The sequence below is a fragment of the Chlamydotis macqueenii genome, chromosome 4 (assembly GCF_036417535.1).
Source record: "Chlamydotis macqueenii isolate bChlMac1 chromosome 4, bChlMac1.mat, whole genome shotgun sequence".
NCBI classification, from domain to species: Eukaryota; Metazoa; Chordata; class Aves; order Otidiformes; family Otididae; genus Chlamydotis; species Chlamydotis macqueenii.
In genome coordinates, this window is record NC_141559.1 from 28926120 (window position 1) to 29048015 (window position 121896).

General features: G+C 42.6%; 6 protein-coding genes across 8 annotated transcripts in view; 5 read left to right on the plus strand and 1 right to left on the minus strand.

Moving 5' to 3' along the window:
* LOC104474041 (alcohol dehydrogenase 1) overlaps positions 1-486 on the plus strand; it is a 10356-nt gene extending 9870 nt beyond the window's left edge. The window contains exon 9 of the mRNA XM_086747197.1: positions 1-486. This exon is cut by the window's left edge and continues 79 nt beyond it. The gene's annotated coding sequence lies outside the window, so the exon portion shown is untranslated.
* Positions 487-4997: 4511 nt separating this feature from the next.
* Positions 4998-13572, plus strand: LOC104482386 (alcohol dehydrogenase 1). Of its 2 annotated transcripts, XM_086746265.1 has the most exons (9): positions 4998-5266; positions 5956-6057; positions 6264-6405; positions 6714-6801; positions 6917-7136; positions 7247-7507; positions 7821-7956; positions 12078-12216; positions 13007-13572. In XM_086746265.1, exons 1-9 carry the CDS (start codon positions 5249-5251, stop codon positions 13029-13031), a joined length of 1131 nt encoding a protein of 376 aa, XP_086602391.1. In that variant the 5' UTR covers positions 4998-5248; the 3' UTR covers positions 13032-13572. The 2 variants fall into 2 exon arrangements, 1 of the variants encoding a protein (XP_086602391.1); XR_015258388.1 differs by lacking the exon at positions 13007-13572 and having other exon boundaries at positions 7247-7565; positions 7760-7956.
* Positions 13573-17980: 4408 nt separating this feature from the next.
* Positions 17981-23143, plus strand: LOC147600870 (alcohol dehydrogenase 1-like). 2 transcript variants are annotated; one of them, XM_086746263.1, is made up of 9 exons: positions 17981-18375; positions 19617-19742; positions 19949-20090; positions 20399-20486; positions 20578-20797; positions 20908-21168; positions 21482-21617; positions 22126-22264; positions 22882-23143. In XM_086746263.1, the coding sequence occupies exons 1-9, from the start codon at positions 18358-18360 to the stop codon at positions 22904-22906; spliced, it is 1155 nt and encodes a 384-aa protein (XP_086602389.1). In that variant the 5' UTR covers positions 17981-18357; the 3' UTR covers positions 22907-23143. The 2 variants fall into 2 exon arrangements, with proteins under 2 accessions (XP_086602389.1, XP_086602390.1); XM_086746264.1 differs by having other exon boundaries at positions 17982-18375; positions 19641-19742.
* Positions 23144-40714: 17571 nt separating this feature from the next.
* On the plus strand, positions 40715-52076 carry LOC104476138 (alcohol dehydrogenase class-3). Its single transcript, XM_086746377.1, has 9 exons — positions 40715-40765; positions 44054-44155; positions 45105-45246; positions 45851-45938; positions 46742-46961; positions 47556-47816; positions 48571-48706; positions 49729-49867; positions 51775-52076. Exons 1-9 carry the CDS (start codon positions 40754-40756, stop codon positions 51797-51799), a joined length of 1125 nt encoding a protein of 374 aa, XP_086602503.1. The 5' UTR covers positions 40715-40753; the 3' UTR covers positions 51800-52076.
* Positions 52077-54817: 2741 nt separating this feature from the next.
* On the minus strand, positions 54818-83347 carry METAP1 (methionyl aminopeptidase 1). The gene is made up of 11 exons (XM_086746376.1): positions 83234-83347; positions 72998-73049; positions 70527-70639; positions 69123-69183; positions 67810-67901; positions 67032-67115; positions 65321-65459; positions 62237-62368; positions 59583-59726; positions 57101-57166; positions 54818-56931 (listed from the first exon to the last, which is right to left on the minus strand). Exons 1-11 carry the CDS (start codon positions 83345-83347, stop codon positions 56771-56773), a joined length of 1158 nt encoding a protein of 385 aa, XP_086602502.1. The 3' UTR covers positions 54818-56770.
* A 12159-nt stretch (positions 83348-95506) lies between these two features.
* Positions 95507-121231, plus strand: EIF4E (eukaryotic translation initiation factor 4E). The gene is made up of 7 exons (XM_086747422.1): positions 95507-95626; positions 104768-104874; positions 107006-107101; positions 109166-109229; positions 111214-111327; positions 113841-113980; positions 115984-121231. Exons 1-7 carry the CDS (start codon positions 95609-95611, stop codon positions 116096-116098), a joined length of 654 nt encoding a protein of 217 aa, XP_086603548.1. The 5' UTR covers positions 95507-95608; the 3' UTR covers positions 116099-121231.
* Positions 121232-121896: the final 665 nt, after the last annotated feature.

Sequence of the window (121896 nt, forward strand, 5' to 3'; positions counted from 1 at the left end):
CTCCACTACAACTGATACGAAATACAAACCAAGACATTCCTGAAAGGTCTACCACCACCACCACCACCCTTGCATAAAAGCATCAAGCTCAAACCCCAGACTTCAAGCACAGCGTTTATAAAGGAAATAATCTTGTCCCTCATACTTCTTTCTCCTGATTCTGCCTTTAAATCCTCTGTATTGTGCTGCAATTTTCTTTAAATAGCCCATTATGAATTATAGGACCTGCTGCTCTCACAGGTCTTATGAGAAGTTTGGATTTTTTTTTTAAAGGCCTTTCAATGTGCAATCTTTTAATTTAAAAAAAAAAAAGAGAAGAAGGAAACTGATTCTTTGGGCCTTCGTAACACTACAAGCTTCACTGATCCGGGCATGCAGCTCAGCACAGCAAAACTCGAGGTCAGAACCTGTCCTGAATGATTTTAGCATTCCATTACCTGTTGGGCAAGGAAATTACTACAGAGAATAAAACTTATGGTGACCGTGTGTTTGAACTCATCATTTTAGTAAACGCTATTGAAGTAAATCGTACCTCTTTCTTGGGGGTGTTTTAGCTGTTTTATCAGGATGGTTTCACACCTTTGGCCAAGGTACAGAAGTGCATCTGAAGCTTGTGAAACAACACGAAGAAATATCAATGTGCATAAAAGTACTGTTATTTGTTGCCAGTAAATACGAAGGAGGTTTCTTAACCTTTAAGTGAGACTACAGAGTAAATGGGAAGAAACAGGTGACTGCAAACAAGAAATCAGCCATAAAGCATCTTGCTGCTTTCCGCATTCGTAACGTGGAAACAGGAGCAGAGGCTATTTCTACCTCTGCAAACATGGTCAACATTGACTTATCTTCTGGAAGTATAAATCAGAGCTTGTAGGCACTCGCGTGCATGGTAGCTGGGTAGGAGAGCATGTGAATGGAGTAAGAGGACTGCGTGCTAACGAGGACTTGCTTGTCTGTGTCAGCAGAAAGAGTCCTTGAGTGGCCCAGCTAGGTTAATGATTTGAGGATAAGTTTACCAAGAGATTAGACTTTAACAGAAAAAGATCCTTAAACACGTGGGTGTAGAATCAAATTAAGACCCAAACTTCAGTCATTTGTTTCTCTGGACTCACCTGAGCAGTAAGGTCATGCTGTCAGTTGGACAGTTCATACTGTCCGAAAGCATTCCTCCCTGCAGATTCCCACCCACCCTCAGCTGAGGATTCCTTTCTTTGTGTGCTTGTGCAGCTCTCGACAGCTTGTTTCTGACAGACCTTCCCAAGGGCTCTCTGCCTCTGAGCTACTCCACGTGGGTCCAGGGCCACATGCAGCAGCTCCGAGTCTCCATTTAGCAGCTTTCCTGTGAACACGCAGGGTCCACACTCCCCATCAGATCACAACCTGTCCAGTCGCACAGGATGATACTACAAAAATCCAATAACTTCCCAAGAGAGAAACTCTGTCTGAGAAAGCACAAATGGCATTTCCTCAGACCTTAAACTACGCCACTGCTTATTGACCATGACTTGGCTTCATGGACATCTCAGCACTCCTGTGGTTCTGCTCTCCCCTTCCTCACCTGGCAAGTCTTCCAGGAAACAGCACAGGACAGAGGTGGAACTCCAGCAGCGCCTGCTCCAGCGTGCAGAGATACGTGCTGTGCAGTTCTGTTTCTACACACTTGTAAGATCACCCTCCCTTGCCGCGCATCACAGCCAAACCATCATTCTCACGCAGCATAATCCCCTCTATCGCTTCCAGGTTATCAAACGGACAGCACTGCTCCCAGTAATAAAAACCACTCTGTTGTACAGATAAGTGCAAGACAACAGGCCAATGTTTTTTTTCAAGGAATGTCACATCTTCGGCTGCTCAGGACAAGTGAAACAGTTTTTTCTCTTGCAAGGTACATAAACCATAACACAAGTCACAACAGATTGCAGGCAGACCAGGCTGAATACTGAAAACCTTCAAAACTTCATTCTAAAAATGCTTATTCCTGGAAATTATACATCACCTGCTCTCACAGTCTGACGGAGGCTACCAAAGGTACGCAAAGAAACCTATGAAAAAGTACAAGTTTGCTGAGCACCAATGCTCATCTTCCCCCTGCACCTGAAATTCCGATCAAAATGATCCACAAGTGAATGGTCTCTCTAGTGCCAAGTGCTCAGCTCCAAGACATATTTTTGTTACGGCTCTTCCACGAACAGCCTGTCGGGGCAGGTCTAGCTCTCACATTCCTCACGTCACTTGCCTCCACCCCCCGTTCCCTATTGTTTATGAGGCATACAATATTCCTGCCCTAATGGAAATTAAAGCCACGGGGCACCTCAAAGAATGCTCAGTTATCAATCTCGCTAACAAGTGCGAGGCCGTACCTGCTGGGATATGATCTAGTTTGTTCCCCAGAGCAGAAATGCAAAGATTGTCTCTGAAACTGGTGCCCAGTAAAAACCAAAGACAGAAATCTAACGCTGAGGCATTAACAAAGGCATTAATAGAGGCATTACTATCTGCCTTTGTCTCTTCATTAACAATTATTGAACTGCTTGAACTACTGCAGGCAGGGGAAAAGATAAAATTTGTACTTGGCCCTCATACGTGCATTGCAGAGTCTATTCCACAGAGTGATTTCTATCAAATATTCTTCCAGTTTTCCACCACCCTGATACAGACAGGAAACAAACTTAACACACAACGGTGGGCACAACGCTGATACCAAGATGAAGACAAAGACCCAGAGGTCTCTGCCTATCTGTACAAACACGTGGCCTAACAGGTCAGTTATTAGAACTTGTCTGATAGGTGAACACATAGAGCAAGTCAGGATAACAAATATTGTTGATCGCAGATACACAGTATCTGTCGTTAAAAAGTTAATCATTAGATCCATGCCTATTGACATACAAGTTGGATTTTCTTACGCCTCTATTAATCGGATAAGGAAAAAACATCCTCCTCTCTTCAGGTATACACAAAGCTGCACAGCAACAGGATCTCAGTACCAACTCCCCCCCCATTCACTTACCTTTCAAAAGCTTTGCAGAGATGCCAGCTGCCCATGGCACTTCACAACTGCAAGCAGGGCAGCTGGCAATTCTGAAACCTGAGTTGTCTTCACATAAACACTGGGTTTGTGAGTTGAGGCAGGGGGGCATCTCAGGGATGCTTTAAGGAAAAATACTAAGGGATATTTTTGTCTTCAGCTAAGCACCTAACCATCACTCTACATTCCAAGACAAGTGAAGACTGCAAACGACAGGAAAGAAACTAATCCTGAAGAAGAATCACATCTTTGCTCCACCACATCTGCTGAGGGAACTGACAGGATAACATGCGTGAAGGACACGTGATTCAACTATAGAGCTGGTTGTCCACAGCATGAAGTCTTCCGATTTCACAAATGCTGCATTCTTTTCAGATCAAGACTAATCATTTTGCATCTTAACATTAAGAGACATCTTTTGGTTTTTAAAAGCTATTATACAAGAAGGGAATTATGTCAGGACAGGCACAGGAGAACAAGGAGAAAGGGGCATCCTTGGCAGCAACAGCATAAAAGCCCACGGAAGGAAGAACGTACCTTACAGCTGCAGCACAAGAGCTTTGGGGAGGGACAAGGTGCCTTAGCTCCTGAAGGGGTTCCCCTAAGCAGGGTTTTCAAGGCTGCCCTGTTGCTGCATCTCCCATGCAGCTGACTTGGGAAGAGCCTGGATGAGAAAGGAGGTGGCCAGTCCTCAGGCACACCTGCCTACCCTGCTGCCTGCTCCTGAACACCCCGGCCACAGCACCTGGAACTCCCTTCCTTTCCACCATCGCTCCCATGACTGCCCAGGACCTGGAAGGAGGCCTCTCTCAGGAAAATGCTTTTACCAATAAAGGGTTTTGGTCAAACTCGTCCCATGCAGTGCACTCCATCAGCACAGGTCCCACGGCACAGGAGGAGCGCCTCCTCATACCACGGGCCACCACGCTCCTTGTCGCAGCAGCAACCAACTGCCTTTGCGCCCTCCACTGCTCCTGCTTCTCAGCTCCGTGGCATCACCTGGCCATCACCACACAGAGGTTGGGCTTGACCAGCAAGGCTGGGGAACACGCTGCCCAGCAGCACTTCCATGCAGCTGGAGCCGCTGCCACACCACACGGCCACCATGCCCCAGGCAATAACTCACCCTGCTGCTGGGGCACAGTAATGCTGCCGGCCTGCATCGGTGAAGCGGGAGACAGGTTCAGGACATTTGGGAGCTGGGGGTTTGGCCTGCCAACAGCAAGTGCTCCTGCTGCTGCGGACTTTCCCCCTTACCCCATGAAAAGAGGGCTGTGACATGCCGTAGCAAGCACCAATACAAACCTCTCCAAGCAGTCCCCTGAACACAGAAACCTGGGGCTGATGTCTTCCCAAGTGCAGAAGCACTTCCCAAACCTGAGGGTCACACACAGCATGCCCATCTTAGCCTGGTCCTCCAACAAGGCCTCTTGCTCACGCAGTCTCCTGTAAATCACCTTGCCTGATGCCTCCACAGAAACAGATCTCTGAGAACCAGGAGAGCCTGGGGGAGTAAAACTCCTTCAAAAAACTGGTCGCACCTGAGTGAAACAAATGTGGTCTTGAAAAATGCCTGTTCCTAATACATTCTTCCCTTGCTACTCAGGTGAAAACAGCTGAGTACCACAGACAGTTAAGCTTCACTCCAAAAGGGCCTGCACCTTTCTCCACCATACCATGATTTTTACTGTCTTTTTTTCTCTTTGTGTCATTTTTAATCCTTTTGTAAATACCTTGGTGTGAACAACTGCCTGGTCAAATGCTACCCCTTGGCAAGAAGGGGACCGTGCAGAGCCAACCTCCTCCCTCCACACCTGCCAGAACCAATCCGAGGAGGAAAATCTCTCTGAGCTCTCTGTGCCCTTCAGGCAGGGAGGGAACAGCATGGGCCCAACGCAGAGCCACCAATAAAAGCCTCCCCAGAGGACTCTGCCCACAGCTCGAGGAGTGTGACTGCTGCCTTCCAGCTCCTTCGCACACGCTCTCTGTGCTCCTCAGCCTCCGGCATCACACACAGCGTAGCCACTCCTCCCTGCTCTCCGGCGACGGTCCCACACCAGGACTCCCTCTACGCTCCCAGGCTCCCTGCCTCAGCCTTAGCCAGTGGGTGCCCGGGAGTGCTCCAGCTCCACAGCGGGTCCGGTCTGCAACACGGGGCTTCGGCCACACAAGCGGCAGCTTCCCTCCAGCCTGCTCCAGCAACAGCTCTGCTAAGACCACATGGCCACTTCTGGAAAAGTAAGGACAACTCATTTCCCATCTCCCTTTCCCAGGCACCTGGCTCTTGGGGGAAAAGTTTGCAAACGGCTCAGTCTGTGCACCTCTACTGCACGCCCTCTTTCCTCTGACCTTACTCCCATAACCCATCCAAACTCCTTTCAACTATATGAGCTTCTGCTTTCACGCAGCTGCACACGTCGCTACCTGTGTTAGGTAGCACACTCCTCTCCTGTTCTGCCCAGCAGCTCAGGAACGAAAATACTGAGTTGTACCACTCTGAAAAACACCCTCCAGACCAGCCTGGCTCTGCACTCCCTCTCTGGCAGGGAAATAGCTCTTCAGAGGTCTAATCTTGCAGCAGCTCATCTCTCACATTCAATCTTTCTGCTGAAAAAAACACATTTCAAGCCGCAAGGGGAATTTTCCTGATGGCAAACCAGCTCTGGGCAATCAGCTCGGAGTCTGGGAGATGCCACACAGAAAGCATCCCTTTCGGATGGATGCTCTTGCACTGCACCTCATCCCACACACCCAGCAAGTCCCCCAGGAAACAGCACAGGACAGTTGTGGAGCGCCAGCAGTGCATGCCTCGGTCTGCAGACACACTCCACGCGCAGCTCTGTTCACGAGATTGCAGGACGACCGTCCCCAACCGCGGGCCAAAGGCAAACATTCCCATGCAGCGTAATCCCTTCTCTTACTTCCAGGTGATCAGATGCAGAGCTGCTGTTGCCTGGGCTGTGGGCAAGCCACTCTCTGTTGAGGAGGTGGAGGTTGCACCTCCAAAGGCAGGTGAAGTCCGTATCAAGGTAAAAACACCTTTCTATCGTTTTTTCTTCTGCCTGGTGCAAAGTGCTTTTCTTGTGCTTATACCTTGAACATACCCCTCAGGGATCTGTGTCTCCCAATAGGCCTTCACTGTCCAGAGAAGCCCTGTGAAAAATCCTTCCACAAACTGGGTTAAACACATGCCAGATTGTTTCTGAAGCTCATCTGCTCTTTCCTCTCCAAACAGATTGTGGCCACAGGCATCTGTCACACAGATGAACACGTTTTGGAAGGCTGCTTTCCTAACGTGGATTTCCCAGTTATCCCAGGCCACGAAGGAGCTGGGATTGTGGAAAGCGTTGGAGAAGGAGTGACCTCTGTGAAACCAGGTAAGACACACACAAACACACACCCAGGAGTCAGCTCTCAAAGAGCATGAGGCTGCCCAGAGATCAGAAATTCCCCCCGGCTCCTGCGTCAGTGGCTCAAAACCTGAGTGCACACTCATTGCACTGGACTGTCGCATACACTTTCCTTGCCTGCTCCCCACGCACACGAGCATTTCCTCCTGACACAGAAAGCACAGGGTTTGTGGTAGGATGCTGCTGGTGGAAAGCTCAGCAGAGTGCCTCCAACAGGCAGCACTCTCAGGGCCTGCTGAGCGAGAAGTACCTAACCGGCATGCGCTTTGCTGCAGGTGACAAAGTCATCCCAATTCCCCTCCCTCATTGCGGGGAATGCAGCTTCTGCCTGAATCCTGAATCAAACTACTGCCTGAAGTGCCAGTGAGTTTCCCTCTCCTTCCTCTATCTTCCAATGGGGTCAGCTGTCTCTCAGCAACACTGACAACCCCATGGGTGCTTTACTTGATGAACAGCAAATGCATGCACCTCCCAACAGCTTGTCCGAATCACAAAGCCTGCTGCCTGACAAGACCAGCCGGTTCACTTGCAAAGGGAAGCAGATCCACCACTTCCTGTGGGTCAGCACCTTTGCAGAATACACCGTCGTCCCAGAGTACGTTGTTGCCAAGATAGATGCCGCTGCACCTCTCGACAAGGTCTGCCTGCTCGGCTGTGGGTTTTCCACAGGCTACGGGGCTGCCATCAACACCGCCAAGGTTGGTATTCAGGAGTGAATACCATGGCCGCTCTTGCACCCTCCCCAACCCTGTGAAACAGAAACCTCCTCTTCACACTGAAGACTCACAGGGCCCCCCACATTGTGCAGGTAAAACCAGGCTCCACCTGCGCCGTCTTTGGCGTTGGAGGAGTTGGCCTCTCTGTTGTCATGGGCTGCAAGGCAGCTGGAGCTTCCCGCATCATTGCCATTGATATCAACAAGGACAAGTTGGCCAAGGCCAAGGAGCTGGGAGCCACCGACTGCGTCAGTCCTCGGGACTTCAAGAAGCCCATCCAGGAGGTGCTCACGGAGATGACTGGCCACGGCGTGGACTACTCCTTCGAGGTCATCGGGCATGCAGATACCATGGTAGGTGGCATTTCAGCACACGTCGTCCCTCCCTGCTCATTCACAGGCTACCGTCAGGGTCAAATTCACCCCAGTGGGCAGTTCCTTGCCTGTTGCCTGCACTGCTGGGCACATCTTTGCCCAGAAAGGCAATCCATTGGCTTTGGGGGAAAACCACCTACAAGCCTCAGGACAGGCACTGAGCTCCCTAGATCTGCTGCACAAGGAACTATGCAGTTTCAGATCAGCAGTGAGGGGCAGATGACTGCACAGAAATAATGCTTTTCTGGCAAACTCATCAGCACATTCTCCAATTCACCTGCCTGCCCCTCAGATTGCTGCCCTGGCCTCCTGCAATATGAACACTGGCATCTGCGTGATGGTTGGGGTACCGCCTTCTGGTTCAATGCTTTCCATTGATCCTATGCTTCTGCTGTCTGGGCGTACATGGAAGGGGACTCTGCTCGGAGGTATGAAATTCAGGAAAATATTTTACATATTTCAATGTTTTCCTTTTGTGGTATTTTCCAAATCACAGAATCATAGAATGGTTTGCATTGGAAGGAAACTTTTAAGATCATCTACTCAAAGCCTTTTGCTATGTGCAGGGACATCTTTAACTTGAACAGGTTGCTCAAAGCCTCATTCAACCTCACCTTGAACACTTCCAATGATGGCACATCCACAACTTCTCTGGGCAACCTCCCTCCAGTGTCTCACCACCCTCATCATAAAAAATTTACTCCATGTGTCCAATCCAAATCTACCCTCTTTCTGTTTAAAAACACTGCCCCTTGTCCTGTCACTGCAAGTCTTTGTAAAACGTTTCTATCTTTAAGATCTCTTTAAGTAGCAAAAGGTTGCAATAAGGTCTCCCCAGAGCCTTCTCTTCTCCAGGCTGAACAAACCCAGCTCTCTCAGCCTTTCTTCATTAGAGACAGGTCAGCCTTTTGATCATTTTTGTGGCCCTCCTCTGGATCTGCTCTCAAAGGTCCATGCCTTTCTTGCGCTGGGGAGCCCAGAGCTGGACACAGTACTGCAGGTGACATCTCACGAGAGTGGAGCAGAAGGGATGAATCACCTCCTTTGACCTGCTGGTGGACGAGAAGCTCAACATGAGCCAGCAATGTGCCCTTGCGGCCCAGAAGGCCAACCACATCCTGGGTTGCATCAAGAGAAGCGTGGCCAGCAGGTCAAGGTAAGTGATTCTCCCCCTCTACTCTGCTCTGGTGAGACCCCACCTGGAGTACTGTGTCCAGTTCTGGAGCCCCCAGCACAAGAAGGACATGGACCAGTTGGAGAAGGTCCAGAGGAGGGCCACAAAGATGATCAGAGGGCTGGAGCACCTTTCCTATGAGGACAGGCTGAGAGAGTTGGGGCTGTTCATCCTGGAGAAGAAAAGGCTCCGGGGAGACCTTATAGTGGTCTTCCAGTACCTCAAGGGGGCCTACAAGAAAGATGGGGAGAGGCTGTTCAGTAGGGCCTGTTGTGATAGGACGAGGGCTTCTTTTTCTACAGCCCAGGATACCATTGGCTTTCAGGGCTGCAAGTGCACATTGCCAGTTCACATCCAATTTTTCATTCACCAGTACCCTCAAGTCCTCTGCAGGGCTGCTCTCAGTCTATTCAGTCTCGGCTCTATACTGACACTGGGGATTGCCCCAACCCAGGTGCAGGACCTTGCACTTGACCTTGCTGAACTTCATACTTCATGAGGTTCCCATGGGAACCTCATGCCTGCCAAGGCTTCCACTTGGTCATTGAGCCATTCACTATAACTCCTGGGACATGGCCGTACACCCAATTACTTATCCATCTAACAGTCCACCCGTAAAAGCCATCTCTCTCCAAATTAGCAGCCAGAATGTTGTGGGGCACTATATCAAAGGCCTTACAGAAGTCCAAGCAGACAACATCTATAGCTCTTCCCTCCTCCACTGCTGCAGTCTCTCCATCATAGAAGGCCACTATGGCCTTACTTAGGCACCATTTGCCCTTGGGGAGCCATGTCACCTCTCTGTCTTCCACATGTGTTGACATATCTTCCAGGATGATTTGTTCCATGCTCTTACCAGGCACAGAGGTGAGGCTGACTGGTCAATAGCTGCTAGGGCCCTTCTTTCACCCTTTTTAAAAATGGGTGTGATGTTTCCCTTTCTCCAGTCACTGGGGCCTTTGCCTGACTGCCACAACTTTTTAAATGTGATGGAAAGTAGCATGGCAACTGCATCAGCCTATTCCCTCAGGACTCCGAGATGCATCTTGATAAGTCCCATGGACTTAATGTATGTTCTGGAGGCGGTCTCAAACCTGATCTTCACTTCTGATGAGAGGGACTTCATTCCCACAGACCCTGCCTTGAGGTTCAGGGACTTGAGAGATGTGGGAAGAGAGGCTACCATTGAAAACTGAAGCAAAAAAAAATTGTTGAGTACCTCAGCCTTCTCTGTGTCAGTTATCACTGGTGTGTCTGTGGAACAGGTACCCTTCAGTGCACATGAGTAACTCTCACCTTGAAAATTAGTTTTCCCATCCAAGCAATGTCCTCAGCTGTAGGACAAGATACTTTTCCTTGTAGTCATTATTCACTCACCTCTTGGTCACCAAAAACATTTCAAGCCATGTCTCAGGAAGCCTCTTTGAGAGGACTTTATAGAAAAAAAAAAATACCACAACTAAACAAGAGCATTGCATTTCCACTGTATATATAGGCATGAAAAATAACCTGTAACTATTTCATACAGTTCAACACATGCAACCGTCTGTGCTAACTGGAAACTAAAACAAAGACAAAACCACTCTCCCCTCAAGGAGAGGGAAATTTCTTACTAGGTAAAGGCACCAGTACTAGTCTCTCTCAGTTCTGACCGTACAGCATGTGTAGGAAGACCATAAATGTCCTGTGAAAGCAATTCCTTGTTGCCACACTACCACCCTCCTGCTGAACCTTGCTCTCTTCTTCCACTACAAGACTCTTCTTCCCTCTCCCACTCTCTTGCTTTCTCTCATGCCTACCCCTCTATCACACACGTACCCGCCACCTGGCCTTTCAGAAGTGGCCACTCTCATATACAGTCATCTTAACCCCCAGAAATTGATCTCGGCTTACATTTCATTGCAATGTAAGTGCTTCTGTCTTATGCCAGAGGAGGGGCTGGTGCAACTTAAGGATCTTCTCACTCCCTCCAGCTATACTTTAAGCTCAAAGAATGGATCCTCTCAAATTTTTACCCTCATCTTATTAATTTTGATCCACTCCAAGAAGTAGCTCCTGCGCTTTACAAGGATACAGCCTCAAGTATATTCTACCGGTCAGCACAGTCTGGTAGAGGGGACAAGCTGTTGGTCGGCTCTGATATTCTGCTCGGAGAACTCTTAACACTGTTGGCACTAGCAAACTCTACAAACGTTACCTTATGTCTTAGTCTCGCTCGGGACTAAGCCTTACAGAGTTGCTCCCTCACAACCCCAACTCTCCGAGGGAATGGGGGAGAGATAACATAAAAGGCTAGAGGGCTGAGGTAAGGACAGAGGGAGATCACTCAAGTTACTGCTGCAGGCAAAACCGACTTGACTTGGGGAAAACTAATTTAATTTATTAACTATTTTTAAAAAAAGGATAATGAGAGGGGAAAAAAAAAAAAACCACCACCACATCTTAAGAACACCTTCCCTTCCCCCCACCCCTCCCCCCTTCCTGCACTTAACTTCACTCCCAACTACCTCCACCTCCTACCCCAAGCAGAACAGGGGTAACAGGGAACAGGGGTTGCAGTCAGTTCATCACACACTGTTTCTGTCGGTCCCTACTCCTCAGGGGAAGAACTCCTCACACTCTTCCCTTGCTCCAGCATGAGTTCCCCACGGGGTCACAATCCCTGTCAGCAAACCTGCTCCAGCACGGACTCCTTTCTCCATAGGTCCACAGGTCCTGCCAGGAGCCTGCTCCAGTGTGGGCTTCCCAGGGGCCATAGCCTTCTTTGGGAGCACCTGCCTGCTCCAGCATGGGGTCCTCCACGTGCTGCAGGTGGACCTCTGCTCCTCCGCAGGCCTCCATGGGCTGCAGGGGGACAACCTGCCTCACCTGCACTAAGGGCTGCAGGGGAATGTCTGCCGGGAGCAACTTTACTCCTCTCCCTTCTTCACTGACTTTGGTGTCTGCAGCCATTCCTCTCACAAGCAATTTTTCACAAATGGACTCAGGCAGACACCTCTCATGTTCTCTCACATCTCCTGTCTTCCCTTCTGTTGACCAGGCCCACACAGTCACCCAGTGGGAGGCCAGAGGGTGAGGTCTGAAACGCCTGCACCTCCACCTCTCTGACTTCATTTCTATTTTTATTGTCCTCTTCTTAAACACATTATCACAGAGGCTTTATCACCATTGTCAGTTGGCTTGGTCTCAGCCAACTGCAGGTATCAGCTGCAGGTCTGCCGTGGAGCTGGCCAAGTCCACAGGACAAAGGAGAAACTTCAGGTAGCTTCTCACAGAAGCTGCCACTGTAGCCCCCTCACTACGTAAACCAAACACTACCTTGCCAGAACAGCATTCCTCCAATTATTCACTGGGGCTGCACTCTCCCATTTCTAGGTTGGAAGATGAGAGATTCTATGCCCAAATTAATTTCCAGCTACTTGGAAAAGAAATTCAACTCAGACTTGCTGATCACACACACGCTGCCCATCGCTCAAGTGAACGACGGATTTGAGTTGTTACGTGCAGGAAAAAGGTGAGATACTGAATAGCAGGAACAAGGTACAGCAAACACCACCTCCACCTAAATTCAAACAGTCCAAACAGGCAGGCTGAGCATGCTATACTGCCTTCTCAAAAAGCATCCAAGCCTTTTGAGGAATCAGGGCCCAAAGATCAGCGTTGGGAGGATCTGACATAACCCGAAGGTAAAAACTTATGCTCAGCACAGAAGAATTTAGCCTCTGAGGTTTGTTCTCAGGTTCTAGCTACGCAGCACACACCGCATTTTTTGACCATACTCATTTTAGATGTGCTCTAAATGTTAGGCTTAGATTTTAGTGTAACAAACAGGCGAAAGCGCTGAGGACAGATACACCATCAGCTTTCCTAAGATACTGACAGTCAACCTGAAGACAGAGGCATGTTGCAGCTGGCCACTTTTACCAAGTTAAACACTTTGGTGGTTCAGCCCAGAATAAGTTCTACCAATCAGAGCTTGCCCTTAGAGCCATTGGTAACTGGCAAGATGTGTCTAAGCCCCCCTCCAAGGACCTCCCAGCCTGTATTTGGTGATTAACTGGCAAGAGCCCCAGGCTTCATGAGTGAAGGCTTTGCAGTCTTGCAGGAATTTTCTTCTCTGCATCTGCAGCAACGTTTGCACATCTGCTCTGTCACTGTGCTGCCAGCTGGGGCTGCGGCAGGGCAGCGAGGGAGTACCCTGCTTCACAGTGAGAGCCTACATTTTCAGAGAACACAGCAGTGTTTTTGCTGACATTAGCCCAGGAGCTTTTCTGCAGTCCTTAACTTGTCCTTTTATATTGCAGTATTCGCAGCGTCCTGGTGTTTTAGGATTCCCAGTTGCTAAGCAGCACATGGCTCAGCACCAGTACAAATTTCATCATCCTCCACTACAACTGATACGAAATACAAACCAAGACATTCCTGAAAGGTCTACCACCACCACCACCACCCTTGCATAAAAGCATCAAGCTCAAACCCCAGACTTCAAGCACAGCGTTTATAAAGGAAATAATCTTGTCCCTCATACTTCTTTCTCCTGATTCTGCCTTTAAATCCTCTGTATTGTGCTGCAATTTTCTTTAAATAGCCCATTATGAATTATAGGACCTGCTGCTCTCACAGGTCTTATGAGAAGTTTGGATTTTTTTTTAAAGGCCTTTCAATGTGCAATCTTTTAATTAAAAAAAAAAAAAAAGAGAAGAAGGAAACTGATTCTTTGGGCCTTCGTAACACTACAAGCTTCACTGATCCGGGCATGCAGCTCAGCACAGTAAAACTCGAGGTCAGAACCTGTCCTGAATGATTTTAGCATTCCATTACCTGTTGGGCAAGGAAATTACTACAGAGAATAAAACTTATGGTGACCGTGTGTTTGAACTCATCATTTTAGTAAACGCTATTGAAGTAAATCGTACCTCTTTCTTGGGGGTGTTTTAGCTGTTTTATCAGGATGGTTTCACACCTTTGGCCAAGGTACAGAAGTGCATCTGAAGCTTGTGAAACAACACGAAGAAATATCAATGTGCATAAAAGTACTGTTATTTGTTGCCAGTAAATACGAAGGAGGTTTCTTAACCTTTAAGTGAGACTACAGAGTAAATGGGAAGAAACAGGTGACTGCAAACAAGAAATCAGCCATAAAGCATCTTGCTGCTTTCCGCATTCGTAACGTGGAAACAGGAGCAGAGGCTATTTCTACCTCTGCAAACATGGTCAACATTGACTTATCTTCTGGAAGTATAAATCAGAGCTTGTAGGCACTCGCGTGCATGGTAGCTGGGTAGGAGAGCATGTGAATGGAGTAAGAGGACTGCGTGCTAACGAGGACTTGCTTGTCTGTGTCAGCAGAAAGAGTCCTTGAGTGGCCCAGCTAGGTTAATGATTTGAGGATAAGTTTACCAAGAGATTAGACTTTAACAGAAAAAGATCCTTAAACACGTGGGTGTAGAATCAAATTAAGACCCAAACTTCAGTCATTTGTTTCTCTGGACTCACCTGAGCAGTAAGGTCATGCTGTCAGTTGGACAGTTCATACTGTCCGAAAGCATTCCTCCCTGCAGATTCCCACCCACCCTCAGCTGAGGATTCCTTTCTTTGTGTGCTTGTGCAGCTCTCGACAGCTTGTTTCTGACAGACCTTCCCAAGGGCTCTCTGCCTCTGAGCTACTCCACGTGGGTCCAGGGCCACATGCAGCAGCTCCGAGTCTCCATTTAGCAGCTTTCCTGTGAACACGCAGGGTCCACACTCCCCATCAGATCACAACCTGTCCAGTCGCACAGGATGATACTACAAAAATCCAATAACTTCCCAAGAGAGAAACTCTGTCTGAGAAAGCACAAATGGCATTTCCTCAGACCTTAAACTACGCCACTGCTTATTGACCATGACTTGGCTTCATGGACATCTCAGCACTCCTGTGGTTCTGCTCTCCCCCTCCTCACCTGGCAAGTCTTCCAGGAAACAGCACAGGACAGAGGTGGAACTCCAGCAGCGCCTGCTCCAGCGTGCAGAGATACGTGCTGTGCAGTTCTGTTTCTACACACTTGTAAGATCACCCTCCCTTGCCGCGCATCACAGCCAAACCATCATTCTCACGCAGCATAATCCCCTCTATCGCTTCCAGGTTATCAAACGGACAGCACTGCTCCCAGTAATAAAAACCACTCTGTTGTACAGATAAGTGCAAGACAACAGGCCAATGTTTTTTTTCAAGGAATGTCACATCTTCGGCTGCTCAGGACAAGTGAAACAGTTTTTCTCTTGCAAGGTACATAACCCATACCACAAGTCACAACAGATTGCAGGCAGACCAGGCTGAATACTGAAAACCTTCAAAACTTCATTCTAAAAATGCTTATTCCTGGAAATTATACATCACCTGCTCTCACAGTCTGACGGAGGCTACCAAAGGTACGCAAAGAAACCTATGAAAAAGTACAAGTTTGCTGAGCACCAATGCTCATCTTCCCCCTGCACCTGAAATACAGATCAAAATGATCCACAAGTGAATGGTCTCTCTAGTGCCAAGTGCTCAGCTCCAAGACATATTTTTGTTACAGCTCTTCCACGTACAGCCTGTCGGGGCAGGTCTAGCTCTCACATTCCTCACGTCACTTGCCTCCACCCCCCGTTCCCTATTGTTTATGAGGCATACAATATTCCTGCCCTAATGGAAATTAAAGCAACGGGGCACCTCAAAGAATGCTCAGTTATCAATCTCGCTAACAAGTGTGAGGCCGTACCTGCTGGGATATGATCTAGTTTGTTCCCCTGAGCAGAAATGCAAAGATTGTCTCTGAAACTGGTGCCCAGTAAAAACCAAAGACAGAAATCTAACGCTGAGGCATTAACAAAGGCATTAATAGAGGCATTACTATCTGCCTTTGTCTCTTCATTAACAATTATTGAACTGCTTGAACTACTGCAGGCAGGGGAAAAGATAAAATTTGTACTTGGCCCTCATACGTGCATTGCAGAGTCTATTCCACAGAGTGATTTCTGTCAAATATTCTTCCAGTTTTCCACCACCCTGATACAGACAGGAAACAAACTTAACACACAACGGGGGGCACAACGCTGATACCAAGATGAAGACAAAGACCCAGAGGTCTCTGCCTATCTGTACAAACACGTGGCCTAACAGGTCAGTTATTAGAACTTGTCTGATAGGTGAACACATAGAGCAAGTCAGGATAACAAATATTGTTGATCGCAGATACACAGTATCTGTCGTTAAAAAGTTAATCATTAGATCCATGCCTATTGACATACAAGTTGGATTTTCTTACGCCTCTATTAATCGGATAAGGAAAAAACATCCTCCTCTCTTCAGGTATACACAAAGCTGCACAGCAACAGGATCTCAGTACCAACTCCCCCCCCATTCACTTACCTTTCAAAAGCTTTGCAGAGATGCCAGCTGCCCATGGCACTTCACAACTGCAAGCAGGGCAGCTGGCAATTCTGAAACCTGAGTTGTCTTCACATAAACACTGGGTTTGTGAGTTGAGGCAGGGGGGTATCTCAGGGATGCTTTAAGGAAAAATACTAAGGGATATTTTTGTCTTCAGCTAAGCACCTAACCATCACTCTACATTCCAAGACAAGTGAAGACTGCAAACGACAGGAAAGAAACTAATCCTGAAGAAGAATCACATCTTTGCTCCACCACATCTGCTGAGGGAACTGACAGGATAACATGCGTGAAGGACACGTGATTCAACTATAGAGCTGGTTGTCCACAGCATGAAGTCTTCCGATTTCACAAATGCTGCATTCTTTTCAGATCAAGACTAATCATTTTGCATCTTAACATTAAGAGACATCTTTTGGTTTTTAAAAGCTATTATACAAGAAGGGAATTATGTCAGGACAGGCACAGGAGAACAAGGAGAAAGGGGCATCCTTGGCAGCAACAGCATAACAGCCCACAGAAGGAAGAACGTACCTTACAGCTGCAGCACAAGAGCTTTGGGGAGGGACAAGGTGCCTTAGCTCCTGAAGGGTTCCCCTAAGCAGGGTTTTCAAGGCTGCCCTGTTGCTGCATCTCCCATGCAGCTGACTTGGGAAGAGCCTGGATGAGAAAGGAGGTGGCCAGTCCTCAGGCACACCTGCCTACCCTGCTGCCTGCTCCTGAACACCCCGGCCACAGCACCTGGAACTCCTCCCCTTCCTTTCCACCATCGCTCCCATGACTGCCCAGGACCTGGAAGGAGGCCTCTCTCAGGAAAATGCTTTTACCAATAAAGGGTTTTGGTCAAACTCGTCCCATGCAGTGCACTCCATCAGCACAGGTCCCACGGCACAGGAGGAGCTCCTCCTCATACCACGGGCCACCACGCTCCTTGTCGCAGCAGCAACCAACTGCCTTTGCGCCCTCCACTGCTCCTGCTTCTCAGCTCCGTGGCATCACCTGGCCATCACCACACAGAGGTTGGGCTTGACCAGCAAGGCTGGGGAACACGCTGCCCAGCAGCACTTCCATGCAGCTGGAGCCGCTGCCACACCACACGGCCACCATGCCCCAGGCAATAACTCACCCTGCTGCTGGGGCACAGTAATGCTGCCGGCCTGCATCGGTGAAGCGGGAGACAGGTTCAGGACATTTGGGAGCTGGGGGTTTGGCCTGCCAACAGCAAGTGCTCCTGCTGCTGCGGACTTTCCCCCTTACCCCATGAAAAGAGGGCTGTGACATGCCGTAGCAAGCACCAATACAAACCTCTCCAAGCAGTCCCCTGAACACAGAAACCTGGGGCTGATGTCTTCCCAAGTGCAGAAGCACTTCCCAAACCTGAGGGTCACACACAGCATGCCCATCTTAGCCTGGTCCTCCAACAAGGCCTCTTGCTCACGCAGTCTCCTGTAAATCACCTTGCCTGATGCCTCCACAGAAACAGATCTCTGAGAACCAGGAGAGCCTGGGGGAGTAAAACTCCTTCAAAAAACTGGTCACACCTGAGTGAAACAAATGTGGTCTTGAAAAATGCCTGTTCCTAATACATTCTTCCCTTGCTACTCAGGTGAAAACAGCTGAGTACCACAGACAGTTAAGCTTCACTCCAAAAGGGCCTGCACCTTTCTCCACCATACCATGATTTTTACTGTCTTTTTTTCTCTTTGTGTCATTTTTAATCCTTTTGTAAATACCTTGGTGTGAACAACTGCCTGGTCAAACGCTACCCCTTGGCAAGAAGGGGACCCTGCAGAGCCAACCTCCTCCCTCCACACCTGCCAGAACCAATCCGAGGAGGAAAATCTCTCTGAGCTCTCTGTGCCCTTCAGGCAGGGAGGGAACAGCATGGGCCCAACGCAGAGCCACCAATAAAAGCCTCCCCAGAGGACTCTGCCCACAGCTCGAGGAGTGTGACTGCTGCCCATTGGCATCTCCCTGCTGCTCTCCAGCTCCTTCGCACACGCTCTCTGTGCTCCTCAGCCTCCGGCATCACACACAGCGTAGCCACTCCTCCCTGCTCTCCGGCGACGGTCCCACACCAGGACTCCCTCTACGCTCCCAGGCTCCCTGCCTCAGCCTTAGCCAGTGGGTGCCCGGGAGTGCTCCAGCTCCACAGCGGGTCCGGTCTGCAACACGGGGCTTCGGCCACACAAGCGGCAGCTTCCCTCCAGCCTGCTCCAGCAACAGCTCTGCTAAGACCACATGGCCACTTCTGGAAAAGTAAGGACAACTCATTTCCCATCTCCCTTTCCCAGGCACCTGGCTCTTGGGGGAAAAGTCTGCAAACGGCTCAGTCTGTGCACCTCTACTGCACGCCCTCTTTCCTCTGACCTTACTCCCATAACCCATCCAAACTCCTTTCAACTATATGAGCTTCTGCTTTCACGCAGCTGCACATGTTGCTACCTGTGTTAGGTAGCACACTCCTCTCCTGTTCTGCCCAGCAGCTCAGGAACGAAAATACTGAGTTGTACCACTCTGAAAAACACCCTCCAGACCAGCCTGGCTCTGCGCTCCCTCTCTGGCAGGGAAATAGCTCTTCAGAGGTCTAATCTTGCAGCAGCTCATCTCTCACATTCAATCTTTCTGCTGAAAAAACACGTTTCAAGCTGCAAACTTACATCAAGTCAGCTCTGGGGTGATCAGCTCGGAGTTTGGGAGACGCCACACACAAAACGTCCTTTTGGCAAGTGAAAAAATTATCCAGATGCCAGCCAGATTGGGACTGTTCCTTAACCCATGTTAGGTACCTTCAGCCCTACATCTTGTCAGATCAACAGGAAAGCTTTAACAGGCATTCCCACCAGTACTCATGCTGTCCTTCTGCCCTGAAGATATAGAAGTGCACGTGTTGCTCTCAAATCCACCCAGTACATCAGATTCTCTTCCCTTCAGGTATATTCTCCACGTCACCTACTGAAAGTGCGCTTGGGAACTCACATGGTAAACAGGAGAGGGGCCAGAGCTGTCTTCACCTTCCCCTTAGCACAGATCAGCAACAGGACGGGCAGGGCATTAGCACTGGGTGCTGTTGGGAGGACACCACGCCTAGCAGGGCCTGCAGACTCTCCTGTGCTGCAGCAGCTGGCAGAGGGCTACCCGCAGAGCAACCCTCTCCCACAGACACAAGGCAGGTGGCTTTTTCCAGGTGCACGCTCCCAGGGAAACACAAGCCTTATCCCCTACAGACTGGTCACATCATCTTGGCATTTCATACTTCACGCTATGCTGGTGCTTATCGAACATCACTTACATTCACATACAGCTGAGTGTAACTGTGTTTCTGCTGAGCCACCACTTCCCACACACCCAGCAAGTCCCCCAGGAAACAGCACAGGACAGTTGTGGAGCGCCAGCAGTGCATGCCTCGGTCTGCAGAGACACACCACGCGCAGCTCTGTTCACGAGATTGCAGGACGACCGTCCCCAACCGCGGGCCAAAGGCAAACATTCCCATGCAGCGTAATCCCTTCTCTTACTTCCAGGTGATCAGATGCAGAGCTGCTGTTGCCTGGGCTGTGGGCAAGCCACTCTCTGTTGAGGAGGTGGAGGTTGCACCTCCAAAGGCAGGTGAAGTCCGTATCAAGGTAAAAACACCTTTCTATCGTTTTTTCTTCTGCCTGGTGCAAAGTGCTTTTCTTGTGCTTATACCTTGAACATACCCCTCAGGGATCTGTGTCTCCCAATAGGCCTTCACTGTCCAGAGAAGCCCTGTGAAAAATCCTTCCACAAACTGGGTTAAACACATGCCAGATTGTTTCTGAAGCTCATCTGCTCTTTCCTCTCCAAACAGATTGTGGCCACAGGCATCTGTCACACAGATGAACACGTTTTGGAAGGCTGCTTTCCTAACATGGATTTCCCAGTTATCCCAGGCCACGAAGGAGCTGGGATTGTGGAAAGCGTTGGAGAAGGAGTGACCTCTGTGAAACCAGGTAAGACACACACAAACACACACCCAGGAGTCAGCTCTCAAAGAGCATGAGGCTGCCCAGAGATCAGAAATTCCCCCCGGCTCCTGCGTCAGTGGCTCAAAACCTGAGTGCACACTCATTGCACTGGACTGTCGCATACACTTTCCTCGCCTGTTCCCCACGCACACGAGCATTTCCTCCTGACACAGAAAGCACAGGGTTTGTGGTAGGATGCTGCTGGTGGAAAGCTCAGCAGAGTGCCTCCAACAGGCAGCACTCTCAGGGCCTGCTGAGCAAGAAGTACCTAACCGGCATGCGCTTTGCTGCAGGTGACAAAGTCATCCCAGTTCCCCTCCCTCATTGCGGGGAATGCAGCTTCTGCCTGAATCCTGAATCAAACTACTGCCTGAAGTGCCAGTGAGTTTCCCTCTCCTTCCTCTATCTTCCAATGGGGTCAGCTGTCTCTCAGCAACACTGACAACCCCATGGGTGCTTTACCTCCCAACAGCTTGTCCGAATCACAAAGCCTGCTGCCTGACAAGACCAGCCGGTTCACTTGCAAAGGGAAGCAGATCCACCACTTCCTGTGGGTCAGCACCTTTGCAGAATACACCGTCGTCCCAGAGTACGTTGTTGCCAAGATAGATGCCGCTGCACCTCTCGACAAGGTCTGCCTGCTCGGCTGTGGGTTTTCCACAGGCTACGGGGCTGCCATCAACACCGCCAAGGTTGGTATTCAGGAGTGAATACCATGGCCGCTCTTGCACCCTCCCCAACCCTGTGAAACAGAAACCTCCTCTTCACACTGAAGACTCACAGGGCCCCCCACATTGTGCAGGTAAAACCAGGCTCCACCTGCGCCGTCTTTGGCGTTGGAGGAGTTGGCCTCTCTGTTGTCATGGGCTGCAAGGCAGCTGGAGCTTCCCGCATCATTGCCATTGATATCAACAAGGACAAGTTGGCCAAGGCCAAGGAGCTGGGAGCCACCGACTGCGTCAGTCCTCGGGACTTCAAGAAGCCCATCCAGGAGGTGCTCACGGAGATGACTGGCCACGGCGTGGACTACTCCTTCGAGGTCATCGGGCATGCAGATACTATGGTAGGTGGCATTTCAGCACACGTCGTCCCTCCCTGCTCATTCACAGGCTACCGTCAGGGTCAAATTCACCCCAGTGGGCAGTTCCTTGCCTGTTGCCTGCACTGCTGGGCACATCTTTGCCCAGAAAGGCAATCCATTGGCTTTGGGGGAAAACCACCTACAAGCCTCAGGACAGGCACTGAGCTCCCCAGATCTGCTGCACAAGGAACTATGTGTTTTCAGATCAGCAGTGAGGGGCAGATGACTGCACAGAAATAATGCTTTTCTGGCAAACTCATCAGCACATTCTCCAATTCACCTGCCTGCCCCTCAGATTGCTGCCCTGGCCTCCTGTAATATGAACACTGGCATCTGCGTGATGGTTGGGGAACTGCCTTCTGGTTCAATGCTTTCCATTGATCCTATGCTTCTGCTGTCTGGGCGTACATGGAAGGGGACTCTGCTCGGAGGTATGAAGCTTAGGAAAACATTTTAAATATTTCAAGGCTTTTCCTTTCACAGTAATTTCCGAATGTATCTGGAACAAATACCCCTCAGGCCATATTAATAGCTCTCCCCTTGAAAATGAGTCCTCCTATCTGAGCAATGTCCTCAGCTGTAGGAGAAAAAACACTTTTCCTCATAATAATTATTCACTAACCTCTTAGTCACAAAAAACTTTTCAAGCTTGGCCATGTCCTAGGAAGGCTCTTTGAGAGGATTTTCAGGAAAAAAAAACCACGATTAAAGACGAGTGCTGTATTTCCATTTTATACATAGGCATCAAACATGCTGTTTCATACAGTTCAACACACAGAACTGTCTATGCTAACTCACTCTCATCCTAAGGAGAGGAGAATTTCTCACAAGATAAGGGCATCAGTACGTGTCACCCAGTCCTGACCCTCACAGCAACACTATCTTGCCAGAACAGCATTCCTCCAATTATTCACTGGGGCTGCACTCTCCCATTTCTAGGTTGGAAGATAAGAGATTCTATGCCCAAATTAGTTTCCAGCTATTTGGAAAAGAAGTTCAACTCAGACTTGCTGATCACACACACGCTGCCCATCGCTCAAGTGAACGACGGATTTGAGTTGTTACGTGCCGGAAAAAGGTGAGACACTGAATAGCAGGAACAAGGTACAGCAAACACTACCTCCACCTAAATTCAAACAGTCCAAACAGGCAGGCTGAGCATGCTATACTGCCTTCTCAAAAAGCATCCAAGCCTTTTGAGGAATCAGGGCCCAGAGATGAGCATTGGGAGGATCTGACATAACCCAGAGCGAAGAGCCCATGCTCTGTGCAGGGAACCCTCCTGCTCATGGTTGAGCTCAGCAGAGATCCCGTGGCCCCGGCACTGTGCTGAAGCCAGCACAGACCCTCAGACACCACATCTCTGGGCACTGTTTGAAAGCACAGGACAGGCACAGGAGAACAAGGAGAAAGGGGCATCCTTGGCAGCAACAGCATAAAAGCCCACGGAAGGAAAAACGTACCTTACAGCTGCAGCACAAGAGCTTTGGGGAGGGACAGGGTGCCTTAGCTCCTGAAGGGGTTCCCCTAAGCAGGGTTTTCAAGGCTGCCCTGTTGCTGCATCTCCCATGCAGCTGACTTGGGAAGAGCCTGGATGAGAAAGGAGGTGGCCAGTCCTCAGGCACACCTGCCTGCCCTGCTGCCTGCTCCCAGCCACAGCACCTGGAACTCCTTCCCTTCCTTTCCACTATTCAGTATTCGCAGCATCCTGCTCTTTTGAAGGACACAGACACAGGAGGTCAACTGGAGGGAGCAGCATAGCAGCCACTCTCCTGGCACAGGCCCCTCTCTCCCAGCATCTCACTTTCTGGGGTGCAACGACATGAGAACGAGGAACTTGCTGACACTGGTGCCACTACCATCACTCCAATGCCTGCCCAGGGCCTGGAAGGAGGCCTCTCTCAGGAAAATGCTTTTACCAATAAAGGGTTTTGGTCAAACTTGTCCCATGCAGTGCACTCCATCAGAACAGGTCCGATGGCAGAGGAGGAGCTCTTCCTCATACCATGGGCCACCACGCTCCTTGTCTTTGCAGCAACCCACTGCCTTTGACCCCTCCACTGCTGCTGCTGCTGCTTCTTCTCACTGTCACCCCTGCCTTACAAACTGACACCCACACGTCTCTGACCCCATCTCAGCTGGGTGAAAGCTGAAACCTCAACTAAAGTATGGTAGGGAAACAACAGCTACTGCTGTCCTCTGGTCTCACTCACAGCATCACAATGTGTTTTGCTACATGACATTATCCTTAGGCAAAACCTGCCACGCCAGCTCCTTTCATTTAAACATCAGCTTTTCTTATCACATATCTTTGTCCTATTCTCTCCTAATTTTCCCTTCTTCAATTCATATTTGTCCTCCTCAGCTCAGTCTGGTAGGTTTTCTCCTTATCTCGTTTTGTTCTTGCTAACAATCACAGGAAAATTTACAGGTTGGAATCATGATCATAGAATCATAGAATGGTTAGGGTTGGAAGGGACCTTCAAAGGTCATCTAGTCCAACCCCCCTGCAAGGAGCAGGGACATCCCCAACTAGATCAGATTGCTCAGAGCCTCATCCAGCCTGGCCTTGAACATTTCCAGGGATGGGGCCTCCACCACCTTTCTGGGCAACCTGGTCCAGTGTTCTATAACTCGCATCGTAAAAAATTTTTTCCTAATTTCTAATCTAAATCTACCCCCCTCTATTTTAAAACCATTACCTCTCGTCCTATTGCAACAGGCCCTACTAAACAGCCTCTCCCCATCTTTCTTGTAGGCCCCCTTGAGGTACTGGAAGACCGCTATCAGGTCTCCCCGGAGCCTCCTCTTCTCCAGGCTGAACAGCCCCAACTCTCTCAGCCTGTCCTCATAAGAGAGGTGCTCCAGCCCTTTTATCATCTTCGTGGCCCTCCTCTGGACCTTCTCCAACTGGTCCATGTCCTTCTTGTGTTGGGGGCTCCAGAACTGGACACAGTACTCCAGGTGGGGTCTCACCAGGGCAGAGTAGAGGGGGAGAATCACCTCCCTCGACCTGCTGGCCACGCTTCTCTTGATGCAGCCCAGGATGCGGTTGGCCTTCTGGGCCGCAAGGGCGCATTGCCTGCTCATGTTGAGCTTCTCATCCACCAGCACTCCCAAGTCCTTTTCCTCAGGGCTGCTCTCAATCCATTCTCCGCCCAGCCTGTATTTGTGCCTGGGATTGCCATGACCCAGGTGCAGGACTTTGCACTTGGCCTGGTTGAACTTCATGAGGTTGGCACAGGCCCACCTCTCCAGCCTGTCCAGGTCCCTCTGCATGGCATCCCTCCCTTCCAGCATGTCGACGGCACCACACAACTTGGTGTCGTCCACGAACTTGCTGAGGGTGCACTCTATCCCACTGTCCATGTCGCCGACAAAGATGTTGAACAGGGCCGGGCCCAGCACGGACCCCTGAGGGACGCCACTCGTGACCAGTCTCCACATGGACATTGAGCCGTTGACCACCACTCTCTGAGTGCGGCCATCCAGCCAACTCCTTATCCACCGAGTGGTCCGTCCATCAAACCCATGTCTCTCTAGTTTAGAGAGAAGGATGTCATGCGGGACAGAGTGAAAAGCTTTGCACAAGTCCAGGTAGATGATGTCAGTTGCTCGTCCCTTGTCCACCGATGCCGTCACCCCGTCATAGAAGGCCACCAAATTGGTCAGGCACGATCTGCCCTTGGTGAAGCCATGTTGGCTGTCACCAACCACCTCCTTGCTCTCCATGTGCCTTAGCATGGTTTCCAGGAGAATCTGCTCCATGACCTTGCCAGGCACAGAGGTGAGGCTGACTGGCCTGTAGTTACCTGGGTCTTCCTTATTCCCCTTTTTAAAAATGGGGGTTATGTTCCGTCTCTTCCAGTCATCGGGGACCTCACCAGATCGCCACGACTTCTCAAATACTCGGGACCCGCGGATGGATCTCATCAGGTCCCATGGACTTGTGCACCTTTAGGTTCCTCAGATGATCCCGAACCTGCTCTTCGAGTACAATGGGCGGTTCTTCAATCTCGCAGTCCCTCCTTGCACCTTCTACAGCTTGGGTGGTGGGACAGGAACTCTTGTCGGTGAAGACTGAGGCAAAAAAGTCATTGAGAACCTCAGCCTTCTCCATGTCCTGGGTAACCAGGACACCAGTTCCCTTCTGGAGGGGGCCTACATTTTCCCTGGACTTTCTTTTGTCCCCTATGTACCTATAAAAGCTCTTCTTGTTGCATTTTATATCCCTGGCCAGATTCAGTTCTGCCAGGGCTTTGGCCTTCCTTACCTTATCCCTGGCCACTCGCGCAGCCTCTTTGTAGTCCTCCCAGGCTACCTGCCCCCACTTCCACCCTCTATAGGCTTCCTTTTTCACTTTCAGTTGATGAGAAATTACAAGTGCATTCATGTCCCACGATATGTAAATGTAGGTTCTAGGAGTACTATGCATGGATTTTCAGAAGGTAAAACCAAAATTCCTCCTTACATTGCAGGAGTGCAATTCTCTAGCAGGTACCAGGATCATAACCAGTCTGGCAACTAAATTTCTCCTGTACACAAAAGGAATGTAAGAATATGGTCCTTATGGGTCACTTCCAACTGAGATATTCTAGGATTCTATGATAGCATGGACACAAAGTTAGCAACTGCTGTAAGATTTCTGTTGTCTATTTTAACACCTTTTTTCCCCCTCAGGGATTCTCCTTCACTACAGTGAATGCAATCAATTGTTTATGAGGCATACAATATTCCTGCCCTAATGGAAATTAAAGCAACGGGGCACCTCAAAGAATGCTCAGTTATCAATCTCACTAACAAGTGTGAGGCCGTACCTGCTGGGATATGATCTAGTTTGTTCCCCTGAGCAGAAATGCAAAGATTGTCTCTGAAACTGGCGCCCAGTAAAAACCAAGGACAGAAATCTAACGCTGAGGCATTAACAAAGGCATTAATAGAGGCATTACTATCTGCCTTTGTCTCTTCATTAACAATTATTGAACTGCTTGAACTACTGCAGGCAGGGGAAAAGATAAAATTTGTACTTGGCCCTCATACGTGCATTGCAGAGTCTATTCCACAGAGTGATTTCTGTCAAATATTCTTCCAGTTTTCCACCACCCTGATACAGACAGGAAACAAACTTAACACACAACGGGGGGCACAACGCTGATACCAAGATGAAGACAAGGACCCAGAGGTCTCTGCCTATCTGTACAAACACGTGGCCTAACAGGTCAGTTATTAGAACTTGTCTGATAGGTGAACACATAGAGCAAGTCAGGATAACAAATATTGTTGATCGCAGATACACAGTATCTGTCATTAAAAAGTTAATCACTAGATCCATGCCTATTGACATACAAGTTTTTTTTTAAATCCCCTCTGATCTAAGACGGGGTTTATGTCATTACTGGTAGTCTTTTAGGAATAATTCCTTATGTATACAAAAACATCCTTTCAGCCACAAGGAAGGAAGATTCCTTTCTAGCAGATGGGCCTTTTCTAGTCCCTGTCATTTGCTTCTAGACTATAGTTAGTGGAATCATGAAGATCCTCAAGGCTGAATTGGGCATGTGAATGGGAGCAGGAGAATGCGAGCAGGAGATTGACTGGTGGAGTGACTCTCTGCGAGAAAGGCGCAGAGATTGCACTTCCCAGACTGAGGGAGTATTGGGAGTAATGGCCCCTCTCTCTCACCATAGTCAAGCAGGGAGAGACAGCTCGAGAGGAGAGGAGGAATGGCAGCAGGTCTCAGTCCGGCGTCGCAGGCAACCCCCATCCCGACCTACCTCGGTTCCCCTGGTCCCTCTCTGTAACAGGTATGAAGCCCTGAAACCAGAGGGAGAGGTGAGTGATGATGACATGGGAGCGCTGCCGCCAAGCTTGCCCAAGGTGAGGCGGACAGCTCCATGTTTGAAGACTGCCTCCTCCAAGAAAGAAAGGAGGGTGATAGTTGTGGGCGACTCTCTTCTGAGAGGAACAGAGGGTCCAATATGTCGGCCTGACCCTACCCATAGGGAGGTGTGCTGCCTTCCTGCAGCCCGGGTCAGGGATATTTCTAGAAAACTCCCCAGCCTTATCCGCCCCTCTGATTATTACCCTTTATTGATAGTTCAGGCTGGCAGCGATGGGATTGCTGATAGAAGCCTGAGGATTATAAAACATGATTTTAGGAGGCCGGTGAAGTTAGTTGATGGAGCGGGCATACAAGTAGTGTTTGCCAGTATTCCTTTGGTGGCAGGGACAAACACTGAGATAAGCAGAAAAAGCCATCTTATAAATGCATGGCTGAGAGGCTGGTGCAAACGCAAAAATTTTGGATTCTTTGATCACGGGGCGGTCTACTCGGCACCTGGCCTGAGGTCGGCTGATGGGAATTGCCTGTCTCCAAAAGGGAAACGGATACTTGCCCAGGAGCTGGCGGGACTTATAGAGAGAGCTTTAAACTAGATAGGAAGCGGGAAGGGGATAAAGCCAGGCCTGCTAGAGATCGGCCTGGGGAAGTGGTATTGGGATTAGGAGAGAGGCGAGGGGCTCAGCTGAGGTGCGTCTACACCTATGCATGCAGCATGGGGAACAAGCAAGAAGAGTTGGAAGCCATAGTGCGGCAGGCAAACTATGACCTAGTTGCCATAACAGAAACGTGGTGGGATTGCTCCCATGACTGGAGCGCTGCAATGGATGGCTACAAACTCTTCAGGAGGGACAGGCAAGGAAGGAGGGGTGGTGGTGTGGCTCTCTACGTTAGGGAATCCTTTTCTGCTACTGAGATTGTGACTGGGGATGATAACATTGAATCCCTATGGGTAAAGATCAGAGGAAGGGCTGACAAGGCAGACATCCTGGTGGGCGTCTGTTATAGACCGCCAAACCAGGATGAAGAGACAGATGAGGTATTCTACAAGCAGCTGGCACGAGCTGCACGGTCATCAGCCCTTGTCCTCATGGGGGACTTCAACTTCCCTGACATATGCTGGGAGTACAGCACAGCACAGAAGAAGCAGTCTAGGAGGTTTTTGGAGTGCATAGAGGATGCCTTCCTAATGCAGTTGGTCAGAGAGCCCACGAGAGGAACTGCCCCGCTAGACCTGCTGTTCGCAAACAGGGAAGGGTCTGGTGGGAGATGTGGAGGTTGGGGGCTGCCTTGGACAGAGTGACCATGAAATGATAAATTTCTCAATTCATGGTGGAGCTTGGAGGGGGAATAGTAAAACTGCTACCTTGGACTTCCGGAGGGCAGACTTTGAATTGTTCAAGAGACTAGTAGGGGGAGTCCCCTGGCATTCAGTCTTAGCGAACAAAGGGGTCCAAGAGAGCTGGTTGCTCTTCAAGAAGGGAGTCTTAAGGGCGCAGGAGCAGGTGGTCCCCCTGAGCCGCAAAATGAGCCGGTGGGGAAGAAGACCGGCGTGGATGAATAGGGAGCTATTCTTGAGGCTCCGGGAGAAAAACAGAATCTACCACCTGTGGAAGGAGGGACGGGCAACTGAGAATGAATACAAGGAAGTCATTAGGATGTGTAGAGGTGAAATCAGAAAGGCAAAAGCCCAGCTTGAATTTAACCTGGCCACTGGGGTGAAAAGGAATAAGAAACTCTTTTAAAAATACATTAACAGTAAGAGGAGGACAAAGGAGAATATCCACTCTTTGCTGGATGAGGCTGGGAATGTGACCACTGAGGATAAGGAAAAGGCGGAGGTTCTGAATGCCTTCTTTACATCTGTCTTTAAAGGTCAGACCAGTTACCCTCAGGGTACTCCTCTCTCTGACCTGGTAGTCTCGGCTGGGGAGCACGCTAACCCCCTTGTGATTCTGGAAGAAACGGTCAGAGACTTACTACTCCAACTGGACTGCCACAAGTCCATGGGGCCGGATGAGATCCACCCAAGAGTGCTGAGGGAACTGGCGGAGGTGATAGCCGAGCCGCTTTCCATCATCTATCAGCGCTCCTTGTTGACTGGCGAGGTCCCGGAAGACTGGAGGATTGCCAACGTGACTCCCATTTACAAGAAAGGTTGTAAGGAGGATCCGGGGAACTACAGGCCTGTTAGCCTGACCTCGGTTACAGGGAAGGTTATGGAACAGATAGTCTTGAGGGAGATCATGCGGCATGTGCGGGATGGCCGGGGGATCAGGCCTAGCCAGCATGGGTTCATGAAGGGCAGGTCCTGTTTGACCAACCTGATCTCCTTTTATGATCAAGTGACCCATCTGCTGGATGAGGGAAAGGCTGTTGATGTGGTCTACCTAGACTTCAGCAAAGCCTTTGACACTGTCTCCCACGGTATTCTCCTGCAGAAGCTGGCAGCCCATGGCTTGGATGGATACACTCTTGGCTGGGTAAGGAGCTGGCTGGAGGGCCGGGCTCAGAGAGTGGTGATGAATGGAGTTAAATCCAGCTGGCTACCGGTCACAAGTGGTGTTCCCCAGGGGTCGGTGCTGGGGCCTGTCCTCTTCAATATCTTTATTGATGATCTGGATGAGGGCATTGAGTGCACCCTCAGTAAGTTCGCAGATGACACCAAATTGGCTGGGAGTGTGGATCTGCCTGGGGGTAGCGAGGCCCTACAGAGGGATCTGGACAGGCTGGAGAGCTGGGCTGAAGCCAATGGGATGACGTTCAACAAGACCAAATGCCGAGTCCTGCACTTCGGCCACAACAACCCCAGGCAGCGCTATAGGCTTGGGGCGGAGTGGCTGGAGGACTGTGTGGAGGAAACGGACCTGGGGGTACTGATTGATGCTCGACTGAGCATGAGCCGACAGTGTGCCCAGGTGGCCAAGAAGGCCAACAGCATCCTGGCTTGCATCAAAAACAGTGTTACTAGCAGGAACAGGGAGGTAATTGTCCCCCTGTACTCGGCACTGGTGAGGCCGCACCTCGAGTACTGTGTTCAGTTTTGGGCCCCTCACTGCAAGAAAGACATTGAGGCCCTGGAACGCGTTCAGAGGAGGGCTACGAAGCTGGTGAGGGGTCTGGAGCACAGGCCTTATGAGGAGCAGCTGAGGGAGCTGGGATTGTTCAGTCCCCTGTTCCCCCTCTCTCTCAGGGGAGACCTTATAGCTCTCTATAACTTCCTGAAGGGAGGTTGTAGTGAGCTAGGGGTCGGCCTTTTCTCTCATGTAGACAGTGATAGAACTAGAGGCAATGGTTTCAAGCTGCGCCAGGGGAGATTCAGGCTGGACATTAGGAAATATTACTTCTCGGAAAGGGTAGTCAGGCACTGGAATGCACTGCCCAGGGAGGTGGTGGAGTCACCGACCATAGGGGTGTTCAAGAAACGTTTGGATGTTGTGTTGAGGGATATGATTTAGCTGAGAAGTATTGGTGATGGTTGGACTGGATGATCTTTTAGGTCTTTTCCAATCTTGATAATAATTCTGTGATTCTGATTCTGTGAAACTTACTTTCATTACAGACAGGATGCATTTTTCCACAGCAGGCCCAGGAACAGGAGACAGACTGCCAGAAGGGTGAACTGACTTTCAGTGCCGGGCTAAGGGTGAAGAAAAAGGGAAGCACAGAGCAGAGAGGCAGGGAGAGAACACAGGTCTAAAGGGAGGAAGGATACAAGATCTGAGCAAAAAATTTTATTTTAAGTTGAAAAGAACTCTCCTTCCTTTTTCTGAGAACACAGGGCCACAAAGATGATAAGAGGGCTGGAGCACCTCTCTTATGAGGACAGGCTGAGAGAGTTGGGGCTGTTCAGCCTGGAGAAGAGAAGGCTCCAGGAAGACCTGATAGTGGACTTCCAGTACCTCAAGGGGGCCTACAAGAAAGATGGGGAGAAGCTGTTTAGTAGGGCCTGTTGCAATAAGACAAGGAGTAATGGTTTCAAAATAGTGGGGGGTAGATTTAGATTGGAAATTAGGAAAAAATTTTTTACGATGCGAGTTATAGAACACTGGACCAGGTTGCCCAGAAAGGTGGTGGAGGCCCCATCCCTGGAAATGTTCAAGGCCAGGCTGGATGAGGCTCTGAGCAACCTGATCTAGTTGGGGATGTCCCTGCTCCTTGCAGGGGGGTTGGACTAGATGACCTTTGAAGGTCCCTTCCAACCCTAACCATTCTATGATTCTATGATTCTATGTAAATTTTTAAAGCTATAATCAATATATGGAATTTCTGACATGCTGGAGTCAAATTTACAAGAGTGACTAAGAAAAATGGGTTCTCTTTACCAGCATTTAACCATATCATCTTTCTATTACTTTTATCAGTCTTTCCTTGGCAGCAGCTCAACGTTACATAAATGATAAGTCTAGTGATTCTAGCTGGTTGCCAAATTACACATAACAACCATGTGCACTCAATATTTTAATGCGTGGCATTTCTTTCCAGAGTAGCAATGGGACGGATATATTGCTCTTTGGACTGGTTTCCACTACTTACCTTATCTGTTTCAGCTACAATGTTATTTTAATCAATCCTACTGCTCAGTTTGTTCGAAATAACAAAAAGATAATATCTCCTAGAATACTAATGCAGACTCAGCAGTTTAAAACTACCATCCATAAAACACCAGTAGATCTATACAAGATACGTTTTAACCCAGAAAAATTATTTACTACTCTGTCCTAGCAAAGAGCTTAGACGGGCCCATATATATACTTGAGACGGCAATCACGCATCATTTCTCATCAAGTGTCCCCTTTCCAGGTCTTTCATATTGTAGCAGTACAAAACACAAATGACAATCAATCTTTGCTTGTAAGGCACGTAAACTAGTACTATGGAAATAAATGTAGTATATTATGTGAATAATCTTTTGAATAAATCTTATTTTAAGTCAAATGCTCTGAGCTCTGACCTATACAGATGTTACGATAGCCATGTCTAATACTCCACTAGGGTCTATCAATTCATTAAACACAACCTAGCTCCCATAAAAATCCAGTACCTCATAAGATTGTTGTCATTTACACCATCACTTTAGAGACATTAATGGTGATATGCACTTCTAGCAATATCCTTCGTATCAACGAAACAGTAAGAAAATTAATCTCTTATGATGCCGACCAAATACGTGTGTTTTTTTAACATCCTACAAGATTTTAAAGACTATAATCCACTGAGCATAGAAAACCAAAACTATTACAGCAATGAACTAATCTCAAAATAAAATTCAGATGGTTCTTGAGAGACCATGTAGATTAGCTTTTTTTCCCAGTGCAAGATGAACACTCTGTATCGTTCCTGAGAGACAATTTGTGCTCAAAGGCCTCCAACAGCATTCTTTTCCATTACCATTTCAAACTGTATCATATTGTCAGTCTCCTCAGAGAGACTAAATCTCCTGCTCAGCCTTACAGCTCGTTTTTATGGTCCGGAAAACTGTTATGTCTACCCTCGCCCTTCCCTTTGGGAAGCATTACTTCTCATCTTGTTAACTGTATTCCTGTTTCCACAATCAATATGATGTTTGCCTTTCCTCTACTCCCAAATAGCAGGGTATCACTAACTCACATTCACTTTGTCATCCACTATTCTTTGCAGACATTTTTTCTCCACAGAACTGCTTTTAACTCATCACTTGCCATCCTATGCTGACCACTACACTCCACTGCATCCCAGTTCTTTAAAAGCATTCTCCCAGATTGTCAGGATAACTTTTCTAATCTTCTCTTTCAGTGTGCTCATAACCCTCCCGCTATTTGCACATTTAAGAAGCGCACTCTACTCCAACACAAAAGTCACACAATAGAGACAACTGTACTATGGATAGTGCCCAACACCTTTATGGAGAGGAAAATACAAAATACCCTTCAAAATAGGATGTTGATCTTTTTGTTTTAGCCAATATACTGTGGACTGAAATTCTTAAATTTGCCTAGTAAAATACAAAAGGATTAATATTTTTTCTCCTATTCCATTTACAACCTACATGGAAGGATTGTTCCATGATATGTCCCTTTCTGGAATATATTTGAATTTACTTTTTTTAATAATTCCACTAAAATACTATCTGTAAGGGTAAGATCAATGAAGTTTTCTAACATAAACTTGTACTTTGCTGCAATCCCAAAGTCCCTCAGCAAAAAAAAAAAAAAAAACATGTGTCACTTCAGCAGCTAGAGAAAACTCAGCCATTGTATCTCACTCAGCACTTTTTTGATCCAGTGACCCTCTCTCCAGTGTTAATTTCCAGTTCACTGGATTAGTGGTAAGTGGCAAAAGATTCAGCATAGATTGGACAGTGAAGCATTCAAACAGTGTTTCTCCAGAAAGACTTCTGTCATGACTCCCATTGTGACCATCAGGAACCTGCTGTTACAGGTGAGACTGGGGGAAAAAAACAAACAAACAAAAAAAAAAAAAAAACAAAAACCACCAACCTCCTCGCACTAAACACCCATCACATTGGGTGCCTGTTCTACAGTAACACCGCAAATTGACAGTCTCTTCTCAGGGAATCTGGTGTCTGACTATAGACTCCAAGAAAACCTCATTTCTGCCACTAATTCATATTAAAAAAGTAACATGCAATCAATGAGGCTACGTATTTCCACAGCTTTAGGTACCCAGTGCTGAGTCTATTTTAGGAAAATGAATGCACACCAAAGTCCGTATTCCACATTCAAACTGAAGTATGTGTCTGGGCATTTAGGTAACAGTAAGAGAGCTTCAAGAGGAGTTAGCCTACAGAACCTAGGGCTTTGTACACCTACACCCCCCCCCCCCCCCCCCCAGGTGACTGTAGTAACTTCGAGCAAACGTCTACCTTGCTGGAAAAGCTTCACTGCTAAACTATACAGCCATCATAAACTGACAGGTCAGAGTAATAAAATTTTCATCTTTAACAGAAAATATGTAGGATTGGAACAGACATGAGAAGCTTGGGGTGGGAGAATAATTTAACGGATCACAGAGGTCTCTTTATTGAAGGATGTTTGAAAATACTTTGTCTTCACAATTTTTTTTGTGATACTCTCTTTTAGTGTGACTTTATCTGTGTTAATGACAATTTAGCAAAGAGCAAACGAAGAAAACTTCCCCAAATTTCTTTTCAGCACGAGGACAGTTTCTACGGGGACAGAAAAAAGCTACTGAGCCAACCAATTAAATTACCACTTTCACAGCCTGCCAAAGGAAAACAATGCTACTAAGCTGATGAACAGCCCACAGTAATAGGATTGCCCGAAGGTCTAAGGGAACAGGAACACCTAAAGACAGTAAGCTAATACTATTCATATCCAGATACCATATACCAATGTGTTGTCTTTGGAGTTGGACTTTTTTCTTAAGTTTGAAACAAACATAGAATCATTATGGTTGGAAGAGACCTCTAAGATCATCAAATCCAACCATCAAACATTTACGTGCCTGATTTTCTTTGTTGCAGCAATCAAACTGTCCTCATTTTCTAGGGACTGATCTCAAATTTTTGAAAACTCTCACTTGAACTTAAGCCTTATTTTTGGCTGGTCTCATTATTTAACATTAAATTTATTTAATATTTAATAAATATGTATTAATAATTAATATGTATTTAAGAAAGTGCAGCTCACACTAATATGGAATAGTTAGCATTGAAAGGTAATAAGGGATCGTAGCTAGCGCTATATTATTTGAAGCATATTATATAAAAAAACAGACAACCTTCTTGTAACATTCATACATGCATATGTGATGTGGCTTCATGTTTGCAAATGCTGTCCTACTTTTAATGTATTTCCAGCACCGATTCCCACAGAATATTACAGCACAATTGTGCAAGATCTTCTCCAGAGAACAGGACTGCCACTGTGAGCAGGTCATTCTGCTAAACAGACCCTTCTTTTGGTGCTGAACATTGGACCCATAACACTACAATGCCCTTTAATTTCCCTTGAGCAACTTTTATACCAGTCCATAGCCCTTTTGAACTTCTGGAAACCCCTCAGCACCATCAGCAATTACACAGCACATCATGAATGCAAAAATGAGTTATCAAAGATTAACAAGTTCTACCTTGTCTGCCAACTTAGAGTAACTTCTGTACGTAGAGCTCGCTTTGCCACGCATAAAAGTTACCTGTAATTCTCTTAACTACTTTTTAAGCATAAAACAGTAAGACTTCAGGTAATGAGATAATACCAAAATAATTTGTTACATGTTTTGAGTTATAGCATTACCAAGAAAATACTGTAAAAAGTTCCTCTCAATGTTTCCCTAATACTGCATGTGCATTTGCACAGCTGTAATTTTATACTACTCACAAATCTCAAAAAAAAAAGTAATTAATTAGCCTAGTAACCCTATAACAACTATAAACACACAGAAAAAAAAAAATTTGTGCAGGATTGGGAAAAAAAAACTCATCACACTGATGTACTAGAAGCAAATCACCTCCTCCACCTGTACCATCACACATTAAAGTTTTCCTAATTCACAGAGACATTTATTTTTCTTTTTTTTTTTTAAATCTAAACCCAGATGAAACAAAATTTCATTGCTATAAAACAACTCAGCCTTAAGTCAACTGCAACTTGCACTTTGCCCATTATTTTTAACTGCTGCGACGTGAAAAATCCTGTGAGCAGCGCCACCTCCTGGTTACCGGCCGCCGCCGCCTCTGCAAACGGAGGACCAGCTTCCCAGCGCGCGGGAAGAGCTGCACCTGCGCGCAGCTCAGGCGTCTGGCTGCCACGGACACCCGCGGCCGAGGTTTGCCCCGCGCGCAGCGCTGTGCGTGGGCGGCACGCGCGTGCCGCCACCAGCTCCACGGAACGTTCTGCCGCCCCGCTGGCGAAGCTCTGCTACCAGGAGGAAGCTGCTCAGCCGCCCTCGAAGGCGCTACTGCGAACTTCCCAACAGCCTGGAGGTTCTCCTGCCCCTTTGATAACGATCGCTAACAGGGCTGGACTTCAGACTTCAGCAGGTAATTACAGAGCTCCTCGAATTCTACTTTGTTCCTAAAACATCACCGCTTTCACAGTTGACCAAATAATTATGTCAGAAGAACTAGCACAGACATTTACACGTACCACAAGAAAATGCTGACAAGCGTGCTCACATAACCCTCCACCCACTTTTCTCTTTAAAATTTTCCTTGCATATTCAGTTTAGTATTAACATACTAGAACCAGCACGTGAAAGTTCAGCTTTTTGTGTTTTGATTTTCAGTGAAAGTAAATACCTGAGACTATTGAATCACAAACCTCTCTAAGTGACTTATTTCCATATCTAAACTATTAAAAATCTTTCAGGATCTCAGCATCATGTCTCTCTACTGCAAAACTGTCATGGTCACTTCCATATTTATTTTTAATACATATAACTAACACGGGCCATTGTTTTGAAAAGTTATTTTACTTCGGCTTATTTTAGTACCATACCTAAATTAATTAGCAAATACCAGGAGAAATTAGTGAAATTACTCCTAAAGTTCTTCCTCGGGAACCAACCCTTTCTTGAAATACTGGATAATATTTTAAATTCATATTTGCATTTACAAAACCAAGATGTTTTAATTAATGGAGAATTATCCAAATAAATATCAACTAGCTCTGAACATTTTCAACTGAAACACTCTTGATTTTTTAAATATTTCCATCTTTCAACCAGCTATACTTTGTACTTTACAGAAATAAACTGATGCTGATTCGAAGAATGACAAGAATTTCCAATTTTTTCGAATGCTAAGCAAGTATTATCCTGCTGTACTTCACAGGAAAATGTAGGAAAGCTTAAGTCAGAATTCAAAAGGATGGTTTTGAGAACAACGCCCCACAAAGACTGCTATACTCAAGCAACCACAGCTGAAACCTGTACCCCAGCTTTAATGGGGTTGTTCTAATAAAATATGTCTATCAAAGCTACTTAAATTACACTGGTTTCATTTGGGAAATTGTATTATTATGAGAAAATTAACCTCTGAGTCAACGTTGCACCATTTCTGTTTGGGGAAAATAAACCAGGCAACGTTTGTGTGAACGTATTTCAGTTTCACCTACGAGTAGGTATGCGAGTCCCCTCCAGCCTCCCTACACCTTGCAAGTCTGTTCACCAGTGTGAACAGTGAGGCTGCAGCCAGCAGCTACAGCATCCAGCCATCACCTCCCAGTCCCGCTGCTGACATACGGGCAGCTTCTGCCATCGGCATTCAGACTGCCCCGGGACGAGCACCCTGACAGATCACTTGCATCTTTTTTCAGCATATACTGGCTGCCAAGCTTGCAAGCTACTTCTTGCCCTGCATTTTCTTGTACTTCAAAGTCAAACTAAGGTACAGAAAACTCTCATTAAAAATGAATGCCTCTAGGATAGGCACAATAATAACATTTAAAAAAAAAGAAAAAAAAAAAAAAAGAAAGGTAATGCAGATCCCTAGTTGTTTTGGGCTTTTCCCTCAATTGCCAGGCCTCTCTCCCACGTGTTCAGTGCTTCCAAGGTATCCTCTTTTCTCAGCCCAAACTGATGTTGCCGAGTAGATGTAACATCTGCTACAACAACACACCAAAACCAACCCAATGTAAAACCCACAGTACCACCAGGAGCCCTTACCTACAAAACTTTCCCATATAAACCTGAAACACACATGACAAAGCATAGGTAGTTCAGTCAAGAGCACAACACAGTAAACTGATTTACTTGCACGATGCTAACTAGAGAAGGAAAGTTGCAAAACCAGTTACCATGTGCAGAAGCTTCCAATAGTGCACAGCAACACTGGAGGCAGCATCACAAAACTGCAAGGGAAGGAAAAAAAGAAATAACGGCTTTAATCTCTGAAATTGGACAATGAGCACCAAGGAGCTACAATTTCTGCATTTGTGCTTTTATCTACTGGAATCAGTACCTGTAGTTTCCAGAATGTCTCATACTAACAAAAGCTGAGCATCTGCAGAGATCAGCTAAACATAAGACGTTTTGAGTCTTTCTGGAAGAACTGACAAACCGAAGGTGACCAAGAACATGAAATTCAGAGGAGAGGTTGTCCGAACTGAATTTACCCAAAGAAATGGGCAAGGCCTGCTTTGATTTCAACAACAAGGTTTTAGTACTAGCCAGTGAACACGAACTGAAGTAACTAGCGGAAAGCCTCAAGAAGGCCATGGGACAGGCAGCCTGATTACACACGCTTTCATTCCTTCTCAACACCTTTCATCATATATGAAACCTATCTAGCACTTTCATGGCCCAAAATACCTTCCAGCTAGGTATCAGCTTTCCCGAGCCTACAGATTTGTCATTTTAGTTACGTTATTAAACCTTATCTCATTTTTATCTTACTTATTAAGTGCTACAGTTGTTTATGTTGTCTAACTAAAACTTACTTTTCCTCAAATCGTTGCTGTTGTCTAACCGTGGTATTTGCTGAGCTTTGTTAGGACATCATTGGAAAAAAAAAAAAATTCCATTTCTTACTGAGGGAGACTTAGTTACACCCTGCAATTCCTGTGTTACAACCCAGGGCCGTAGCAGGTCTGTGATTCCCTCGGACAAAATTAAGGTGAAACAACACCAAACAATCCATTTAGTATTTTAGTTAACTTTCAGTGGAATGACTTAACCACGAAAACTTGGAAAGCATGAAGGGGTCGATAGCCGGGGCTCTTCCCAGAACATTTCTAAGAAGGAAAAGGAGAAGGTGGAAAAGAGAAAGAGAGGGAAAGAGCTCTTGCCACCCTCGGGTCCAGCGACACCGAGGACAGGCAGGCAGGTGCACAGGTACCCGCAGCCATAACGATCTTCCAGGGTAGTTGGCAGCTGGGGGGGCAGGCAGGGGGTCACAGTCAGCTCCCTGAGGCCGGGTCTTTTATAGTCTCAGCCCCGCCTCCAGTTACGCCCCTTGAAGACCTGTATGGTCTGGTTCCAGAGAGTTCTGAGCCCTCTGCGCAGGCGCAAAGCAGGCACTAAATGTGAGGGGGGGTCGAAAGCCTCTTCCCCAGATGACCGCTGTGTGACCCCTGGCCACATATGGCAAGTCGTTATGTAACAGGGGCCTGAGGGGCTTCAAGTCCCTCTCCACCTCCTGTTACCTGCTCCTACCTGCACCCTGCCCACAGCCACAACCATGTTTGAGACGTCAGTGCACGTTAACTCTTTCAGTCCCTAACATCCTCAAGCACCAACACCAATCCCAACAGCCCACTCAAAACTGTTTACCTGATCTTACACAGCCATGTCTGCAGACCTCACAAGAAGCCCTTCCTGTCCAGCCTGCAGAAAGAAGGTTCTTCAGAAAAGGAAACATTGTGAGCAGGTTAACCATCTCATCTTGTAGTCACAGCTTCAACAATTCCCAGACGGGATGTCAGGGGTCCCTGCCAAAACTTCCATCGCACTGCAGACCCCTTAGCCTACACTGGTGAAGAGGAGATTTAGAAGAATAAAAGACTAATCAGAATAATAAAATTATTAAATATATAGCCTAGCAGGAACCCTGCCTAACAATTTAACTCTTATGTGAAAATATAAACTACTAACCTTGAGAGAAAGAACAGTAGAGTCATAAACTTAACATAACGAGATACTTTCAGGATGCTCTAGGCAGGAGCTAAGATAAGTCAGATGGGAACATCCTGAGGGGGTACAGACACACTGGCTGAAACCAAGATAAGGGGACTTAAGAAGTTTAGAACCAACTGATAGGGTGGAATAACCAAGGAAATTGGAAACCAGCAAAGACAAGTAAGCAAGAAACCACCCTGGCAGCAAGAACAAAGCAGGACAAAGGTTTGAACCCACACAGCTGGACACAGGGATGAGGAGAAAAACGACCACCAGAGAGACTACGGCTCCTGAGAACAGACACAGGATGGACACAGAGACCGGGGAATAACCTGCCGTGGGAGGAAACTTATGATAACAATTAATTTATTGGAAACCTAATGAATATACAACCAAGTCCACGGGAATTCTATGAATATGTGTATCTATGATACATAAATACCGTACCTGTTCCTTAACACGTTGCACACGTTTGGAGGAGCGATCCCCCGTGTGCGCAGCGCTGTAATAAAGAATACCTGCTTAATAGTTACATGGACTATTAAGTTTCTTTTATCATAGCTTTTTTGGCTTCACTGGACAGGGGCTTCTTTCACCCCGCCAGAAAGACACCGCTGCCCAGTAAAGCCTCCACCACCCCAGTTTAGCCAGCTGCGCATGGATTCAGGTGCAAAGGACACCCACTGGAGACATGGAGGCAGGTCCCACCCGTGTATCCCCAGCACGTGTCTCCGGGCTGGGTGCACGACGGGGCCTCTCCCGCAGGGGGAGCGGGCGGGACGCGCACAGGGCAGGTTTACATTTCTCTGCCTGCCGGCCTGAGGGGATCGCATTGTAACACCTTAACGCCGCCGTCAGGAGCCATATAAACCAGCCACAACACCGCGGAAGCCCTCAGGAAACAGCCAGATCCCCCGCCCGCACCGGGGTTCAGCAGGAGGGAAAGCGCTGCAACGGGGTTGTAATTCCCTGCGGCCGCTCCGGCCCCGCCATCCCAGCGGGGGAAGAGGAGGGTAAAGTGCCAGGCCGCTCCCCAACGGCCGCCTCGCCCTGCGCCTCGCACCACCTACAGGGGGCGGCAGCGCGCATGCGCGGCGGGGGAAGCGGGGTTTCCCCTTCCCTTCCGCCGGGCAGCGGGAGCTGCGCGCGATGGCCGGCGGGGTGAGGCGGCGGGCGCGCGCGCGCGCGGGGAGGTGGGGGGGGGGAGGGTGCCGGGCGCGCGCGGCGGAGTGTTCGCCGGGGTGTGCGGCGGGGCCCGCGCGGCGCCCGCAGCCCAGCACGAGGGAGGCCGAGGCGGGAGGGGGAGCCCGGCCCGGCCCTGGCCTCGGCGCCGGTGACCGGACGTGCGGGGAGGCTCTCCGCGTCCCGGGGTTGCGGGCCCTTGCCGATTTGTTTGCTCCCGCCCGCTGCAGCGCCAGCGGAAATCGGGGTGCGGGGGGTCGGCCTGGCGTCTCTTTACCCCTGTCCAGCGCGTTTAAGGCGTGCGGCAGGAATCGGTGCCGTTATTTGCGAGTGGGAGGGCCCCGCGGTAACCATTTGCAGGACTAGGAGCGAAAATACATGCGTTGCTCCCCGCCGTGTGTTATGACTAGCCCCCGGGCACGTTTTCTGGATCTGAGGGTTCGGCTTGTGTGCTTAGGCTGTTTTGTTAGTCGCGGGGATGGAAGAACAAGCAGCAGACCTTGGGCCTGCATGGTTCCCTATGGGCTTTGGACAGATGTGACTTAATAAGCTTGAAGGAAAAGAAAAACATAACTTTGCACAGGGGCCTGTGAAGACGGTGGCTCCTCTGCGCAGGTTCGGTTGCTACACAGGGGGGTACAGAGGGTACTGTCAGCTGAGGTGGGTGGGCTGGGGGAAATAGGTAAGCACAGTTCACCCTCTGTGTTTTCTTCCTGTGACTGTTCAGTGGGAGAAAGAAAAATGCATGGATATTTGGGAAGATGCCACTTCCCAGCAAGAGCGATCCTTGAGGCCGCTCTCCAGCGGCGCTACCGGTCTGTTTTCAATAGACCCTGGATCCTGCTTGCTCTCCAAACCATTGCCTGGAAAGCTTGCTGCCTTGCTTTCAAAACATCACGATCGTCCAAACTTACTTAATACTGCTTTAATTTCTGTGCAGCTTTTCAGTGCTCTGGTGTGAGCAAGCTGGGTGGTCTCTGTTGTCTAGATGCTGAAGGCTGTTCTGGGCCAGCAGTGGTTTCAGAGAGGACGGGACAGCTGCTGTCACTGCCAAAAGCTCGGTTCCATCTTGAGTGATGTAGCTGATCATGTGTGTAGCAACTCAACAGTTGCGTTCCTGTACTAATAGATTACTAGAGAAATTTAAGAACTGGTGAAAGTTGGGGTTTTTTTCGATTGTTGGCTTCAAGATGATCAGCAAAGCAACAGTGGAGAGCTTTGAATATCAAAAGGTCAGAAAATAGAACTTTTCTGATATCCACTCTGAGTAGTCCAGCAGCTTTTATGGCTGTATGAGCTGATTGCATTTTCAAAAGGCAGCTTCCTTGCAAGTTTCTGAATCAGTTACTATTTCAAAATACACATCCAGATGTGTAATGTTAGTTTTAGGAAGATCTAAATTTATCCTGTAAGGAGACTTTTCTGCTTAACTAAGCTTGTGGAAATTCAGATTTTAGGAATGTGCGGTCTCCTGTGTGAGATGAGGGGAGGGTGAGTGATAGACTGAAAACCAGTAAATGATTTACCGAATAATTTACCTCTTGCACTTTGTGCCTTGAATTTAGATTTTCTGGCAAAATCTTTTATACACTTAGAGATTATGACCCAATGCTCATACTGTGACTCCACAGTTAGTTACTATGTCGCACTTGGTGCATTTTTACAATATTTACCCAGGTTATAAAAAGCAGGGCAAGGGGAATCCATGGTTCTAGGGTGTTTCTGTCCAATCTAGGCCCCTGCTGGCTGTAGGAATGGGTACCTGTTTTCTGTTACAAAACTTCAGGCCTTTTAGGGTTGGCAGTATTTATTTTAGCAAGTTTACGCCAAGGTAAATGTCTGCATTTCAGGTACAGTGAAGGTGTTAACTGGTTCTGGCAAAGTCCAGTGCTGTTTATTGTGCAAGAAAAATCCTACAGAAAGTCATAAACTACCCATTATTTTTTCCTGTGCACGCAGGAATCAGACCTGGCAAGCTCAACACGTGGTCTTGGTGCTGGTTTTTTTTTTCCTTCCAGGCAGTGAAATATCAAAAAGGCTGAATGACTGTATGTTGGTCTTGGGATTTTGCAGTAGTCCCTTTTCAGTGATTCCATGGGAACACCACAGCTAGTTTGAATGCACACGATGTCATTCTTCTTATATCAGTTTATAGTGCATTCTGTGAAATGCTTCATCTTTCCAGTTGTCGTAACAGTGCCTGTTTGCATGGAAGAAAATCAGTGCAAGTCTTCTGGTATAACTGAATTATTCCAAGATACATAGATGCTGTTCTGGAGTAGATTGCAAAGGGATTTGTTCCAAAGCAGTCTAGTCTGCAAAAGCATTCCTCATCACGTTTTGTGTACATAAGGTCTTGAATTTAATTTCACAACTTGTCTGTGTGTCCTGCAAGAAGCTATTGCATGTTGCATTTGCTGAAAGATGTTGTGTCTGCCAGAAAGCAAAATTCAGATTATTTGATACCCTGCCTGCTTTGTCCTGAAGGACAGACCCAGAGTCAATGCTTTGTGAAACTGACTTCTAAGGGTACTTTACCCTTGCAGTGCTTGAAGCTGCTCTGGATTGTACTGCTGTAGTGCCTGCTGGTTTCCTCAGTCAGTTGTGGATATGTACCTGTTGGTAGGATTGGGTTTACAGATCCACAAATCCTGCTCTTTCATCCAGGCTCTGCACCATTTGGCTTGAAAACCTTCCTGGGATGTATAGGTGTGGTTACAGAGCAGGATTTGTCACAGTGCTGAGAGCAGTGAATGAAGACTTGCTAGTGGTAATCCACGCAGGCTCTGCAGAGGTGTTACTGCACAGTAACACGCTGACAATAACCGTATAGCAAAATCTGTCTGGTCCCTGTGCATCACTGGAGGGTTTTGCATGTCAGCTGTGTGCAGACACATCTCCTTGCCAAAATCCTACTTGGAAGCCGTCCTGATAAGGACCAAGAAATTCACTCTTTACGTGGGTCTCGGACCATGGCTATCTCAGTGCAGTATTTGAGTCTCTCCTAAGCACTCCTGGATTTATTGCATTTTTTGCTTAATAAGAGAATGACATCCGAATTTCAAATCTTGGTTCACTCACTATTATTTAGCTTCCTGAAAGCAAATGTAGGGCAATTAAGCCTTTGTGTTGAAATTACAGATTTCAGATCTGGCATTTTTTCCAAAAGCCAGTAGTGTTTCTCTCATTTTCTCACTTGGCTGAACAAGAATTATTTAAAACAAAACACACAACAGATGTCTTCTTTTTGTTGCTGTTATCTTTTAGGTTATTAAATGCAAGGCTGCTGTTGCCTGGGAGGCCGGTAAACCTCTCTCTCTTGAGGAGGTGGAGGTTGCTCCACCAAAAGCCCATGAAGTTCGTATCAAGGTAATTCAATTAATTGTTAGCTTGTTGTATTTTGGAAGACTAAGTATTAAAGCTGAACAGTTTGTGTACCAACAGAAGAAATGTTGAATGGATAGCAGTAGTTCATTAGTATCTCAGCTAGCTTTACAGAGAACAACATTAAGGTATTTAGATCTTCTGTTTATGAAAAACACCTTTAATTTCTACTGCTCTCACTTCACTGTCTGGTCTAGAGATCATGGCTAGCCTTGGGGATCAATTCCAGTTGTTACAGACTAAGCTCCCACAAAACATCTGAGCTAGGAACACCCTTGATCTTGGTTGAAGGGCAGCAGCTTGTGACCTGCTGCAGCAGTGTAACATGCTGGATTTTATTTCAGTCAGGCTGTAAGTTGCTGGCTGCTGAGCTGTGACTGGTCTCTTGGATTCCCCATGCCCAAGTCTCTGATTTGATCAGGACTTTCCAGTAGCCGTTATCTGCCAAAAAGTATACATGAAGGTGAAATTTCTCTCTATGGAAAGGGTCTCTGCATGATGCTTAAGACTTAAACTGGATTTATGCAGTACTGAGAGTTCTGTGTGGTCTTTCTGCTAATTTTACCTTTAAGAGACTAACTTCAAATCTGAGATGCCAGTCTACTTTGAGATAACTTGGAGTACTGATTTCTAGATTTAGGAAACCAGATGTCATCTTCTACGTGTTTCAACATCAGAATTTAGTTGATGGAACTGGGAAAAGATATACTATCGTGACTTTACTTTTTCAAAGTACGAAAAAGTGCCTTGACTTGCTGCTTCTGTGCCTTGCCAGGAGTGAACTTATGTTGGCTGTATCACAAGCGCTGCCAGGATTGGCGAATTTATTAATTTATCCCAGCAATTGTTGTGAATTTTTGACCAAGAATTAATATTTAGATCTGTGCTACTATTCTGTTCTTCAGGGTGCCTCTGATTATATATTTCTTCACAGATAGTTGCCACTGCTGTCTGTCACACCGATGCCTATACTCTGAGTGGTGCTGATCCCGAAGGATGTTTCCCTGTGATCTTGGGTCACGAAGGAGCAGGAGTTGTAGAGAGTGTTGGGGAAGGAGTAACCAAAGTAAAGCCAGGTAAGAAAATACCTTACAAGTTTTCTGACTTCCTTTTTGCTTTACTACAAGGTCAAATTGGGCCACTGAAATGCTGTATTGCAGGAGTTAATATAATGATTCTGGGGTGTATGGCTGTGTAGATTTCTCTTTGTGAAGTACAACGCTGATCTATTCAATGTGCTCTTGGTTTAGTGCTTGAAAGATCCCAGCATACCAATTTTACTTGAAATTGGACCAGTATTGTTAGAAGAGGGTTTTTTCCAAATGATAGTTGTTACCTGTTGTTTTAATTAAAGGGCTTTAAAATGTTTAATCACATTATTTACTGTTGGTTTGGGATTGTTTGGTTGTTTGTTTTTTTTTTTTACAATAGCATCCCTATTTGTTCTGGAATGATGAACTTCTGATCAACTGTCTCTGCTCAGACATGAGAAAAAGTGTTTAATCTAACACTCTCTGTAAACAATGTTATTCTATACTGTAAGCAGTTTTTAATGCACAAAGGTTTTAAGTGAACACAAACTCACATAAAACCAATGAAAATGTAGTAACTTCAGTTTTTTTCCTAATGTCTTGCTTGACTTAATAGCTAGCCACGGAGTATTTTTTTCCTTTTTCTTAGGGGACACTGTTATCCCTCTGTACATCCCGCAGTGTGGAGAATGCAAGTTCTGTAAGAATCCCAAAACAAATCTATGCCAGAAGATAAGGTCTGTATGCTTTTTATCTTCTCACACTCTTGACATCAAAAGTAACTGACAGGAGTTATCTTTGAAAAGTAAATCTCTTGATGCTTTATTTAGTGACTTGGAAAGTACGTGGTTTAAGGCGTCAGTTATGCACTACTGTCTGTTCTTCCTTAAAACATCTTTTCCTTTTTGCCCTTAAATAAATCTGTTTCTCTTTTCTCATGTACAGGAAGGTGTAAACTGCTAGCTTGTGTCCACAGCTTTGAAAACATAAATGCTCTGACTCTGTATTTAATCCTTACTTAAGGGAATTACTTCAGGGAATTAAGCTCTTGGACCCAGCACCAATGCTGTCAAGTGGTACAGAATTATACAGAAAACTCTTCTTTTTTTCCTTTTTTTTTTTTTTTCCCTTAACACCTGTTTCCCAGCTAAATTTGCATTTCCCGTTCTTAAAAAAAAAAAGTCTCCCAAAACGAAGCAAAAACGTCCAGTGACACAACTGATAGGTGCTGCGCAAGGGAAGTGTACTGAAGAAGGTGAAGATGGGAGTGTGGTACTGTGGCACAAGCAGTTAGCACTGGGCCAGCAAGGTCAACATGTTGATAAAACTCCATTTCTTTCAGTGCTTCCATGGAGGAATTAACAGCATGAAGCTTTAGGAGTTTAGCATGTAATTCCTGTGAACACCTGGGTTTATTGGAATGATTTAAAAATAATGGTGCAAGTATGCAACTGCATCTCTGTGATACTTAACAGATACTGTCTGGTGAGAGCATTTACTGCTTAAGACTCTGACTATACTTTCCTGTCTTTGCCTTAAGAATTACTCAAGGGAAAGGACTCATGCCTGATGGTACCAGCAGATTCACCTGCAAAGGAAAGCAGATTTACCACTTCATGGGGACTAGCACCTTCTCTGAGTATACTGTGGTGGCTGATATCTCAGTAGCCAAGATAGATGCTGCAGCACCTCTTGATAAAGTGTGCCTGCTAGGTTGTGGCATCTCTACCGGCTATGGAGCTGCTGTTAACACTGCTAAGGTAAAGGCTGTGGTTGCCTCTGGCTTTTCTCTGTAACTATATTATGGCCAAAGTACACAGATATCGTAGCAACTAGATTAGGACTGTAAATGTGATGTACCAAATTTCTGTTTCTCCTTCCTCGTCAACTGATGAAGTTTAGCTAAGAATTTCTACTTCTCCATAAAGGCCATATCAGGTTAGAAAAGCCTGATGCCTTTTAGTATAAATCCAGGTAGCGGATTCTGCGTCCCTTTTGATACCAGCTGCACATAAATTACTTTTCCAATTCATCGTAATCTTCCTGCAAGTCATTCTGGTAGTTTGAAGCTCAGAGTGAGGCAGAACTGGTAGGTGACTGCATGAGTCTAAGACAGGTTATGGGAATTTTTTTTTTATTATTTATTTTGCCTTTGCACAAAAAGAAAAGCTCAGTACCTGAAGAGCTTTTGGATGAAACTCCTGTAGAGTTTCCCTTACCTAAGTGATAAAGTGTTATATCCATATATATTTGCATCTATGTTTCCTTCATTACAGACTTGTTAACCTGTGTTTCCCCCTCATATGGGGGATTAATTTTCTCTGTGTTGCTCAGGGCTCTCTTCTTATTCTTAGGTGGAACCTGGCTCTACGTGTGCTGTCTTTGGTTTAGGAGGAGTTGGGCTGGCAGTTATTATGGGCTGTAAAATAGCAGGAGCATCGCGGATTATTGGCATCGACCTTAACAAGGAAAAGTATGCCAAAGCCAAAGAGTTTGGAGCTACTGAGTGCATTAGCCCTCAAGACTTCAAGAAGCCCATACAGGAGGTGCTGGTTGAGATGACTGATGGTGGTGTAGACTACTCATTTGAGTGCATTGGTAATGTTGGAGTCATGGTGAGTGTTTGCATAATAATGATCTATAGAGGGAGGGGATAACTAGCTGCTACTTAGTTGTTTAGCTAAATAGCAAAATGAGCTGCCTGTTACAGAAAACGTGTCATACTAATTTATTTATTTTTAAAATATCAATGATAACTGCTGTGACTAAAAAGGCAAATTTACATCCAATCCTAATTATGTAATGAAAGCAGATGCTACTTCTTAGGTCGAAAATGGCACTTATAATTTAAAAACTTTTTTCCTTCATGGGAGTTCTTTGAAATTCTGAGCTTTCATATGTTGACAGTTGAAAAATTAACAAAACCCACATAAAATATATTGTACAATGAACAGTAAAATCTCAAGGACCACTTGGTATCTCCCTAATTCCCCAAATAATTAATTTAACCTTCGGAGATGCAGACATATTACTAAATGTAAGGACAGATTTTCAGGAATTACAACAGCATTCCTTACCTGTCAGTAACATGATCTACATTGTCTCTGATTATAGTTTATCCCAACTGCCAGTGGGAGTTCAGAGTGACTTCTGTGGAAGACAGATAGGATATAAAAAGAGCAAAGTGAATCTTTAACAGTATAAGTCTGAACCAATGGAAAATTTTAAGTAATTTTCAGTGTATTTATTATTCCATACATACTAATGTGGTGATTCATTAACTGGGGGAAAGGAGGTGCAACCTGTGCCAGTCCAGGCAGCATAAACATTAGCAATGAACACTTTGCTTTGTCTTATCCATCTGTGAAGAGGGCTGCCTTGGAAGCCTGCCATAAAGGCTGGGGAGTCAGTGTGATAGTCGGAGTAGCTGCTGCTGGTCAGGAGATCTCCACACGGCCGTTCCAGCTAGTAACCGGGCGGACATGGAAAGGCACTGCGTTTGGAGGTAACTGTCTTTTGATATGGGGATAAAAATAATGTACTATGGATTAAAGGTGGGAAGAAGACACTGCCTTGCTTTTGCTTGTGCAAGAAATTTACTACTGACAGGCTATTCATAAATGCTATGTTGACTTTTCCTAGAATTATAGAATACTTTGGGTTGGAAGGGACCTTTAAAAGTCATCTAGTCCAACAAACCTGCAAGGAGCAGGGACATCTTTGACTAGATCGGGTGGCTCAGAGACTTTTAAAATCTGATGTTCCTACAGACAGGCTAGAAATAAACACATTGGTATGATATCTCACATATTTTGAAGAGAGAATATAACTGTATGCTATTTAGTACTAAAGGACTGGGGAGGGGCTGGAGGGATTGCTTTGTCACCAAGTGAAGGTTTGGTTCAGTTTGGTCCAGTGAAAGGACCTAGTCCTTGGGGAGATGGGAACTAACATAAACATGTTTGTGTTGCTTAATCACTGAGCAAATTGTGGGGTTAACATAGGAATGTGCTATAAAAAGCTTTAACATAAAAAGCAACAAGTACTTGATAGACTTTTTCTGCTGTTGAACCAAAAACATGATGAGACTTTTACAGTTACTTATAACTTGGGGATTCAGTAATTGTTGAAGTTCATGGAAATATCCAAACTTGATATTATTTACACTGCCCTTTTCCCAAGTAATAGAAAACTCAGTTGGGTTATAAAGATACAGAGAGGCTGGTAGAGATGCCTTGTGCATGCTTTCCTAGTTGAGGGCTGCTGTTATGTTGAATGCTGATATACCTAGTGAAAGGTTGGTGTGCTTATGTGTTTGGATAATGTGTGCTCTTGTCAGACCTAGCTGTTCTCTTGCATTCCTTGCTGCCTGCCCAGAGCAACAGGGACAAACATGTCACTGATCTCAGTTCCTTTTTGTATTTATCATGGAAGTGCCTGTGTAAAGGTTGTATTTTTTTTTTTCTTTCTCTGTTTTCTGCGGTGGGTGGAAAGAAGAAAAACAAATGCATGCTTTCTGTCTTTCAGGCTGGAAAAGCGTAGACAGTGTACCGAAACTGGTGACTGAGTACATGTCCAAAAAGATCAAGGTTGATGAATTTGTGACTCACACCTTGCCTTTTGACAAAATTAATGAGGCTTTTGAGCTGATGCATACAGGAAAGAGGTAATGTTCATAATACTGAAAGGTGTAGAAGACATTTCTTGTTAAGACACTGTCAAAATATAGCTTCCCCGCTCACTGTCATGTTTTAAACAGGGAGGATAAAGGCTGACATATACACATAGCTTCATTCAGAGAGAAACAAATACACTTTCTCTGAGCTTCTTTGCACATGGCAAAACACAGGCAGAGAGTAAAAAGCAAGGAACAATGTATAAGGGAAATAACACAAGTACGTAAAGTGGATAAAGAGGACAAGTTAGTCTTAGAATGTTTTAGCAATGTTAGAAGCCTTTCTCAAAAAAAGAAATGTAAAGAATCTGAAGGGGAGTTCATATTAATACATTTTTACAAGTCATTAAGCTATTAGTCTGTTTTAATTAAATAGTAGATTTGGGTATATTTTCAAACTATTTAGGATAGATTATCAGCACAGTCACTTGGAATGATCTTTTAATGTGCTACCTTTTAAAATATTTTTTTTTCTCTAGTTCGAACTGGGGTAGAACTTCTATGTGATCGGTTTGTGCTTTTTAACGCACAGCAGTTTCTGCCTTTATTAAGATCAACGGCAGTTTGGAGTGTTCACACTGCAGACTTATGCCATAGCTGTATTGAACTTCCTAGTGAGGGTCCAGCTCCACTGCATATTGAAGTGACCCTACTTGCTGGTAAAAAATCTGCTGGATGTGTGATGAGCCTCGCTGCCCTTACAGCAGTATACTTTGCAAGTAGTGATCAACCGGCAAAGGCAGAGCAAAGTAGGGTATTCTTATCAGAGGATGTGGTGGGTGATCTTTGTAAAGCCGAGTATGGATATAGGCACGGATGCGCTTGAGGGAAAATGGGGACCAGTGTGGGGATACTGTGGCAGAACTTGTAGCCGCAGGTTAAAATCCAACACAGAAAAGGGGAAAGGATTTGAGAGTTTTAGCCTGAGGTGTGTTAGAACTTCTCCTGCTGTGTCTTTTCAAGAGCAAGCCTTTTCTAAATGAGAGTTTTAATGAGGTGCTCTGTAATCTGTTGGAAATTCAGAGACTCTTAATGAGATAGCTACCAGTGCCTCTAAGAGTAGAAACCAGCCTATTAGTAGTCTAGGTCACGTAATTTTTAAGAACGTGTTTTGAATGAAGGGAAGAATCAGCAGGTGGACAAAAGAAAAAAATTGAGAGATGTTCTAGTAAAAAAGAAAATGTCTTCCTGCATATTTGCACTCTGTTTATCCATATTTAGGTCCATCTGCACATGAATAAATAGTTACCAGCATTATCTCAAGAGACCATCGTGGTCTTTGTATTTGATCTCAATCCGTATTGATGTATTGTATATAACTTTCTCAAAAGTAATAACTTCATCTACTTTCTCTCGTATGTATTCCTATTTTGGATAAGTCAGTTAACAGTAACTGCATTTATCCTTTTAAAATTGGAAAGACTGCATCTATGCAAATTTCATCCAGCAGTTGATCCCCTTTCCCAGTTACAAACTTTTGTATCATTTAAGTGCTCTATTGCTACATGAGCATATCCTATGAAACTAATAATGAAAGTTCCTTAAAATTCTCAAAGCAATCAAAAGAGGGAATGTATTAATGTTCCTGAACAATATTCTTGGCTAGCTACTGAAAACTGACACTCACGTAGTTTGAAAAAGCTTCCATTTTGATTATATCTTACTGAGGTAGAGACTAAAAAAAAAAACCAAAGGCAACAAGCATTACTAACCCATTCTTATACGGGATTTTTAATAAATATTATAGGCATAAGGGTAACTTCATTCTTATAAGAGATAGAAGTTAAGTTAAAGTACGTTCCTGGTTCTGGCAGTTGTCTCAGCAATGAAAGGGAGGGGAAGGAAGGAGTGAAAAATGAACTTACTGGTAACTTTTTTTTTTTCTTTTCTATTTTAAGCATTCGAACTGTCCTAAAGCTTTAGAGCCAAATGTGGACCTTCCAGTTGGCCAGCAGCATGGTAACTGTCCTCTTATAATGGAATTTCTGATAATGGGTAGAATCATGAAAATGAAAACTCACTGGGACTAGGAAGACAATGTATCTTAGAGTGAGCATGCTGAATATTAAATAACAAAAAACTGGTAACCACTGAGTAGTGTTACATAATTAGCACTGGTTGTGGAAGTTCTATTTCTGTACTTGTTCTTCAAATTCAGTAGTGCCTAACTCTGTCTACTCAATAAAAGCTAATTTCTAAACACAGTGTTGGAATTATTGAGCACTAAGACTGTAACTATGATTGCTGTGTCCCACTGTTTTTCTCTAGTGATTTCACGTTGTGTGTGTTCATAGTGAATGATGTGGGATTCATTACACAGGCAGTTTGTTAAGCACAGCTGGGCTGAGAAGCAGCTGAGGTGTGCTGTAACTGTACTGACAGAGTGGCAAGAACTGCAACAGCTGTCAAGCTTCTGAGTCTGTTCTGGGGCCACAAAGGATGTACCATCTAGGTATACCTTGAAGCCAACTGTAGAGCACGTAGAGCAGACTGTGGTGGTATGTACGACCTAAGTGTCCAGGTGTACCCATGTTCACTTGGGAAGTCCATATTCTGCCCCATATCCTGTTTGGCTCATTACAGTAGCTGTAGGCAGGCCTGTTGTAAAGATGACAGCATAGAGTACTCTAGGCGCTTGCCTCAGTGGTATCTTCTAAGACCTCAGTAGCACAGTTTTTTCATTTCTTTAAACTTCCTGGCAATTGAAGCAGCCTTTGCAGCCAACACTTAAGAAACAAACAGCATGGGATTATTCCCTCTTTTTAGCTAGGAACAGGATCCTGCCATTGAAGCAAGGAACGTTGAGGGGTGCACGGGAACAACAGTAAACGGCCTTGTGTGATGAAGGCTTCAGGGTTTTGTGGGATTTATTTGTTTTGGTTTTTGTTGGAGGAGGAGAGGTTAAGTCTTTATCTTGGAGTTGCAGGGTCTTTTCTTTCCTATAGTTTAAGTGCTCTGACTGAATAAAATTTCTTTAAATTGAAACTTGGAACAAGTGCCACAGGTAGAGGAAAACACAAAGGACCAGCCAAAAATGGACTGCAAAGCAGAGGCAGAAAGGCTACCTAGTTAAAGAAACTTTATATCCATAAAATATCAGTGCTTTTCAGTGAACCACGAACACTGATGATTAAAAGAGAAGTTTCATGTTTTAAGGGAGCCTGGTCAAAACAATTGTTACAGGGAACTCAAAATGCAGACAGTAATCTTATTAGAAGAAATTCCCTCTCACCACTAACAACTGCCTTACCCCAAGATGCTGCTATACCACAGAGACAATTACATCTTTTTCATTTGTCATTGTAAAGATATCCCTAGAGCATTCTGAAAATAGCTGAGGTTGCTGCATTGGTAACTTCATTTCAGACAGAGTAAACAACAAAGTTAAAACTCCTTTGAATGTCATTAGAACTCAATTTTGAGCATCTGGAAGAAATAAAAAGTGAATTTGTACCTGGAAAGTGAGCCCTCTAATACGGCAGTAAAGTGATTCTCAGTACCTTGTAGCTCCAGAAACCCTGGCTGAACATTAGAGAATGCAGTAGAAAACTTGCCGTCAATAAGCCATTCCAGCAAGAGTACTCTATTACTACAAGATGGTATCAACAGAATATTAGCTCAACATCTTAACAGAACTACCCCCCCAACAGGATCTATCAGATTTAAAATATTTATACCATAATAGTTGTTCCTCTAGGCTGTACAGACTAAATCAAGACCGTACAATTATGTTGTCTGCGTTACATTGTTAGAGAACCTGCACCTTAGAGTGTTTGTGAAAAGCTACTCTTACACTACCCAGGGTAAGGCAACAACAAAGACACTTAGTGATACCACAGCACTCAGGTCAAAGACTTGCAGCTCCTTCCCAGCCTGAAGAACTGATGTCCAAGCCATTATGTAGCAAAGTTTTCAGACTACTTTGTCCTGCAAAGGTCGATTGAATGGAGCATGTTTGAAGTAGTCTCTTTGAAGTTGCTCAGCTAACAAAGGGACTCAAACACAAGAGCCCGTTCGTGGTGATCAAGGTACTGTATTGAACTCCATCTTAACAACTGTAAGGACCTCAGTGGACAAAAGCTTTCCACCAAATGACTGTACATGAAAGGTGTATGTACTCTAATGGCTGTTGTATAAAAGATGCAGCTTGTCTTTTCTCCTCATGCTGTTACTTTTATTGAACATTAGCTACCAGATCTTCTCTTCTTAAATATTCATGTCAATTTGCAAAAACATCATGAAGAGTTTCTACACTCATATGATAGGAAAGGGAAAATAACGTCAAGAGACTGTTTTAGAAATAGCTGCAGGATTGTGTTTTTGGCAATTTTGTATACAATTCCTGAAAATCATTAGAAAGTAGATTTAATTTGTTTTGGTGTTTGCTTATTTTTGTTTTGTTGTTTTGGGGTTTTGCTTGTTTGTTGTTTTTTTTTTTAAGTGGATAGTAACTTCTGTAAGAATCAGAAATACATCCTTTCACAAATCCAGTCAGCACAAGTCTAGTGTGTCATGTTCAAGCAAAGTTAGAGCTAGATAGCTGAAAAAATAGCCTTTCACAGTATTTTTATTAAATAAGTTTTGTTCTCCAGGCTGATGTGCTGTCTCACATTGAAAGAACTGGTGTAGATGCTGACTAAGCTTTCCGCTTGTTTAAAAACACTGCAGTAGTATGAACTCAGTATAAACAGTTTTCATGCTGTGATTTCAATTTATAAGCAGAAATGCATAGCATCATAGGTTACCTATGTTAAAAACATTCAGTGTCAAATTTGGCTGTATTGGTGCAACAACAAAGAGGTATCCAAGTGGCATACATGCAGGTTTAAGGGTGATTTTTAACTGGTTGCATGCATCTACCAGTAGGGCTTGCACTACTGCAAGCAAACCTGGATATAATTGAGAGTCCTATGTTTGGTTTTGGATCAAAAAAAAAAAAAGTTATTTCTGTTAAAAGCAGCTGCAACTTTTATTACATAGACCAAAAATGAACTCCCCTCCCTCCCCATCATACACACATAGAAAAGGCAAGACCGTTGTAACCATTCAAGTGAATGATATGGTGGGCAGTCATCTCCTCAATACATTACACCTCATTCAGCACAGGTAATTCCACTCAAGTACTACAGTCTGTTTTGTTAAAATCTATACACACACGCACGCATACGCACGTACACACACTCTATATGCATCATTTCAGGTCACTTTACTGCATAATTAAAAGTAAGAAAGGTAATGAAAACATCGCAATGATACTCTTACAGCAACAGAGGTCTGAGGCACTCAGGGCAGAGAAGACATTTTCTGGCAAATTTGGTTATTTGGTAGTACACATGAGCCCAGTTCTACGAAGCACTAACCCCTTTCCCCCACCTAAATTCTGCAGTGCCAAGGGGAGCCAAGGGTATGCTGTACCTCATACGCTTGGATCTAATGTGGCAACAAATTCACCAGACACCTTGTAAAAGGTGTATTTTATGCCCGTGATTGTATGATTTAATGTCTGCATTGGTTTAACTGTTTCTTGCGTTAAACTGGTGTAAGACTAAGTCTGCAATGGGGTCTGAAAATTTTTTCATGACAATTCAGAAGAAAAAAATTCCCTCAGCAGAGACACCAATGATGTTGGAAAGGAAGTGGGCATGGAAGGGTAGAGAGGAGAGAGGCTTAATGAATCCACACTCCTTAACATGACAGTTTCCAGCTCATCATGACTCATTAACAGAAAATAAAGAGGTATATAGACTAAGATTGCCCACTGTATACCCAGTCCCAGAAAAAAAGATCAGTTTCTATAGCTGCCCCCATAAGACTTTCCAAAAGCATGAAACTCACTTAACTGAGAGGGAAAAAATGACCTGTTTAGAAATTACCAAAAGAAAATGAATACAGCATTGAAGGCGTTTCATTTTCTCACACTCAGACTTGTTTTGAGATATATACTCATTTCGCTTTAAGTCTTGCAAATCCCATCCCCCACAGCTGCTGTGGATTTACCTTTAAAAATGCCCCACAGTTAACACACACAGGGATTCCATGATTTGTGGGATCTTTTTGGTTCTTGTTTCATTCCTTTACCTAGGCAAATCTGATACATCAGCTTTACCAAGCTTTTGGAGCAGGAGACTGCCCACAAATACTGCTTCACCAAGAAGCAGCTTATTCCAGGGAGCTGCATATAAGACAGAAATTATTAATTTTCCCTGTAGGAAGCCCATACTATCAAATCTCCAGCAAGAGAAACATGTCCTGCCATTAACACAGTGTGTCATCTACAGTCGCAGTGACCACAGAGGCCGTCAGCAGAGATGGAGACAGAAGTAAAGGTAAGGGCAGCCTAATCTTGGCAACATGCATGTCTTTCTCCCTTCTGCCCCCTCCTCAACTGATAAACAAGGCCCAGCCCATTGAGAACAATATCTGCAAGAAGCAGGAGCAAGTCTTTGGAACTAGAAATGCTTAAAATCTCAGGTGCCACTCACATACCAAGAGAGACAGGGCACACTGAAGTGATGAAAAAAACCTGGATCCCAAAATACCAAGTCCCAGTGGGAAAGGTTACCCACACTTTTCTAGCTAATATCATGGCAGCAACAGAAGCAATTGTGGGTCTAATTGGAAGAAAGGTGCTAAAGAGATATTGAAGAAAAAAGAAAAATACAGTGTGAGTGTTGCAGGTAGGAGGAAAGCAGGAAATTCTTTAAATTCTTCTCTGCTTTTCTAGAGATTGGGTCAGGTTCTTCAAGATACTCCTCTTATCTACAATCACTGAGAACAAAGGAAATGATGAAATTGCTCTATTCTGTACTCTTAAAAAAATGCATAGTACAGAGACAAAAAAAAAAAAAATATATATATATGTATCATTCAGATCCACCAGCTCAGTCTAGACTATCACTGAGACATGAAATGAGGACGAATACTATCCAGCCGCCGGGTCAAGATCTCACAGCCTGTGTCGGTGACCAGAAGCGTGTGTTCAAACTGGGCAGATCGCTTTCCATCCCTTGTTACCGCAGTCCAACCATCAGGCCATGTTTCATCTTGCCAACCACCTAAAAACATAAATTATGACTTTTTGACTGTTTTTAACTAACAGTATCAGTTTCCCAAAAAGAAATGAAAAAAATCTATCAAGAATCTAGAATAGAACCAGCATCCTATTCTATCACTACTTAATAGTAAACAAGAGTAACCATTTTACTCTACTGCTAAATTGCTCACCTTCACAGATCATTGGTTCAATTGTAAATACATGACCTGGCTTCATGACTCCAACTGCCTTATTTTCTGCAATAAAATAAATACGCAAGTTAGAAAAAGTAGTCCCATCTTAGTAAATGAACGAATCCTTGTCCTAGAAGGATACAGCAGGAATACTGTGAAATCAGAAAAGCCCTTCAGAGATCACCCATTCATTTGTTCATTTTTAATTCTACATAAATCTTTCCCTTAGTTCTTTCCTTCTTCTCCAACGCTGCTATGTTTACTCAAGGCGCTTAAAATTAATTGCTGTCTTTCTTGCCGACAACTGGAGTTCAATTCCAGTTCTGTAAAAACACCAAACAAATGTAATACAGGAATTTCTGCAGACTTCTATGATGAAAAACCTCATTTAAAAAAAATCAATAAAAATAAGCAGCACTTAAGATTTTCAGATGAGGCTTGAAACCTCTTAATTTGTTTCCACTGAACCATTAGCTCCAATCAATTGTCAAAATATGACAGCAGTTAAGTAATCCTGTGATTCCATTTATGAAAGACACATTGCCCCCGTCATTACTCTGGGTAATGGGGTCATAGTGGTGTCAGGGTGATAATGCTGTATTTCTTTACGTAACATAAAAATGTAAGAAATGTCAAGGCACCCAGGACGATAATACTGGAACTTTTTGATGATATATACAGCAAAAATGTTTATGTGGAGGCACATGAACTGATGCACAGCACATCTCTAGGAGTGTAGTTTGACTGAAGAAAGGCTTCATTCAGCCCTTTTCCTCTGCCCAGTTTCGCCTTGAACAGCACTGCAGCTTAGATCTGACTCAGCCTGGCATGCAAGAGCTGGAACAAACTCCAGTACTGCACAGGAACCATTAGCTCCAACATCCTTCACTGCTGTGGACAATTTGCATCAGTTCTTACATACGGATTCCCCATCCCCTAGTCTACTCTAATTGTGTAAATTTATGAAATGGTCTAAATCACCTAGATCCTTTAAAAATCTCAGCCATCAAGCTGACAAAAGCAACCAGAACATTTTTCTTTTATTTAAAGGATCTTGCCTCTATCTCTATCATCTGCTGATATTTCTTGCTTTCAACACTTACATTTAAGTTACTGGTCTTCTGCATCTGAATGAGTTTTGCTCTTTACTCCCTGTAGTTTATACGATTTTATTAAATGATTTAAGGGCTTATAAAATGATGGTTTTGCTTTCAAAAATCCTTTGTTAATAAGCCAGAAATAAGAAGCAGCTTTCTTTTTTTTTCCCCTCCAAGAGTCTTTAAGTCCCTTAGGTCTTTCCACTTTGCTTTTGCTGTGAATCTGTATTTAAAAATACCTGAATAAAACCAGCATTTTCCTTTTTGGCAACAGACATTTTTGGCTCAATTAAAAAATAATAATAATCTTTTTAAAAGTTCAAAGTTCCCAACAGTTTGGAAAGGTAGTGATTTCCTTTTTCTCAGATTGCATTTTAGTGGTATAAAACTCCCTCCATCTCTAAAGAATCCAGATTTTCTTCATTTTACACGACAAAAAGTAAATACCACAAATTTATACTCTTCTACCCTATGATTAGCAGATTTTCTCTGTTCTCTGAAAAAAAATAACTTAGCAAGATGATGACATGAAAAGTCAGGGACTGATAGATTATAATCTGTAACTATAACCTGTGTTAAAGCTCATTAGGAGCTTGAACTCCTCCGATCTGACAGATGGAAGCATCTGCCAGGTCGGAGGAAATAAATGTCCTATTAGGGGAGCTTTGCAGCTGAAGTAGGTGTGAACTGTCTGTCACTGCTTCACGATATTTATTCTACCCTTAGCTGTCCACTGGCACTTACGCTTCTCTCCTTTGCCTCTCTAAACGCTGTTTCTTAGTTCTGCTAGGAAAAATTCTCACGAGGACATAGCCATTTCCAAAAACTAAAATTGAGAACCTGGTGGGGCAAGGTCATTCCTCCTCTCTACCACACACTACAAAGAAGTTTCCAGCGACACCAGATCACAACACTCAAATAAAGAAAAGTGAAACATAACAGCATCCAGATTCAGGCACAACAGCCATCTATACCATTCAAAAAGCCTTTTATTTACATCTGGAAATAGCAGTATGTTTTTGCTTATACCTTCTAAGGACAGAAACATTAGCCTATTCATGTCAGACAAGGATGTCTAAGGGATTATTTGGGAATCCATGCAAAAAAAAAAAAAGCATTGAGCACTTACCCAGTACAGATAAGAGCTAACACTAACTATTCGTGTACACATAGATAGTCTCAGTATATAATATATTCACCTTACTTAGGTTCATATGGTCTAGAGTTTAGAAAAAAAAATATTTCACAAGTGCAAAAATGCTAACTTGGTAGCTGTCAGGCAACATGCTACTTTATTAGAATATAAGGAAGAAGTAAATTGAGTGCATTCATTGCAAACCACTTCTGGTCTACGGGACATCCCAAAGGGAATAAATACTTACTGGCATAATGTGGCACATTAGGGGCCGTATGGAAAAGTTTATGGATTCCATGCCCACAGTAGCTCCGAACGACTGAAAATCCGTTTGCTTGAGCATGTTTCTGAATAATGTTTCCCAGTTCTCTGTACCGAACACCAGGTTTTACTGCAAAATTAAAAGAGATAGATGAAAATTTATAAAACTTTCCTTCAACATAACTAACCATCAAACACTCTAGAGCTCTGTAGCACTCATGGCTTGTGTGGCCATCTGTTCTAGCACTAAACTTCCTATAATCACTTAATCCACCAAGTGTAAGTGAGCATAATAACATGAGAGAAGGAGGAAACTGTCTCATGTAAAAGAGGAAATAAGAGAGAAGGAAGGATATTCCTTCACAAGAACACTATTTTCTTCTTTTTGTGGATGTAAGTGTTCATATATTAAAAGGATTTTGAAGTTTGAAATTGAAGACAACAAAAGATTTTCAAAGTACTTGGTAACTTGTCAAACCCAGAGTTGCAGTGCTTCTTTCAATGAACATATGAACTATATTTTAATATACACTTATCTCTCTACTACTACGTGAAAAGTGCACATAAAGAGGAAAAATGATTATATGTGAAGGACCAAGAAGGGGTCAAAAAAAGACAAAATGCTTATTCTCTACTCTTAGACAAGATTTTTAGTGGCAACGCTACAGCAAATAAGAATGTTCATATGCAGGACTAACTTTTTTGACAATCCTTTCAGGAAGTCTTAAAGAGTTTGAAATATTAAAATGGTGTGAAAAATTCACTTTGAGTACATGGACAAGGGAGCAATAATACCACAAAAGTAACAATGCCTCATCCATCAGCTAAGATGCATACCAAAAGCAACCTTAAGCCATTAAAAAGAAAAAAAAAAGAATGCCAATGCTATTTCAAGATCATTAACAACTCCTTAAATATATGCTGTTCCTTCAGGAGGCAGATGTTGTGTGATTATGTGGAGCCATCTTAAGCAGGGTTCACATGCACAGCTAAAACTTTACGTGAAGCAAGCCATTTAGTTCAATTCTCTGCTAATGTAAACAACTACAACTTAAATCAGTAAGCTGAATTTACAGAAAATAACAAGAAATTTAGATTACTGGAATGTGCATGCTTTTCCCAAAATACAAAAAAAAAAAAAAAAAAAAAGACACAGTGAGGAAGAGAGGAAAAGTTCATCTGTTGGTTTTGTGCTAAATAGCTGTGAAGTAGTACCATCTCCTGCAGGTCTGACCATACCAAGCAACTCATCTCAATGCAGCAAGGACCCTTCTGGTTCTCTCTCTCATGCAGCTCTGCTAGTCTAATGTCGAGAAAGCAAGATGATTTAAACAGGGGAGAGGCGACCCTTTTAAACAGCAGAGATGCTGCCAGAATCCCTACTAGCAGGGAATGTCTAAAACCCATTAAAACCTGTTACAGCATTTAAAAAGCTGGTGAAGAGTTATGCTGAGAATTTAAATCTCATTATAACGAACATAAAGGTGAATTTCTGTCATAGCTTACACATTAAAGGCAGGATATAAGAGATAAGAGACAACATACAGCAGCAAAGATAAACACTATTCTGATTTAGCTCTGAAAAACAAAGCGGTCATTTCAGAATAGTAATCTCACATACGCAGGTAATCTATATTCTTCACAGCTCAACTCTGCAGTATTTTCTTCATCGTACAATGCATACACAATACATCATTCATACAGATTTCTGTCTTTTCAGCTTGGCTAGCTACCTCCAAATGATTAACCAAAACAAGTTCATTATAATTCTTTTTCATTTACTTTCGATTAAATGTAAGCTTTAAGCCTTCATACATACCTTAAACTTCAGCCTGTAGAGGCCATGAAGTAAGTAAATTTTATTGGAGATGCTAAGAAGCTGCTGGGTATATAAAATACAGACAATAGAAATATTGCCAGGGACTTGGAAGACTTTTGTTCTGTTTTCTGTTTGTCTAAGAGAATTTAGTATATTCCTTTGTGAATTAAGTTAAACATGACACAGTCTAGCTACCCTTCTATCTCATAGTATGTCTTAACGAAGCTGTCCTGAGTTATATCTAAGCAACATAATTAAAGTTCTGTGCATATCGAAGGATACAGATCTGTCTTCTCTGGCACACTCCCACAGTTTAAAATCAAGAGCTCATAATTATCCTTTCAAAATAACCATCAGGTTTGGCAGAAGTGAAGAGATACATTTAAGTGTTCGAACAGTGTTTTACCTTATCAGTTCATTGCACAACACTATACAAATTATAAAAGTAGGAAGCCATACCTCAGTTTCCCAAAACACACTTGGTTCTTCACATTCTCTAAACTACTCAGATCAAGGATGTATTTATTCATCTAATAGTCCAAAAACGCTGTTTCCATGTAAATATCATCATATGTGGACCAGCTCAGTATCAATTACATTTTCCTTGTCAACCCACATTTCAAGTAAAAGTTGCAACCACCACCCACAGAACTGTGCCATTTGAAGAATCACTGTATTACACAATATACATCATCTGCTGGTGACACACACTAACGCTTCTGTGTTCGACAACAGAAGTCACTCTTGGGTAACAGCAAATATGAGCGCTCATGTTTGAGAACCAAAACCATAATGCTTCAGGCCCTTGCCAAAGGGTTTACCTGCATCGATGGCTTGCATTAGGCACTCGTAAGTTGTTTGGACAAGCCTCCTTGCACCCTCATCAACGTCTCCAACATAAAACGTCTCGTTCAGATCTCCATGGTAGCCATTACGATAGACAGTGATATCCACTGCAAAGAATACGAGGCATATAGTAATATTAGCACTGTATGTCTCATTTCCTGTCTCTTGATTTGTGAAAGGACAACACACACATGTAAAAATGTACTATTGTAATTGTGAAGTTATAAGATTACTTTGGAAGAATCCCAGATGTAAATTATTCCAGCAGAATCAATTCTTTCATGCTTACACTGTAATTTTTATAGAATTAATTAATAATATTGTGTTTCACTGGTCAACAGTTTGACTGAATTTTTTGAAAAACCCAAACATGGAAGGAAAAAACCCCACTGCAATACAACACAGACACAGCAAGTTTATGACTGGTTTTCTATGTAAATAGAAAACCAAGAGAAGCTCTTTGCTTCATGGTGATTTACCTGGTTAAAATATTTTCTTAGAATTAATTCCAGCACTAATAGGGGGAAATTAAATTTAAAAAGGCATGTAAACTTGTTTTGATGAAAAGTGATATTCCTCATTCTCAAAAAACAGCAGCCTAAGTAGTTTTAATGAGAAAAAAAAAAATCTTTTTTAGTTTAACTCATTAAAAAAAACCGATATGCTTTTTTGGATTAAGAACATTCATGCAAGATGCTTGTTTCAAACAGTCCTTTTACAAAACATGGGAACAGCATTACCAGTTTAGACATAGCTGTCATCTGTTGTAGTATCCTGTCTCTCATAGTAGACAAGTAAAAAACTAAAACCTGCCATCATATAGACATTATATATAGTAAACATATGCAAAATATTCTAGATTTGCATATTGAGTTGACTTCCCGTGGTAGAAGGGGCACTTCTGTGCTTAATAGACTTTGTCAGTAGTATGGTAGGTCTAATAGCTGCTAGAGTACCAAAACCACTAGAATAGTTATTGAACTGCTATTCATTAAGAAATCCACAGGCAGCTCCCCTCACAGGTAAATAGCCATGAAGGAAACTACTGAACAGTAATACTTCAGGAATATCATACATGAGCCACTTCCAGAGACCTTGATAGGAAACATGAGGAAAAAAACATTGGTGTCAACAGTAAATCTGTACTGCTGGCAAACATTTAAGAAAAAAATTAACACTGCACAAAACCAGTATTGCCTGTTGTGGATGCACACATGTGCAGAGTTATACTACACTCACTGCGTGACTGCACAGGACCACTGGAACATTTTGACCAGCGTGCAAGATCTCGTAACGTAACAGGACTCTATGAGAAACCAGCACCCTGGTAACTTATCCAGATAAGTTTCTTGTGAACTGTGTATCAGAGCTCCTCAGCACAGTGTTGAGACTACTTGCTGCAAAGCGGCTATCTGTATAGGCCACATGATCACAAGACTCTCTTGATGCTGCCAGATTTGGCCAGAACATCTCACTTTGCAGAGAGATCAGCTTTGCTCAAGAATCTGCTCCCAGGGAACAGTATGATAACAAAATGTTATGATGTCCTGCTTGAAGCACAAGGTTGAACCAGATGTCACCTGCCAGTACCTCCTAGATGATGTTTTCCTGTGATTCTAAAAACCTGTTTTGGACTCTGATATGGCCACCCTTTACTTCCAGTAGACTATAAAGTCTTAGGTAAAGAGAAAGAGGGGCACTTCTCTCCATTGTTCACTGGGCACATTCCCTCCAAAGTAGTTTTTCTATCTCCTTCTCTGTACTCTGTATTGTTCCTCCTTTTGAAGAGTCTTTTTAGCCACTACCTTACCAAAAGGAAGCCTGCAAGACTGGCAAGCCTTTTGAGCCCATGGGAAATGCTCATTCAATCCACAAAACGTGGAACGTTTTGTAACAGCTACAAAAGAGTAAACAAGTTTTTACTCATCAAAACAAAGCAGAAGGCTCAAGGCTTGGGCAAGTGCAGTCAGGGCAGGGATGTGAACAAAGGTATGACTAAACCCTCTTATAAAAGGTGTTTTCTAGTGCTGAGGTACAGTCTCAGCACTAGTGGAGAAGTAAGGTACTGTGAAGATGAAGCCAGCCTAGTAAGCTTAACCTGGCTTCTTAGTTTGGACTCCAGAAATGCCAGAAAAGCTGGCAATGACAGAGTGCTGTGCAAAGGCATCATCTTTGAAATTTAAAAAAAAAAAAAAGATAAAGTAGCTTTGGATAAATGGTTACGTGTAGCCCAAAGCTCAGAGCTATCAGCCAGACCAAACTTGACTTAGAAAAGGGCAGCAATCATGAGACTTGTTCTGAAAAGTCTGGTACCCACAGCACAGAGCTGTAGACTTAGTAGTTATTCTTGCATGTTAATATATATCAAATATATCAATCTAAGAGGACTCCAACCTGCTTCTAGAGGTAGGCCAAACCTTAGGATATGCTGGATATTTATTTATGGATAAGAGAAAAGCAAACAAATGCAATAAAAAGGTGCAAATGTTTCTACAAAACAAATGTCACTAAGTTTTACTGCCAAACAAAGAAGAAATGAGTAAGAAAATGAAAAACTGTCAACTAATTTATAAAAGTATCCCTCACCACCCAAGAAGGTGTAAGTACCTTGAGTACCATGAATAAAAACCAGCTGGTACTTTCAGGCTGTGAGATGCTCAAAATCTTAAGGATCTAGAGCCATCTAATTAAGAATTCACACAGAACTAATCCAGTTGAATAATTCAATATACATTTTATTCACTATTTATTCAGTCTGGAACAACTGGAACCTAGCCAACAAGTGGAATACTCAGGCACTATATACTAAGGCACAGACCAGGACAGAAGAATTATAAAGCTCTTAAAGTGGACCAAATGTTTCCAATTGTTTTATTAAATAAACTAGTTAATTTAAATACGTAAAGAGCAGAGGTTAATTGGTCAATGAGGACAAAAGCCTCTTTTAGGCCTCTTTTAAGAAGCTATTCCAATCACCTTGCGTGCTAGTGAAACCTCACCTTACTGCATGCTTTAACTAGAAGGTAGAAATGTAGGTGGTTAATTTTCAGAGCACTTACCATTAACAATATCTCCCTCCTGCAATGGCCTCCTGTCAGGAATTCCATGACAGATCACTTCATTCACTGATGTACAACACGACTTAGGGAAATTATAATAATTCAGAGGGGAAGGATAGCAATTCCTCGCAATACAAGCCTAATTTAGAAAATACAATTTACACTTTACATTAGTAAGTTTTGACAAAGAAAAAATGTACGCCTAGCAGCTTTGATAGGTTGAAAATAAGGTATAAAAATAGTCTAAGTAAAAATAGTAAGTAAGGTATAAAAATATGAAAATAGGTATAAAAATAATTTTCTCTTGAAAAAAGATGACTCAAGGACTTTTTGGCATTATGGTATTTTGTTATGCTTTGCATTTCTTACCAGGAAGAAAGTAAAGTTACTTTAATTTTGCTTCTACTCATTTTTATGTTCAACTACCAATGCTGAAATACTCAGGTTTAAAACAATACATGGCAATATTTATTCAGTAAAAAACCCAGCCCCTCTCAATGACTATTTTTAAGCACCTGGTCTAAGAGTTTTAAGTATTTTTACAAAAGACACAAGCTAGACAAAATAACATTTAGCATCATTTTTTCACCCCTAGCTTTAAAACTTAAGCTGCTTCCTCTGCACTCACTCTAATAACCTTTTTGGGATTTTTGCAAAACTGACACATTCATATTATATATCCTTACATATACACACATATGCACACTATGTGACATACAGAGCAATTCTGGAACAATAATACCATACTACTGTGGGTTTTTATTTTAAAAAATAATACTGTTTTAAAACTGCAAAGTACCCATTAGCAATATCAGTTAGTATTAACAGTCTGCCGTGCAGAAGTTTCCCAAAACTGCTGGGGAGGTATAATACCAGTTTAACTGCTAGTTGTTCATATTGGACATTATGCATAAACAAATAATTTAGTGTTTAATGCAGCTCAACAGAAACCTCTGGCCCAATTAGAGTAAGTTCCTAACAGTCTTGGCTCAACAGCTGCAAATGCCGATAAAAAAAACAACCAGAAAGCTCTCTAACAAACTTAACTGTGCCAAAATTGTTGCCTTCCCCACAGTGCAGATGAGTATCCTCAATTATCAGTTTACATGCCTTATAGAGAAGGCAGCAAAGAAAAACAAAACACAGTTCAAGTATCTATGAATAGTCATACCAGGAAAATACTTGAACATGTACTTCGCTGGGTTGGGGCTTTAGTTTGCTTGATTGCAAACATCTTGTTTCATTTCTCTCTCAGGCTCCTCAGTTCTAATTCCCAATCATAAATAATTAAACTTTCTCCTCTGTTTGTCTTAACATAACACAGAGCACAAAAAGTCCATGGCCTACATATGATGTTCTTTACATAATTGTATCTGTGGAGCAAAAAGGGTTTAGAAGAAAGAAAATCATATGATGTTAACCAAGAAGACAGGTGAAGAAACTTGGAGGAAATCTGAAGCTGCAAGTCATGGAAGAAGATGACACAGAGAGAGGCCCAGGAGTTCCTAACTCAGGGCTCATTTTGAATCTACCATTGGGCTGTAACGTATTTCTAACATCCGCACTACCCACTAGCTTCAAATTGGCAAACAGATCAAAATAAAGAAAACTAATTCATGCAACAACAAAGAAAACCACACAACAATCATAAAAAAAATAGAGAGAGAAGAAAGTACGTATAAACACCAGAACAATAATAAAATAACCTTACTAAATGGACAGCATGATCAATTTCTTCAGTAGTTACACCCGCTTTCACCATCATGGCAGCAACATCCAATACTTCTCTAGCAAGCTGCAAACAAAACAAAATACTGATTTAAAATAAGACCAGGACTACTCCCTAGAAGATTAGCAACCCATTTTCTACAGCTACACTGAGATCTCTAGGAAAGTTGGGTAGACTTGGGCTCTAGAAAGACTTCAAGATATCTACAGGTTACACTACTACATTACCACCTCTGTGAGGTTTGAAAATATCTCAATTAAGATCTGGACCACAATTTCCTTGAAAACCATAAACTTAGGCTACCTAAATACACTTCAGAGTTTGACTTTATGCACAAGGAAGTGATTACAACTTAATAGCTCATTTTTCAAAAATTGTTAGGGATGGATCTCTGCTTTGCTCTTGCTTTTTAGTTTTTACTTAGTACTAATATTAGGCAAGGAAAAAGTTCTGTTTTCACTTATGCACTATAAAATATATTCTTAACAGTAACAATGTCTCAGCCACAGATTATCTCACTAGTAACAACAAAGTCAAAAAACAGATAAAAATCATCTTGCTGTTTGCAAAACAGTTTACTGTGAATTTCTCTCAAAAGGAGAGAAAGAGCAAGAAAATACCAAATTTCTCAAACTATTCTTCAGTGCTCAGAAGTGGTTTGAAAGTTTGTACTCTCAAATGTGCTGTCACAAACTGGTAAAATCACTACAGATTTTTAAATAATAAAGGCATTTTGTAATGAAAACCAAAACCCCCTTACCCTACACACTACTCGCATCCCTTCTATATCTTCAGATGAGAGTATTTTTATTTGAGAGGTTCCTTTTAAAGCCTGTTCTGATTCAGACATTCCTGAAAACAAAAAAAAAAAAAAAAGGGAGGGGGATTAAAAAAAAAAAAAAACCAAAAAAAAAACCAAAAAAACCCCTACATGTTATATGGAGAAGCGATTGCTACACATGTCCAGTCAAGGAACTTACTTAGCTTACCAATGGCAATAAAAGTACATATTTTCTCACCACAAACTAAAGCAACAAACCCACCAAGTCACAGCATTATCACCATTATCCAGATTAATTTGAATTCATAGGCCTTCCACAAGATCATAATGCCCATGTGTGCCCAGGATGCCCATTCACTTACTCACTTACTGCATAAGACCATCGTGTCCAGTTAGTCAAAACACAGCCTTAAAAATCATATATACTGGGAAATTATTTTATTCATAGATAAGCCTTTTTTTCTTTCTTCTTTTTTTTTTAAACTACTTTGGAGATAATAAATAGTAATAAATAATATTCTAAAAGAGTCATAAAGGATTATAAGCACTTGTGAATATCTCTAGTTACACCATTGCAATAATCAGCTGATGAAAACATGTAAATTCTACCAGATTCTGTGCAAGATCAGTTTTACAGTTGAACATCTATAAAAAGATAGTATTTTATACTGTTTAAATACTTACATTCTGTAAAGAATAAATGAAGAAGGGCTAAAAATTTACAAATAATTCTAACAGCCTTTACAGCAGCCTTTTTGGGAAATGCAAAGCACTAATACAGATACAGAGGGGAAAATACCAAAACAAACTGATAAGCAAGTAGTTTTGAATGTATTCCCTCTATGTCCAAAAATAGCTGAAACTCATATCAGTTTTCTTTTGGGCTTGCTTACAGCAGTTTTGCTTTGTTATTTTATAACACATTTACAACAGATACACTGATGTCACTGAGAATGGCTTAGCAGAATTCATCTGTGACAGCCAAATTATTGCTGTTTGTTATGAACTTAACCACGGGACTAGGACATGCATGATTTTTTCCTTTTCTTCCCAGAACCCCTCTGAAAGATAACACATTACAAACTTTAGACTTCCAAAAATACTTGTAACCATTATTTCTAAAAAAAAAATCAGGAACTTAATGTAGGGGAAGAAGAGGTAGAGTGAGAAGGACAGATAAAAGAAGAGGTTCCCTTCTCCAGTACCTCCTTCATGCTTTAAAGGCTTTTTCAATTAAACGAAAAATAGAAAGCAAACATGACACTCCAAAATTGTCATTTGTTTCAAGTTACCTAGCGGGTGATCAGCATAATCTGGTCTCTGAATGTAACTTGGCACAGGTCTTGTTGGCGTCTAAATAAATCATAGTCAAAGCCGGTTAGGTTGCAAGAATACTTATTACAGTCACAAAAACAGAGGCTCATGCAGAAAAATTAAATACAGTGAAATATGGCTAATTCCACTTAGATAACTTGTGTAGTATGCAAACACTCCAAAACAGTTTTGATTTTCGTTTCTAAAAGATTCTCCTGTTACTCTTTATTTCTTCATATTATACAGCCTCTAATATATAACTTCACAGCTTTGTAAAAATCAAACTTCTACGCGTCAAGTAGATGAAATCAGGTTTATAACATATTATCCCTGTTATACTGTGGTGTTTAGTTTGCTACTTTCCAGACTGCAAATGCACCAGTTACAAATACATCCTTCTCCTCTCTGGTTATTAGTGTCTATTAGCAAGACTGTTATCTTTCATCATCACTCTAGTCATCAGCACTTTTTCTTACAGTTTCATTTGCATCAATCCTACAGCAGTCAGAAAACAAAAAAGCAAGCATTCAGCAATGACATTACTAAATTACTTGGCCAGTGACATATCCAAAACATCCTTTCTCCAAGGACACTAACACACACACACAGGCTCAGGCTCTGTTGATACGTTCTCTGACGAGCCTGTAACAGATGGAGAAGACTATAGAGAGGATGCCACAGGGGCAGCATTTCGAGCATAGGCCAATTAGAAAAGACACATGGAAATAAAATGCAGTTATTGCTGTAAAACCTTTGGCCTACTCCATGCACAAACACGTACCAATTTAAAAATGCGGCTATACTGAGGTCATCTTCTAAAGCCACCTTTCATAGCTGAAGATGTTACTGACCTCAGTTATTCTTCGCCACTCCAGCGCTGGAGATTACTATAACCTCTGTTCGTTCAACAGAGCTGTACACTAGCTTACTCACCAGGTTATTTCAAACCAGTTACATAAAATAACATAAACCCATTTATTTAAAGTCTTAAATTAATTCACCTGAGTCTTTCTGAAACAGACTGCTCCATAATCGGAGATAAGAGTAAACAGCTAGGATAAGACATTACCTGAACTAGCAGCAGCTTTTTGCAGAATAAATGTCGAAAGGCATAGCCAAAAGCTATGAGCTTCGATCTGTTACTGATGCATGTTACCCCACAGGCACTTTCTTCATTTTAAATATACCAAGAGATAGATAAAGTTAAATCAAAAAGAACCACAATAAGAACACAGTCATACATGTCCTTGTCATCAGGTTCAGATTGTTCAAGAAGCTTTCCTCTCTCAGCTAAAATGTGAGAGGTAATCAGGTCAGAACTGGTCCACTAGTTGCTACAGAATGTAACAGCGCTGGAGTACAGAGTGGTACCTAGTGCTTACCAGTGGATAGTGTGGCCTGAGTTTACCAGTATATCGATAACCAGACCAGGGATTTGTGTTAATGTCACCTTCCAGGGTCCAAGAGGAAACTTCACGCTTAGCTTTTTCATCTTCTGAAAAGACACACAAAAAAAAAAAAAAAAAATTGCAGCAGCAAAATCAGTATTAGTAAGAACTATGAGGTCCAGAAAGTGACCTAGAAGTACAAACGCCTAGATTCAACTCTTTCTGGTGTTTTATATACTGATATATGAAAGTGTAAGTAACAATTATCATTTTGTATTGTCCTTAAGTTTTTTACATTCAAAATTCACATCCTGCCAACTCTATCTTTATTCAGTAGCAAACTGGGGAATGTCAGGACAGCAGTACTGAATGCACAAACGAAGTGTAGTAATTATTTAAGTTGTTCTTCACTTGTAGTTCTAAAACATAGTTCTATGCTTGTTTTCATTCTTGTGAAAAAGTATATTTCTACAGAAACACTCATTATCCTTTCAATTAACACTCTTGCACTGTAGACGAATGTTCCTTTTCTATGATTTCCCTTAGCATTCAGTGACAGAAATGACCTGGGGTGAGAAGGGGGTTATCCAACTGTTAGTTTCAATATATGGAGCCTGCTACCCCTCCAGATCTGATGGAGAGAGTGAGGGTGCTGCCACTTCTACATTTCAGGACAGGCAGCATGTGCCTCTTACAAGATGGTCCCAATCTGTTGGAGGTTCTCAGCTTTCTCAGCCTTGTGAAATTAATGTCTGATGTGGTCCAGTGACTGACTTCATTCACATATAACACAATCCTAACAGGGCAGATTGAAGGTGTTCACGTAGAGGATTGAAGCAAGAAGATAGTGAGCATTACCAAAAGGAAAAATATGCCTCCTCTTGGGAAGAGGAGGCAAGGGTTAAGAAAGCGCATGGTAGTATTAATCTTTAACTCATAACCTGGTAAGTTTGTTTTCTCTTTTTATATCCGACAAGAATGAAGACATGGGAAAAGGTCTGCCATAGAAAGCCCTAATGTGGGTTCTTCAGAGTCTCTGTGGCAGGTATCTGAGCGATGTGCTCACATGACATTCAGTTTAGATGACTCACTGAGAAATAATAATTTAAAAATCCAAAGTTTTAATGAAGCGGTATTTTGGATTCCCTTGATATGCTTCAGTAGTCTGTTCAGTAGTCTGTTGCATTGAGGTCTTGAGGGCTATCAGAACAAAGATGGCTCAGCAGTTATCCAGAAAGGCAACAAGATCATGGAATTAGTGGATCATAAAAAAAACCAAACAAAAAAAAAAAAAAACCCAAACAACAAACCTGCTGTCAAATAATGGCATTAGAAGACTGCACCAGAGGATTACTAGAACTACTAACAGTTTCATATCCACACAGGTACAAAGTAATAGTTCACACTTGCATTCCGTATCCTATAAGATCCCTTACACTGGGATGGCAGAAAGAGGAAAAATATTTGTAATTGTGTTACTCTAGACTACTACCCATGCAATATTTATCATGGGAAAATGAGTTTTACTGGGTTTTAGGAAACAAGGAGGCAAATGACTTGAGGATTTGACTTTCTGCTGTGCCACTTACTTTTTAATCCCACCTCCGTTTTAAGCAGCGCTTGATGAAGTTGGGCAGGGGGATGAGGGGGAAGAGGCAAGGGGGGTAGAACTGAGGTCTCCTCTCTCCTTTTGTTTCCTTGGTTTTAAACTCATGGATTATTTTTACTACTCAAGTAAAGCAGAATCTATCAGTCTACTAGTATTTCTGTACCAGAGCTACCAGCTGTAGTTAAGGCATACCGATATTATGAAGGTACCGAAGGTCTTATTACCTTCAACTAAACTCAGCAAAATCCTAGGTATGATACATCCTCCTATCAATGGCTGCATCAGTGCACAAAAGTATCTTCCATTTTCTTCCAAAGTGGTACGCCCCAAATGTGCAGAACAGCTGCACTCTGACTGGCCTGCTTGCATTTCGGCAAGTGTCTAATTACAAAGACTTCACAAGAACCTGTCCCACTTTACTGTCTTTTACTACATCAGACATCAGAATGCTATGATGGAAGAAGCCTAGCATGCCTTACAATAATGATTTATTACTCTCCTTGCCCCCTGTTTCAGCGTCCCTCTTTCTCTGTTCCTATACCTAGCAATGTGGCTCAAGGCATACTTCATACAAACACAAACAGGAAAAAACCCAGAGATTTCTGTTCCACTGTCTCTGAAATTTTACACAGATCTGTAGATTACCAGGAACTGGACAAAATTTCAGATATGCAGAATCCAGTACTAGATATCTTGGAAAAATCCATACTATTCTTAGACACAGAATCACAGAACAGTTGAGGTTGGAAGGGACCTCTGGAGGTCATCTGGTCCAACCTCCTACTCAAGAGCCACCTAGGGCCAGCTGCACAGGACAAAACAGATTAAAAGGGATTTTTTTTTTAAATGTACTTACTTGCTTTCTTGTGTAATAACTTGTGAGTAGCCCAGCTTCCCTTAAAGCATTCCTAGAATTGGAAACAAACAAACAAACAAATATATATATTTTTGAATAGCATTATCCTGGACAGACATGCCATCTTCACAAAACAGAGAAACAACTGTATTTTAAATGAAAATGAAAAGATGGATTTTATTAACCCTTGTAGCAACATGCAGCAAATGCCAGTCTTAACAACACAAAATACTACATTCTGGCAGTACATTATGAGCTGGAAAAGACAGAAAGCAGTCAGACACACCCATCAAAGTGAAACACACCAATCTAATCCTATCTACTGAATATTGCCCCCTTATCATTTTAATGAGTAACTAAACACCATGGTTGCTCCAGGTTGGCTGAAACACTGTGCTGTCCACGGAAACATGGAGATAAGAGTTCTTCTGGTCTATCTCCATATCAGATCTCACAGCATTGCAGTAAGCAGGATGGTCCTCCCTCGGCTCCTACAAGAAGCCATCTCCTCCTGCTAATTGCATCCTTTCTGCCTCCTTCCCCAGCACAGGAAAGCAACAGAGGCCAATCAGCTTGACCACAGGAGAAAAAATGAAAGAGATTATAAGCGTGGGGCGGGGGGGTGGGCGAGGGCTACTGAATGGAAATAGGAAACAAACAAAAAAAAAGTTGAAATAGAAATCAAGGAAAGAGTGAATGTGAAGGAGTTTGTCTTTTTCTCTTCTCAACAACAAATAGAGCAGTTCATGTGAACAATGAATCAGCAAAGGGGCAGATGGAAATGGCTGGCAGCTGGAGAAAAATAAAGAATGACTAAGATGAAGGAAAGACATGAAAAAATGAGAGATTAAGTAGGAAAACTGCAGAACGCAGCATTAAAAGTGATCCTTTAAGGTGCTAATTAGGAAATTACTTGGTTTTGTAGCAGAAAGTCTAATTCAATGTCTATGTGCACTCAAAACAACCATTAGGAAACAGCTAATTCCAATCATTTACAATAACAGCTCAATTTCTGAAGAAAGAAGCAGGAAGCGAACAGTTTTCCTTTATAAGGAAAGACAATACTAACGCTGAATCATCATCATAAAACTACCATCCAGAGCCAACAACTGATTCAGCCTAATGTATACAACACTCAATCAGTTCAAGACAACAGATCTGTAAACTAAGCCTGGCATATAACATTCTACCCCTGCTTCATGGTTGCTGTTGAGCAGTCTTAACTGTCTACTCCTGTAGAGCTATCTTGTCCCCATTTTCTCATTAGTCTGGCAACCAGTTGTTACCAAACCGTATCCACAAGACCACAGTAAAGCGGTGCACAAGTATGCCTGTGTTCAAAGAGACCCTTTTGTGTGCTATTTCCCTCATTACCAAGACCAGTTGTTTGTTGTCTTCTCCTATGCCATACACTTGAAGTCGCCACATTCTCAGGACTGGCACTCAACATGCCATGGTGCTATGTAGTGGCCTGGGCAGCAAGAGGCTTTGAAACCAACACTGGAGATTACCAGAATCTTTTTCAACAAGCAACAGAAGGTTTTACTATCACACTCGTATAACCCACTCCGTAGGCAGACCTTTGTGCTGCACTATTGCCTGCTTGCTGTTGGAAGAGCTGGGAGAAAAGGAGCAGGTTTTAACTGAGGTCTATTTCAAGAAAAAAACAAAAAAGCTAAAGAACCTGTTTCAAGGACACTAAAAGCACCAGTATGGTTTCAACACCTTTTTAAACACCAGGCCTCTGTTCTGAAGCAGAAGGAGGATAACACAACTAAGGACTTAAAGCAGCTACCAAGTCTCCAATTCACTGGTTGTAGTTCATTCTCCCCTTCCCCATGAAATTTTGGGGTGTATTCTCCAATGCCATTCCTTTCTCTGATGCCAACAGTCTTTTCTCTTTGCTGGTCCATAACCAGAAAACACCAGGTCTATGCCTGTATCATAACACCAGGTTACGATACTACCGCTGGCAGTATCATAACCTGACAGGCTCCATTTTGGCTTTTTATTTCCTGCAGCTGTAAACAACCTAAGAGGATCCTGCATAAGGCTGCCATATGTCTGAGTCTTCCCAAACATGTTTCCCAGATTTTACTTGCCCTCTATTTCCAGAGGAACAGCAGTTCTGTCAGAACTACTACAGCACAGCTCCAATCAAGCCGCTGTACAGCGGGACATCCCAGGCACGTGCACTATATGCACATCAATCAACTGCAACAAGTACACACAGCCGAGTCTGAAGCATTTTTGTAAGCACAGGCTATTACACATGCGGCGTATGATCAATGAATATCTCTGTCTTGATCTGACACTTTTGGAAGGCACTCAAAGGATACGCTGCATATCCACCTACCACCCATATATTTTGTGTAGGATCAGTCATATGCTTCCTGTAAGCACCGTACTTACCGGGTGCACACAAACTATTTATACTCAACAACTTACTGCACAAGCACTACATCGCACATGCCTGCCGAGCTCTGCCTTGGCAAACGCAGATAAAAAATATGGCAGCTGTCATCTCACAAGTTGGAGAATCATAGCCCTGGCGACAAAGCGCTACCAACGTACCGCTGCATACTGCAAACACCCTCACCTTCTGTAAAGCAGACTTCCTGACAAGCCATGGAAGAAAACCACTCTCTCTCTCCATCTGGGCCACTTTCTGGAGAATTTTCTGGAGAAAATTCTGCTTTTCACTGAGCCTTCTCTGCTGAGCCTTCTCCTCTCAGCCTTTCGCTGAGACATTTACTTCAATCTTCCTGTTATCACTCCTGCCTCTAATGATTCTTCCATGTTCCTATGCCATATGCAGATCAGGACAGAAAATTTTCAATGATTAAACAAACAAAATCCAGGAAAAAAATATCCAGGGTGACTTTTAATATTAAAATAAAGAAATTAAATAATTTTTTTTCAGATACAATTAAAAAAGGAACACATGACCTCGCATAGCTATATTTGAAAACATTAATTAGCTTCGGGGGAAAGTACACAGGAATAATATGGATTTGGCTTCAAGTTTCTTGGAAGACTTCCTGGATTTAATTTCAAACATTACATTATCCATTACTATGTCTGATATTAACATCCCCACCCTTCTCACCTAAAGCATTTTTCTTTTTATTGCATGCAGCTTTTTTATAGCAATCGAGACAGACTTGTAAACACTGAAGAGGACTGTACAAGAAGAGAGGTCAAATATAGGACAAAAAAAAAAAAAGGCAGAGGGTGGAGGGGTAATCCTCAATTTGTTTATAGCAATCTTGGATATAACTGCTCTATCAGCAAGAAAAATACAATTGTGATTTTTAGACAAAGGCCATCAATACATTGAAACCTTTAACAACATTCCTGGCTTAAAGCCATTCTGCCATTCTTAAACCAATCCCACCGGTTCCGTGTTTAGAGACAAGCTTAACCCAGTGCTCACTAGAACCTGTGCCTTATTTACCAAAAGGTAACCACAGGCACAATGAGCATTAGGATCCTGAAAGATTCCTCTTGGAAGCCATGTTATTTCTCTAAATGATTTTTACCTTAAGGACTCAGCCCAACATCTATTTACTGGTTGAAATATTGACAGAATCATGCAGCATAGTCGAATTTATTTTACAGTACAGTGCATCTTCACTATGAACACACATTACTACCAAATACCTTAGGTTGGTTGTTTGGTTTTTGTCTTTTTTTTAATCAGCCATTGAAAGAGCAAAACAAAACCCTTTAAAACAGTTATTGAGCTACTTAGCAAGGAATTTTTTCCCTATGTTTATTGTCATCTTTGAAGTAATAACAGGGAGCTTCTTATTCTGTTTGTTCACGTATCCATGCAATCTGACCAAGAGGTAGAAGAGCACAGCCAGCTGCAAATTCCAGAGGAGAAAAGGGTGCTAAATCAAACGAGATTAGGCTAAAACTACACTGCAAGCCTCTGTACAGCACAGACATAAACAACCTAGCTTTAAATAAACTATCTAAGTACAGGAAGCTATACAGGCACTACAATACAGAATTCAAGGCATACTCATTGCTTGAGTTTCTGAACTGCCTCTCAAGGTAGCAGCTCATTTAAAGTTAGCTCTGCCAACTCTGTCAGTGATTTCCAGCCTTAAGGGTGACACTCTTCTTCAGGCTCCCCTTCACCTTCAGGTACTGCTGCTTTATACAACCTGGCACTGGACACTGAAAATACACCTATCAGTGGTATGCAAAAACCGGCCCACTGTACACTTACTGAGAACTTCAACCCGCGTCCAATGTCCACAAAATTACCCCTCTCCATCCACTGTGCTCATCATTTAAATAAAAAGACAGCGCGAAGCAGTACACTGTATTTAAAAATGTTCTGAGCAAATTTTTAAAGAGAATTTTAAAATGTCCTTTGGAGTGTAAAATTGTCTTGGACTTAAATCTGAGACCATGTAGTTTTGCTTAATGAGAACTCGTTTATAACCAAATCACCTTGAAGGTATGCAAGACAGAAGACAAGAAAGCTTAAATATGGCATTTAGCTTAAAAAAAATATCAGGTTATCTGTGATATATATCTATTTAATATAATACAGGTTAACTGTACATTTTATCCATAAATACAAGTAACAATACAATTGTTAACACATTTTATGTTAAAATCAGTCACCTCTTTTTAGCATGCTGAACCCTATTCTTCTAGGTGCAGTACGAGCCGGCAGAGATAGCCTCTGGCCTGAAAAACTCAGCAGCATACATAACTAGTTGGTTTTCTAGAAGAGCTCAATAGGCATTTTCAGATACAAATCCAAGGGAAACACCTATATGCAGTACCTTGATACCAGCAACACTGGCTTTCTCCTTCATCTAAACCCTGATCTCACCCAGAGACTCCCAGGTCCCACGTAACAGAGCCCTTCCTTTGAGAAAGGGACTGCATTTTCCAACTCTTGAGATTTACAGAGGTATACAAGCGATTTTTAAGTGGCAAAAGAACAACGGACTGGAGAAATTAAAACTGGCCCATCCTTTAAGTGTATTGAACACTAGCTTGGAAAGCTTGCCTATAGGAGTCTGAAGTTTTACTTTCAGAAAGTTATGAGGGCTCAGCATTTGTACCTCAATGATAACCAGGCATTTACCACAGACACAGGTATTTATGGTGATTTATAGAAAATTACAAATGTCAGCTTTCTGGTGTGAAGGGAATCTGCCAAAAGATCTTCTAGAAGACAGTATCTGCAGACTGCCGTTTATACCAGAAGAAACCCATACGTGTTGCAGTTGGATCCATGCAGCAAGTTCTAGCCTATTTTAGGCACAGCAAAGAACAGTGAACCAAGAATTAAATATGGCACTTAAATCCTACAGTCTGACACAAGAGAGGAAAAAAAGTAGTTTCATCCAGGTTCACTACTCCCCGCTCCCCACCCCAAACACACTCAAGGTGAAAGGAAACAGCAAAGTGGGGGACGGGACATCATTCTTCTCTTCTGGACCACAATTTTTCATAAATTACTGTGATCTTGAGTATCCAAAGCTGTCAAGGGTCAAGATCTGAGTATCAGTGAAAACGTGCCTCCCAGAAAGGAGTACATCAGTATACAAACCCACTGAGAAAACAGAGCAGCATTTCTTTCATGTCACAGGAATTTAACAAGTCATACTCCACCTCAAATGGAAAGAGCCTCATTGGTGAGTATCCACCTGCGTATTCACCACCGCGAGTGGATGCTGCTGCTTACTGTACAGTTCAAAGAAATTGTTTCCCTTCAAACACCACAAACACAAGTCCAACCTCTGCTCACATGCGGTAGCTTCACCACGTCACAGCCCTCACTTTTGACTCTAACTGGATCGCTTGATATACCCGGGCCTCTTTGGGACTGACAACACAAGGGCACACAAAGCGGGAAGGGGTAACCATTCTCCTTGAATAAGTCAGGACTACTATTCTGATAGCAACTGTGGCCTCCAAATCTCAGAGAAAAAAAAAAATGAAGCACAGGCCACTGACTTTATAACAAGAGAATGTTTCCAGTATGTGGCTAGAAATAGATATTTCTGAATTTGGCTGGGAAATGCCCCCACCCCAGCAAACCTCAGACTACTTTGTTTTGTTCAAGACACTTATACAGACATAAATAGTTATGAGAGAGGAAGTTTTTATGAAAGCAACATAAAATTATTAGTAAGATGAATTTACAACTCAAAGGCTCATATAAAGGTGGTAACTGAACATCTCGAGAACAGTTACTACTTTCCCTGTTTATCATTCAGCAGCTTGTAGAAGGCATGGAAGAAATGTAAATTGTTTGTTGTATTTAAACACAAACTGTTTAGGTATACTACATATGATTTACACACCATTGACATGTGTATAAAGGGAGATTTCATGATAGCAAATTCATCTTAGTAAGAGGAACAACACACTTGAGACACGATGCTGGGCATCTGTGTTAATTCCACATTGAGAAGATACTGTGAGATGCAGTCATCCAGTCTAAGATGATAAAGACACGCAACACTGTAGTAAGTTTGTACAAAAGAGAAAGCAAGACAGTGAAAGTAGGTAGCTGGCAGTGACTGTACCTGATTTACTAACCTAAATTAAGATATTATTAAAGACTAACAGCAGACAGAATGCCTCATCAGAGTACTCCCTCTCATTATACCTCAGAGTGAAAGGAAAAAAAAATGCTGGGGTTCAGCACACCACCTCAGAGCTCCTCTGCTGCTAAAAGCCATCTTTGCCCCGTTTCCATTACCAGTTCTAAATCTCCTTGCTAGGCCAGAACTCGGCTGCCTTGGCCCCCTTTCCACACATGACCCACAAGCACAACTGTTATTCAACAGCTGTACCCCGCTTCCAAGGTGCACAACACCCAGAGATGAAACAGTGTTGGCTCAAAGGAATTTCAAAGGATGTAAAATTACTTCAGAGTAAGCATTTTCAGTGCATGATGTTGAGATGTACTCTTTTTGATGCAGAAAGAGGGGGAAAATAAATGACCAAAGTAATGTCCCTTTCTCAAGGAAAGGAGAAACACAAATGGTAAGTCCACTGGGGAAATCACTGTCTTGATACAATCTACTTGAAAAGTTTGCTTCAATTCTCTGTGAGCAGTGACAAAAAATAATGTTTAATCAATCTCCTCATTACACTGAGATTCTAAGTCCTATACCACCTGCACTTATTTTTCTTAACACATTATATGTTACTGTTTATAATCCAAACACATTGCTCCATAATGGTTACCTTTCTACAGCAGTTCACACTTTTCTATTTTTTATTCTTAGCACTGGAGAAAAAACACTTCTACAAATTTGGTTTTAACTCTACTTGGAGTTTTGGGCTGTATGGACAAGTCATTGTAGGCTTCCAAGCAAATTAATTAACCTAGCATGCACGTCTGTACAGATGCTCTTAACCCTCAAAGAGAGGTCAGGTAGCTTGTCACTCCCATCCTGCCCTCAGCCCCGAGTAAGCACCTGCATACCTGCAGCTAACACCACTGCATTCAGTAAGGACAGGCTGACTTTACGGCTATGCCAAACTGGGCCGCAGCGGACAAGCCTGGTCTTCGGAAGCACGCTCCTGAAGCACTGGTGTTTCCTGATCCTGCAGTGCACAGCTTTGGGGAGCTGAACTAGCAGAAAATTTAATGCAACTGCTTTTTCTCCATTAAAAGAAAATCCCAAAAATCCCAGAAGTGGCTCACCAAGGAATCAGGGCCAGCTTAATGGAAGGGGTAGAAACTTTCAACCTTGGAGGGAGGGAACAGGACTGTGCCAGCTATAAGGCAGGCCGTGCTGTGAGGTGGAATAAAATCCTAGGTCCAGTCACTAGCTTATCTAACAGTTCTTTATGCATGTAATATCATAATAGAAAGAAAACCACCAAAGAGAGAACTTTGGAAGAGTTTCACAAAAGCTAACCGGTCCAGTACTGCCAGCTGAAACTTTCTGTAAGTTCAGAGAAAATTTCCTGGCTTTTAAGACTCCTTTGCCTATCACATGCTTATCTCAACAGCCAGCCAGGCTGCCAGCGGCACCTCACCTACCCTCCTGATGGTGCTCACAAGACACCAGAGCAAGGCACTGCAGTGAGTCTCCTCCATCACATAACATACACCAGGATGATGGGGAGAGCTGGAACCTCGGGGCAGCCTGTGCTGGCCCCACAGAAGGTACCAAGGGGGGCTGAAGGTCCTTGCTGCCGGCTGAACACGAGGGCTCTTCTCTCAGTGTACGACATTTTTTGCACATCTTGAAAACAGTCTCCTACTGAATTCCTTCTCTCTTCCATAACACATTGCACCAAAACCTTCAAAGCACCTTTCATATGGGGAATAACAATGCTTACCTACTTTACTGATCAAGAAAACGAGGCACAGTGAGGAGGAACATCACACCCAAGGTCACTCAGAAGTAAGGTGACTGGGATTCCCAGTTCAGTATTTTATTTTCTAGGCAGGAGACAGCTTTATGAGCATGTAGTCAGTCATCCAGCAGCCTATTTAAACAAGCTGATAAATATGTCTGGTAATTCCCCTTTTACCTTACAATAGTAGCAGATATTTCAAAAGAATTAAACCTAATACATAGAAAACAAGAATCTCTGCACCCTATATAAAAATAGCCGAGTTGGGGATGGGAGAGAAGGGAGTGAAGATGTTACTAGAACTTCTCACATAGACTTGTTTGGTCTGTTAACAAATGGTTTTGTCACCACCAGCCATTATTTGTATATGCTGAAGATAAATTTATGATGAGTTTTACATCAGACATGTTGAAACAGGTAGTAAAATGCAGAGCAAACCCTACAAACCAACTATAAGCACCACATGGGAACTAGAGATACAGAACTGTCAGAACAATTTTGAGTTGCAGTCAATCTCATTTAGCACTGACTCCCAGCGTCTGGCACCAGAGACTTCAGGGGAAAGTACCAGAAACCGCACAGTAGGTGTGTCACACGCACGTGGGAAGTTTTCCCCTAGTCCTATGCAAACCATAACTATCAGTTTACATCCTGACTCAGAAAAAAAATTGTCGAATCAGTAAATTAATCTAGCTGATGCGACTGAATGATTTTGTTAAGTTTATCTACAAAACTCAAATTATTTCACCCTGAGTTATAATTCTGACAATGAAGTTCACCATTAATCTCTGAATTAAACACATACTTCCTCGCTGATGTGGACAGAAATTACACATACAAAAAGTTCCAAGTATTAGGCTATGTATTTTACTGTGCAATTTTAAGTTATTAAAAAAAAATTTAACCAACAAAGCGCCACTCTACAGCCAAACAGTCCTTCCTACTTAAATTAAGGATAAAACTATATTGACACTATGGTAATAAGTGAGGATAGCTGAGGCCTACAGAATACGTTTACCAGGAGCTGACGGTTTTATGACACCTGGCCTAACCTGACTCTCCCCGTTCAGTACCCTTCAAAGTAAAATATCCAAAGATATTTAAAAAAAAAAAAAGTAGAGCACCACATTCCAAATAATTTCCCCAAAAGCTTTTATTCAGTCGAAGGAAACAGAAGAACTGTTTTCAGAGCAACAAGTCTGCCGGTGTTTATCAAAGCCAAGCAAAACTCCAGAGCCAGAGCTGATGCAGACACAGAAGCGCACAGGCTGGAATTTGATGAGCACGTCTCATTTCGTCCCACTAAGCCCTTATTTTTAAAGGGGAGGGGTGGGGAGAGGACACAGGGACACACACCACCCAAACCTTCAGGCAGAGAACACAACGTGCACCCTCTCACGGCTGCTAAAGAGCAGCCGCAGCGTTCACCTCCCGCATTATCCCTACCCATGAGGAGCAGGGGGGAATCCCGCCGCCTCCCCTCAACTCCCACACCCCGGGGCTCCAGCTCCCTTCCCGGGGTGGGGGAACTTTCAGCGGGGGCACAGGGCGGACCCTCCTCCCCGAAACTCGCAGGGAGCGCTACACCCGAGCACGAAGGGCCGGGCCCGGGGACAGGCGAGGGGAACTGGCCCCTCCGCCCCGCAGCACGCCCGGAGCCCGGCCCGGCCCAGCGCTCGCACACCGGCCCCATTTACTGACTGGAAATCTCATTACGGTCGTTTTTTCCCCCTACTCCTCTCCCTCCCTCCATGTTTCCTCTCTGCCAAAGGAGAGCACTGCCCCGAGAGAGAAAAAACCCGGCCCGCAGCGTGGGGAACGGGCGGGTTCCCAGAGGGGCCCGCCGGGCAAGGCAGCGCCGAATCCCTCAGGCCTCACCTGAGAGCAGAAGTAGGAACCCTGGATGCCCAGCTTCAGGCAGGTCGGGCACTGCAGCTTGGCCTCGCTGCTGCAACCGGCCGTCTCGCAGACACGGGTCTCCACCGCCGCCATGCTGCCGGGCCGCCACAGGCGCGGAGAGCGGCGGGGGAGGAGCCGCCGCCCGGAGCTGCCGCCGGCTGGGGCGGGCGGAGAGAGGCGAGGAGGGGAGGGGAGGGGAGGAGCGGCCCCTCCCCTCCTCGCCTCTCCCCGCCCGCCCCAGCGCAGACGCGGCCCGAGCCGGGAAGCGGCCGGCGGAGCGTTTCAGCAACCGTCACTTTTCCAGAGAGGCCCGTTGGGAACGACCTGGTGAGAGGATAACCCGGCTGGCAGAAGCAAGAGCTCTGTGTTGAGCTGTTGTCAATGGCTGCTAAACCACCTCCAACTCCAGGTCGCCGCCAGACGCCTTTTGTCGGTTGGTAAGAGGAAGCTGCTTGTAAAAAAGAGCATGGAGGGATTCCTGTCGAGTAGAACAGCTGCAGAAGTGCGTAGTTGCTAGATCCTTAGTGCTGGGATCCCACTCTGTATTTCTGTCTCTCATCTTCCCACTTTGCTGGCAGGCACACCCTGTGATTTTGGTCAGCGCTGTGCAGGGTGAGATTCTCTCTTCCTTCTTCGGTGTTGTTGACTTCAACGAAAGTACACCAGTCTTTATCCTCGACTTAGTACCCTCGGCACTGGTGAGGCCGCACCTCGAATACTGTGTTCAGTTCTGGACCCCTCAGTACAAGAAGGATGTTGAGTTGCTGGAGCGCGTCCAGAGAAGGGCAACAAAGCCGGTGAGGGGTCTGGAGAACAAGTCTTATGAGGAGCATCTGAAGGAACTGGGATTGTTTAGATTGGAGAAGAGGACACTGAGGGGAGACCTTATCGCTGTCTACAGCTACCTGAAAGGAGGTTGTAGGGAGGCAGGTGTTGGTCTCTTCTCCCCAATAACTTGTGATAGGAAAAGACAAAAATGGCCTCAAGTTGCGGCAGGGGAGGTTTAGGTTGACTGTCAGGAAACACTTCTTTACTAAAAGAGTGATTGGGCACTGAAACAGGCTGCCAAAGGAAGTGGTGGAGTCACCATCCCAGGAGGTGTTCAAAGAACATGTAGATGTGCCACTTCAGAACATGGTTTAGTAGGCATGGTGGTGTTAGGTTGATGGTTGGGCTTGATGATCTTACAGGTCTTTTCCAACCTTAAAGATTCTATGATTCTATGAAAGTATTCTTGTCGTTTCCTGGTGTCCAAATAACTGCCCAGAAAGCGTGATTCAAAATCCAAAGTGTAATCTCAGTATTTTCTGTGATTGTATTCTATTCCCTGTGATCTTCTGGCCCCATTTTTAATAAAAAATATTGATACATATCCTAGGCTCAGAGGTTAAGTGAAAAGTTCCACTTACGAACGCTGGAACAGAAGAGGATACATCTTATTCTTTTGCCAGAATAGCTGTATTCATACAAACATACTTGCTATCTTATGACAATATAATCTTTAAAAAGTGGCTAAGTAGCCCAGCTAATTATGGGACCAAGGCGACAGATAACAAAGTACCTGATCCTGCTTTGTTGTGTGATAAACACTTTCACCAGCATGGTCAAACAACTGAAGGAATTTGATGCCATGCTATTACTGAAGTGTCATTGCGGGGGGGCAACCTTTCTTTCTGACAGTTCTCACCTTCATTTATCTAGTATTGATAATATTTGCCCGTTGTCTGTAGAAAGAGAATACTGTGAGAGTGTATTAGGAGAGATTTCTAGGATTCTTGTAAAATACAAAGATTACAACTATTATTTTCTACAACAAGTAAAAAAAAAGCTACGTCTTGATTCATGCAGCTCATGCTGTGACAGCCTTTAAGTCCAAATTCTGAAGACAGGCAACCAATTGTCAACCAACATCATGAAATACCTTGAAAGGACACCTGCAGAAACTGTGATTTTATGTATTCCAAATCCAAGTCATTATTAAAGGCTTGGTGTTACCTTAAAGCAAAATGTTCCTGAATGGGCAGAATCACTCTGAAATGAGCCATGTTGCTAGCAGGTATTGTACTGTGTACAGCCCATGAAAAATCAGTGGTCCTTTTCCAAGTAACCAAGAAATCAAGCTATCAAGCAATGCAGAACAGGTACCTTTGTACACTTCAGTTGCTGCTTTGTGCCATGTGAAGAACCCTGAGGAGTTGTAGCCATCATTTACCTGGTTAAGGAGAGTTTACAAGTACTTGGTGACACTGACATAGTGTAAAAAACCTGAAGCATACTGGTTGATCTAGTCCAGTGTCTTCTGCTCAAATGCCATCATCTGCTTCTTGATGAGACCAGTATAATCATCATTACTAATTTAGGATACTTTACTAAATTTTATGAGTATTTAATTCACATTTATTTTCATGTCTGAGTATAACTTTACAATTTATTCCTATTCCTGTCTTTCAATGCCCTTACTGGGACAATGTCAGTATATGTTTGTGCTCATTTTGTAGTAGTTGACAATGATGCAGGTTAGAAAAAAAAAAGAGGATTCCCATTCTAACTAGTAGACAGGGTTCCTTCTGTTACTCAGTTTCATTTATTTACTGCATTTCTGAAGTGAAAAATAAAAACTGGCTGTTTTCCTGCTTACTTCGAGAAGCCAAGGATGCATATATTAATTAAGCAATTTAAAAATAGATCTAATTTAGAGAACAATGCGCCCCCTAATTGAGGGATTAACAAATTTGCTTACTTGTCCTCCTCGATGTTTGGAAAGAACACAGACTGCATTTGTGGATCAATATAGAATAACTAGCTCTGAAAGATTTGACCCAAGATTGTTGTTGTGATAGTTTTTACTTTTAAGCAGCCCTATATTATCATCCCCATAATAAAAATTATGTGGATTCTGTGGTATTTCAATGCTTTTGTTTTCCAATTTGACCTTGATTTTCTGATTTGATAAGTGAACTGATTCACGCCTCCTGGAGGTCCAGCCACTGCCATTTCCCATTATCTGGTGGCACACTCAGTCTCATCAGGGAAGTTCACTGACCTTTGCTGTGACCTTACCTGAGTAGAGCTCTTTTTTTTCTCTGTCAGGCTTTTCATGTCACTTTCTAGTTGCCTGTCCCCCTCTGTCACAGACAAACGCACACAGAGGCGCGCGAGTCAGAAATTTTATAGCCCATTCATGATCCTTGATTTATGTCAATGCTGTGTTCCTGCTGTCCTCCCGAATTCTCCAAAGTGATGCAAGGCTGGGAGTGTGTGAGGTTAGCAAACAAGTGCAGAAGGAGAGGTCAGCATTGTCTCATGGGTCAGATAGCTGCTGCAAAAAAGCTAGAGCAGCTGGCAGCTAAGACAGCTGCTGGTTAGGAAGAAAATGGCCACTGAATTTGACATTACTTAATTAAGAGAGTGCCTTAGCTCATGTTCCCCCTCCTCGCTTTGCTTCTCTACATTGCCGTAGTGGGGGTTGGGCAATCGCACTTTCACCAGTGAAGCTCTTGAGTATAGTAGCTGTCTTCTGTTCAGGCTCATTGAAGACACAATTAAATGCCTCTTTGTTTAGCGATAGCTGAAACAATGCAAAAATACCACCCAGGAGCTAGACCACATGCAAATGTGCACTATTATGGCTTGGTCAGATGGTACAGGCACTTACTGAGATTCTTGTACCAAATGCAACAGTTACGTAGGTTGTGTGTATCTGTACGTGCGTGTAAAAAAGAGAAACTGCAAAACATCACAAATGCACACAAAGACAAATGTCTCAAAGATGGCCACAAAAAAAAAAATTCGCAGCATAATCTTAAAAAATAAGAGTGAAAGAGAGCCCTTGTAAGAAATGGTACCCAGAGGAAAAGATAAACCAATGGTCAAAGCAAAATAGCCTTACTATGGCCAGAGAAAAAAAAAAGACTTTATGAACATTCTTTGTAAACGAACAGACTTGCATTAAAGAAATGCCTCTCTCCATTTTTCCTCTTTAAAGAAAAACAATGTGAGACTTCAAAGTCTGTCTAATACTGTGAGTAAAAAGAGGTTGCAATATATTGTAAGCCCCTGCATCTCTCTTATCCCTTCCATTGGTGGAGATACAAACTAAATTACTGAAAGGCCCACTACAGCCACGGTTCAGACTGGAGCAGGCTTATCAAAGCTAATTTCAAGCATGCTTTCCCTAGTTGTGGTGGAAAGGAAGATCCTGCACATTCTTTTGTTTTGTTTTGCTTGTTCAAGCCACACTGCCCCTTGCAGCATATATGTTCATATAGTGGATCAACATTTCTGCTGTGATTTAAGGATGGTTCTCTCTGAATTCAAGAACACTCTTGCGGTATCCAGGAATCTTAGTATTTTCCAATGTATGCATGTGAAGCTGGTTGTTGATCATGGTGTCGTAGTTCAGGCCCGATCAGGACCAGACTACGCAGTCTCTCTCTCACTCCCCCCACTCTCCGAGAGAACAGGGAGAGAAAATATAAGGAAAAACGGCTCGAGGAATTTGAGATAAGGATAGGGAGAAATCCTTAAAGTTACCGTCACAGGCAAAACAGACTCGACTTGGGGAAAACTATTTATTTATTACTACAAACAGCAGGATAATGAGACAGGGAAAAAGATAACCTCCCTCCACCCCTCCCTCTTCCCAAGCTTAACATGATCTCTACTACCTTCCCCTCCTGAGCGGCACAGGGGGGAAGAGGGAATGGGGGTTGCAGTCAGTTCAGCATACGTTGTTTCACGCTGCTGCTTCATGGTTGGGGGAAGAACTCCTCACATTCCTCCCCTGCTCCATCGTGGGGTCCCTCCCACGGGCCACAGTCCTTTGTGGAATTGCTCCGGCGTGGGTCATCTCTTCCACGGGTGCAGTCCCTCTAGAACAGCTGTCCCAGCGGGCCCTCCACGGGCCACAGCTGCCTTCAGGCATCCACTTCCCCCAGTACGGGGTCCTTCACGGGCTCCAAGTGGATCTCTGCTCCTCCGTGGGCCTCCATGGGCTGCAGGGGGACAACCTGCTCCACCATGGTCGTCACCACAGGCTGCAGGGGAATCTTGGCCAGGAGCCGCATTACTCCTCCCCCTCCTTCTGAACTGACCTTGGCGTCTGCAGCCGTTCCTCACAACAGGCTGGTAGATGTCTCTCAGGATCTTTTTTTACATCTTATTCTTATTCACTTCTCATCACCTTTCCACTTCTTGCAGCCGGGCTGGACCGAGTCGGGTCCAGTCGGCCGCCTGGCAAGAGGCCAGAGGGTGAGGCCTGCAAGGCCCATGAGGCCTGCGCCTCCCCCTCTGCACCTCTGCCCCCGCTCAGCTTCTTCATATCTTCTCTTCTCTTTTTTTTTTTCTGTTTTCCCCTTCTTAAATATGTTATCACAGAGGCGTTATCACGGAACATTCTGCTACCAATCGGCTCGGCCTTGGCCAGCAGTGGGTCCGCCCTACACCCGGCCGAGTCCACTGAACAAAGGGGAGCAACTTCTAGCAGTTTCCTACAGAAGCTGCCACCTTAGGCCCCCCCCTCACTAAATAAAACCACGACACATGGGACAAGAACAAAGGAAAACAAGCCACATGTTTTTAAATAAAACAGTATTTTATAAAAAGCATTCCTATTTAACCAATAAGTTGCAAGCTTTAAAGAGAGAAACTCCAGCGCTTGTAATATTTGAAAGAATCCATGAGTGTTTCTAGAGATGATAAAAAATTTTGTTCTTTACTGTGGAAACACAATAAAGTCATGGAGTGAAGTTCTGGCCCAATGAATTCAATGGGCATGTTACTGATATCAACAGAGATTTCACCCAGTATTTGACATCAAAGTCAAGGTAATAAAAAAAAAAGACTTTATAGGAGTAAAATACTAACAGTATTTTGTTTCCACTTTAGATATCATAGACAATACTATGAGACATTAAAAATTCTTTTTGTTTTCAGATTTCAAAATCAAACTAAGATGATCAGATTTTTAGTCACATAAAACACAATGATTCTAAAATTGTTATGTTGCTGATGTGAGTGATCTGCTCCATTTCCACTCAAATCAGAGAGATACAGGTGTGCAGATCAATTAGAGCTTACACTTGCACGTGTCTGACTTTGATGCCACACATTGCAGAATGAAACAGACATTCCTAACAACTACTTAAATTCACACTGAAAACTGACAGAGCTCTAAAGTGTGCAAGGATTACTGAAGAAGAGATAGTCAACATTTCTTACTTCGCACTCTTCTTTTTTTCCACTATAACTCCAAAAGGTGTGATTTTGTGGATGCATCTGGGTGCCTTCTATCTTGATTTTCCTTTTAGCTTGGAGATGATGTCACTTGCAAGGCAGCCACATCACTTCTGAGGACCTTGCTTATGTGTGTCAGTGACTCGAAGAAAAGATTACGGTAGCTCATAATCCTCTCATTGCTATTACACTCTGTTGGATAACTTCTGATGTCATCTTCAGAAGCTTTGTGCCTCTGTAACTTAACAAATCAAAGAAAAACATATACCAAATCACAAGACCTGCTTGCTACCTATTTGCGCGGTAATAAGCTAGGCCATGTTCTGAACTCAGATGTACTACATTCACCTGTCTTATTAAACATTGGTAGAAAGCATACCTGTCTTAGAGGGGACTTTATGCTCTTATCCCTGTATGGCATAAGAACAGTGAAAGAGCCAGACACTTTATGACATTCAGTATCATTTGGTTGTTAACGCTCATTCACAGTTCTTCTCAGTAAAATGACATTCAAAGCTATAAAATGTAGGTCTGTACACTTGGCTCATTTAGAATAAAAATACAAAGTGAAACGCAGAAGAAGCCGAGGATAAAATGATAGTAGAGGAAGAGGATTCTGGATGGATTATCTTTATTTATGTTAAGAGACTTAAAGGCAGGATTAAAACAGGCAGTCAAAGAATGCACGTGGTTGACAAACAAGTAAAATGGCATATCAGATCCACCCGGCAAATAAATAGGAATGCTTATTAATTACTGTGTTCACATTAAAAAGTCTGTAAAGAATTACTAGGAACCACATTGTATCAAATAGATAAAATAAAGAGTATTTCACCAGACAAAAAAAGTAATGCTTCTGCATGTATTGATGTACTTTCTGAATGCACAAATTTAATAGATTATGTTCCTATTTTGCCATCGTAACGTTGTTTAACCTGATACAGCATAGCGTGAAATATTTTCTTTCTTAATTTCTGTTTTATCACTGGGAAGATATGTCTCAGTTCTTTTCTTGTGAAAACTTTTTCAGTATTTATTTTATAAAACAGTATTATAAAAGGTTAAGAACTGAAATACGTTTTTGTTGTGTTTTCCTTTAGAGACATCAGGTGGCAGAAGCATTACTTTATTGAACCCTCTGCCTTTGTTAAATAAAAGTCAAATCATAACACTAAAATGAATTCCAAGGCAGAAAAAATACAGCAGAAAATTTACTGTTCCAATATATTTTCATTATAACCAATAGCCATTCAGTGATCTACAAACAAATATAGTAGAAAGCAGCTTTATTCTCTCTGCTATTAGTAAAGAAACAATGAGTATGATGCCGCCGTACCCTGCATCACCGTGTTGGCTTGGAGACCATGGCCTCTCTCCAGGATTGTGTACTGATACTGCCAGTAATAGATACTTTTTATTAAAACATTCATGTATCCATCCCCTGTCTGGAGCCCTATAAAAATCCTGAGCCCTGAAGTACTTTTGCCTTTTTTGCCTTGCCCTTTTGCCTGAGTACCATAAGCCCTTCCCAGTACTTTTTCTGCTGTTCTTCCAGTAACAGTCTCACAGTGCAATAGTCCCCATAGGAGTTACTGAGCCAGGCAATATTTTAGGCTGCGTTGGCCAGTTTTCAGAGTGACAGACCTCCCCTTAAAACCATTTTGTTTTTGGAAAAGCTGCCATTTAAATCAAATCCAATTAATAGAAATCAAATAATATCTGCATAGGTTAACATGTCAAGCCTAAAGAGGGAGATTTTAGAGGAGTACAAATAACTACTGACTTTTTCCATAATTAACCAACTCAACATTGGGTCTGGTTTACTAACAATGAAATGCCAAGGAAGATGAAGTTGATCAGCAAGGGCAGAAAATACAGCAGGAAGAGAAGATTTTATTGCTTGTATGTAATTTGTACAAATGTTACACCTAGATGTAATACAGAGACTGATTTTAAGACATTTTCAGTGTCTCTTCCATGGAACAGCTTGTTGGAAAGCCCACAAGAAGACAGACAGCTTTTGACTTCACCTTGAGTAGCATTCAGGGTCTGGTCTGAAATCTCATATTTGAAGAGTTGTTCTGTAACAACTGCCTTAAGGTACTTCGATGCAGTATCATTCCAGGAGCAGCAGCAGCCAAGACATTCAGCAAATTTGTCCTCATGTTCAACAAGACAAACTATGTAAAAATAACAGAGTTTGTTAAAAAGTAACTTTAAAAGTGCAGCTAAATTAAATTTTCAGAGGCAGCAAGGAAGCTGTTGTAAGATGCACGTTTTACAAACTTAAGGTTTATATGCACTTGGGTTGTTAAGGAAGGTTTGGGAATGGGCAAAAGGGAGACAGCACAGGTGAACAACAGGCTAAAGGAGGTTATTAGAAACAAGAAGCTTCCTTTACAAAACGGTGAAGTAATACTGAAATGAAAAAGGATAGAAAAAAAAATCACATATTCCTCCAGATTAAATGTAAGAAAACAGTTAGATTGAGTCTTCCCCAAAGGAATCAAAGCTAATAATCTTTCTTCAGTCCTTAGGAACAGGAAGCCTTCCTGAAGCCTGCTGAACTAATTGATAACCATGGTATTAACAGGAGTACTCAAAGAAAACAAGGCCATTGCAGAGAATTTCATAAACTATTTGAGTCAGTGTTCACCAGTGGATATCCTGGAAATGGAAGGGATTTTGAAGAGAGAATGGATGAAACTGATAAAATGAACAGTAAGAAACCACTAGGGCCAGATGGAAGTTCCAAACAGGTGTGTGTAACTACAGTTTTAGAAGGGTACCAATACCCAGTGTTTGGAGGATGGCAAATGGGATGTCAGTTTTTAAGGAGAGTTCCATGGAAGACAGGGTGCCTGACGGGCTGGGACCAGAAGTCTGCTCTCTCTCCCTTGCAAATCAGTAGAAATGATGATGGAAAATAAAACCAGTGGACACCTCGATAAAAATTATATACTTTGAAGAGTCAAACGACTTTTGTAGAGGGAAATTCTGCCTTAGGAATCTACTGAATTCCCTGAAGAGTCAACATACACATGGAGAAAACTGGATTATAAGTTGCATTTCCAAGGGATGCCTGGAGCAGATAAGGGAATGTGTACCTGTCTGAACCATCTGGAATATTTATTTCCAATCACACATTTCTGCCCTAAACAGCTGTTTCTCTCACCTCTTCCCAACACCTTCCTTAGATACCTTAAGACTTAGTGCTGAATAAGGTGCACCTAAATCCCTCTCTCACCTCCCTTAACTGCCTCTGTTCTCAGGAATGTAACTTCTTACTTCCTTTCTGTCATGAGATGAGCAATACTGCCCTGACTCTGGAAAGTTATTTCAACAGAGAGAGCTTTGAAGAGTACATTTCTAGGGGGAATTGAAAGCATTTTAACCACCATAATTGCAAACTCTCTGTTCCTCATGCTGTGCCTCCGTTTCTAGATCACCCTGAAGAGGGGATACTGCATGAACGTGCAGGAATGAACCTAGTCTAAAAGCCTGGAAACACCCTGCTTGCTAATGAACTCCTTAGCAGGTAAAGCAGAATGGATGCATGCAGATCCCCTAGCAGACTTTCTGTGACAGGAACATTTCAGAAGGAAAACAAAATGCCTGTCTCCAGAGCCTCACATGAATTCTGCACTGCTGCAGCTTTTTCTCATGGAACTAACTTAGAGCTCAAATGTACTGTTACCCCTCTCATACTGCTGTATTTCTACTGTTCATCTGATCAGGTATTATTTTTGCTCATGAATTGCAGTCTGAAATACAGGCTCCACTATACTGCTTGAATATCCTATTTCTTAAAATAGCTCCATTTAATTTTTAGACCCTTTTTGTAAATCAGGAGTGCTGTGGCAATTCAGTTATCCTTTATAGCCTTCCAATCTCCTGTGGAACCATAAAAAATTTCAGCTGTGGTAGGTCTCCTTTTGTGCTTGATTTCTGCAGGGCTGCCACCCTGCTATTTGCACACAGCAAAGTGATTGTTTTCTCCCATAGTGGCTGGAATAAATTTCTCAGAACTTCTAATTCATTTAATTGAGGGCCAGGGGCTGGGGAAAATGTAACTGCTGCAACCCCTGTAGTTATTATGGTCATAAATATAATTCTAGCTGGTAGTGGAAAGAGACTGAGTCAGTTAAAACAGTGGAGCAAAACATCAGCAGTGTCAAGCGTTAAGGCCTCTTGGTTTTAAAATCATAGCCCTTCTATCTTTGTCTTTTCCTCTCTTTGACAGGGCTCCACCTCTCAGGATTCTGTATTTTGAGATGCTGTTTTCTGAGCATACAGCAACAGACATGATTGCTCTCCCAGAAACAGCATTTTAGTAAACTAGCTTTAGAGTTGTTACTGACACACAGATGCTGAATGTGAGCCTGCCTCTCTACTTTCAGACACATCCCAGACAAGGGAAGGAGACACATCTGCATAGCAGTTCATGTATAGGCGTGACGGCAGATAAACTCCAAAATGTTCCGCGGCCCACCCAGGAGTAGACATTTAGCTAAAGGACAGTGTGCCCAGGTGAGCCTCGCGGTGCCTTAAACTGCCAGATGGGCTTAGGAATGCAGTGTGCCCAGGAGGATGGGAGCCGACAGCATTGGGAGCTGACAGCTTCGGGAGCTGTCCCTAAGAGATGCAGTGCCTGTGCAGACCCCGTACCGACATGTCCTTAGAGCTACGTACAATTCTTGACACACTGAATTACTGGGAGGAGTCTGGTTTGTGCCAGACAGAGATGTGCCTGACAGTTGTGAATTCCTGTGCCTTATTTGCTGACAACGGAAGCACGCAGCCGGTACTGTTGTATGCCCAGCCTGTGCACCCTGGCTGCGTTGCGTTTCTGTGCTGGGAAGAGATCTGGCTGAGTACGACCACCTTCTGCTCCCCACGGTGCAAGAAGGAAATCAGGGCACATGAGCTCAGCGGGATCCACAGACAGAGTCCCTGCTGTGGATGATCGGACCAGGAGCTTGGCAGTTTGCTCACAACATTCAAAGCTTCAGCACCCTGAATTGTCAAACCTGCTTCCTCAGCTGGAGGCACCTCTGCCTCCCTTTCTCCATGCGCCTCAAACAAGCTCTACTGACGGCCCTGGGAAGTCAGGCGTGCTGGCTGAGGGTAGCATGGGTTGCCATGTTTGCATCCTTTCTGAAGAAAAAGCAGGTCTTAGATGGGCTGGGTTCGCCTCTGCTGACGGATGCCTTCCCGTGGAGCTGGGAAAGTGAGGGGAAGAGATTGGAAGCGCCTCTCACTTTTCTCTTATCCTGCAAACTCCTGTTTCCCCGTGCAGGGATGACATCCCACCTCCTGGCGTGGTTCACCACTGTCCCACACCTCCCTGGAAGGGGTCTGACTGTACCCAGGCACCGTCAGCCTCCCGCTTTGGACGCGCTGGCGTTCCCGACACCCGGCTGCAGCTGCTTCCCGGCCATCCCGTCCGAGAAGCTGCAGGATTCTCTGTTGGCTACCTTCTTTTGCCCGGAGGGTCTAGACCACCGGCCGTGCCTCAGCCTGGTCTGAGGACCGCGGCAATTCAATGTGGGACCGGCAAACATCAGGTTAAACGAAACAAATAAAGCGGATGGTCTGAAACACGGGACTCGTCGGTGGTGAATGACGCACGTACATCGGGCTCGGACGCCGGTAGGTTGCAGCAGGCAGCTGAAACCACCGCCCTCGAGCGGCCCCATCCTGCACAGACAAACTGAACGGGCCTCGGGCCCGGTGCTCGGGGGATAACGGGCTGTAAACCGGTGCGAAAGGCGCCGGGTACCCGCCCTGTACCTCTCCATGCCCCACGCCGAACGAGCGCCGGAACGCCGCAGTGGGCCACGCCGCCCGCACCGCCCCACCCCCTCGGCGCTGCCCGCCTCTTCCTCCCCACGTGACGCCGCCCGGCCGGCGGAGGGGGCGGGGCTCCAGGCCTCCCGCGCGCTCGACGACTACAACTCCCGGCAGGCGCCGCGGCCCTAGAGGCCGGTGCCTTCCCTCCCCCCTCCCAAACGGCCGCCGGGATCACGTGACCGCCGAGCGGCCAACCGGGTTTGAACCTGGGTTTTTTATCCGCCCCTTCCCCTCCCCGCAGCGCTTCTGCGACCAGAACGATCTAAGATGGCGACGGTGGAACCGGTGAGTGTTTCATTCCCTTCTCCCGCCCGCCTTTCTCTCTCTGTCCTCCCCCTTCCGTCGCCGCTGCCGCCTCCTCCTCCAGTTGCGGCTCTCCCCGGCGAGGAGGCAGCGGGCACCTGGCCGGCCGGGCGGGAGGCGGATGGGGGCCGCGGCGAGGCCGGCGAGGATCGCACGCACGCAGGGGGACGGAGCGGGGGGAGGGGGAGCGGGAGGCGCCGGCCTGCGTGAGGGGGAGGTGGGGGCGGGGGTCTGAGGGCGGTGCCGGCTCTGCCTCACGGGTGCGGGGGGCGCCGGGCCGGGCGGAGGGAGAGAGGCCGGGGCAGGGCCCGGCGGGCGGGAGGGAGGGTGCGGGGCCGGCGTCGGGGGCCGGGGCTGCCGCCGCGGCGCCCATTGTGTCGAGCCCCGCCTGCGGCCCCCGCCGCCCGACCCGGCCCGGCCGCCTCCGCGGCGCTGCGGCAGAGGGGGGACGGCGGGGCCGGAAGGCGCGGCGGGGAGCAGCCCTGGGCGGAGGCCAAACGGCCTGGCCGCCTGGCGAGCGGCCCTCGGGCGCGTGTGGCGCGGTGGGGGCGGCCATGTTGCTCTGCGCCCGGAGAGGCCGGCGGGTTGGACTTGCCGGTCACCGAGGGGGCGGCTCTTCCTCGCCGGCCGGCGGGCGCCCTGCTGGCGGGCGGGGAGGGCCTGGTTTCCAGGCAGAGTCAGAGCTTGCGGTGAGAGAGGCTTTGCGATGAGGAGGCGCGGGGTCGGTAACCCGCGGTGAGGGTCTGTAGGTTGGCAGTTTGGCAGCTGAAACAAGAAAGGAGTGTGACCGGTAAGGCTCGAGGCGTGTGTTGCAAACGAAATTGGCTTTTTCCGGTTATGTCATCTTTCTGGATCAAAGTGCTATTTTTACTCAAGGTTTTTAATAGTTTTCATAACAACTAAGTATTTTTTTCTTTTTCTAGGTATTAAGTTGTGTTTATGATACTGTGCTCTGTTCTATAAACGTTACCCCAGCCTGTGCTTCCATGGAGAACTGAAGCAGCTGGAAGTGGTCCAAGTATAGTTGTTATTCTAATCTCACGTGCTTGTGTATCATGAGGAGTGGACAGCAGAAGACTGTGTATTAGGGTCTCAAGAAAATAAAAATCTTAAGGCTGGTTTGCTGCTGCTGACCAACTATGAATAAATAGCCAGTGTGTACTTCGGAGACACTTTGCAACATTTAGATAAAAAGTTTGAAAATCACTTCCCTATTTTAAAGTAAAGATTAATTTTACCTTATTGTTTAAGAGACACTGATCTTCTTACGATTTTCTTCCATGAACAAAAAAGCCCACCAACTTCACTTAGAAGGAAGAGATTGAAATTGGTCAGCATTTATGAATTGCTTGGCTAGCAGTTCTGAACAGCAAGAATGTCAGCTGTTAAGATACTGAGCTGGACCACCAGCAGCACCCTTCCTGTGTTGTCCAGCCACAGTATTAAATGCTTGTTTTTCCATACGAAAGCTGATCTTTCTGAGCTGTAGTCCACATATCTGAAGATGAGAGCTTCCTGTCAGCTCAGTATTTTGTGATGACTGTGGAGCTTAGCAGGGGCTCAGATAAATAACTTGTAATACTGGTGGCCATTGGAAATTGAAATCTAAAGGTGTAGGTTTGTGGCTTTCTTGGATGTGGTGCTGATGTAAGCCAGTCTCTGCCCCATTCTCTCCATTATTCTTGTATAAGTGTCAGGTTGCATGTTGAGCTAGATCTGGGGCCTAATTTAGCCAGAAATAAACAATTGATTTTGCCATACCATTTCCCAGCAAGAATGGTTTCCCAGATCCAGTTCACCCTGCAGTGGCAAACAGTTGTACTGAGCCAGTAAGAGTGGAAGATGAGGCAGTGCTCACAACAGTTTAAGTAACACTGCTGTTGAATGTTCTGCCATAGTTGAAGTATGTTTGACTTCAGGAAACAAATATCAGCTACACTTGCTTATTTTCAAATTTATTTAAATAATTTTTTTTTTGTTGCTTACTGTTCTAGGTAGCTCACACTTCTCCTACCTAGTTTAAAGTTAGACTTGTGTAGTGACTGAGGTCATAGATGCTTAATCTTGTGGAAACACTGTGGGCTTTTCAATTGAACAATTCAGTTGTATATGTGGTTAGGGATCAGAGTACTACTTGATTATAGGGAAACCTTTCTGTTGCTGACCTTCAAAATCTGGACCTAGGTTTGCAGAGATGTCATCTGTGATGTTTCCCTATTGTGAAAATGTGCCTCAGAAAATGCAAAGTATTACTCAATGTGCCTTTTTTTTTTAAATGTAAGTTCCTGCTAAAATCACTGATATTTCTAGTACTCCAGTGCTCTCAAATGTAACATATGTTTTAAGTCTTGTTAAAGATACTGGAAAAAGTGTTTGAAACTCTCTAGGAATATTGAAACTTGAGTTTAGATTCCCATGGAAGTTGCTAAGAAAAGCAAGATTATTCTAAGTAAATCTAGACCTATTACACAGGGGTTTATTTCTCCACTGCAGGGAAAATATAAGCCTCTGGAACATTGATAGGTTAAAACCTTCAGATTTTTCTTGTACTATCCAGATTGTTTACCTTTTACGACTATTCTAGATTAATTTGTGAAACTGTGCAGAAGTGTGTCCTGTTAGAGTGTGCTCATATTGTAGCCTTTGAGGATTAAATGTGACCGGGTAACACTGTGCAAAAGTCTACAAAGTCAACAACAAAACCAATAGTAATACAGTTATGTATATATATTATAGTAAAAAACAGTATTGTCTCAAGGGGTTGCAAACATAATGATGTAGGGCCTTGAAATTCTGGAAAGTTCAAAGTAGTTCCTAAAATTCCAGGTAGGCTGAAAGGTATTGTATTGTTGACAGAGAGTTAGCATGTAAACTAAGTGCAGACCATGTTCAACTTTAGTCTTATTACTACATATTTCTGTTGTTAATATAGTCAGTGACCTGCTATGGTTGAAATCAGTGTAGTCTTCAGTTGTAGTACTGTGAACACAGTTGCTTGCTCATTGCATTTTTCAGCAATGATGCAGGATAAGTGTCTTGCATACTGTTTTATAATTGAGAATGTCTATCATCAACTTTCAAATTGTAAATTATATTTCTGACTGAATACAAAACTTCTAAGAGGAGGGAGATATTGGACAACTTATATTTTGATAAACATTTTTCTGAAAGCAATTTTTAAAAATTACATTTCACACAGCCTGTGAAATGTCAAGCTTATTTCAAGGTAATACATAAAAATAGCATATGAGACCAAGTTGTTTCATTTACTGATACTGCCTGTAGGTGTGGGGGTATATGTGAAATTTTGATGAGAAAATGTGACCCTTTTGACAGCTTTGTAAAGATCCTTGTGAGTTTTGAAGGAATAGAGGGAAGAATCAGTTGAGGGATGTTGGTAGAGAGCCTGCCTTGTGAAAGAGATGTGAATTTTTAAAAGTGAATGAATGTTTTTCCTCAAGCAAATCTGTTTTTCACTTTTGAAATACTCAAGGTTAAACATAAATTTAGAGACTGTTTTTAACCTAGAAACTTAAAGCAGTCACTCATTTCTTAAAGTCCGAAAACCTGTTCCTTTTTAAATTGTTCATGTTATGAAGGTACTAAGTGTGTGATCTGGAGATTTAAGCGTGCTATGTAATACAAGCATTCTGTTAGCTGCCTAAAAGTGGCAGTTGTCCTTAATTCTTATATAGTGGATGTAAGACAAACATTTGAACAAAAAAAAAGTTTAAAAGTATTTTTTTTCTAAATGTGCAGAGCAGTTGTTTAAATGCACAATCTTTTAAATAGTGATTAGTTTCTCATGTTCAGTGCTGTTTATCAAAGTAGCTTGTGTACATTACATGCTTTACCATAATTGGACATATTGGTACATTACAGTACATTATCTTTCTGGTTGTAGACTGAGCTCTTGAGCATCCATATGTTATCCAATTTTTGTTTTAAACTCTTTTCTGAAGGCTGAATGTGTCTTAATTTCTCAGCTAATGTAAAATTCCACACTTTGTTGTACAAGTGGCTCACTATATTTGCAGAAATTTTGAGTGCTTTTGTGTCTGTTGTGTAGACGTGTGCGGGGGGATTAGAGGTGTTTTCTCCCCTGAGTCATCAGAACTGTTCTCCTCAGCAGTTTTGGGAAGTTTGTTTTCTTGCCTCAGTGTCTTAGAACTATCCTGTAGATAGATTTCATGTTCCAGTAGCGAAGGCAGCAGCAGACTGCAAACTGTGTCTTAGCACAAGGGCAGCCTGCTTAGGCAGCTAGAAAAAACACAAATATATTGAAGTATTTTCATATACCTTGTAACTTGTTTGGTAGTTCTAGTCATAAGGTTGTGAGTTAAACATTGAAAATCTGGTGAGTGCTTTCAAGTGTATGTAACCCGTTTTTCAGAAGTTAAAAGGGCTGTGATTATTCTTTGCATCTTTTGCAATCTGAGAACATGTTTCCTAAAAAGCCCAAACCAGTGTGCCTCTCTGACCCTGGAGGAAGCATGTGACTCTTCTACTTAATTTTTTTCTTCCTGTTGACTGTACATGTGTTGCACTTCTGTGTTGATTTGGTGGGATGTTACTCAGTTAAAATCATGTCCCATGTTTGTCTTCTAATACTGAATGCCGTTCTAACAGTCTGTGGTGGTCTAAGTAATACTGTTTGCAGTTACGATAGTTGCTCCATGTTAGGCCTTATGTCATGCCCAGAAAATTTTTCTCTGTTGTGGTGTCTGGAAAGCTGTTTAACACTGTTTAATTGGTAACAGGTGGCTGTTGGTACCTCTCTTCCACTTGGTGTCATACATACTGTGTATAATTTTTACCTCAACATTCATTCCTCAGAGCTGTATATCAGATCATTATTTGGTTTGTTTTCTTACAGCACATAATACTTGCTTGTGGATGGTCTTAAATCCTTTTTTTTTTGTCCAGAATATTTTGAAATAAATAGTTCTTTATTTTTGTGCCTTGTGAGTTATCCTAACTGTAGCATGGTAGCAGTTACCTGCAGTTATCCCATCTGATAACTGGGATGTGCAGTTTTTCTTATTCTGTTGGAAACCCAAAACAAGAAGGTGGAAACTCTAAAATGTAACTTACTTTGGTTGAATGTGAGAAAACTTTGGAAACCTCTTCCACTAACTGATTCTCTTAGCTTTCACCAAGAATACATAATGCTAGGCTATGTCCTTATGGGACAGAAACGTTGCACAGTCTAATGTGGACTTCCTAAAAAATTTCTGTAGATGATTAGATGATGTGAATGTGGTCTGGGCAGCACCTGAAAACAGTCAGTGAAACCTAGTCTTCAATAGACAAACCTGATTAAGCAGTTCTTACTGTAAGTGCTATTTGTTTCCTGTCCCGGTGACATGCACACCTTCCTTTGGTATGTTTGCCATTACGTGCTGTGGAGAACGAATAAATAACACCAATTACGTCTGCAAGTGTCAGAATACAAGTAACGTGCAGATACGCACAGTCATCAAATGCTGAGTAGGCAAATATTTCATAGACTTCTGCAAGGTGATTCCTACATCAAAAGCCATGTGGGTAGTAAATAAATGTCACTTTTAATTACGTGCTGTCTTGTGTATGAGGAGCAGGATTGGCCATATGAAGCTTTCCAGTTTATCTGGTAGTACTACCCTGTTTCATTACATCTATTTTAGAAGCAACAAACTCAGTGGTGACTTGGTTTAATAGCAGACGCAAAGTCAATTTTAGGTTAAAGAATGCATTAGTTATGAGCAATAGTAAAGTACTATGAAGAATTTTAAATTTAGTAGTCCAGAAAACTGCTGGTGGAGACAGTCTGACTTTAAGTTAATAATGCAGTAGTTGCAAAATTTCAAGGTATGAATTGGTAAAATGTGAACAATATAACTTTAATTTGTGTTACATTTATAGAACCTTTTAAAACCTGCATGCTTGTGGTTTGAGGTAGAATTTCAGTGGCTGGAAAGAGGTTGGATACAAGAAATAGACTTGGAATGCCAGTTAGTGAACTCGCATAATTTGTATTCGACTAATAATGGAGAGTGCTTTGGTGTACAAATACTTTAGCTTGGTGATCAGAATAGTGAGGTAAAGGTAAGATGAAAGGAAATGGGAGCTGATATGATTAACTAGCCAAAAATGAAAAGTCTTTTTTTCTATTTTCCTTGATGGCAGTGGGAAATAAAAGGTAGTAAAAACAAGCTGCTTTAGGCTTCTGAGACCAGCCAGAAAATTGTTTTGTGGCAATAAGCTCTGCTTTCCCCTTCACACCCTGTTCAAGTTTATTCTGGTGTGTACAGCTGTACTTCGCCTTGATGGGCAACCAGGTGCTGAAAATAAAAAAAATCTCTTCTGGCGGGGTTAGTTTTTGAGGGGAGTTGCGTAATCCTGGGCCAAGATCATAGTTAGCTGGTCCTTGGAGGTGAGTTGTCGTGTACTGTGTTGGACAGGAGCTTGAAATAATGCTTAGTTTGAGTTTCATTAAAGCTAGGTAGCTTTCAAAATATCTTAAAGGACTTGTTATTGTGATGACTTAACTAAATATTTGTGCTGAGTCAGATGTTTTCCATTTGTCCAGGAACTTACTTTCATGTAGCTATTTGAAAGGTGACCACTGGTATACTGGGCAGGTATTGAGGCTCATTGCATTTTTGTTTTTATCTTCTGGAGGTGCTACCTTAATTCTTTCTAAAGTTGTCTTGTATTAGAAGTTGTGAAACTTACAATAGGCCTGCCTGTGCTCAGTAGTTTTGTATTGATTCTTCCAGTTGATATAGTTATGATACTTCTGGAAGACTGAACAGGAACCTTAGGATTAGCTCTTTGTGTTGAAAGCCATTTGCTGAGCAAACATGAATGAGATTATCAACTAAAATTATTTTTGGAAGATAGTCTGCATTTGTCAAGAGTGAGTCTGTTTCATGTAAAAATCTTCAATGTAGTAGTGTTTGTAAATAATTTCTAGGTATTAGATGTCCTAACTGCAGAGTATTGTGAATGAATGCAAGCTTTATCACAAAACCTGGTGCTTAGTTTACTTCCAAAATATCAACAAAACTTTTCTTGTATGCTCATTGTATTTGCACATGTAATATTTCTAATTCTTGTGTTTAGAATCTACTGAAGGGGCAACACTTAAATTGTAGTTGTCTGTACTTGGCTTGTTGTAGTATAATACAAATGATAACTTGTAGGAGGAAATATTGAAATGCTTCTTTGGTGTATTTTACAGCCTTATTGCGTTGACCATCTTAATTTGTTCTATGGGGTTCTTGTATATGATTAAAGGGAAATATGTATATTTTATCCCATCAACTTAAAAATAAATAAGGCTAACATTAGATATTTTATTCTAGATAGAATTTGAATCATGTACTAAGCTTTTTGAAGATCTGTTTAGCTTTTTATAGTATTACACTGAAGGTGATTTGACAGATTGTTCAACACAGTGCTTCTGTGGGTTTCTCAGTGATGTTGCCCATTAGGGAATCTTCAGCAAGCATTTAGTTTTATTAAGAGGCAGAAAACTGTACTACCTGCCCCTTGTACTGTGTGAATCAAAGCATTATCCTAGTTCTCCCTGCCTGTTAGGCCTTTGCATTTCAGTCTTTTCACTGTGAACATGGGAGTATTGAAAACATTCTTAAAGGGGATGTAAATTTGCTTTTGAACTGAGATTTTTTTATAGGTGAGCTGCTAAACTAAAGCATACTTAATTATTTTCAAGCATAAAGATGTAACTTCTCTGAAATAAAGCATAATACCATGCTTAATAATGCCAAATATATCAATAATGGAAAGAAAATTGCTATTAAGATGGATCTTTAGGTGTTACCAGAAGAGTTTGCCAACTGGGACTGTGAAGATTAAACAGTGTTTATGTTAGCACTTCAAATCCATTCCACTTTTCAGCAGCTTTGGTGGTGATAAACTGAGTAATGTGGATGTCTGGAGTAAACTGTTCCATTAATTAGATGACTTACCATTACTTAATCAACCTCTACATCACTTTGTTCTCTTAAGACCACAGAGTTTAAATTAATTTTTAAGTACTACTTTGTATTACCACATTTAGGAATGTCTAGAGTCTTTTGGTCTGCTGTAGCTAGTATTTGTTTGTATTACTGAAGTGCTTTTTCTTTCACAGGGCAGGCTGTACAGGTGTTTGTGTTAGCTGTAGGGAATGAGCTGTAGTCCTCATTCCTTGTCTCTAATATTCTAGCACAGATTGCAGATGAGGGAGAGATGGTGGTAACTGGTGGGGATGCTTGGCCTCACAATAAAGCTTTGTATTCTGTGGTTTGAAGAAATGACATTAGAATTTCAAACCTGACACAGTGGCTTCTTGAACTGAATGACAAATTTGAGGGGGTTTGCGTGCAAAGGGACTTTCACTTTTGTGTTAAAGTGTATTTGACTTCTCTAGCACTATCTCTAGTGATTTTAAAGAAATACTAAAATAATATTTTGAATCAGTCTGGTATGTGGTATGTTTATTTCGGTTTGAAATTTGAGAACTGATATGTGTTTAAATTCTGCTGGTTTGGTGCCTGAAGCTTTGTTAGTAGTGATGTTGCAAATACAAAGATAACTTACTGGTTTAATTTCTAGCTGCTTGTAATAACTGTTTTCAGACCTGAGAATTATAGGCATGTCTCCTACTTGTGATAACAGAATTTTTTCTAAATAAACAGGGCCTGTACATTTGTTTCCAGTGATGCTTTTTCATAAACTGATTAAAAAAAATATTTTCCTTCTGAAAATCTATTCTGGTTTTTAGAGGTGCATGTTCTAGATAACATAGCATATTGTGTATTTCTGAAATAACTCTCAGAAGTGTTTCAAAATAAGACAGTTATGTTAAGTAAACCATTCTGGAAACAAGTGACAGAGGAAGCAAATAATTGAAAGCAGAATGTGAATTCCTGCAGTTAGTGTTTATTGTGAGACCTGTTCAGATGTTGAAGAGTAAAGGGATGCAGATTGTGCTTCCATGATGTGATTTGGGTCTCTAATCCAAGAGAAATTAGAGGAGCTCTAGCTTCAACCTTCTTAAAGTTACTTCAAATAACTAAATTACTTCAATAAAAATTGAGAAGGAACATATTAATAACTCATTTCTTCAAACAGGAAACCACTCCCAACCCTCAGCCTTCAGAAGAGGAGAAAACCGAGCCAGCACCTAGTCAGGAGGTTGCCAGCCCTGAACAGTATATTAAGCATCCACTACAAAACAGGTAAATAGCACAGAAGCATGGTTGTAGTTTTGCCAAAGATAGAAGAATGTCTATGGCTTTACAGCTCTTGTTTACCTTATGTTTTCTAGCAGCATTTTGAGAGTTCTCATTTTTAAAAGATTTTTCCAGTGAGGTTGCTGAGGAAATAGATTCTGATTCTGTTGTAATTTAGAGCCTTTTCACACAGTGTTGTTAAAGATGAAAATCTTTGCAAATTTTCATATTGCAGCCTGGTAATTTAAAAGGGAATGGCTTTGCTTTTAGTTGGAGGCAAGCAGAGCTTTTGTTGCTTTTGGCTGGTGTATTTTAAGAGACTGACACAAAGTTGCTGCCAAGCAGAACTGGAAAACCTACCATTCTGTTTTGTACTTTGGGCAATTAAGGTGCCAGCAGTAAAGACTTTTTATTCTTACTTCTTATCAGTCTTACTCCTTCATATGTTACAATTTTTTTTCTCCTATTTGGAATTGAAAGTAGTAGAAGCTGTGTTTATCAACCAAAGAGCTTATTAGACTTGATTATATGAGCGATTGGTGTCTACAGTAATACTGTTTTCATTATCTGTAGGAAGTGTAGCAGAAGAAACCCTGTGAAGTGCAAATGCATACATTCGTACCAATGTGTCACTAAGAGAAAAAACTGTAGGGCACTTAAATTCTCTTAACAAGAAAAACATGGAGCAGTAGTTAAAAGTATAGTTAAGAAAAGTTATCAAGAAATCAAAGCCCTCTTACTAAATTCTGCATACAGTGTGCAAAACCAGGTATGTCTTTAAAGCTTTAAAAGTTACTACTCAGCTTTTTCTGAGCTATAGAGACAATGAAGACTTTCCCAAAAAGCTTTGTACTTGAAAACCTTGACTTGAACTACCTTTCTGCAGTAAAGATATTGTAAGTTTACAGGTTGAATTCCTTTAAAAGTGCATAAAGGTTACTCCAGCAGCATACATATACTTCAAAAAGAGCAGCTAGGAAGTAATTTTCCCCAAGTAAGCAGAAGAGCTGATGTGGAGTGCTTGTTACTTAATGTTGGTAAGTAGGTGCTGCCCTAAAGTGAACTGTTTACTGAGTGCACCTTACTCTTTTTCCAAGTTTTCCAGTAAGTGTGGAAGACCACTTTGCACTGTAGCACTATGCTGTGTATATCCCCTATTTCCCTTGTTGTCTTTCAACTTCTATCCTTCCTCTTTTCCTTGAAATACTTTGGTTACATTGATGCTGGCACTCCTGTACAAGTTGTAGTGGGGCTCTTACTGGACAATAGTAACATTTTTTAAAAGTTTGAAATGTCAGGAAATATCTCAAAACAATAGATTGACACCTGGCAACTCAAGTGCTCACCTGAGTGATTCCAACACTACTGAAACTATCGGAATGAAAAATAAGCCTGTTTTGTTAAATGCCTCATAAGGTATTCTGTTCCAGCATTTTAAACAATGGTTTTTAAATCCAGAAAGAACGTCTTTGTGTGAAGGGTTCAATTTATAATAATGTTTAGATTTGTACTCAGTGGAGATAATGATGAAAAAAATTAGATGGGAAATTTTTCATTTAGTCTTGTCTCTATCTATATATGCAGACTTAAAAACTTGAATACAGTCAAAGGTCATGGGTTTAAGATTGTTACCTTAACACAGATTCCCTTTTAAAAATTGTGCTCTCCTAGTATGTGAGTGCTTGGGAAGCTCTCACGTCATGTATAGCTGTGGAGTGATATAATTAGCTTTTCTAACCTTTACAAAGAAATTACTGGAAAGGGAGCTGTGCTCCTAGTTTGAATAGTTGGTGTTCATTTTACAACATAATCAGTTATTTGCACTAGGGTGTTGCAGTTGAGCACTGGTAGCAAGGAGAAACATCTGAGGCTTACAGGTTTAGAGTCTTAGAAATGTTCCAGAACTATTTAAAATATTTACCTAAACAGATTGATCTAGTCTGTCATGATTCTTGTAAGAAGAACATAAATATTCTTGATCTGCAAACAGCTGGGTTTCAGAACTGAGTTTCTCCTGTAGCTTATTGATGAAAACCGACTTCCGTGCTGATAATATCTTAAGTTTGGATATAACAGTACAAAGAATTATATTTTTAATATATTTTAATTTATAGATGCTATTATTTTTTTCCTTTAGATGGGCACTCTGGTTTTTTAAAAATGACAAGAGCAAAACTTGGCAAGCAAATCTTCGTCTTATCTCAAAGTTTGATACTGTTGAAGATTTTTGGGCGTAAGTAAAGATTTTTCAGTCTGCATAATAATCCTGGCATACTTTGGCAGACTTTATGCCGAAGTGTAAAAAATCCTGACATACTACATTAACTGCAACTTTTTGGGTGTAATCTGAAATGTTTGCAAAATTGAAGGGGAGGTCTACTCCATTCTTCAGAATGTGTAGAATGTAACCTTTGAAGAAAATGTGGTTGGAGAAATTTTTCGTACTTTAAATGCACATTGTCTTGCTGTTAACACTGTAACTCTGCTTATATTCATATGTACATGACATACATGTAGAAAATGGTATTTGCGCAGTAGCTATCTCATAGTAACATGAATTTGTAAATTCTTGTAGCTAACTAGTTGTCACTTCCTCAGCCCCAAATTTTGCTAGTTGACTAAATTCTTGGACAGCTGGCTCACTTCAGATGTTCAGGAGTGATTCTGGAGCATAGTACTTGGGAGATTGGTGCAGATTAATGGCATCTTTGAAAGTAGTTCATTAGAGGTTCCAGAAGAAACTACCTTCATTCTAAATTGAAAATCTGTGAAAGCAGTTAGGTTCAAACAGCAAGAAGAAAGCCTTTGAAGGTATGCCTGTGCTTTCCAAACACTTGTCAAATTCAGATGGCTTACTTGGAAGATTTTGCCTGCCCTAACAATGAAATCTGAGAGAAATATGGAGAAAATGCAAGTGACATGAAATTAAGGGTGAAAAAAATGCATTATATATTTGATCTATCTTAGTGTTTAATGCTACTTTGAGTGGTAGGATTCTTGTTTGGGATGTGATCAGTAAGGGGGAGATGATGTGGAATAATGACACCCATCAGTGACTCATTAGCACCAACAGGAAGAAAAGATACTGAAGATGTTGAACAAGTATTTTTCAGTGCAGTTGTCAGGGATGGGGATAGGATTCTGTGTTCGTAGCCAGCTTTCCCATTCCTGCTATGGGGGTGACTGATGGTTGAGTGAACAGTAGTTTGCAGTCTTGGGGCATGTGATGGGAGGCTAAATTGTTTGAAACTGGCTATTAAAGTTGGTTAAGGGTAAGTTTTTTGAGCTCCTATAGCCAAGATAGTCTGGGGAATTAAAAGAAGTGTTTAATCTAGATGTCTGCAGTTAAGGTATAAAATCAGTCACAAGCAATTGAGAAGTTAGGCCTTCCTTGTGGTTGGAGTGGGAAATAGGTGTGTTCTGGGGAGAAAATATTATGGTTAAGGTAAACTTAAAGGAGGGAAGGTGGTCAACTTGTAACTGGCTTTGTAAATTCCTATGCTTGATTTCTAATTGTTAGAACATCACAGAAATTAATTTCCTTTTTGGTGCTGGACCATGCCTGAATGTTGGTCTTGGACTACAGGTTACTGTAATATCTTCAGGCCTTTTTCTGAAGTCTAACCTTAGCAGTGCAGGGCAGGGGGGGAATCTGTCTTCTTGCTGAAGGAGGAGGCAGTATGTACTCCTTTGATTATTTTTTTTGCTCTAAATTGCGTATCTGTAAACTTAATTTGGAGTATATCTTTTCTATTTTGTTGTTTCAATTGTCTGTTCTTGCTTTTTGAGTCCTTACTGCAATTTGAATTCAGACCTACAGCCTTCATCACTAGAATATTGTATTAAATTAAAAAATCAAATATTTCTTCTCAAACCTCCCTCTGCAGAGGGAGTAGCCTTAGAAATATAAACAATTATCCTTATTCTTTGTATGTATATGTACAGAATACACATGCACACAGAATTTGTTGTCATGAAAGTTCAGTCAGTTACGTTTCTAGTAACTTAGTTAGAACTAGATTTAAAAGAAGGATTGGTATTTCTGGAAAATACTATTATGTAGGAATCCAGCAAGTGTTCACAAAGCAGTTTCCATTCTGCTTCTTTAAGCCCAGAACACCTTAAAGCTAATGCTTTTATGCTGCTGAAAAATAGCTAGGAAATAGGGTTGCTTCTGAAATAACTTTAATGCTTTTTAATTTTTGTATTTTATTTGGTCGTATGTCTTAAATTCTTTAAGAATTTTGTACCTTAAAATAATGCTTCATTTTTAATCCTGCTTTTTTCCCTCCAATAGTTTATACAACCATATCCAGCTCTCTAGTAATTTAATGCCTGGTTGTGACTACTCGCTCTTTAAGGTATGCTTGCTAACCTTTTTTTATTCTTCAGTTATGGATATTGATGGATGGTTTCCTGACTAAGCAAGACACTGTCCAAATATTTTGCTTCAGATATTTAGGAACATGGTTGGGAATGTCTTAAAGGTGTTAATTTTTTTTAGGAAATCCAAAACACATGCCCTCTTAAAATCAGGCTGTCATTAGTTCTGAAATGCAAGTACTTGCTTTAACATGCTTCACAGACAGTACATTTTAATCTGTTGCTATGTTTGTCTTCATTTGATGTTTGAGATGCTTGTGCAAATAATTAAGTCTCAGTAATTTTTATAATATGAAAGACATTCCAACTCTGTCATTTGGTGTGACATGAAATGAGTTAAAATGTTTGAGTTCTGTGGGAGGCTGCAATGTTCTCCAGTATTCTTTGAGCGCTACTAGTCAGATGCACAATGCTCCTGTAATTAACTTCTGTACCTCCAGTTATGTGCTGTGTTACTGATGTATGAAACAGAAAATTGGACCCAACACTGACGCTTAAAGCACGCTGAGGAAATGTTCAGACTAGTGAACAGGAAACGCTGATGAGAAGGTGTACATGAAATCCTGCCTCGACTGGAGTGACAGGGATTTGCCACTGGAGCTGTAAATTAAATCCTAACCTCTCTGAAGTGCTTTTAACATAACTTCCTTTCTGGATTCGAATACCTAAATAATCCCCTAAGTACTGGTGCCTGGTTCCTCCTTTGCTTATAAATTGTAGCTACTGGCTGAGACTCCTCAGTATACTGTGCACATAGTTTGTAAAGCTCAGCAGCTTTAGGTGGTGAAGAGGTGGTGATGCATGGGTTTGGGAAGGTAACAATATTTTAGGTGACTGAGAAACCTTCCTAGTAAATTTTAAGAAGCTGTAGACCCTTCAGTTGTTAGGATATCTATGGATCATGCTTGTACTTTTTGCAGGAATCCTAAATTTGTGCTTTATGTGTGCGTATCTATTCTGTGTTTGCATATCATCAATCAGCAATAATTTAATTATTTATATAATCTCTAGAAGTATGGAGGTACAGAATTGGCAACTGTTGTAGGCTTCTGAGCAATCTCTTGCTGTTGTCTGTCAGTCATGACCTCATAGGAGTTCTTAAAGGTGATGAAGTAGTTTGAGCTCTGCAGCTGCCAGTCAGGGTGTTAAATTTAAAGTGAGCTGACACTGCTCCATCCTGCATGTTGAACACTTAGTTTTCAGCCAAAGTCCTGTAGTGCTGCTCTCTTAATAGACTTTTTAAACCAGATTTCTCTGTCTAGACAGTTACCTGCTTTTTTAATGACTGACTTTCCTGAAGTGCAGCATAGCTGGTGGATATGGGAGTGGCGGCTGGCTGCTTTGCTGGATCAGTGTGTCCAGAGTTATTTAATTCAGTGCAGGGCCATTAGTAAAGTGTGAATCAAAAAGCAACTTGCTTCTAAATACTTTGTTGATTTTTACGGCCCTGGCAATTTAAACCATTTTATTCTCACGTTGTGTGTGCAGGAAGTCATTGAGAGAGACTGCCAAGGGTGCCTGTTTCAGTGAAGTAATCTTTATGCATAAGCGAAGCGCTTGGCCAATGTTGCAGTGAATCCAAGACTTAAAATAAGGACTCTAGAATGTAGAGTCCTTAGCAGCTAGAATGTAGCTGCTAATTTTATCTGCTTTCATACATAGCAAAGTGGATGTTTGACTTTGCCTCTTCCCACAGATTTTTTTTTTTATGCAATGTTATGTAGCCAAGACTTCTGCCAGGGCTGTGATTCTTCTGTAGAAATAAAAATTTGCTAGAGTAAGTGCACTTTTTAAACTGTTTTGGGACTTTGGTGTTGGTATGAGGCGGTGTTTCTGCCAGGTATGTATCTTGAACTACACACGTTTTTCTGAAGTTACTATTTCAGTTATCACTGGCGTTTTGGTTATTCTTTAGGAAAAATACGGATCAAGTCCGATTTAACTTCTGGCCGTTCTTTGCAGGATGGGATTGAACCCATGTGGGAAGATGAAAAAAACAAGCGAGGAGGACGATGGCTAATTACACTAAACAAACAGCAGAGACGAAGTGACCTTGATCGCTTCTGGCTAGAGACAGTAAGCACTATGGCCTTACAAGTTGCAACTGAAGAATCTTGCGTTTGTATTGTTTTAACTGGTGTGTTCTTTGTGTGCCACACTAGACTTTTAACTTCCTGGCAGCGCAGTGTCCTGTATGTTTTTATTGACAGACTGTTTGAAACATGGTTTTTCAATAGTGAAGCTCAATGTAGTTGTATTCTGTTGAATACTTTCTTATAATGGGCAGCAATAGAGATAATGCTACAGGACAGATTAACCTTTCCCTGTGGAGTGGGAAGAATAGCTGTTGAGCTACTGGGAAAAAAATACTTTGTCGTGAGTGTGACTCCCAAATTTCATTGCTTAAATGTAACAATTTGTTTTACAAATACTCTTACATGTGAATGGTTTTCAGGTTTTGGTCTTGTTGAAACAAGGCAGTTTCAGATTATTTTTGTTCTTTCTGTACTTACCTTAACACTAGGATAGGCAAGTAATAGCACAATCTTCCTGTGCACTGGAAAAATACTTTTTTCCATACCTGTTATGTTTTTTGAATGGTAAATATACTTCTAGAGATTATATGGGTTGCAGTAAATGTGTTGTAGAAGAGGATGCAACTGTACTGTCTAAGAACTGACTCAGAATAGCCTTGAAGAGTCGAGTGTGATCTGGGTTTTAGGGGCCTGGCTTGCAGGAAGCACAATGCAAAGCTTATCAAATCTGATCTTATTACCCTGCTTGTGTGAGAGGCAAGAAGCATTGCTCCCCTTTGAAAGGGAGAAATGGCCTTCACGATCAAAGCAGAGGTGTTGAAAATACCAGAGCTACTCCAGTCACTGTAGTAGTGACTTGAAGAAAGGATGATGAGCATTGTACTACTAGGCAATATGGCTGCACATGAGTAAATAAATATCTTGCTGTGTGCATTTGGCTTCTTCACCTAAATGGCTATATGAGTCCTTCTGACTCGTAATAACCATTACATATGGATTGGGAACATGTAGATAGGCTATGTAGACTTCAGGACAGAGGGCTCTGGTTTTTGTTTAGCAGCAGGCAATGGCACAGAGCCCAAATACCCAGGTGACTGGGATATGTGATCTAAAACAACCTTGTCACTTCTAATTCTAGTAATTATTTGTAACCAACTTCTTCCAATAAATATCAAAATATCTTCCTTTATGACTCCCCTTTGGAACAAACTTTTATTATAATCTAATGATCTTTACCATTCTTAACTGTAAATTAAACTTCATTTCATAGAATCATAGAATGGTTTGGGTTGGAAGAGACCTTCAAGGGTCATGTAGTCCAACCCCCCTGCAAGGAGCAGGGACATCCCCGACTAGATCAGGTTGCTCAGAGCCTCATCCAGCCTGGCCTTGAACATTTCCAGGGATGGGGCATCAGCCACCTCTCTGGGCAACCTGTTCCAGTGTTCTACAACCCTCAGTGTAAAATGTACTTGACTGTAATGTTTATTGAGCATGGTGGTCATCTTTGCATGCATATATACTAATCAATATTTTGAATGTTTGTGTGGTTTAAACTTAACTATTTATGACTTTCATTACTCAGTGAAATGTGTGCATCCTGCAATTGGGTGTAACATTTAATGTGTAGTTATACCTGATTTATTCAGTAGCACACTTTGTCCTTTTTGTATTTTTTATGAAGTCAGCCCTTGCAGCTCTCGTTGAAACTGGAAGACCTGCTTTGTTAAAAAAGTTGCAAGTGTATTGAATTTCCAAATGTTATAAGTGCTAGTGAAGTAAACAAGTGTTCATTAAAAACTAATACTTCAATGTGTAGAAGGATTTTTAATTCAGCATGAACTAGATGAATCTGTCTTAACCACAAGAAATTCTCAGTTTTGTATATGTAAAAATTACTTGTTTTATAAGTTGCAAGATGTAGATTTTAAAAATAACTTTCACAGTTATCATATTGTACAGAGATGTGACCTAACTCAAATCTGATGTTCCTGAAGTGTACTTTCTCTGGATTAGAAATCCATGGGGGAGAGTCTTGTATTATTTGCAGTCTAATTTGTCTCTGAATTGATACACTTCCGAATTGAAGTTGGATCTTGCATAACTGACACTGCCCAAGTAGTTGTTCACAGGTTCGTCCTAGATAATGAATGTAAACACTTAAAATTTCATATTTGTCTACCTGTGTTAAATGTATATTACAAAGAAGAATAAATTCCTTTCATTCTTACCCAATCTGGTTTTGGATTGGGAGGATGAGGCAACATTACATAAAGTATCAATTGTATCAGAACTTGCAGCTGCTGGGGCAGGAGGAGAGATGGAAAACTCGATAACAGGAGGGAGATGCTCTGCTACAGTGGTTTACATTCACTTGTAAAATTTGGAACTTCAAGAACATACTGCAATAAACAGAAAGTGATTGCTGTATGACAAGTGGCTATAGGCAGTAAAATGCAGTATTCCTCAAAGTCCTTTGTGTACACTGAGTGTCTTTGGAGCAGAATTCTGACTTGGAACTGCCACTTTTAATGGTTAATCTTTGTTTTGTAGCTGCTGTGCCTTATTGGGGAGTCATTCGATGACTACAGTGATGATGTATGTGGTGCTGTTGTTAATGTTAGAACTAAGGGTGATAAAATAGCAATATGGACAACTGAATGTGAAAACAGGGATGCTGTTACGCATATAGGGTAAGTAATATAATTGATGTCTTGAATATATGAAGTGTAACAATGCATTTAAAGCCAGCTGACTTGATAGAGAACACACTTTAGGCAAATGTAGCCTATGCAGAGCTGTATCCCAAATTCAGTTAACTCAGTGCCAAATTATTTGTTATTGTGTAGCTTTTTTGAATGGGCTTATGTTAGTAACTCCTTTGCACTACTGCACTACCTTCGCTGTAGTTTAGAAATAATGAAGGATTGGACACAAATCTTGGCAGAAGTTTCATTTCACAGTGAGGCATTGTAATTAATACCTGTAGATAGTGTAGATTCTGTTGCAGCATGCCAGTTTCTAAAGGTGAGTTGCTAGTAACAGGAGAGTATTGGTCAGATTTTTCTCAGGAAAGTGATGCTTACAAATAAGAAAGGCATTGTAAATCTTCAGCTCTCGGGGATGTCCTTAATTTGAAAAAAAGCTGGTCAGTGATATGCTGTGAAACTCTACAGATATTTTCCTACCTTTTTGTCTCTTAAGTGCAAATCAAGCAAAATAATGCTGTTTCATGGATTATTTGACATGTGTAATAGCATGTTGTAGTCTTCATTCCAGTAAGCAACAGTAGTCATCTCAAATTATCATGTGTGTCTGCTGTGGAAAATGCATGTTGTGCTCTGCTATTTAGCAAGTATTGCTAAAGCTAGTGGATTCCTTATGCTGTAATATTGATGCTTCAGAAGTACCTGCTGTTAAATTCAGTCACTGTAAGCCACTTAACCTATGCAAACCAATGAAAATATTTCTTTTCCCAGCTTAGCACATCAGTCTTAGGCCGAACTTTTAACTGTCAATCATAGTAGTATGCTAACGTTTTTCATTTACTGGGTGGCTCTCTTGACACATTCCTCATTTGGGTGTTTATGAATCTGGTAGTCTGACATATACTAACAATTTTATTATACAATCGTGTTCTAGCTTGAAGGGTAAGTGTTTAACAATAGACAAACCAAACTGTGGTACACATCTGCTAGTAGAGAATGACTTTACATCAAACCTAGTAGGCATCAGAGTGTTTTTAGAATACTGTTAACTAAAGAGCTAAGATGCCTCCATTAGAGAACCAACTGAAGAAGTTAAGATTTTGCAAACTGAGTGATACAATGACTAAGGTAAGTTATGTTGACTACCTCTGTGTTGTCATAACACTGAAGAGAATACATCGAGCTTTTATTTGACAGTTAAAATTGAGGTAAGCTATAGTCCTGTTAACTGCTCCATTATGATTAGGGTGAGGTTAAAACAACTTTATGTAGTTTTGTTAACAATCTGCAGTTGAACAGCATTGTTCTGTGGTTTAGTCAGAGCTTGTAGCCTAGAGCCATTAGTGGCTTGCATCTCAGTCATACCCTATGCTGAGGAACTGTGTGTGTAAGGAGGATACTGCTGCTTCTTTTAAGTCATAAAATCCAAGCTGATTTTACTTCAGGCTCATGTTGGGTAGCTGCCCATGACCAGTATCATAATGAATTATGGGGCTGGGGGGGGCCTGCTTTCTACTAGTAGTTAAAGACAGCAAGTGTGTGCCACTGAGATGTCTGTGGTGATAAAAACCAGACTGTTCCAGGGAATTGCTGTTTTATTTGCTTCAGGTGACTTTATCATGTCAGTAGTTCTGGAATTCATAGCTGTTTTGTTTCCATGTGTGAGAGTGTAGCTTGCTAATATTAACGATGTTCATGTGAATGCAGTAGAATCCATGTTCTACACTTACCTAGGCCTGTTCATTATTTTGTAGCAAGAGTTTGTCCTGTTTTACATGGTAAGTCATTGTTCATACACAACTATAAGCTGATTTTAGTTGCAATAAGCTAGAAAAATCCTGTTTAAAGTCATATACTCATACTTCAGAAATTGTTTCTAAATAGGCAACTGTTTTTTGTGATGTTAGCAGATCTTAAAAGCAAATGTCCTGTTACTAATTCCTTCCTAAGGGCTTTACTTAAACTGTTGTTCTGTTTCTCTTCTCCAGGAGAGTATACAAGGAAAGATTAGGACTTCCTCCAAAGATAGTGATTGGTTATCAGTCCCATGCAGACACAGCTACTAAGAGCGGCTCCACCACTAAAAATAGGTTTGTTGTTTAAGACGACACCTGAGTATTCTTTCATAGGAGACTGCGTCAAGCAATCGAGATTTGGGAGCTGAACCAAAGCCTCTTCAGAAGCAGAGTGGACTACGTTTAAATTTGATTTCCATCTAAGTGTTGCTAAGATTTGTGCTAAGTCTCATTCGCCTTTGTCTTGTACTTCTGTGTTCCAATTTTTTTCTATTTTGGCTGAAGTAACCATTACCAATCAGAATTTTAGGACACTTCATCCCTTCAATCCATAAATGTTTTCCTGGCCCACTCTGTAATAGCTTGGTAGAAATGTTACTATTATGAAAAAAAAAACATTTGGTTATCCACAGTATTCAGAAAAGAAGTTGCATTTCTGTACCTGCAGAAAATTACTCTGTTCTACATTTGCATTGTATGCAGTAACATTTTGCTGGTTTGGAAAAGAGTATGGTGCATACAGTTTTCTAGCAATTTTTTTATACAGCATCATCTTTGCTGTAACCTATGCTGATGGCTGCTAGATTAATTTATTTGTTTTCCCTATTTGATAACATTAGTGATATTTTGATTTCAGTTGTTTTTCCTCATGTAACATTTGGTGAAGAATCTGGGAATATGACAAAGGTGGAATAAACATTAATTTTGTGCATTCTTTGGTAATTTTTTTGGTTTTTTTGTAACATGAGCGCTTTGCTACAAATTTATGCATTTCAGTCAAATCAGTGATCTGTTTGTGTGATTTCCTAAACATAATTGTGGATTTTTTTAATGTAACACCATAATTTACATTCCTTACTAGAAATAGTATGTCTGTTTTTGTATCTTATGCTGTATTTTAACACTTTGTATTACTTAGGTTTATTTTGCTTTGGTTAAAATGGCTCAAGTAGAAAAGCGGTCCCATTCATATTAAGACAGTGTACAAAACTGTAAATAAAATGTGTACAGTGAATTGTCTTTTAGACAACTAGATTTGTCCTTTTATTTCTCCATCTATAGAGCAAGTATTTGTACTTCTTGTGACAAGGCAGTCTCTATTGTGGCTTCTATTGTAGTGTCTCCCAAGAAAGATAGTCTGGAGCTATAGTCATGTTGAAACTTTTAAGAAACCTGTTAGATAGTACCCTAAATCAAAGTGAAGTTATATTGATGTGGCTACTGTTTTTTCTTAGTGGTTGGACTAATTGATCATGGTTTGCATTATTTCTCTTTTGACTTCAGTTTATACCAACCAAGAAATTTGAGGGTACATAGAAAGCTGTCCAGTTTCAGGTAGGAACTACACTAAAAGCACTGAATGAGTGATTCTACTTTTAAGTATGTAAGTCCTATATGAAGTACAAGTAAAGCACAGTAGAGATACGCCTACAAAAGAAAGGTATATGAGGATCTATATAGTCTGCTATTGTGTATGTCTTAAAATTAAATTAAACTTCCAATGCCTTGAAAAGTTGCTATGGGAGCTGCAGGTTTCAGGATTGGGGAAAAATTTTGCAGGCCATTGAGTTAACTTCTTTTTCTGAGCACAATGCAAGAGGCTTTTTCTTCACACTCTTTAATAGATCATGCAGCAAAATCAGTGCTTTGTTGCTGACTTCTTTAGTGTGTTATGTACTTTAAGAGCTTGCCAGGGCTATATAGCCTTTCTTCAGTTAAAGGCAGATGCCTGTTGGGATTTTGGTCATGTGATAACTCCTTAAGCAAGTTTAGTCACTGTGGCAGTGAAGCTTCAGTTGAATCAGGCTTCTAAATTTGCCTGATTAAGGCACTGATGTGTTTCTGTGTACTAAGATAGACTTGAACATTTTCTTGCACATTTTATAAGAAATGTGTGTTGTAAATACTGTATTGGACTATACCAAAAAGGTATTACGTTTACTTCTGGATCATTCTTATATCTGTTTAATAGAGACACTTACAGTAGAGATCTATATCTAATGATACTATGCCTTCAGTATTGGTCGTTAACCAGGATAGATGTTGGATGTGGAAAGAGCTATTAGACTGTTTGTATGCTGGTTTCTGTGGATTTGGATGCAACTGGTTGTGTGCCCTGATTCTGCAGGCATGCAAAGCAAGTTGAGCTTAATAGGACCGTTCATAAGAGAATATAGCAGTCCCTGCCTATTTTCCAGCTTACTGCTTCAGCTCATCACCTTTGCAATTAAAGTAGGCTTTTAGAACTAAATTTCTCTATTTCTGTTCTGTATTGTCAGCCTTGCTCGAGCTGAGTAGTGTTTATGGAGGCTTCAGTATTTCTGAATAAACCAGTCATGCTTGTATGCCTTAGAAGGTAAAGATCAATCACTTTCCTGAGTGGTAACATTAGATTGTGTATGTAATTTGGGAGCACTGGGGCAAGGCTCATTAAAATGAGTGTAATTCAGAAACATAGGTAATGCTGCCCTTTTGTAAAGAGTGTTGAGATTAAACTGAGTGCTGTTGAGAAGTGTATAGTATTGGTTTTGTTTAATTTCACTACAAGAGTGACCGGAATGTTTTTCAGAGTAGCAGCATTTTGTTCATCTAGAAAGGTGATTGATAAGGTTTTTTTATATGGTCTCAGGTTTTTGAGCCTGAGCCTGTTTAAACAGCCAACTGACTTGCACTGCAATACAAAAACTTCCAGTAGGTTGATTTGAGGCTTTTAATTGCTCAAGTAACTGCTATGTTTCTAGAAGACTTGAGTGAAAATTAAATGACATAATTGCTTTGTCAAATGTATAACCTTTGCCTTTATTTCATTGCTAGAAGAAGCAAGTGACCACGAACCCGGTTTTCTCCAACTTGCAAATCACTTTGTGCTGCATACTAATATTGTTCTGATTATAGTGGTGTAGTTTGTATCCTTATACTGTGGGAGAAAGCTGAGAGCTCTGCATTCTGCGTATTAATAAAACAGCCACGGGCTCATAAGAGGAAGATGTAATAAATGTTTAAATTTAACTATCTAGTTTTGACAAGAAATATTCAGTGTCATTAAACTTCCAGATAAATGGGGTAGCCTTTCTCAATGTGTGGTTTTAGTGAGCCTGAGAAGACTAAAGAAGAAATGTCTGCAGCATCTATTCAGAAGTGGGTTTATATGGTACAAAACCAGCAGAGCAAGGAGAGAAAGCAGACATTTCCTGTGTTCAAAGAGGTGTAAGAATATGCCAACATATAGCCTGGGAAGAAGGGGTAAAAGATGAGGAATATTTGTGAATTAACAGTTGCTGGGTGTACTCTAAGTCTTGGGCTGTGCAATGGTTTTCATTGTCACCTTCTGTTTCTCCTGCTGCAATGTCAGTGTCTTGTGTTTCAGATTGTCTCTAGCTCAGGAAACTTTAATGTTACCCAAATTCTGGGAACTTGGAGTGGTAGCATTTAGCAGAGCTTAAAACTTGCATCCCACCTAATGGAATCTCTTCCTACAGAAATGCTTGGAAAAAAATATTCTGGACTCCATGGGACCCTTAGTAAAAGCAAAAAAGCATTGCATTTCAGCTAGTAAAATGACATAGATCTTCCTTTTGTATGTGACCTCCCTTGCTTCCAAGAAGCTTTACTTTTGAGTCTGGCTCTGATGTTTTTAAAACTAGATTTTAAGAACATCTTGTACCGAATTACTAAACCAAATAGTTGAGCTTAATAGTTAAACCCATATTGCTTTCAGACTGCCTAGCACTTAACTTTCAGATGACTTTGTGCTCCTAAGAATAGTCAATGGTTTCTGCTAACTTTTTTGTGAGTAGTTTTAGTTAGGTCTCACAATAGTTTTTTTGCAAAATTTGTGCCTTTTTATATTGGGTAAGACACAGACAAATGAAAATGACATCACCAGTAAGAAATAGTTTATATTTATTTTTGAGACATTTCATACCTGTCTATCCAAACTAGACTTGGAGAGCAGGAGTGCAGAGCATACGAGCAGGCAGTGTGGAACCAGTCCCAGTGCTGGCGGTTGAATGCACCTGCTGGACCTCTCCATTGTCATTTCAAAGCTCCAGAAACTTAAATCTTGAGGACTTTCCATTTTGATCTCTGCAGGACACTCGTCACTGTAGCTGCTTGCACAGATTTTCTGCCTTTTAGGTCTTAAAGTTTTGTATTTCACCACAACTTGTTTTCAGGTGTCTCTGGCACTGCAGCAAGGCCTTTAATAAGCACTTAAATTCCTTTCCCTTTGATGAAAACCATGGTCACTTCTGCTCTTGCCTGTTGGCTGCCTGGCACACTTTCCCAAAAGACTCCGGAATGCCCTGCTAGCCTTCCTGTTTTGAAATAAAGCAGGTTCTGATGTTGAGAGCTAAATGTGAGTTGCGGCTGAGCACATGATGATTGTTACGCTTCCTAGCATTAACTTGTTATTTTGTGTGATGCCTTAAATGTAAGAACATCCTAGCTGAAGTCAGTCTGTTGGTATTGGTTTGCCTGCTAACCAAACATAACTCAGATTTTTTTTTTATTCCCTGCTAGCATTGAGCCTATGACAAGCTTAGCTGTGAAATTGTGAGGTTTATGACTGCCTTTGTTTTTCACATCTCCATCTTTCTAAATTCTGATACTTTTCAAGCCTTATTAAGACGTGTTTAATAAAGGGAAGAATCAGAGTCTACTCACTGCTTTTTTGGTCACTATGATACCATGGAGAATTCCAGGTGTTGCTAAACCCAGATAAAGACTGTATGTGACTTCTTTAGGATAATAATCTGCTTATGGGATTTTCACTTTCTCTCTAGCCATGTAAGTATGATGATAGTGAAAATTATACTTGAAAGTATGTGTGTGAATATATCATATATAAAGCAAAAATGACTCATCTATTTTTTCAAAGTAGAAAATAACTTTTGTTATTTCTAAAAGGTTTCTTTGGATGACTTTCTGTAATGAATTATTGGATTTTGCTTACAATGGGTAGTTTAGATTAATCTTTTTTTTTCCTTATGTTGTGCCTATTAATGTTATCGAGGAATTGGAGCCAACCTCATAGGTAAGGTTTGGCATTCTTTGAAGTAAAGCTAGTTTTTGAGCCTTATCTTCCTCTGTATGTACAGGGTAGTTATCCTAGTGCATCTCACCCTGAGCCATGCAAATACGCAGAAAGTATAATGGGAAATTGGAAGGTACTACTTTATTTCTGTAGCTTGAATGAAAATAAAGCTTCTGAGGAACCGAATGTCTCAGCTTCATGACTCTGTTGGGGATGTAAAGAAAAGCATATCAAAGCTAAATGAGTTAAGGTACTGCTTTGAGATGTGTGTAGCTAGGGCTTCTGCAGCTCACCTGCAGATGGGCCTTGTTCTAACCAAAACTTAATGTGATTGCAAAAACACTGCTGACTGCTCTTCCCTTATTTACCATAGTTTCCCCAGTAGGGGAGAGTACTCTTTTTGTGGTGGTACCAGCTAGCAGAAAATTGCAGGTGATCTCCTGATAGAAGCTCCTGTTTTCCAGTTGTGCCAACCTGTTAAACAGCTGGAGACAGTACCTTGCATTTGCAGGAGGGGTTTTATTTTGTGCTATCCATTATGGCCTTTAAGGCCAGAAAGAAACTGTGTAGGTATATCATTGCACAACTCTATACGTTGTACTGGAGATTTTTTGGGATATGAGAGAAGCTGTTTGACTGCTGTAAACTGATCTCGCTACATGACCGCAGTTAATCTCATGCATTTGAAATGGGAATGCTCTGGCATAGTGAGGAAATAGTGACTACTGACTTCCAGAGGTGGAGATGCTTCTTCAAAGTTTCCTTGGACCTGGAAAATTCATCCTTGAGTTCATTCCCAAAAGGCAGAGGAGAAAAAGCTGCAGGCTGCTGACAGATGCATTCCAGATCTG

Bases quoted from the DNA above. Each gene is read 5' to 3' on its own strand.
- METAP1 (XM_086746376.1), bottom strand. From the start codon at position 83,347: ATGGCGGCGGTGGAGACCCGTGTCTGCGAGACGGCCGGTTGCAGCAGC. The intron at 62,369-65,320 runs GTAAGTGCTCTG...TATTCTTTGCAG, and splicing joins GGAGGGAGATATTGTTAATG to TGGATATCACTGTCTATCGT. The intron at 57,167-59,582 runs GTAAGTATTTAT...ATTTTATTGCAG, and splicing joins TAATGTGCCACATTATGCCA to AAAATAAGGCAGTTGGAGTC.
- LOC147600870 (XM_086746263.1), top strand. The intron at 20,487-20,577 runs GTGAGTTTCCCT...ACCTCCCAACAG, and splicing joins AACTACTGCCTGAAGTGCCA to CTTGTCCGAATCACAAAGCC. The intron at 22,265-22,881 runs GTGAGACACTGA...TCCACTATTCAG, and splicing joins TTGTTACGTGCCGGAAAAAG to TATTCGCAGCATCCTGCTCT.
- LOC104482386 (XM_086746265.1), top strand. The intron at 6,802-6,916 runs GTGAGTTTCCCT...ACCTCCCAACAG, and splicing joins AACTACTGCCTGAAGTGCCA to CTTGTCCGAATCACAAAGCC. The intron at 7,957-12,077 runs GTATGAAATTCA...TCCCATTTCTAG, and splicing joins GAAGGGGACTCTGCTCGGAG to GTTGGAAGATGAGAGATTCT.
- EIF4E (XM_086747422.1), top strand. The intron at 107,102-109,165 runs GTAAGTAAAGAT...TCCCTCCAATAG, and splicing joins ACTGTTGAAGATTTTTGGGC to TTTATACAACCATATCCAGC. The intron at 111,328-113,840 runs GTAAGCACTATG...TTTGTTTTGTAG, and splicing joins ATCGCTTCTGGCTAGAGACA to CTGCTGTGCCTTATTGGGGA.
- LOC104476138 (XM_086746377.1), top strand. The intron at 44,156-45,104 runs GTAATTCAATTA...ATTTCTTCACAG, and splicing joins CCCATGAAGTTCGTATCAAG to ATAGTTGCCACTGCTGTCTG. The intron at 45,247-45,850 runs GTAAGAAAATAC...CCTTTTTCTTAG, and splicing joins AGTAACCAAAGTAAAGCCAG to GGGACACTGTTATCCCTCTG.